The sequence below is a fragment of the Archocentrus centrarchus genome, chromosome 21, assembly GCF_007364275.1.
Source record: "Archocentrus centrarchus isolate MPI-CPG fArcCen1 chromosome 21, fArcCen1, whole genome shotgun sequence".
Lineage (NCBI taxonomy): Eukaryota > Metazoa > Chordata > Actinopteri > Cichliformes > Cichlidae > Archocentrus > Archocentrus centrarchus.
In genome coordinates, this window is record NC_044366.1 from 22,767,787 (window position 1) to 22,911,965 (window position 144,179).

Genomic DNA, 144,179 nt, shown 5'->3' on the forward strand with positions numbered 1-144,179 from the left:
TCGGACTGAGCGGGACCCCCTGGCGCGGAGCGCTCGGACTGAGCGGGACCCCCTGGCGCGGAGCGCTCGGACTGAGCGGGACCCCCTGGCTCGGACTGAGCGGAGACCCCCATCGGCTCGGACTGAGCGGAGACCCCCATCGGCTCGGACTGAGCGGGGCCCTCTGGCGCGGAGCGCTCGGACTGAGCGGAGACCCCCATCGGCTCGGACTGAGCGGAGACCCCCATCGGCTCGGACTGAGCGGGGCCCTCTGGCGCGGAGCGCTCGGACTGAGCGGAGACCCCCATCGGCTCGGAGTGAGCTGAGCCCATGGGCTGAACGGGGCCTACATAGTGAGGCACCGGATGCGTAGGCTGGGACCGCGGAACAGGGCACACTGCTGCTTTATTGAGCAGCAGGGGCTGCGTGGAAGCAGGCCGGGAGACGACTGGCTGCGTGGAAGCAGGCCGGGAGACGACTGGCTGCGTGGAAGCAGGCCGGGAGACGACTGGCTGCGTGGAAGCAGGCCGGGAGACGACTGGCTGCGTGGAAGCAGGCCGGGAGACGACTGGCTGCGTGGAAGCAGGCCGGGAGACGACTGGCTGCGTGGAAGCAGGCCGGGAGCCAGAGAGAGCGGGCTGTGAGCTAGGGAGATCTGGCTGCGTGGAAACAGACCGAGAGCTAGGGAGATCTGGCTGCGTGGAAACAGACCGAGAGCTAGCTGACACTGGGGCCTGAGAGGGAGCTGACACTACTGGAGCTACAGAAGGAGCAGGAGCTGAGGGAACTGGGACCAAAACCGAAGGAACTAAGACAGGGGCTGAGGGAACTGACTGAGAGGGCACTGAAACAGCTGACACTGGGGACCGAGGAAGAGCGACTGGAGCTACAGCTGACTGAGGGACAGGCTGAAGAGGCACTGTGGACGACACTGAAAACTGCTGTGAAGGCTTGGACCTGGCTGCCCCCACCCACGGAACAGGTACGGGTGCAGAGGTCAGCCCGTCCGTGGCTGCCCCCACCCGCGGAACAGGTACGGGTGCAGAGGTCAGCCCGTCCGTGGCTGCCCCCACCCGCGGAACAGGTACGGGTGCAGAGGTCAGCCCGTCCGTGGCTGCCCCCACCCGCGGAACAGGTACAGGTGCATGGGAAGCTGGAGCAGGGTGAGCAGAGGGAGCTGGAGCTAACTGAGGGGTCTGGGACTGCGACTGAGGGGGAGCTGACAGGAGTGGCTGAGAGGCTGCAGCAGTGGTCTGTGGTGCTGGCTGTAGGTGAAGGGTGGTGATTACAAAGTCTTTCACTAACCCGTGCAAGGAGTCCAACAGCCAAGGGAAACTGGCAATCAGGTCTTGAAGCCTGGTGGTGATGACTTCCTGTTCCTCCTTACACGGGTCAGATAACAAGTCCAAGCATAATCGGTCCACTCTTCGAATCAGAATTTTCCTGCTCTCCTCTGAGAGGGAGGAAGCAGCAGAGTACATGACGGGCTGAAGTTGCTCTTTCTGCTGCTGAGAGCTAAACTTCCACGCCACGGAAGCAGGCTGTAGACTCGGCTGTGCAGACGGCTGGGATAGCCGCGGCGTTATACCACGCGGCGCCGGAAAAAACTCCTCCCGCAGCTGCCGGGAATCCCTCCCCCTCCCTTGCTGCTCCGTCTGTGAGAAGGAAGAGGGGCGAGCGAACGGAGAGGCAGGTGAGGGAGCGGCCGGCGCCAAAAACAGTCCGCCCACGCGGCAGACCTGCGGTTTAGGCGGGGGCGGTGAGCGGCGTCGCCGGGAACCGTTCAAAAAAGCTGGTCCCCCCAGCGCCAGGCGAGTGCCGTTGTAGCGGCCGGAGCTTGCATGGTCTCTAGTATGGTCGCGTCGTTCTGTCATGGCCGGGGAGGAAACAGGCGAGGAATGGCTGACACGAAGGACTCCAGAAGTCCGCGTAACTTAAAAGGGATTTATTTAAGCAGGGGAAAAACAAATACAAAAATCTTGGAAGGGAGACGACGGGCAAACACAGGGAACACACGGGCACACAACATCAACGACGCGACAAGGAACACATGGAAACTGAGGGCTTAAATACACACTGGGTAATCAGGGCAAGAGGAAACAGCAGGGAACAACAGGTGAGGCAAATGAAACTAATTACACAGGGGAAGCAAAGCTGAACACAAAGCACAGGAAAACCAGACTGTCAAAATAAACAGGAAGTGACAAACCAAGGAACATACTGACTAAACACGGGGAACAGGCACAGACTCAGGACAGAGACGCAGACATATCACAACACTAGGAAACACAAGACATCAACCTACTGGGAGGACACACTCAGGAAATAAACTAACACAAAACGCTGGGCCAACGGCCCAGGACATGACATATATATATATATATATATATATATATATATATATATATATATATATATATATATATATATATATATATATATATATATATATATATGAATTGATATCAACTGAGATAGATCTTAGCTAGAGTTAGAATTAAAAGTTGACAATTACCAGTATTGGCTCTGATCTTATTCATTTTAGTTTGTCTAAAGTCTGTGCTGACTCAGAAACCTACAGATACTTGACTGTCGTTTATGTGATTAAACCAAGAATTGCAAAAACCTTTTCTTCTTTCACTGCTCCCTTTAGAGGTTGTCACAGCAGATCTGCTTCCATCTCAACCTGTCCCCAGCATCCTCTTCTGTCACACTAACCCTCTGCATGTCCTCTTTCATTATATACATGAATCATCTCTGTGCCTTCCTCTTTTCCTCCTACCTGGAAGCTCCATTCTCAACATCCTTTGTCCAATATATCCACTATCCCTCCTCTGCACATCCATCTCAGCCTTGTCACTCTACCTTTGTCTCCAAACTGCTCAACCTGAGCTGTACTAATGATGAAAATCTTCAACTCTGCCACCTCCTGTCTTTTTGTACGTACCACTGTCTCCAAACCACACATCATAGCAGGTCTCATTACCATCTTGTAAACCTTCCGTTCTCCACCCACCTGTGCTCTCTTCTTCACCTCGCTTATGCACTGTCCATTGCTTTGGATGGTTGACCCCAGGTATTTAAACTCATTCACCTTCACTGCTCCTTGGAGCTTTACTGTTCCATCTATCTCCCTCTCATTCATATATGGATGGTCTTGCTTCTAATGACTTTCATTCTTCTTCTCCCCAAAGCATACCTCCACCTGCTCCCTACTCTCACTACAGATTGCAATGTCATCTGCAAACATTATACTCCACAGAGACTCCTGCCTGACCTCATCAGTCAGCCTGTCCTCTCAGTGCCCATCCCTGTAACCCCACCCCCACCTTGAACCCATCTGTCACTCCTACCACACACATACATCTCTATTACTAACTTCCTCATACAGTACCACAGTTCCTCTCTTTATCACATCCTCTCTCTAGATCTACAAAGACACAGAGAAGCTCCTTCTGACCTCCTCTGTACTTTTCCATCAACTCTATCAAAACAAATGTTGCATCTGTAGTACTCTTTCTTGGCATGAAGCCATTCTGCTGCCAGTATTTTCCTGGGTATTGGTATCAAGTTTGAAATTCTAGTATTGTGCATGTTTGATTTGACAAAGATTTTATGCTCTTCCTGATCCAACCCTCCCCATTTATCTAGGCTTGGAACCAGCACTATTAGTACATTGGCTTTTTCTCCATAAATTAGCAAAAGCCTCATGAACCAAAGAACCAAATACAAATTAATCATGAATTATTTCTGATCCTTTAGCAGTTCCTTTCCTCACCTTTACTTTCTCATCTTAGAAAAAGTAGTTCTTCTGTGTCCATTTCAATCTTTAATTTGTTGTGTTACAAATAATCTATACACAGGCTGATTATGTTGCTGTTCTTTTTATTATCTGGGTCTTTGTAATGATTTTTTTTCTTGATGTTTCAGATGTTGCACGGAGAGGGTAAGTGAGCTGACTTGTGCTTGTATAGTAGCAGGGCGTGTTGTGTAATCCTGTTTTGTTTGTGGGCTAATCATTTTATGAGTTTGGATTTGTGTCTGGAGGTCTGTTCTTATAAATGATATGCATGCTGAAAAACAAGGAAACAATAATAAAACGGAGTGTTTTTTTTGTTTAATTACATTAACGAAATCTAATTCAGCCATAAACACAGTGCTTCAACTGAATCAGCAGTTCCAAATCATAATATTTTGATTCATAATCTTTCATGTTTTGCAAGCCCATTTACAAAAAAGTTGAGACTTTATGTAAATTGTAAATAAACCAAAATTCAATAATATGCAAATCTTATAAGCCTAAATTGAATTCACAATAGAAAGAGGTCATTTCCCTGTTAACTGGAAGCAGATGATGCCAATGCATGCACTCAGAATCGGGTAGTGATAGTCAATGTTGCCAACTCAGGAACCTTGTCGCTAGATTTAGCGATTTTTCAAACCCCCCTAGTGACTTATTTTCCAAAAAGTGACTGACAACAAACATTAGTGACTTTTTCCAGTGACATCAACAACTTTTGGAGACTTTTGAGATAGACCGGAAACCTGAAATCCTCCACTGTCGCCGTGTTTTGTGTAAATACAGCCTTCGTACTGCATCCCTTTGTACACTGTGTCATCGCCCGGACCCCAAGAGTACCTGGCTGGAGGCAAAAGGGCACTGCCATACATCAACTCCACAGCGGAAGTTGGGCTTACCAGAAGTCACATGACCTTCATAGCGGAAGTGGGTCTTCGTCGTGATGTAGCCGGGAGAGTTCCTGTTTCCGGGTAAAAAGTAAATGATGTACCTTCACAGAGCTTCCTGATTGGCAGAGTTAACTCAAAACTTTGAGTTAATAACTCAAAACTTTGACATACTTAACTTGAAATTTTGAGTTTTTTGTGGCGGAAATAAGCTTCCATAGGGAACTGAGGAGAACAGTTGTTGGACTTTTGGGAGAGGAATGTTGTCCCATTCTTGTCTTATATAGTATCCTAGCTGCTCAACAGCCCCGGGTCTTCTTTGTTGTATTGTTTGTTTTCTGATGCTCCAAATGTTTTCAGTTGGTGAAAGGTCTTGGCTGCAGCCAGGGCTGGACTCTTCTACTATGAAGCCATGCTGTTATATAAATGCAGTATGAGGTTTAGCATTGTCTTGGTTTAGCATTGAAATATGCAAGGCCTTCCATGAAGAAGACATCTATTCAATTCAATTTTATTTATATCGCGCCAAATCACAACAAACAATTGCCTCAAGGCATCTGAGCCTATGTTGCTCTAAAACCTGTGTGTGTATATATATATATATATATATATATATATATATATATATATATATATATATGCCTTTCCAGATTTGCAAGCTGCCAGTATCATAGGCACTAATGCACCCCCATACCATCAGAGATGCAGGCTTTTGAACTGAGTGCTGATAACAAGCAGATGGTCTCCTTTGTAGTCCAGAGCATACAGCATCCATGTTTTCCCAAAAGAATTACAAATTTCAATTAATCTGACCATAGAACAGGTTTCCACTTTGCCTCAGTCCATTTTAAATGAGCTTTGGCTCATAGAAGAGCTTGAAAACAGTGACTGGACTTCTTTAAGTTTCTTTAATTCTTTGCACACAGAGATTTCTCCGTGTGGCCTTTTTTTTTTTTTCTCAAATTGATGATTTTTTTTTTTTGATTTTTAGTTAACATTTCTTTACACAACATCCCAACTTTTTTGGATATATACTTAATGTATATATCTATACATCAAATATTTGAGGGCTCTAATGTATTTTAAGGCTACGTCTGACTTCTATCCATTGCTTTCTGTTTGCTTGATTAGAGTTACATTTCTGCAGTCTTCAAAGTGAGGCACTTTTTTTTTTAAATGTTCTGTTTCAAAAAAGTGACAAACATCTGCAGACACGTGACCAAGTTTTGGAGGTAAACAAAAAGAAAACAATACAAGCTGCTGCAAACAACAGGCAGGTAATCTAGCAATAGCCCAACAAAAGAAAATCCAACAACAGCAAAAGGAACCCACACTGAGGTAAGCAGGGAGTGTTAAATAGACAGTGCCACAAAATATAACCAGAAACACGGGAGTAGAAATAAGAGAGAGACCAAACACAAAAGGTGGGAAATAAACAAAGATAGGAAATAAATGCATCACAGAGACATACCAGGTAAGTAAAACTTCTAGAATAAAGCAGGAACAAACCCAATACAATGACACATTAGAGGTGTAGTAAAACTTTTAATGTGTAAAATGTAAGGATGAAACTATCCAGCTTTCTGCATTTTGTAACTCTGCAAACATGTATCCAACATTCATACCCTCTTAAAGCCAGCCTTTTCCATGGTGCACACTGTGACCTGTCACAGCAGGGAGGGAAAGCACTATAACGACATCTATCACATCACGTTAATAAATTTCAGATTTTGATGAATAAATCCTATCTTTGAAAGATTAAAGATGCTAATTTTCATCACACTCAATCTATATTTCATAAGACTAAAATTCCACTTGGCCTTGAGGTCAATGAATTGCAGCCATAGCACAGGAGCCGCTGGTTCATCACATACATCATCGCCTCCAGTCAGGTGTACTTAAACGCAAGCCGCCTTTCTGCCAAAATAAACATCTAGTTTCATCAGCATGGTAACTATAGCTCCACTCAGCTGCAGGCCTCTTGGTAGCTGCTCAGTATGAAGATACAGTGTCACTGGTGAGAATACGAAGGGCGGGGATCTAAAATGGAAGACATCCTGGTTATAGCAGCAGCAGATAGAGTGCTGACACGTGTGACTCAGCCTTGATTAATAAATCAAGTTTGCCTCGGGCTTACGAGGAGTGGGGTATGAAAGACAAACCATTCCAATAATTTTGCACTTCTGCAGCAACATTAAAGCCTCCTTAGATGTAATGTTGTTTTTGAAAGTTATATAATGAAGTTTATGTTGAATGATATTCAAGCAGGATATCTAATAATACCAACTGTAAGTGTAGCAGTGTGAACACGCGCATCAGCTCTTTCCAATTAGCTGTGAGTCAGCTGCATTAAAACTAATTTAATTTATAATGGGGATGTTTTTTGTTTTTTTTTTTAAACGGAAAAAGGCACGTGCTTATAGCTATTCGTCCAGCTGTCTTCTAAAGAAATGAGTCTTTTGAGGTAGGGAAAATATGTATGTTGAATACGAGTGGGGAGATGAGTGTGGGTGAAAAGGTCAGCAGATGGTTACTTATTTGTCACATCCTGGCACTATGGTGATGAAGCTTAGTATGTTAGACATTCACACATGATTATGGAGACAGCGCCTATGATCCAAGTCACATACTTTTTAGTACCGTTGCTTACAGTATGCATGCAAATGGGACACACTGGGTCGTGAGATTGAAACTTGTACTTTGAGTCTCTTGCTGTGCTTGAGTTAGGCGGGTCACTCAGAATGGACAAAAAGCATTTTAGCTTTCATGCTGCAAAATGCGTTCATGATATACCGCATTTGACATGCTGCACATTTAGGACACATAAGGTTTTGTGATGTTGGTAATAGATATGCACTCAGTGTTTGCTTTTTCTTCCAAGGCTGTTCTGCCCCCTTGTGACAGAAAATTCAACGCTTCAAGAGGCTCTCTGTTAAGCGCACTGTGATTATGCTCTCAGTGGACTTAAGATATTAACAAAAGTGTTGCCCAGACCTGTTTTCATATTTTCATCTCTAAATCTCAGATGAATGTTAAAGGATGTTAATTGCTCTGGTTTACATTGCAAGAGTGAATGGGGATGGGTGGAGGTGCTGTGGAACAAGGAACACATAAATGAATCAGCATTAGTGGATATGGGCCAACTAAACTGTTAAAATAGATGAATATTGCACATAGGCGATTAGTGGGAACAGAAGGTTTTCGCTATGAAAACTGTGGGATCCAAATCCAGTCATAAATTCCAAATCTGTAGTAGTTAGAGACGTGGGCTTTACCATTTAAGTCTGGGTAGTGAGATTTCACTTTTACAGTATCTAAAATTACTATTTTTTTTTTTTTTTTGCATAACAGGCATAAAACTGGCTTACAACTTCAGTCTAAAACAAAGAAAACAGTTGACAAGAATAGATATATTGACTTAATTCTGGCTCTTTTTTCTTTTCTTTTTTTTCCACAGATCAAATTTCTTATAAAGGAGTTCAACAATGATAAAATTAGATTAATTTGATTTTGAATGGTGCCCATAACACCAAAGCAAGTAACCTGGAAAAACTGAACACTTTGGTAGGAACTCCCTTCTTGAATCAGATCAGCACTGATATGACAGCAGCTTTCTTTTATTACCAACTTAGGACCGACTTGTTTTGATTGGCTGTAAAGCCAACCAGTTATTATGCAACTGGTTACTCATTTGCTCAAGGTTTACTCATCAAAATGTGAAGTCATGCACTATGTTTTAGGTGTGTCTGAGAAACAGAAACAAGGGGGTGGGGGGATAATTTCACCCACTTCAAAGTGATTGCTGTTTTACTGTTAATGACAGACCTGCTTATTGAATTTCTTCACTGCAACATTAAAATCGACTGTGCTGGTTTTAACTCTAACATGACTTAAATTAGATTTTTTTTTCCCCCTCCTCATTTTACTTTTAATAGTTTCAAGTGTATAATGTTCAGTAATTCTGTAAATAGCACTCGTGGCCATCTGAGTGGTAAACATGGTGAGGAAGAGCAGACAGGTGACAAAACAACCACACAAAGTCTAAATTTAGTGTCTGAACAATGTAGTTTACGATCTTATATGACAAATACTTCCGTGTGGTTAATCACAGAGTTGATGGACGAGCAGGGACTTTCTGATGAACTCATTCATGCAAAGATTTTGTTTATGAGGTTACTCACGATAATCGCAGAAGGCTAAATGAATTAAAATAATAAAGTAGTTTCCCAAGTGTGGTCGCCAAGGGGCGACATAGTACCCCACGATTTGTGCCTTTCTCTCAGCGTTGTCCTGTACGCGTCCTGGTGCTGGTGACGTCACCAGCGGGGACCGGCGATCAAGCTGAGCACACGCAACGGACTCACAACGGAAATCAAAGGAGGTCTCTCCAAAATTAAAGCATTGTTTATCGTGGCTAACGCACGAAAATCAATAACAGCAAACTGAACAAATTTTTAAATAAAATATTAGAAGGCAGTCATTGTGGTTTAAATTTATGATCCGTCGCTGTATGCTGCTTGCATTTCTTTTCACATTTTGCTGTATTATTTTCAATTAATAAATCATTTTGGGGTTGATGTCATGATTTAATCCTAAAAATCCATTTCGTTAATGAAATGTGACACATTTTTAATAAAAAGTGTAAACATCTTTGAAATCAAACGTTTTAAACCATTTTTATACAGTTTACTTTTGGCTGTAGTTTAATTTGCTACACAACTTAAAGATTAATATTATTAAAATATTATCCTGTCTCTATAGTTGATAAAAGCAATAACAAAATATTTTTATCATTTGAACAGCATATCAACACTTTAACCTATTTGCTGTCTTCTATTGTGTTTGATTTTTTTTTTTTTTAAATTATCACAGTGTGATGCTCAAAGCCACCAGAAGTGTTATTATACAACAGTTGTGTAGGTACTGAGTTGAACAGTGTCCTTGTGGATCTGGAGAAAGCATATGACAGAGTACCAAGAGAGGAAACATGGTGCTGCATGAGGAAGTGGCAAAGAAGTATGTGAGGGGTGCAGGACATGTATGAGGACAGTGAGACAGTGGTGAGGTGTGCAGTAGGAGTGACAGGGGTTGGTATTACATCAGGGATTGGCTCTGAGCCCCCTCTTGTTTGCAGTGGTGATGGACAGGTTGACAGATGAGGTCAGGCAGGAGTCTCTGTGGACTATGTTTGTAAATGACATTGTGATCTGTAAGAGTAGGGAGGAGGTGGAGGTATGCTTTGGGAAGACAAGGGATGGAAATCATTAGAAGTAAGATAGAATACATGTATGTAAATGAGAAGGAGACAGGTGGAAACATGAAACTGCAAGGAGCAGAAGTAGTGAAGGTGGATGAGTTTAAATACCTGGGGTCAACCATCCAAAGCAACAGACAGTTCATGAGAGCGATGAAGAGAGTGCAGGCAGGGTGGAGTTGATGGAGACAAGTGCAGAGGCAATTTGTGATAGAAGAATAGCAGCAAGAGTGAAAGGGAAGATTTACAAGCTGGTACTTAGACCTGCTATAATGTATGGTCTGGAGACGGAGGCACTGAAAAAAAGACAGGAGCCAGAGCTGGAGGTGGGAGTATATCAGATGGACAGCTCAGGTCGAGTGTTTTGGACACAAAGTTTTAAAGTTAAAACGTTTATTGAGTTTACCCCCAGAATGGCGTTAAAACAAAACAAAACAAAAGTCTAAGTGTAGCTTCCCCTGGAAGATACACTTAGACTGCCATGTCTTACCCCTTAAACTGTTTTATTTTGAAAGTGAAGACCGGAAGCTGGCATTTCCATAGCCTAAGCTTGAAACGCGTGATTGAGGTGGAGGCAGTCAGCCTGCGACGGAAAAACAAGAGAGAATAGGTCGGACAGTTCACGCTTGTTCCATGTTTTAAAAGAAAGAGAAAAGAGTGAAACCCACGGATATGTGGATGTAGGCGTTATTTTCGTGGCTTCCGCGCAGGCTCGGTAACTCACAGTTTGGTTCGCGGGTTGTGGTTTGGGTTTGTTGTTGAGCGTGTCGCTGTTTGCCCATTCTCACTGGAGTGAACACTAAGGTAAGCCTGTAACCGCAAATGAACTGTGTTAAGTTGGTGCAGTTGGACCAGTCGCTTGAGCGCTGCTTAAACGGCTGTTCTTTGTTACATTTGCCCGGGAAAAATGTCATTACGGGCAGGGGTAAAAGTTGGGATTAGAAAACCCCCGCTCGCTCGTGTCACTTTGTAGGTTTGACGCTGGGTCTTTGTCCATTCAGATGTGGTTTCACTGGACGCTGTGCTAGAGCCTCGGTTTTCCTTGCGTTTGAATGTTGCTGTTAAACATCCCTCTTTGTATGTTTTTTTTTTCTCTCCCATGTTTACAGCCAGAACAAAGGGTTTAAAATGTATCAACTCTACCATTTAACCAATTTGGTGCGGGGCCACTTCTTAAAGGCCTGTAAGCGCAAGCTACTCCAGCAATCCACAAACAGGTCTTTAGACTGTTTTCTCAGGCATTTGCTCTTTGTATTCCTAATTATTAAAACAAATAATAATTTGCTATTTATCTTTTTTTCTTTCTTTTTTTTCTTTTTTTTTTACATTTACAGTGCCCTTCGTGTGTCAGCAGGCCTGTTTAAAAACGCAGTAGCTTACACAATGAACCACAATTGCCAAAACACCATAGATTGGCGACTGGTGCCATATGCCGAGATTGTCAATGTTTCTAGTGGCTTTTCATGGTAACTACACCATGCGTCCTCATCATCAATAGCAGCACAGAATAGTATGCATTGTCTGTCTTGCTGTGGTAGTTACTGTCAATAACTAAAGTCCGTTTTCTCTATAAGACAGGGAGAAATTTGCACTTGCATGCAAATGCAAGGACTGAGGTTATAAGTCGCCCCCCCCCCCCCCCATGCAGGTACACTTTCGTGGCACACCTATTCTACAGACACGCCCTCTGACAAGAGCACCGTGAGCACTGAGTCTAGGACAGGGTTCTCAGAAATGACAGGTATGCTGTGTAGGCCTGCGCAATAATGGAAAGATAAGTTTTGAATTGCATAAACTTCCATTACATCATAAAGCAAAGAGAGAACTTGAGTTTCACTGCTTTGCATTTTCAGCATATCAGAAACATGACTAGAAACTACAAAGGCTGCTACTGAGAAATGCAGTAACTGCATACTCAGTGAAAATGTGAGCTTTTCAGACTGAAGTAATATTTAGCATGTGTATTACAGGTAATGTGGTGGTTCAGTTAAACCCTTAATTTGGCTGAAGCTGTAAGTTATGAGAATTATGATGATTAAGCAATTTTTGGTCTTAATAACTGTGTCTGGTTCCACCTTACAATGAATATATGCTGGGTTTCTTAGTCCTCTGCAATTGTAAGCTGAATATTATTTTTTTACAACTTACAACTTTTTACAACTTAAACAATTAAACGAGAAGGTAATTGTACCAATAAGTCAATTAATTGTTAATGGTAAACATGCTCTATCCTTTTGAATGTATTCCTTCAAATGAGGTTTCAGACTCAGTCATATTTCATGTTTTATAGGTAAAGCAGTCTTTCATTCCCTCTCCTTTTAGGAATTTATAATTGACATGTTTCATTATAAGCAGGACCTATAGAGGAACCTTTTTCAAATGACACACATTAAATTGCCTCCATGTGCTGCAGAGACTGAAACCAATGGTGCATTCAGGCGGCCATCATCAATTAATAAAGTCAAAGATTTTACGAGTTAATCTGTGGGAAGTTCCCCTTTAGTAGTCGTCCAAGTGTTAAATGCTGGGAGATGAACTGAAGCAAGTTTTATACCAGTGTATGATTCAGCATTTGGGTATCAAAACATGCATGGTTTTTCTACCATAATGTGCCTAAGTAAATGCAACAACTGCATGTAATGATTAACTACATATCCAAGCTGATAGAAAGACCAAACACTGGTGTTAATATATGACTTTGTGCCCAACTTGTATGAGCTTTGTCACTTCGAGTTGATATGAAGGCAGCTGGTAACAAGTGTTTCTCTGAATATTCTATTCGTCATACGAGGAGGTACTGTATGCTTGCTTGGTGCTAATTCTGAGAAGATGATATAACATTAACATTTGTTAGAATGTAATTTATAATGTTGATCTGAATTCAAGTGTGTAAATATTCCCTTCACATTCAGTGACAAATGGCAATTTTTCTCCTTTATTTCTTAACTTCCCCTGTCAAACTTGCAACATGTGCATGTTTGTCATTTGCACAAAATAATTCAGATCCTCTTTCTTCTGTATTTGATTGCACATTTATGAGCTGAGACTAATTACTCTGTTTGTCTTTCTCTCATATGCCTAATGGGCCTAAAAAAAAGTCCTCACATACTGCCGCACTGTGCCCACACAATATTTTGTTCCTCTGTTGTTTTGAGTAGAAGCCAGTGGAAAACGACTTTGTTCTGAACAAGTAATGCTTTGCTTCTTTCTTAGAGTGCTGATTTATGTGACTTGAACTTGAAGTTGTCTTTTTCTAAAATGTGAAGAAGTCGCTGAGTCGATCATATGCGAGCTTAAATTGTCTGTAATGTAGCAATAAATCATTTATAGTCTAATAACATAAGTGGCAGTTAAACGATTTAAGATTTCAAGTGCAGGAGAAATATATCTTTATTTTTATGCCTGCTGTGAGAAAAGGGTTTTAAAGCCTGTTGCGTCATCCTCTTTCATTTTATGATCCATATTACACTGACTGTCTCCTGGAGAATGCGGGTAATTTTATTTACACTTTCCTCACGTCATTTTAGACATGGGTTTTGAAGGAAATAACACTAACTTTAAAAACAAACAAAGCTCAAATGATGAAAGATTATACCCCCCCCCCCCCCCCCCCCCCCACACACACACACACACACACACACACACACACACACACTTGTTTCTGTGTAGACCTCCCAAGCAAAATAATAGAAATTTATTTCCAGCAGTATTTTCAGGAGGCTGCAGTAGAGCAGGGGGAAACATTCAGGGAAGAGATTTTTGTGGAAAGCATAATGGTTTGTGTCCCTCAGGTAAAGGCTTACTAGAAGTAAAGGAGGAATTAACAAGTCCAGTCAGGAGACACTGAACAATGCTTCTGAAGAGACAATGATGGAAGCAAGATGAAGGCCTTCTCATTGTCATTGTCATCTGTAATCTGGGGAATAGTTATCCATTAAAGTACATGTAGTTATGACAGCGGGCCCACTTTCTGTGACCCTATGATGTAAGAGAAGAAAGTTGATTCATGCTGCTGTTAAATTGACTCACTAAGGTTACCATAGTGGTGTGTGTGTGTGTGTGTGTGTGTGTGTGGGGGGGGGGGGGGGGGTATAATCTTTCATCATTTGAGCTTTGTTTGTTTTTAAAGTTAGTGTTATTTCCTTCAAACCGCATCACTGCAGCACATCAATGGTTTTTCTTAAATGTTATGCTCAGCATGGTTGTAAGGATGGAAGTGTCAGTTGGTTCACCACTGTAGCACAATACGACTTCTTTACAAATATTGAGAAATGGAAAATTAAATTATGTACAGATATTCCTAGTCCATGAAGTGCAAATAAGAATTTCCTATTCCTTCTCCTGCTGCATTACATCTGCTTATTCTGTGCAATGACTGGATATTTAACATTATTTTTAGGGATGCACTGATCCACGTTTTTCACTTCCGATACCGATACAGATATCTGAGGCTTAGTATCAGCCGATACCAATCTGATAGAGAAAAACAGTGCTGAATTGACTTAAAACATCAGTTTTTTTAAACACAGACATAAATGTACTGAATTACAAATTTACTAAAAATGCACCAGTACAGCACACTTAAACACACATAAAAACATGTAAAAACAACACAACTTGCATTTGTTCAGTGAGTGCAATTATGAATATAACATCAAATCTGAAACTGACAAAAACAATAGGTTCACAACTTTGGTCAAACATGAAAAAATAAACTGCAAGAAACCTTTGAAATGGTTCAGGAATTCTAAATATAATTTAAAATAAATAAGGAGCTGAAATAAGAGGAAACAATAGCTTCACTAGCTTGGTTGACAGATATTTAAAATAAACAGCAGTCAGCTCTTTCCAATGATTTAGTGCAATTGTGCCAATAGAAATTAAGCATCCATTATAAAAGCAACTTAAAACAAAAACTTTACAAGCTAGTTTAGTTAAAAAGATATAGTTGCTACTTGTCAAGTTTGTGCCAGTGACCTGATGAAGCAGATATTTCAAGCTTCTCAAGATCAGGCTTAAGCATCACTGGCAGGTTTTTGCTTAAGAAAGCCAGCATTTCTGCTTTCTCAGCTGTGAGTCCGTTTCACTTCTCATCCAGGATGGTGGAGACTGTGCAGCTCATGGTCAGCAGAATAAGTAGACAGTGCTCGTTTCTGTTCAGACTCTTGACCATGTAGTAAGTGCTATTCCACCTGGTTTTGACATCCTGCTGCAGGCGTTTAGGTTGCATGTTCATCTCGAGCTGGATATCTTGCAGCCGTGACTATGCTAGAGGAGAATGTTTAAAGTGGCCGACAATCTGTCTCACACATTCAACCGCACCACTGACCGCACGCTGTGGCAGAAGTCCCTCGTTAACAACTAGCTGCATTGTATGTGCAACGTAGCCGAAGCTATGCGACCCCAGGTTGTCCATCACTTTTCTCATGTTGCTGGCGTTACCCTCAAAATCACATGGATTTTGCCACTTGTCAAACATTTCCTTTAGGCTAGCTGCTATCGCTTCGCTGGTGTGTGACCCACGAAAGTTTGTTGCATTTAACATTGCACTGTGTAGCACAAAACTCTCATCCAGCCAGTGTGCCGTTAAACTTAAAACTGACACAGGGGAAACATCAGAGCTCCAGATGTCTGTCGTGAAACTTATCGATTTGACATCTTTTATCTCCTTCAATATGCACACTTTACTGTGCAGTTCAGTTAGTGCCGTCTCCGACAAATATTTTCGGCTTACCATGTCGTAGCCTGGTTCCAGGTGGTTAACTAGCCGCCGGAATCCCTTATCCCAAACAATTGAGAGTGGCAGCCCATCCATGACAATGAAGTTCTGAAAAAGTTCCAGATGGCTGATCCTTTGTTTTCAAAATGGAGCGAACCAATCTATGCGGCTAGTTTGCTAGCGTATGATGTCGCAGAGCACAAAGCATAGAATTAGACTGAATAGATCTGCCTTTATGGATCGGTCACATTGTCACCGATACCCGATCTAGAATTTTTTTTCAATATCGGGACCGATACCGATATTAATATCGGATCGGTGCATCTATTATTATTTTTCATAACGATTCACAGATTTGCTTAACAAGCAAAAGAGTCCCCGTTTGAGCCCAGGGGGAAACATAGATCCCTTGGGTGTTACGTAAGGAACGCCAAAAAAATCTTCCAAGTCAGATATGCAGAGCGGCCCACTGAGGTGACCCATTGTGTCTAAGGGAGCAGCTGAAAAGTAGCTTTTCATTTCAAAACAGTTAATATTTTATTCAGTGTAACCTGAAATTAGTGACCGAGTCCATGAACTTTGTAGGTAAGCGTTTGCAGAGGTCAGGGCACAACCCTTTTCTCATAGACTTTTATAAGACCAAAAGTCTTTTTTGCAGCCACAGCTGCACCTGAACAAAACTGAGTTTGAACTTTGAGTTTTATAGTTAAAGTGAATGTAAAAAATTGTTTTATCATGATTATTTTATATTCTCTTTGGAAGCTAAAATTAAGACCTTCATGAGCCCTTTTTAGACATTCGCTCCTTTCTTTCTGTTAATCTGATGGCATCTGGACATGTTGACTTTAGTCCCATTGGTAATCTAAGGCCCTAGTCACATAGGCCTAGAGACTAGTCAGAGATTCCGTGGCAACCACCGGTTGCCTGGCTGGTGAGTGGTATAACAAAGAAGTATAACAGAATAACTACTTGGCCATCAGGTCTGGCCTGCAGCAGAGTATAACCTAGGCAAGAGGCCTTAATACATCAGTTCTAGTAACATTTACATCTTGTCATCAAGACAGAATCATTTTGAAAGCATGTAGTCCTGTTAATGGGTAGGTACTTACAGGATAAGTGTCTCTCTTAACATCTGAAGTCCCATAACTCACTTAAAAAAGAAAAAAGCTCAGTGTTTTTGAGAATGCCATAAACAGCAATAATATCTGGAGTGGAAAAAAAAATAATCTTTGGGGTGATGCACGGACTATTTGGGGAAACCTTTCTGTAAGCAGGAGGCTTTTTCCACCACCACCAGGCTTGGGCCGTAAAATTTGCAGAGTGCAGAGGCATACACAGACCTCTCCAAAATCAACAAACACCTTTCATTTTTGCTCTGTTTCATTTTAAATCAAGTAAATTTGGTTTATTGGGTCCTAGTCATTCATATATAAAATTTTTTTGAGCAGTGTACGAGAGTTAACCCTAGAACACTGAACATGCAGCTTTGTAACACTGTCACTCACATGTATTTTACCAGATATACCCAATAAAACATGCTTCCCATAAAAATATATTAAAGTACAAAAATACTTGACAAATTGAAGTACACTTCTTTAATTTCCCCCATTCGTCAGAGGTTATCATTGGTGGACCTTTTATAAAAAGGCTATAAAATTTATGAAAAATTAGGTAATTGCTAATTAATAAAGTTAGTTAAAAATAATGGAACTGGGTACTTGCTCTCTAGTCCACCCATTCCTGGGACACGTGAGCCTTGTTCAGTGAACATTTTGTCCTCAAAGTTGATATTAGAAGCAGGAAAAATGGTCAAGCGTAAGGATTTGAGTGAGTTTGGCAAGGGCCAAATTGTAATGGGAAGATGATGGGGTCAAAGCATCTCCAAAGCTGCAGCTCTTGTGGGGTGTTCCCGGTCTGCAGTGATCAGTATCAATCAAAAGTTTTTCAAGGAAGGAACAGTGGTGAACCAGCGACAGGGTCAAGGATGGCCAAGGCTCACTGATGCACGTGGGGAGCGATGGCTGGTCCACATGGTCTGATCCAACAGACCCGCTGAAAGTGCGCAATTTTACAGTGAGCATCAGATCTGGACCACGGAGCAATGGAAGAAGGTGGCCTGGTCTGATGAATCATGTTTTCTTTTACATCACATGGATGTGATGTGCAGAGGTGGAGCAAACACAAAATTTGGCAAGTAGTCATAATGCTGTGCTTGATTGGTATAAACACTGTCATTGAAGCATGAAGCATATTAGTGTGCTTCATGCTTCATGAAGCATATTAGTGTGCTGATGTGAAGTTATTTTTTTTTTTTTTTTGCAGCCTCAGTGTCTTTGTGGACACCACCCTAGTCTATCACTTTTAGCTATATTGTTCTTTTGTCCATGACTTTATTTTGTGCTTCTTATCAGTAGTTTAGAGTTTCAGTTCTCTTTTCTGTGCTTCTTTCTTTCCTTAGAGTTTGTCCATTCTTTCCTTCATCTCTATCATTGTGTCCCAGCATCCTTCCCTTTCACAAGACTTGAGTTCCTAATTCATGCCCAATAACTGATCTAACAGTCTGTTGGCTTCACTGTCCTTGTGTCACCACTGGGCATCGGGCCTAATCCTGCTCTAAGATGAAAGGGAGGTGGCATGGGTGAGCGCTGGAGGGAGGAGGACTGTGAGAGAGTAAAGCTGGTTAGAGTACAGTTGTACAGTTTCTCAGTCTTGCATTCTCTTATCCACAGAGTCACAGCGATACACTTTCTAATCTGCAGATGGTGCATTATGATGTTGAGGCCTGAGATGGCACAGAAGGTGATCAGTGTTGCTACTTTGCCACCGCCGAGGTTCCGGAGCAAGTTCCCGTGCCGATCCCAAGGAACCGGCGAAACGATTAAGAACGGGCCCGCGTTCCCACCGCGTTTCTGTGAACTGCTCCTTTATGTATGAGAGTGGGCGGGTCCTCGTCTGGACACGGAAGCCAAAGCGCACACATGTGGGAGAACATGTTCCCCTTTTTTGTGCTGCAAATACATTTTACGGTCCAAACCAAACTACTGCAGCATCTGTGTGCAGCACAGAGGTAAACACAGACAGCGATTAGAGCAAGACGACAAGTACGCACTTTGTGTCCTTTTACCTGTGATATGAACTGATACAAAGCAGCAAGTTGAGCCTTAGAGCCCAACCTAATTCACAGCCATGAAAATCGCTTTGCTTTTCTCATGTAATACACATGTAATATGGTAGAAAACTTGATGTTAAGATGGCAGAGTCACGCCCCTCTGCCGCTTTCGGCACGCGTTCCTGGTTCCAAACCAGCTAGTTTGCGGGGCCGGAATTGAACCCGTTTTTTGGCCGAGCACTGAGTGCTTCGGCGGTGGAAAACCCGCCTATCGGTTCAAATTACTGCACGGGCTCCGGAACCCTGTTGGTGGGAAAGAGGCCTTTGTGTGAGTTAGGGGGCATATAGTTTTTTTAAAACAGATGAAAAGACAGCAGATTTCTGCAGACAGCTCTTGACTTTGAGCTGATAAGTTGGCAGGCTTTCTTACTGAAATGATGGATAGATGGCGATTTGAGGATTGGGAGATGTAAAGCTTCTGAGGTCTTCAGGGAGATTACTGTGCAGATTATGATTTCAGCTTCACTTTACTCAGCAGAGAAACATGACCTTAAATTCATAAAACGGCTCATTAAACAGTAATCAAGAGTCTATGGGGCCCCCACACGTTCCTTAAGCAGGTATGAGGTCCATACGGAATAACAGAAAATTGTGACTTTGCCCTGAAGAGAGAACCCGAGTGAGGGTGAAACACAACACTTTCACATAAAGATTTTAAAATCTGGACAGAAATTTGAAATCTCAGGTTCCTTTGCATGCAAGTAAAATGATGTATTTATGTCATATGTGTTTGTATCAGTGTTTTTGGATCTCAAAAATGTAAATAGGTTGATCAGAAATGATCTTAATCACATCTGCTATCAAAATTTAAAAGATTAATGAAGCATTATCTTATTCAGAGCACTTGCATGACTTTAATATCTAAAAGTTGTGAAATGAAGACGTGTTTCTGTACTCGTGGAAAAACTTTAGCTTTTGCCGGAGTTTATTTCATCCTGTTGTTTTCTGCGAAGGCTTCGACAGGCCCTTCATGCTCTAATTGATTTAATTAAGTGAACATTTTCCCCTTTGGCTGTACTGATGCAGAAACGGGCGCCGTGCAGACAGAGCATGAGGGCTTTGCTTATCTGTATTTCACAGAGAAATCCAAGTTCCCCTCCGAGCATCGCAGCCCACGTTACTCCCATCCCTCTGCGGTTCAGCCTCATTAACAAGCTCTCACCATTCCTATGGACGCTGTGAAAGGCGCTTGCACTCTAGTAAACATTATGATTCACATTTGCGATTAGTTTTACTGAATGGGTGAGTTGTTCTACATGCAGTGCATGTTTTGTGATAAAGAGATGTACTCTGTTTTTATGCTTTTCTGCGATAACCTTGTCACTTGGGTTTTGGTAATTTTATTGTTAATATAAAATTAAACGAGCTACATAATCATTTAGTAAAAAACATAATATTAGCCCTATGAAACGTTTGTGAAAATGTTTTTGTTTATTATTACTGTTACCGCCTTGTTTACTCACAATTACTCCTGCATCGTTAACTCTAATATTGGCCTGGGGAACATGCACACAGACATGTACTACCTCAAATAGCGAACTATGTTTTTCCAGCTGTTCTTTATTCCACTGATAAACTTCAGCAGGGAGTAACATGCAGGTTCTTCACTCGATCCGCCCTCACTCTAACCTCAGTGTGACGGTATCGTGACCTGCCATTAAGATTTGCTGCTGCAGCTGCTATGTTCCTCGATTTCGAAATTACACGCCTCTCACTGTTACAGGTTGGAGTGACATGGCTGGTCCATAAGTAATTTCTCAAATTGGCTGATTTACTTATATTAATTAAAAAAACTGAAATAATCTGAGTTAGAAGAAAATCCAATGTTCTGACATTTTAGGAGAAAATAAACTTTCTTGCAAACCAGTGTTGGCAGTAAAAACCATTGAAGGTTTGAGGAAGTCACTGCTTTATATGGGAGTTTAAGAAGCAACCCCCTCATAAAACCAGAGCATTCATTTTAACAGATTGAACATTGATATATGTACGTATCGTTAATAATGTTAGCCTTAGAGTTGCCAGTAGTCAGATTTTATTACTTTTGCAGATGTCTAGCTGCTTTCCCCTGTTTCCAGTTGTCCAGAGGTAATAGGCTACCAGGATATTGCCTCTGGATGAGCCTAATTGATCTGAAACAGTCCTGTCTAGGTCCAGTTGCCTGTGTTTAGGGCTACAGTTTTTTTCCAATTTAACTGTTAACAACCCTTTAGACACAGATCAACAAAACCAGCCTGTTCTGCATTTTATTTGATTTAAAATAATGCGCACGTGTAGCCATCTGTGCACTAAGGGCACACACTGTATAGCCAGCTGCTTATCTTAAAGGGTTGTATTGAATTCTCATCAGCATGACTTTGAGAGCAAGTTTGTCAATAACTTGTGACTTTAGTCTACAGAGAATTGGGTATGAGATTCTAAGTAATTTCCCACAAGATGATTTAGAAATCCTTGAGATTAAGGAAAATCCCCACACTACACAGAGAAAAAGAAAGTAAGAGCAGACAGTGTGCATTTGCTGGGGCATGCATTATGGGAGGGATTATATGGATGGAATTCAGCTCTTGTGAAAACGTGCCAACATCTCCACAGCTTATACAATACAGGAGCTAAACCATTGTTGTCACAGTTACACGGTGAACAAAGCAAGACATAACACAGAACATCTCTGTGTTACAGCTACAGGTTTTAGCTGCACATGTGGTAGTGTCATATAGCCCAAACTGCCAGGCCTTCAATTCCTTTAATATTAGAGATGTTATCAAATATTAGACACCAACATTAGCCTTGCCTGAAAACATCAATTACAAACTACTGAGCAGTGTTTTGCTGCCTGATGTGCCTTTGAACAAGGGCTGGAACATTAATTGAATAAATTGATTAATTAGCGCCATTAGTCAAATGACCCAGTTTTATCTTGATTTGTATGAAATATTTAAAAGACCAATTGTGCTGCTACTGAATATTTATGATCTATGCAGTGATTAGATTACAACTGTTGTCTAGTAGCCTAGTAATTTTTATTTTACATGTATTTTCCAGAGTTTATATCACAGGTTGGTGTGATGTAAGAACTGCAGTGACAGCCTCTCTGAACTTGAGTCAAAAGCAGTCACAGCAACCATCTGGTTGACAGTTTGGCTAACCAAGACATAACTTGGAGCTCATGACATCTGTTCAAGCACAGACTGATGCTTTGGAAAACTCAATTTAGATATTTCTTCTTTAAATATCTTTTAATGCAGGTTATTGTGTAAAATCAAGTTCACGTACTTGTTAAATTCTAGGCTTTAAGGATATTATGTCTTATTGTATTTGTCTTCAAATATGCTGTTGCGTGTTTGGGAGTTGATTCAGTTGCTGGGAGCAATATGATAGGCATCCCCTAATCCATTTGTGCCCTTCTTTCTCTCTCTCTTAGCCTCTCTCACTCACATGACTGCAGCTGAAGGAAATCCTTCTTTATTTATGAGATGTAAGGCTCAGAATGCCACAGGGGTCTCCTGAGAATTAAATACTGCACACACTCTGTTTTTGGGCTTTTGAGTGTCTCTTTGTTACTCTCACATGCACACAGTCATATACACTTGCTGCGGGGCATCTATTCACCCAATCTGCTGTTTTTTTTTGGCATGGCGGAACTACAGTTGTTAGAACATGACCTTGGCAGGGCATGGAGAGCTGCCGGCAGATGTGAGTGCGGTGGTTTACTGTTTTATGTGGAAGAAATGATATCATCTGGATGTCAGGGAAGCAGAAATGGCATTCAGCGCTCAGGCCACAGTAAATCGGCATTGATGTGTAGTGTAAAATGTCAAGCTATGGAAGCAAGTGGTGCAGAAAATCATGTAATAAGAGCAGGGGAGCTCAGATGGTAAGAAGATGTATTTAAACTGTTTATATTATCAGTCAAAGCAGTGACCAGCAAGGAGACCACACTGATGGCATGAAATGGCACTTGTCTAACTTTATTTGCTCTCAAAAAAATTACAGAAAGATACAGAAAATACAGTACTATCATATCATAATGTGGGCTGATATTAAAACATGGCCAAGAACTCAAATGGACATTGTCTGCATATTCCTCAAAAGGACCTGTTGACATTCTCATTTTCATCATACTGTTTTGATTTTTCTGTGGGTATGACACCAAAACCAAGTTATGTAAGGCAGACAAATAAATGTGCAAGAAAGAGAAGCAGTAACTTTCTTCTGAAGCTCGTTAAAAAGGGTTCCCAAGTGTCTTGGAAAATGTAGATAAATATAGATCATGGAACATCCTTGTTTAGGGAAAATAAATAACTGTCCCGGAAAATGTTTCCTTCAGATGCTGTGGACATTAGTGCACAGAGCACACATATGGGAATGTAGCAAGAGCTAGAGATGGATCACTTTAAGAATTGGTTGACTAAGATGCCTGAAAAGGCTCAGATTAAAAGCAGATTCAAATAGGAAATAATGCTAAAATCACAATTTCAAAAGCCTTGAATTATTTGGCTCCATGCTGTTTTACAAAATATGTTTTTGTTTGTTTTTTCCTATGAATTCCATTTATTTTCCCATACTCAATACTTTCCACAGACACAAATATGTTTCATGATGTGTTGCTTATTTAGAAACCTTTTTGTAGGATTGGTTTTGATTGTTGTGAGATCAGACGAAATGAAACGAGCGTCTTGAATAAAGGGGAAAAAATGTATGCAAAGTCAGATATGACAATGCCATATTTGGATTGTTACTACTTGGGAGATCTGCTTATTGAAGATTTAGGCACATACTATTTACTGTCAAAAGATGACTATAAATTATCCACATCTGCACATGGGGGTGTTCAAGGTATTCAACAGGTCTGCATTGAATTGCACCACTCTTTCCGCATTGCTATTACTACATCAGTCTGTTCTCTCTTGGGAGCCTCAATGTAGCATCTGATCAAAGAGAATAATTCAGGTCCATAGCCGAGGGAGGAGTAGAATGAAAACCAGTGGAGCAGAGGGTACAGAGAGAAGGTAAAGCTCGGGATGGAGTATAGTCAGCAGTGGTTTGTGTTACACAAGAAAGAAGAGAGGGTGTATAAGAGTTTCAGAAGACTTTGTTCAGTGTTCTTGTTTCCTCACTTTCTAACATAGTCTTTCACAACTTATTTTGAGACAGTGCAGTGTTAAAATACTGCATTGGGTGATTGAGAGTTTATTTCCTGCACTGCATGCATCCTTATCCTTTTTGAAGAACAATGCATTGAGTTAAACAAACAAATTATGCACACAACAAGCATTTTTTTTTTTATTGTTTACCTCCCATGTGACCTCATTAAACTAAAGTCCAATTATAAACAGATATATGTGCATTCTTATGGTCACTGTACATGTCTAAAGTTAGCTATTTGAGAGTAAAACCATTCAGTTAAAATGCTTTATTTTTTCATTTGTGGTTCTTTGATCAGTGAGTATACATGTTCTTGTTAAAAAAAAAAAAAAACATAAAAATTATATGTAGTGGTGCATCTGTCCTCGATCACATTGTTTAGTTGAGGTAAAGGAGGGTATTAGAAATAAGGGCTTGTTGAACCCGAGCTTGCGGTGGTCAAATACTATATGGGCTGTAATGTTCCTGCCGGGTGTTACATTGTAAATCATAGTAGCAGTTACCTAGTAGCGAGAGATTATTCTGTGATTTTTTTATCTGTATATCTTAATCCATATCAACACCGCAGATCAGAAGGCTTTTTTTGAAGTATCCAACATTTTTGTAAGTCATAAATGGGTCCCTGTAAGTGATGCAGCAGTCTCAAAAAGATAAGAAACCACATTCTTTGTTTCCTGCAGTAAGGGAACATTGTGATGAATTGAAGGTAAAGAATGTTGATATTGATTTCCTGGTCTTAGGGAAAGTACTGTTTTTGTAGAGTACGTGTATGTGAATCCTAACCGCCAGACAAGGTTTTTGACCATTTGGCAGCATGTCATTAATATCCTGTTGTTAAATTCTATATTTAGGACTTGGGAAAGTTAACTTATGTTTATAAAAAAAAAAAAAAATCAAATGGGAGATTTTTGGAGAAAATCTGAACATTTTGTCACTTAACAATAACAAATATTTAATATAATAAAATAAATAATCCAGAGTAGGGACGTTCCTGGCGACTAATTTCTTAGTCGACTAAACAAGGCAAAAAATTACTTATCGACTAGCCTAAAACTAAAAAACACTCAGATATCAAATCAAATTTTATGCTGGACAATGTCAAAAACTGTCTAAACAAAGGCATTTAAACCATTAATCGCGTTCTTCTATAATAAATTGCACTTTAAATGCTGCTTAACTGTGCGGCATCGCGTATTGTGAACATAGCACGTTACATTCTAAACAATGAAGAAAAAAAACTTAAAATCAATTGATGTTAAATATATGAAAAAGGCTGAGAGAATAACATTTGAAAAATGAATAAATTCGACTTCAAAGAGCATTATGAATGACGCTCATTGCTCTACAATTCATGACATGCATCAAAACAATACCAACATCCATCCATTTTCTTCTGCTTATCCAGGGCGGGTCGTGGGGGCGGCATCCTGAGCGTAGGAGTGTGCGATATATATCGTCTACGATAAAATCTTAATTGCTGTGTTAACAATGTGAGCGTTGACGTTATCGAGTATGCTACTGACTGGGGAAAAACCAACAATTAGAACAAACTCGACTCCAAGTGTTCACTACTTTAAGTTTTAGTATAGGCTGCTCCATGTGCGTATTGAGAGTGCCCATACTGTGCGCTAGCATAGCTGCCTAAACAACACACCTAAAGCTGGAAATGAGTGAACACACTGCCCCAGGGAAGAAATTCAGACATCCCCAGCCTCGCAGTCTACCGCCTCAGATTCAATTCCTAGGCGAGGATCATCTTCACTCACAGCAAGACGATCCGGGTTTGATTCCTGGTCCAGGCTGTTATGTGTGGAGTTTGCATGTTCTTTCTGTGCTTGTATGGGTTTCTTCCAGGTACTCCGGCTTCCTCCCACAGTCCAAAGACATGTTTCGCTCTGAATCGCTCTAAATCGCCCATAGGTGTGAATGTGTGTGTGTGCATGAGTGTGTGTTGGCCATGCGATGGCCTGGTGACCTGTCTGTGGTGTACCGCCTTTGCCCAATGATTTTTGTCAATATCGCACACCCCTACCTGAGCAGTGGAGTCCAGACCTCCCTCTCCCCCAGCCACCTCCTCCAGCTTACCACTGATTCGGACTTGAGCGCTGGGTCTTTGTAGAGCTACGACGTAACCTAATGTGGTTGCATCGTAGCTCTACAAAGTGGAGATGTTGGCCAATGTTGTTAGATTAAACTCATTGTCATTGTGCACACAAGACACACAAATCACTCATGCAGCCAACCGTCACTACCGTTAGGCAATGTGGTTTAAGTGTCTTGCCCAAGGACACAACGCGGGGACAGGGGCTCGAACCAGCAGCCCTCTGGCTGCAAGGCGAGCGCCTACCCACTGCAGATGGCTGCATAACATTTAGGACAAACATTTACAGGCACTGGGTATCAATTAAAATCTTAATAATTAGGCTAAGGCAGCATGGTGGCGCAGTGGTTAGCAGTTAAAATACCATCTGGAAGGCCTGGGTTCGATTCCACCTTGGCCAAGGCCCCTCCCTCTCTCCCTGTGTGGAGTTTGCATGTTCTCCCCATGCCGTGGGTTTTCTCTGGGTACTCCAGTTTCCTCCCACAGTCCAAAGACATGCACTTACTGGGGTTAGGTTAGGTTGGAAACTCTAAATTGCCCATAGGTGTGAATGTGAGTTGTCTGTCTCTGTGTTGGCCCTGCGACAGGCTGGCGACCTGTACAGGGTGTACCCTGCCTCTCGACATATGTCAGCTGGGATAGGCTCCAGCCCCCCCCCCGCGACCCTGAACAGGAAAAACGGAAGTGAATGGATGGGTGGATGGATAATTAGGCTAACCGACTAAGTACACCTGGTACCGACTAGTGACAATAGTGACGATTAGTTGACTAGTCACGCATATCCCTAATCCAGAGTATTCAAATGTGTCTTTAATTTTGTATTAACCTTATTCTGCATATATTAACTTTGCTTAAAACAGTAAGTAAATGTTTAGTTTAATAAAACATCTCTACGTTACCCTCACCAATCACATCGTCAGTGTGTGGTTTTGTAAAGACATGGGTCCTATAGCTTAGATTTTGTGTGTAGTCACTAAAATGACCACAGTAACAGTTTGCTTTGACAGTCTCCTTTGGAAAAACAGCTTATGCATATTAAGAAGAAATTCTGTTGGAAAAATTGAGCTTCATCAAGAAGTGGTTTGGACAGCTGTACTGAGGCAGCTGTATCTGATTGGTGCATGATTTCATAACCCCATTCATTCATTTGTGAAGATGCTGCAGCATGCATTTTCATACACTGATTGCTGACAGGTGAAGAGAGAGAGAGAGATTAATCATTGTTACAGTACAATGTTCTCTTGGGAAATCTTGGGACTTGACCACCATGTGGCTATAGGTTTGACATGTACCACCCACCTAAACAGCACCTAAACATAGTTACAGATCAAGCACACAAATCCATTGCAAGGGCAATGTTCATCAATAGCTGCCAACCCCCAAATGGACCCCCCCCCCCCCCCCCCCCCCCCCCACCAAAATAAAAAAAAAAATTCACGAATTACTTGAGGAATACGGCATAGAGCCCACAGTGGTGACCCAGCTTTCAAACTCTCCGGATCCCTGTCCAATTAAGTATTTGCGGGATGCACCAGGAACAAATGCGAGTGGGTGAAACTCCACCCTGCAACCCACAAGATCCTGAGGATTCACTGCCAGTGTTCCAGTGCATATCTCATAGGACAAACCTAGTAATCTGGTATTAATGTCCCAATGGGTCACAGCCACATAGCAACTATAGCAACTGCCACAAATGCAGTTGCTATAGAGCAGAGGTCACTAATAGACGGACCACAGTCCGGATCCGGACTGAAATGATGTCTCATGGGGACCCGAACCTAACACCAAAACAGAAATCTTGTTGAACAATTTCTGGTTTACCGGCACAGCTTTTACAGTCCTTATGGTAGTGGTGAAGTTTCCAAGGAAACCCACTGACGAATTGCATGCGAATTTGGCCATACCATGTGATACCACCAAGCTGGTTCGTGCTGGCCGGTAAACTTTGTAACAAACAGGGTTATTATAGTTAATGAAAACGAACGAAATAACGAAAAAACTGAAATTGAAAAAAACATTTTTGTTAACTGAAATAAATAAAAACTGTTTTGGAGTTCATGTTTTTCTTTAATTTTCTCCCTGTTGATGTTCGTGTGTTCTTAATATTACACGCATTAAGCACGTAGTGCTGCTATTTTGTGAACAGTTGGTGGTTGAATGCAATTTTTAAAACAATATCTTTTGTCAAGTTTCTATTACACAGTAGTCACTCTTGCACCTGACAAAGCATGAAAAACAAAAACTAACGAAAACTAAACTAAAACTAAGCATGACACCAAAAATAAAAACTAATAAAAATGAGCAAAACCACTCTGAAAACTAACAAAAACTAAACTATATATATATATAAAATATAAATATATAAAATATAAATATATAAAATATAAAATCACATTAAATAGTTGGACTTCCAGACCTTGGCCTCATGAAACTTTGTCTGACTGGACTTCTTTAAATTTTACTTGAATACCCCTGCTATAGAGCAACTGTAGCCTTTGGCCTGAAGCTGATGCCATCGGACAATGCCCAATCTTCACTGGCTGTTTTGACCTTCAACCACAACACCCTCCAGTTGGTAAGTCTGCAGTGATGACCAAATCATTACCCACCAACTCCAGGCTTCCAGCCCTCCTCCTCCCTCTTATACCAGAGCCAGCAAGCGACTCTTTCTGCTGCTTTCCCAATCCTGCGCTGTCTTCCACTTGTTCTTCAACTCCGAGTGCAATGAGCACCATCCATAGCGACTGTGCTAGGAATCTTCTACACCCCACTTCTGCAGGAAACAGCCATGCTTGCCTCCTTTCTCTCTACACTCCTGAACTAAGTCTTGGTATTTTAGGCTCTTCCTTTCATGAGTCTCATCACAGCCTTGGATGACCTTAGCCTGCTCTGACTGTCAGGCCACTCTTGTGCCTTCTGGAGGAAGGGCTGGCTCTGGTTCTCCTTGCAGTAGATGGCTGTTCTCCTGCCCTTAATGGCAGTACTTGCACTTGTGGCTCGTGTGGTGGTTGTGACCTTTTTCTGGCCTGCTCCAAGATATCTGTGAGCTCCTTAGGCACCTTGTTATGCTGCCACCTGTGCCTCCCCTGGCTGTGGGCTGTATGGTACCCAGCCAAAATGTGGGCTAACGTGTCCTTCTTCCTGCACAATTTGCAGGATGGGTGTTCCCTCATGCCCCACCTTACCACGTTTGCTGGAGAACGGAGTGTGTCAATACACTGATTTCAATAGAAAGCTTTTGCAGAAAGAGTCCAGTAGGGCTGCAACTAAAGATTTTGGTAGTTGAATAATCTGTCATTTTTGTTATCGATTAGTCGATTAGTCAACGATTATTTCAATCTTAGCTCACCTGTTCAAGCCTGCCCACCTGTTAACATCACCTTGTTCTCTTCTCACAATTAAAATAATGACCCATAAAAATACGAGTTTGAAACTAATCAAATGTATTTTAAACATTAATGTGACCATCACAATAAATATCAAATAAAAAATGCATATTAAAGTAAATGCAATTTTTATTTTTAAATGAAAATATCATGTGCAAATAAATAAAAAATGGCCTCTGTCCAAAAGTTCAAATAAGGCTTCAATAAATCAAAAATATTTTTCCGCCCAAAACAGCTGAAAAGTTTAGACGATTCAGTTCATACAGAGGTCATTAGCTAACATACCTGAAATGGTGGTGCTTAGCAAACATCATCCATGAGAGCTTGTTTCCGACAGGTAAACTAACAGAAACATTACTGTACAAACATTAACAAGTATCTACAATGCACTAACGTACCCATCCAGAGCTGACGTCACAGCTCCAGGGTGCCGGCGTTTTAAACGCTCAGCACTGCAGTTATGCTGCCGTGGAAGGAAAGCTCTGCTTTGCACAGTCTGCATTCAGCTTTATTGTTTTCTGTCAAATGCTCCCACACCTTTAACAGTCTGTCTCCATTTTCTTTAATTTTCTTCACCCTCCTCTCTGTTCTACTAGCATTACACTGTTCTGTTACTTTCTTCTTCGTTGGTATTGTTGTTGCTGGCAGACAATGGAGGCAATACTGCCCCCATATCTTCCTGTAGTGTATTGCAATTACAAAATAACACGATAAGCGGAACAAAATAGATGGATGGTTTTAAAAGTACGACGCTTCGATGATGAAATTCTACGTCGACAAATTTTTGTAGTCGACGTCATCGATTACGTCGATGAATCGTTGCAGTCCTAGAGTCCAGCTTCCAGAGTTCAGCCCATGAGACTCTTCTTTTTCGGGGTCTCATTTGATCCGTGTGCCCTGGGCTCCTACAGCCTTCCGCCTTCCATACCTTGTCTTCCTTCTGTTGCACTTCTGCCTGTACCATCTCTCTCTCTCTCTCTCTCTCTCTCTCTCTCTCCTCCACCTCCTCCTCACTTGCCTTGTTTCACTGGTGGAAATGGGAAGTTCCCAACCCCTGCCGTCTCTCAACTTAAGGCTCTCATCTGAGATTGTGCAGATTTGTGACAGTTTGAGAATGGTGGTGGAAATAATAATAGTCACTACTACCCAAGTGGTCATTATGTGTCCTGCATACCTGTGTCAGCATATTGCAGAGCCCTGCCCACACTGCAGTACAATTAACCAACATGAAGACTTGTTTTTCCAAAAAGCTTAGTCCTTGGGCACCAGTTTAGTCTGGATTTGCAAAGAAAAGCTCCTTGGGGGCATGATTTATGGTGAGGATTAGAAAAATAGTCTGTTACAGTTAATTAAACATGTCTGTAGCTTAAAGCCACTGCCACATCTCTGATGTTTGGCCTGGAAGTGACCCTTTTCACACTCGCAGATTTTTATTTTGTTCCTTTTATCGCTCTCTCTCGGGCTCTGTCACAGACACAAACACAGCATCACCTCAGGTGTTTTCTGTCTCCCCTCCAATCGAGGGAAAACATCGCCATTGTACATCAAAGCTGTGTTCACTACATTTGCCCCACTGTGCTTTATAGTGCTTGCCTTTTGTTGTTTTGCCAAAGGAGATGAATACAAGTACCACACTGTTAAAAATAGAGACCATCTATTCCTTATCTGAACCAGGGCTACAAAACTGGATAAAACAGATACAACAAAAACAATACTAATAGGTGATGGCTTGGAGCAGGGAGAGGCTGTGTACAGAGGTTTGGGTTATGAAATGTACAGAAAACAAGGTGCACAGTAGAGGAGTCTCATCATGTGTTTAGAGTGCAGTGAGGTATGCAAAGTGAACAAGCTCTCTACTGTTATTGAAGGAGTCAAAATAGGCATCAAGGAGTAGAGAAAACAACCCAAGTTAGAAGTCAGCTATTTATGCCTGAAGAGAAGGAATGGGGAATTTAGCAATAAGTCAATGCAGTAGGGGATTCGGTGTTGTTTATCATCGTTCACTGCAATCATTATGATGGAATAATGATATAAAATTAACCTGATTCACTGCTCTGTGCCTAAATTAAGAAGATGCTAATTAAAACAGCAACTGGCTTAATGTAATCATAAAAAATGGTGTTTGATGCTTAAGTAGGAAAAACATTGATACCTGCCATCTGTCAGCAGAGATGTGTGATGCAGGATTTATAAGGCACATCAGATCCTGCTGTGGTTATCACCGATTTTGTTGATTAATGGATAGTGTATGCTGTAGCTTCGGCTTTGAGAAACGGTTTGCATTTTTCAAAATTCTTGATGTTTTAAGGACCAGAAGATGACAAAATGCCACTCAGAGTAATTGTGCTTGAGTGTTAAATATATATTTTAATGTAATTTTAACATGAAACACAAGTTATCAGAATACATAAAACCTTTTTATATTATTATTATTATTATTAGTAGTAGTAGTAGTAGTAGTAGTAGTATTAACATTAACAATAACAGCAAACTACTGGTTTCTTACCAAGTCATTTAGGGATACTTTTGTTGTCATCTTTTTGAAATTTTATTTTTATTTTATGGAAGGGAAAAAAGAGCCTGTATTTACCTTGTACTTGATCCTTTGTAATGAAATATAAAAAATTGAAGCTTAAAATTAATAAAAAGTAAATAAAAGTAAAATATTTTTGGAAAGACAACTAGGAGTGAAAAAGGGACCATCCAGTGATTGTTGTCATGGGGATTGATTAAACAATTTTGGCTCTATGCATAGAGAAGGACTGAAGTCATGACAGAAAATAAGCCACATGTGAAAAATTGCTTGTAGAGAAAAGATGGGAGGGAGCAAGGTACTGGTAAAGACAGGGTTTTCTTTCATTGGTTTTTGGTTAACTAAAGATTAATTTCAGTCTATTTGTTGCATTTTTCAGTTAATCCTTTGGTGCTTCAATACATATTTGAAGACTGTAAGGTTGCTTATTTTGTAACAAGGCTTTGGCAGTTTGTACCTATCGTATCATATATCATCGTTTATCCTAAACCGTCCCAGTCCTAACTTTTTTTGTTCATGCACCACAGACACATTCTATTTGTACTCAAAAGATACCTGTGATGTTGGATTACCAGCCCTCACTAGCACTTCAAGTGCTCCTAAACAGCTGGCACCAAAAGCATTCAAGCCGCTTCTTTTTTGTTTGGCCTTATGTCAGGTGATTATTATTTTTTTTTTCCCATGAGCAGCAGTTAATACTCTCATTAATACAAACACCCAAAGCTTTGAATATGAGTTGACATGCTGGATATAATTTGGTGCTTTTGTGAAGATGATTGCCATCTGTGTGCTGAATGCTCGTGTTCCAGTTCAGCTTATGGGAACAGTCGGCTGCTTTTTTTTTTGCTTGAGCAGCAGGAATTTTAGTATATTACATTCAGAGGGTTAAACAGAAAACTTTATAAACTGTGTTTTCTGGTGGCTGTGTGCACCTGAATTGCACAAGCTCAGCATATTAACTTGTGACTTGTGTGCATGTTATCATATTTTGTTTGCTTAATATTGAAACAAAGAGGTATAATTTGAGTATTTTTGGGCACTTGTAATTGCAGTTTAAATAGATTCACTCTAAAGGTGGCTAAAGAGGATATGGAATGTTAGTCACAGGTTGTGTAGTACATAAACTGACCTTTTATAATTGAGGGGGGCTTAAAATGTGTTATTGGGGCATTTAAGGCAGTTGAAATAGCTACTGAAAGTAGGATGGCTTCACCTGGCCTGCTTTGATTTTGTTTAATCTTATCATCCACAAATCCAAAACTCGGAAGTACAGTGCTGGATAATGGAGTATCACTTTGAAACCTCAAACTGAAACCAACATTTATTGGGCTTTACGTTTGGATACTGATGTTTTATGTTACTTAAAGAGTTTGCTGCTCAGGCTCAGTGGAATTGTCATAAAACAGGGCTGGATTTTTTAGGGATGTTATTACTAGAGTTGATTGTGTTTGTTCACTGGTTTAAATTGTGCTTTGTATTTTTGGAAAAGCTGAATTTGATAAAGCCTCCTCTGTCTTCAGATGTGCAGTCATATGGTGTGGTGATGGCAGGCCTGGCTCTATTTGTGTGGTCTGAGTGTGCCTTCTTCTCAGTCCTATTTTGAGCCGACAGCAAGAAACGCTCTTGGTGTTGTATTCGAGCTGCCCTTGAGTGGTTTGAGTTTGGGGATTTTTCATTATTTTTGTGGCAGCCATGTGCATGGCACCCATTTATTTTCCTGAAACTGAAGAGGAACACTCACCAGCCTCAACACACAGGCAGATGAGTTCAGGCCGTATACCACAGCCTCTATTTAAGGGCTGTGAGAGACACACAATGTTCTTTTTGTGTGTGGGTGATGCACTGAAAGCTTATCGAGGGGATGTAACATATTGCTTTTTCACAATGTAGCTGCCGCTCTTTTTCAACCTCCAGAACTGGGGTAAATGTGACAGTAGCAGAAATACATGTGGAAAATATCATCAACACTGACTGTATGTGAAAGCCATTGAATTTTGCTCTGGCCTGGTTTTGTTGCTGGAGACAAATCATTCTGTGAAGAGGACCATTAGGCCTTGTTAAATTGCAGAGCCTTGTCCAGAGTGGCTGTAGCAGTGAGTCTGGCTTCCTCATGTTTCAGTCTGTTCAGTGCACTCCAAATGCTTCCGACACTGATCGCCAGCAGGGAGTAAAGCAGTCCTCCTTCCTGTGAGAAGCAACTATTACAAACAGTGTGGAGTGGAGGGGAGGGGAGTGGGGGGGGGGGGGGGGGGTGTTCTCCCATTGGCTGAATTTTGGCTAGCTTTGACCTGAATGCGGAACGCGGAAAGCTCTGCCAGACGTTTTTTTTCCTCCCCCTTCTTTAAACATCCCCTCTTTTTTTTGTTTAATAATCCTCTTTTACTTTCTCTCACTTTGTGTGCATTTGAAAGAGCCTCTAAACACCCCCCCCCCCCCCCCTGCTCATTGAAGGCAGTTGTGAAGTACTGGTGGAACCCAGCTCAGCAGTATGTCGTTCATCTTTTCTCTCATAACTCGGGAAGGGGGTTATGAGAGAAGCTTTCAAGGCTTTTTTCCCCCATCTTTTTAGATTCACACTCTCCTAAACTGGTTTTTCTTTTCCTGTATATTTGTGTGCATTCATGCAGGAAGAGACCTTTTTGTTCAGCCACCTGTTTGTCTGTTAACCATATCAAGGAAGTCATTTTCTACTGTTATGACAATTCTGTTTCACTTTCCTTCTTTAGCAGATGTATTTTTAAGCACAGCTCATTGAATCCAAAGTGGTTTGAAAAAATTATTTCAAACTGATTTCTGTATTAACCGCCTTGATGGATTTCATTGCAATGGCAAAAGTGATGTTGGCATCACAGTGAGCAGTGATCCAGCTGCCACTGTGTCATACATGATAGCTGACAGAGCATTGCCATCAAAACTGCCCGATGCAAGAACTGTAGAGAGACAGAAATTTGTCTCATGGATGCTAGGTGGCAAAGTGCTCATCTAATGATTTGGGGGGGGGGGGGGGGGGGGGTCACATGTTATTCAATCACTGTGGTGTTTTTAGTCTTTTAACTTCTTCAAGTACTTTTAACTGTCTGGGTCATTTGCCTGTTTCATTCAGTCAATTGAAGCAGCTGTGAAAGGTGTTGGCCAAAAGCCAACAGACAGATCACAACGATGCAGAGCAGTGCAGTTCTATGGTACCTGGATGTAGAAGATGAACAGTGTTGAAAATGAATGAAACAAATTGACCTAAGGAATGCCTGCACAGGTATTCATTTTTTTTTTTTTTTTTTTCCTCTCCCTCCCCACATGTTTTCTACCTTATTTGACACTGCAGTCTCATCTAAGAATCATCACTTGTTCTTTAATGGACACTCGTGGTGTAACACTAGAGGGGGGTTATATAGGGGCACATAAGGTTCAGTTAAGTGCAGCAAGACCTGCTGTTACCCTCTAGAGTCCAGTTCCACCAAATGGATTATATGTAGTAGTTTGCGTAGCAAATCGGTCGAGTGAATGAGTTGGTTACATGTCAGTACATTGTACTTCCTGTTCACAGTTTTTAATTTGTTTGTCAAAAGTATAATAACCATGAATGAGATCAGATCTAGGCACCAGTGCAATTGTTTTTTACTTCATACAAATTTAATTGGCTACAAGTATGAAAACAACCTTCAGCTCGAATGTCTGAATGAGTGCAACAACCACTCCTGTGTAGAATACAATCCCAAAGGCCATATTTATTGCAGTTGGAAATTTCTGATCTACTTTATACAGTATCTTAAATGCAGCAACTGTAAAATACCATGGACCATATAACCAACCAGGCTTCGTCAGGTTTTCTCATCTATCTGTCCACACCAAAAGGAGCAAATGTAATATAAAAAGCAGGTAGCTCAGCCTAGCAGCTGTAGCCTGGAGCACATAAAGGCTGCAGCACATTCACACACCTCCTGTCTCCTCGAAGAGTTGACGTCACTGTCCCTCATCTTGTCATAAATCTGCCCTTCCACTTTAATTTCCTGCACTCTCCAAGGAAACACAGCTGCTTCTTTTTGTCTTTTCCTGAATATCAAACTGTGTCTTCTGTCTTTTTTTTTTTTTTTCCTCTTTTCTTTTCCCCCACTTTGCCGCTGCACTTAAAGGTGTCACATCCTGGAAAGTTGAGTAATTTAACTTACAGTGAACTTGCATTGCACAACCTCCTTTCTCGCCTTTCCTCTGTTGTCCGTGTTCAAGCCCATGAAGAAATCCAGTTTGACAGCCTTAGTGACGGCAAGCAGAGACACATTCATGAGTGCAGATTTCATCTGTTCAAACTGTTGCATTTCAGTTTTTATTGTTGTGTTGTAGTGACAGATAGCAGCTATTAGATGCCGTCATGCAGTGACACACAACCCTGCTTTCAGTTGTAACTGTAAGAATGAATCCTGTATCGGCTGCACTGTCTCTGTGGTCGTGGCCTAATTGAAGCAGAATTGAATCTCTCCGGTTAGAAAAAAAACAGGCAGCGATTTAGAGTGCTTCCATTTGCATTTCATAAAATGTAGCCTACCCAGAAGATATCAATCGTTCCAGCAGTAATGGAATCTTTTTATATGGTCTAATTTGTGCAGCTCCTCTTCTCATGAGTCATAAATCTCTTTTGTGGTTGTGCTTTATCTGTGCTATGCCCTCTCATTAAAGACTAAAATGTAAATGATTATAGGCGTAAGGGAATATACAGTTCCCCTGTATTATAAATATGTGCCACTGACTGTTTCCCTTGTGTCCAGTCCATGTATAAATCAGCACTACTGTACACGTATGTACAATGCATACATATGCTCCCCATGGTTGCGTTCTAGATGTTAATGTCAGTTTTGGCTCCTGAAGGTTGTTACTGCTGTAAATCGGTGTCCCACAATAGCTTGCCGATAGCCTTACATTAGATTAGACATTAGATATCAAGCAGGCAGTTTTATTTCATTACTTTGCTGAACAATAGCTGGCACAAAAGCTTTACAGCGTCAATTTATCTTTATCTTCAAAAGGCTCCTTATAATCTCTGCTAATTTCTCTTCATTCATGGTTTACAGTGATCGTGTTTCCAGCTGTAGACTTTTAAACTTGGCAGTGAGCTAAATATAAACTGGATTGCTTAGATGGTTCTCATACCATGAGGTGGCTTTTATCACAGAAAGGATTTTCACAGAACTAGAGTAAAAAATCCCATCAAACATTCTTCATTCCCCTCTGTGCCTTCCTAAAAACACAGTTTAGCATTTGGTTGTATCATAAGTGGTTCCTGAAGCAGCTAAGGTGGTCTAGCAGCCTCATGTCGAATGACCTTACCTAAAGCTTGGTGAAATAGAGCATGTAATCTCTCACTGCCTGTCAGAAAAATCTGATAGGCAACGTAATGTGTATGCGTGCAACAGAGGGTGCATGTAAAATGAGCACATAAATTGATTTTGTGTGTTTACGCTGCTTTCTACCAAAGAAGTCCTTTTGAGAGTCTTTATTTTATTTATTTATTTTTTTTGAGTGGTCAGTGTTTTTAGAGCTGCTGTTATCCTGGAGTGGATAAACTTGTTTGCTGGTGAGAATTTTTATTAGCGGATTGACAAGTTGTTCTAGTCTCCATCCAAGGAATTATCAGTCAATTTAAATTTTGATTAATTATGACAAACATGTAAGTCATTTTTACCCTGCTTATGTAACTTAGCCTTGTGACAGACTGGCAACCTGTCCTGGGTATATGCAGTGTAATGCCCAGTGTGAGTTGGGATAAGCGGTTTAAAAATTGTGTGCAGGGATGAATATGGATTCATCCCGTTTTTGTAATGACTTCTCATGTGTCACATCAGTGCGGAGCCTCACACAAACTCACTTCAAAATTACCCTGCGCATTAGGAAAAAAATGCATAATTTAATGTTTTGTAAAACAGATGTCTTGCAGTCTTTGTATTCATCACTGTTAATAATGTTGAACAGTAAATTTGTGGTTAATAAGGAACAAAAGAACAACTTTATGGTTGTGGTTTCTACATGTTAAAATGTAAATTTCTTAATAGCTGCAGTCAGGAAATCATTCAGAAGCAAATTTCCTAACAATAAAAAAAAAAAAATCATTCAAGTGCCCATTTAAACTACGTGCTTACTAATGGCTATTTGAGTGTGTATGCAGATGGCCTGTGCTTGTTGCTTAATTGTTCCTTCACAATATAAAACTGCTGTACACCATTTGTATGATAGTTTGCAAAGAGTTTTATTCCTTGGCTCACTCCAGGTACTTTTTTTTCCCTACAGGAGGACTCCATGAAAGATGACAGAGGAGGTGATTGTTGTAGCCAAGTGGGACTACACGGCCCAGCAGGACCAGGAACTTGACATCCGTAAAAATGAGCGTCTCTTCCTCCTGGACGACTCAAAGACCTGGTGGCGTGTCCGCAACGCCTCCAACCAAACGGGGTATGTGCCATCAAACTACGTCGAGCGCAAGAACAGCCTGAAGAAAGGCTCGCTTGTGAAGAACATCAAAGACACTCTGGGTAAGAGGAATTCAGTCCCACGCTGCTTAGAAGTCAAAGGTTGCCTGTGTGTACAAGTTGTCACCGCTAGAAGATTATTAAAAGCAGAAAATCTCTGCATCCTCTTTTCAATACTGCCGTGGTGGGGGAGATAAGAGGCAGTGTTAAACAGTTGTCTGCGTGTGTGTGTGTGTGCGCACACTTGTGTTTGCCTGAATTCACTTAAAAAAAAAAAAAACAGTAAAGTGATTCCTTCACTGTGTCTACCCCCTTGCTGGGAGCTGTTACTGTGCACTGCAGAAATCTTGTTGAGTTGCCCATTGCTCTCAGCTGTCAGCATGCTGTCTCTCAGTCCCCATTCGTGACTTGAATATATTAGAAATTATACGTAGGCATAGCTGTCAGCCTATGACAGGGATTGAGGAGCACATAGTATGACGAAATGCATCGAATACATTTACCATTCTCCATTTTAGCAACCTGATCAAAATAATAAGTTTTCACCTAATCGCCATATATAAAGGTAACATGGATGAAAGTTTTTACAAAGTTTGTCTGTTAGCATTGAGTGAAAAACATTCAAAGAAAAAAGATCCTAATTCTTTCCTGTGTTTGACTGTCCTTCCTATAATCAAGACACTTAACAGCAAAATAATAGTTTATATGTGACATGTAAACTTACAGTGGCATAGACTGAAGGCCTTTACGTAAATTCCATGCGAATGTTTCGTGCGTTAAATATTTTTCGGACTCGCCTGTTCTTAATGCAGCCGTTCACACCAACCGCGTCATTTCACAGGACAAATTTGCGGCATTTATTTTTTCAGATCAAGTTCGATTTTTCTGACTTTTGCAACAGGTCTGACCAATCAGAGTACTGCATTTAGCAACATGAGGTCATAGCTCAAACCGTGATGTGGAAACAATAAAATCATACTATTTTACCTCAGACACACAGCTACACGCTGCTCCGGGTCAGTCGGCTCTCTGAAATTAGTCTCTGCCTCCTCACATGTTATCCCAACTCTGCCAACAACTGCTCAAACTGCCCACTGATATCCTGAAATATGCGTGAAAGCGGCCATGATGAAGCTTCAACTCCGGGATCAAACCATGAAATTCTCCCTGCTGCTGCTTTCTTATGAGTTGGATGAACCCAGAATCTCTTTCTTCCTTCTCTTGTTTAGAAATATCACAACCTCATTACATCATCATTTGATGTCGACTTCGTTTCTTTCACAGTGCGTTTTATGAGGACGATTTATTCGCAAAAAAGCAGTGCGTCCGTTGTGTATGTAGGGTGCATGACAAGTTTGCATCTGAAAGATTTGGAACTTGGTGTCATTTTTACGCAGCACGTCCGGTGTGAAACGGCCTTGAGTCTGACACACACACTGCTTTCCTACATGTCGGCAAGCAGTGACTTTAACTTTTTTGTACAGTCGTGCCTGTTGGTATTTTGAGACATTCTTAAATTAATGTGTGCTCTTTTAGTGCAGCTGCACAGTGGAATCGATTTTCCCCTGAGCTTCAAAACGTGTTCTGTGATGTGTCTCAGGCATTGTAGTATTTGTTTAATTTATTATGACTCATAGCAAGACAAATAGTCTCACAAGGGGGTCTCATTAGATATCAGGTATTCCAGTAGCATGTGTTCTAATTTGTTTTTATACATTTTGGAATTTAGAAGTAGGAGCACAAAATGATTGGGGAGAGTGGCGTTTCACAGAGCTGCTGCTGTTTTGCAGCCCCAGAGTTCAAATGCCACAAACGTGACCACCAGAAAATGCCCTCCACAAACAAGATGGTCAATTAGTGCTAAAGTGGCATGTGCTGGTAAACGGCTGACATCAAGAAAGCTGCCCCATCTTTTTTTCTTGCAGCAGGAAAAGAGCCAGAGGCAGAGCGACGCTGAAATTCATCTGTTTTGACATTTTAAGTATGACATACCTTTAGTGAGTGTGGGAGAGAGAAACAGATATGGTGAGGGGAAAAAAATAGAAACATCTGCTGTTAAATTCTAACAGGAAAAAAATGATCAAGAGGTGCAATTGGAATAAAAATAGTAACCGTGTGGCCCTGAAAGCCAGCCATATTTAGATTTGAGAAGAGGACCGTGGAGTAGAGAATAGACAGAGGGATGAAGGGAGTCTGGTCTAATGCGCTGATTACTCTCAGCTCTGTGGCTACCAGCCCTCGGGGAAACTCTGTAGCTTCATGTGGGCTAGCGTGGCACAGCCTGCCACTGTCATCCTCAGAAGAGTTCACTGTGCACAGAGACAATAGTATCCCCTCACTCACTCCCCCACCTCAGTATTGTTCCCATCAGCTTTTTTTAGGTCTCTGCTTTTCAATGATCAGTAGTTTAATTAGTGGAGAAATCAGCCACCTAATGGTTGTGCTAGAATGATGGATTACCTCTCTGTCCCCTGACTAAGTTACATATCGACTACATCGTTATGGCCTAGTTCCATTTCAGTCTAAGTAGCGTGCTTCCAGCTAGTAGCTCTTTAGTGTTAAAAGCCTGAGAAAATTCAATATGCGAGCACACTGTCATGATGAGGCGATGAGCAATAGGTGAGGTCGGCAGCTAATGGAACTTAGACACTTAAATGGAGAATCTGATTGGCTAGGAGCTTGATTACCTCATCCCCTCAGTAGTCTGGCTTTTTGCCTCTATTTTTCATCTCTTCAGTCAGCCCATTGTGTTTATGCATCATGTTGATGGTCTGTAATTATTGTTGTCTTCAGCTTTTCCTCTTCATTTACTGTGCTTTTATGTGGTTGTATCATCAACATTGCCTCAGGCAAAATTGAACTTTAAATGGCTGCATGCTGCCTTGTGCCCCACTTTGCTCTCACAGGAAATAAAAACAGTAATGGGTGAAAGAATTCAGCAAAAGTCCTACTTAATACTGAAACTGGGCCAGCACTCACTGTACAGCATATTGGTGAGTTAGATTTCCATCCACCTGAGGTCTTATATAGCACATCTGTTGCTGTCAGTGTGTGATGGTGCGTGGGTAAATATGAGGCTGTGCAAAGCAAAGCTTCCTGTCCGCAGGTTAAAAAGCGATATACCCATAGTGTGTCTGTGTAGATTCTCAGTTATCCAGGTCATAGTAGTCTCTGGAGCTTGAAAAAGGCGACTGGACTTCTTTTTGTTTCTTGAAGACGTTTCACCTCTCATCCGAAAGGCTTCTTCAGTTCTCAACCAAATGGTGGAGAGACCCAGGTATTTAAACCCCTGTGGGCGTAGTCCCCTGGAGGTGGTTATGACCCTCTATTGATCATGTGCTTGAACACATGTGCCCAGGTGTGAAGGGGGCGTGGGTCATATTTAATCAGTGGTTTCAGTTGAAACCAATTTAGGACTCCGCTCCATTGTTTCCTGTGGCCTATTGAGGTCACTGGAACAAAGGTGTGAATGGGGGTTGAGACGTCTGGGAAGGGAGCTCAGGACAGCACTGTAAGCGGGGGAAAGTTGGTGACGTAATCCACCTCCTCTGTTCAATGATGGTTTGAAAGAGGAGTGAAAGAAGCCATCTATGTCCACTGTGAACAACCATCATTGAACAGAGGAGGTGGATTACGTCACCAACTTTCCCCCGCTTACAGTGCTGTCCTGAGCTCCCTTCCCAGACGTCTCAACCCCCATTCACACCTTTGTTCCAGTGACCTCAATAGGCCACAGGAAACAATGGAGCGGAGTCCTAAATTGGTTTCAACTGAAACCACTGATTAAATATGACCCACGCCCCCTTCACACCTGGGCACATGTGTTCAAGCACATGATCAATAGAGGGTCATAACCACCTCCAGGGGACTACGCCCACAGGGGTTTAAATACCTGGGTCTCTCCACCATTTGGTTGAGAACTGAAGAAGCCTTTCGGATGAGAGGTGAAACGTCTTCAAGAAACAAAAAGAAGTCCAGTCGCCTTTTTCAAGCTCCAGAGACTATACCCATAGTCCATTTCACTTAGTACTTTATAATGAACGTGGTCATTGTTAGTGCTGGGCTCAATAGCCCCATGTCCTGCTCGAACTATACAAGCCTCTAAAGAATGTGCAGCTATTTGAAGCACAATATGTTGCTCCACTTTATTTTAGTCCTCTAGGTCTCAAGAACTTGCTAGAGCTTTCATTACCACTCATCTATAAATGCTCTGTAGACATACACACATATACAAGTAGTATTGGTAGTTCAGTAGAAATGAACTACCAATACTACTTGTATATGTGCATTCTGGTGGTCTAAAGCCCTATTTGGTTAGGATTTTAATAGTAGAGTCAGGTGATACAGGGTATTCAGTGTGGTCACTGGTAATCTGTCTCCATGATAGATTACCTAAGATGTCATTTTAAACTCAATAAAATATGTTTTATATCATCTGTAATAGAAGTAGAATTTCAGCTGACCAAAACAAAGACATTTTTAGGATCCAGTGTTTTTTGTTTTAAGATTTGTTTCTGAAAATAAGAACTGATGACCACATTGCTCTCATGAGATTCACTTCAAGAACTCTTAGATCACACCATTTGATGAATCGGTGCCCATACTTTCCTCCAGCACCCAGGTATTGCTTCTTGATTGTTGCACAGACTTGCTGTGGGATTTTGCTGACTTATTTATTACAGTAAACTTCCTCACTGTCCTCAACTGTAAGTTATAGTGTGAAGCAATATGCTGCAACATGCAGACACTGAGGCTTTCATCAGCTCACTTCCCTCTGAGTTGAAGTCCTCTGGGCTTGAAAATTGAGTCTCCTTTCAGAAGATGAAGAGGTAGGTGAGCGTTGGGAGTGAATGTGTGGGAGGAGAGAGTATAGCCTGCTGCTGCTCAAACCAGTAGGCCAGTGCCTTGAAGTGGAAATGAGTGGGGGGGGGGAAATGCGCATCTATACGTGGGATAGGCACTAATACTGGATTCATCAGTTGATTGAAGTGACAGTAGTCTGTCTTTCAGGCATGGGCCACTTTTACATTAATGTTCCTTGAGGCTTAATTCAGCCCCTGACAGTGACGGGAGAGAGCCACGCTCAGATTTTATCCTGCATGTGTGCAAGACTTGTTGGCATATGGCAACAAGCATTGTCAGCATCAAATGACAAACTAAGATTTTGACTTTTTGTTCACTGAGCCATTATTACCAAAAAGCACAGAGAGAAATCTAAGCAGTGTCGAAAGAATCAGGTCCAGATATTGTTCACAGCTGGCCTTTCTCACATATACCACTAAGCAGGAAATGGAGTCAGACACGTTCTTACTACTAGAAGTACTCTGGTTTAGGTGAGGAAGCTGCCTGGTTGGAGCATACAGGATGGAGGATACATGATGCCCACTTGCTTGCTCTGAATTCACTGGACCTACATCGACACAATCAGTGATTACTCAGGTCTTGTGCTAGGGAGTTGTCAGGTTAAAGACAGTTTGATGTCACAGTGAATGTGTGAAAAAGGCTCTAGTAAGAACGCCACCACAACTTTTAATATAAAAGCAGCATTTCTGCCAGAAAAGGCATTAACCCTGACAGCTTTGATCGGGGTGCTGCAACACTACTTGTGAGGTACAATCTGAACAGCTGAGCTGCTTTGGCCTAGGTGCATCTATGTACTCAAGGGAGTGAGCGAGACACTAGTTTATTTCCCATTTTACAGCACTTAACAGAAAGTGGACACGACTGTTTACTTATGGCAAAGCATGATTTAGCCCATCATAAGTTGAATATCAGTTTAACAGGTAAAACAGTTTCCTAGTTTGTTTGGGTTTTCTTTTTTTCTCTTTTAAACTTCTTTACAGCATTTTGAGCTGTTTTTTTTTTATATGTGGAAAGTGGATAACAGGATACATTAAGTACCTTAATGGTTGTAGGTTTAACCAAAAAATCTACAGTACGTGGTGTTTGCATGTTTGGGGGTGTCAACAATAGTCCAAGCAGGTCATCTGGCTTTGTAACCCCGGTAAAATTGATGAGGCTGCTCATTTACAAATGAAGACAAGTTCTGATGTAATCAGATTACTGGAAAGTTGTATATCTGTATATTTCTGTATGCAATCAGGTGTTTTTTTTTTTTTTTTTTTTTACTTCTGTCAAGGTTGTATGTGTGTTTACTGTCTTCCCTTCCATCTAATCCAAGGTAGCAACAGTCTATTTTACATTTCTTAAAGGATCACCTGAAACGGGCCCAAGAGTCTAGTTGCCAGTTCGCAGCCACTGGATACAGAATATCCCCCATACATTTATACACAGCTATCAGATATGTAGGATACACACGGCTATCCATAAACATGATCTGCTTGTTATTCCTGTCTCATCCTTCTTCTTTGCATTTTTGTCAGCTGTGGCCTCTGATGTGCCTGGTCTCTTGCGTGCGTGCGTGCGCGTGTGTGTGTGTGTGTGTGTGTGTAAAACAGCTGCCAAGGGACCCCTTGTCTCTCTTCACTCCACTTCTTCTCTCCTCCCTCTCTCTGCCAACAAGTTTCATGGTACTCTGTGTGAACCCTGCAATTTTCAAAACAATGTAAATGTTCTATTCAGCAGTGACATTTCAGCTTGCTCTGTGGCACAAATGGGTGATTAGCTGTCAAGAAGCTCACTTCAGTCATTAGTGGCACACATGAGCATATGACACAAGCCTCGGCTGTCAAGTAAATGGCATGAATGCTGTCAACAGCGTGGCATATCATTATTATTTTAACATGAATTTGTGAAAAGAGGAGACCTCCTTGGTTATGTTCCACTCAGAGACTTTAACTTGAGGTCTCACTGAAATGCACACGCACGTTTAAAGACTTCTCTTTGAAAGTACATGAATGAAAAAGTCAGAGGCAGGTAAGACAGGAGCTGACTTTGATCCTAGATATGCCTGTCATTTTCAAGCCCATGGTGGCTGCTCCAGTTTTCGTTCCCTGTCAGCACCAACTATTTTCAGCCTTTTGATTTAAATAGCTGTGTATACGGCCTGTCGATGATGTCGACAGAATACCAAGCGGATAATGAGCTTTCATTTCAATCTTTGAGTAGCAGAGGTGCTCGGAACAAGTGGATGAGTAGCTCTTTGTTAATTCTGTTATGAGTATCAATCTGTCCTTCACATTTTAAGGTTTTTCATAGTGTATCCTGTATTTAAAGTACTTTTTGTGTTTGTAATGCCTCCAACAACCTATGAGTACAACTTGCAGCCTCAGTTAGTTTCCCTGTGACCGTAACTGCCTCCTTTCCCCTAGCAGCCCAGACCATTCAGACTATTGCTTACTTCCAGTTATCTACTTCAGGTTATTGCAGCCTGCATTACTGCTATTATACAACAGCTGATTAGCGTTTAGTTATTTCGTAAGAGTATAGGAGCATATTATGCTAAATTCACTTCTTGATTGTTTTTGAACATCTCTCCATGGAGTCTGAAGACATACAAAATATGAGATGATCAAGAACAATATTACTTCTGGCGTCTAAGGAAATGAAGAGCCACTTTCTTTTCCTTTTTGATGACATTTCCCCACAACAGTAGAAATATCTCTGTTTAGTATTGGTGCATTATAGGGCCGCTGAGGCTAATGTTGTCATAAGTTTTGGTTGTATGCACGCACACACACCAGAACTATTAAAATTGTAATGCTGTGGAAGACTTGGGAACCGATTTAATACCGATTAACAGCATCTGTGTGTGTGTGTGTGTGTGTGTGTGTGTGTGTGTGTGTGTGTGTGTGTGTGTGTGTGTGTGTGTGTGTGTGTGTGTGTGTGTGTGTGTGTGTGTGTGTGTGTGTGTGTGTGTGTGTGTGTGTGTGAATTTTCATGTTGACTTTTGTGTTGCAGTGCAAGTTAATATCAGCTGGCTTTTTTTGTTTTTACAGCAGGAGAAATCCCAGCAAAGCTGTTGTCATTTGTACATTTTACTGTTTCTGTTATCATGTAACTGAAGGAGTATAAAATGGTGACTGAAGCATAGCCCGTTAACCACGTAGGTATTAGCCAGCAGTCATATCAGGCCATTTACAAGTTGCTGCTCTGCACTGTCAAATCCTGAATTTTATAACTACCCTATTTGACAAAATCAGCATACCCATATATTAAAGACAATGACTGCTCTGTCATTGCAGCCATATTTACCATGTAAAAGTCTTGAACTCCCCTCATTTCTTTATATTTTGCTTCCAGTCAGCTAGATGTTTTGTTTTTTTTGTTTTTTTTTTGGGAAGTGGTTTTGAACAGTGGTGGTTCATTAGATTTTCTGAAGGTAAGTTTTTCTTTGGACATTGGCTGCTTTTTCACTCATTTTCAGTCCCTGATCATTTTCAGAAGTTGCTGTTGAGCCTTGTAACACTGACCTATGAATCATTCAAGCTAAAAAAAACAAAGCAAAAAAAAGGCATCTAACTCAACCTGTGTTGTCTACACACAACAGACAACTTGGACCAGTTTTTAAATTGTATCTTTAGGCACTTTGTTACTATCAGCCTGTCCCAGCGTGTTCCCATTTCTTTAGTCGAATCTACAAAAAATGCCAGATAACAGTTTTACATGCATTAAAAAAAATAAATTTTTGGTTCATATCATCACCAGTATGTATGGAAGAGGTCAGGAGAGCGGTATAACAGTGAGTGTCTACAACTATGTGTAAAACATGGTGGAGGCCCTATCATGGTTTGGGGCTGCATTTCAGGTAGTGGTTTTGGGATCTTGTCAAAATTGATGGAATTATGAACACAGAGTAGATTTTGGTCCACTATGCAGTACCATCTGAAAAGTCTGATTGGCAACAGCTTCATTTTTAAGCATGACAGTGATCCAAAACGCACTTGCACTGGAGTAGAAAAATACACAAAGGAACACTTTCAGTCATGGATCGGCCTCCCCAGAGCCCAGACCTCAACATTACTGAAGCAGTGTGGGATCATCGTGACAGAGAACAGAACAAAAGGCAGAAACATCCAAAGAAGAACTCTGAAGCCTGGGAACTATCCCTGAAGACTAAAAGAAATAACAAGAAAGCTGCCGAAGAGTTCAGGCTGTTGAAGAATAAATGTGGTCATTCCAAATATTGACTTTCAAGCACATTAGAAATGTATAAGCTCTACTTTCCCCTTACATCCTGTATTTCCATGTGTGCTCACACATTTCAATAAATAATTGCACCCATTTTTCTAGCAACATAAAGACACGAGGGGTGGGTCAAGACTTTTGCACGGCACTATACATGCAAAATGATCACAGTGAGTTAAAGTTAGAATTGAGCTGCTATTTTTTTTTTCTCTACACTGCTTCAAATCTTTGTCATCTATTGTGTGGTGAGCTGAATGTGCCACTCCTCTCTGCCACTCACCAAAGAGAGTACAGACAAGCCCAGTTTCAATATGTCCCCTACACTCTTTCAGTCTGCAATGAGTGTAACTTCATGTAGGATCACACATGCAGCTGCTGAAGGGTGTCTTAAAAGAGGCAGGGTAGAAATGCTGCGGTGAGCTAGGGGACACCTGTGCCTTTTTCCAACAGAAATTGTAACATTAGATGGTGGTAGTAAAGTCACGACCATGACTATTTGGAAAGAGTCCCCACTTTTCAAGCATTTATGACATTTCCCACTTACGATCAGTCTGTGCCTTTTCTTGCTCTTCATTACAATTTGTAGCAACAAAATTTTAAATAATAAAGTGCTTTTCAAAAATGTGGCAAATTTTCACAAACGCTATTTTAAATGTGTTCTGCACCTTCACTGAGTGGTTATTAAGCTGCCATTGGTGCAGGCTTGGTGTTGGAGGACTTTATAATCCACTTTCAACTTTAATTGTTGTTCGAAACCAACTAGCTTTACGTGGAGGATGCTTTGTGCTAACAGTGAAGGCAGGAGACGAGTGAGAGAAACCTGATAGCGGCATAGTCAACAGTTTGGAGCAAGTCATACATGCATAGCAGAGTGAGTTATCTGTCCAGTTATTTCAACCTGTTGAAAACAGTTGGGTATTTAAGAGACCAAATTATGACACAAAGCAGGGGGTATCTGACCTAAATTAATGTTTCCAAGTGAATGCTGATGTTGCAATAGCTCATCTGGTAGAAATGTATAAAAAAAATAAACCAAAAAAAAAAAAAACCTGTTTGCTAGCATTTGTGTGACTTTACTTTTATTTCTGTTTATGTGGACAGGTTTGGGAAAAACTAAGAGGAAGACAAGTGCCCGTGATGCTTCCCCAACACCAAGCTCAGACACAGAGTACCCTTCTAATGGCAGCGGGGGTGGAGGGGTCGGAATCGGAGCTGCAGAGAGAATCTACGACCTCAATATCCCCGCTATAGTTAAGTTTACCTACGTAGCAGAGAGGGATGATGAGCTGACCCTGGTTAAGGGCTCTAAAGTGATCGTGATGGAGAAGTGCAGTGACGGCTGGTGGCGGGGTAATCTAGGGGGACGTGTAGGCTGGTTTCCCTCCAATTATGTCCAAGAGGAGCTCGGAGTGGCAGATGATGGAGGAGAGGGAGATTCCTCGCGGGGCCATCTTGGAGGTTCTCAAGGAACTTTGTTGGCAAATGGGCGCGCCGGTGGCCGTGGTGGAGTTCTTCACCTGGTTCAAACACTCTACCCCTTCAGCTCTGTGACGGAGGAGGAGCTAAACTTTGAGAAGGGAGAAATCATGGAAGTGGTGGAGAAGCCTGAGAACGACCCCGAGTGGTGGAGGTGTAAGAACTCACGTGGTATGGTGGGCCTGGTACCTAAAAACTATGTGATGGTGCTGGACGAGCGGCCCGGCCTGCCCTCCTCCACGTCGAGCTCCCCACAGAATCGCCTCCTGGCACCGGCACGCTCGGGGAGGTTTGCCGGGAGGGACTGGTACTACGGCAACATCACCAGACACCAGGCCGAGTGTGTACTCAACGAGAGAGGAGAAGAGGGTGACTTCCTCATACGAGACAGCGAGTCATCGGTGAGTCATTTGGGTGAAGTCATGACAGGGTAGCACTTTGGATACTGGGAGAAACTGAGGATGAATCCTAGTAAAAAATAAGAGCAGCATTTGGAAATATAGTCCTTAAGTTTCCTCATGACAGTACCCAGATCTTTTTCAAACCTTTTAGAACTTAAAAGGTTAAATGTTATTTTACAAGCTTAAAAAGGGAGACAAAGTTTGTATGTGAAAACCTGACACTTGTCCTTAACACAAACTGTTACAGCAACCTTTTGGAGCCGCTGATTAGCAATCACACCATTATTCATATTCACATGCTGAGAGCAAGAGCAGCCAGTTAGAGAAATATTTAACCTGAATCTGCTACAGTAATTACACCCTAGAAAATCCTTCCTAGAAATTATTTTCACTATCTTTTTTTTTTCCTCATTCATCATCTTAACTACTGAGAGGCTTAATTTGTAGTACGGTGTTAAATCTACGCCAGCATAGTGTTTGCTGTAGCCTACGCTGATAAACAAAAAGTTTCAGGTTCAACCCTCAAGTTGTCAGTGATGTAATGCTGTTGAAGCTCATAATTTTTTGTAGAAATTTTCTGCTGCTCAATGGATACTTAGTCTTTTCCTGTCCATTCTCTGTAAACCTTAGAGATGGTTGTGTGGGAAAATCCCAGTAGATCAGCAGTTTCTGAAATACTCAGACCCGTCGGTCTGGCACAAACAACCATGCCACGTTCAGAGTCACTTAAATCACTGTTTTTCCCCATTCTGATGCTCAGATTGAACTTAAACAGGTTGTCTTGACTATGTCTACATGCCTATAAGTTTCTCCTATGTGATTGGTTGATTAGATATTTGCCTTAAGGAGCAGCTGAATGGGTTCACCTAATGAATTGGACACTGAGTGTATGTTTGTACAGAGTGTGTATGGTGGTCTTTCAGTAACCATCACCTCTGTGTTCTAGTGATGCATTGTATTACCTAATACAGTACCTGCAGTGCATAATGTTAAAAAGCTAGGCACAAAAACCTTTCCAATTATGTAAGCACAGCTGAAAACTGCTGATGAAGGATGCAATAAATTTGGTTAGTTAAGTGTTTGGAGCCTTTGTGGCTTCATTACTGGCTCAACAAAAAAAAAAAAATATTCTGCATAATGCGTCTTCTTATTGTAAGGGATAAAGGCTATTCCATGCACGAAGTGTTTTATTAGAGTAAAGCAAAAGTTTTTTTTTCCCTTTAAACAAAAAAGACATTTCAGTGACCACTAAACCTTTAAGTTGAATTTTATATTATTTATTGCTAGATCATTGTAGATCATCATGACAGCTGATGTCAGGTATTAATCAGCGTACTAAGAATTGTTCAGTTTATTCTTCATTTTTAAAAAGTGCAAGAGGTACAAAGATCAAGTTCTCTGCCTTTGTGCATTGCAGGCTTCAAATTTCTTCAGCACATTTTTGCATGTGGTCACACCTTAAACTCAGATTTTTAGGTGACCTCAGAGAAACTTCCCTCTTTCAGCAGATGAACTTTGAAGTCTTAGAGTAAAACTCTGCACATGCATTTTTGCAGAGTGAAGATCGAATGTCTAAGAAGAGCAACAATGTGCATTGAAGCACCTTTCTGGATGGGGTGGGGTGGGTGGGTGGGATGGTGTAAGGGATTATTTGTTTTTATGTTTTTCTCCTGTAACACCAGAATTTCACATATTGCAGTTGGATAAGTGCAGTCCAAGCACTTTGTCTAAGAACATGCTGCCACCTGCTGGTGGAACACAGTCTGCCTTTGAATGTATTTGTGCATGTTTTCCAGTCGTTCTCTCATATTTCTAACCGGAATAACTGTCTCTTTGTTTGTTTTTCAGCCCAGTGATTTCTCTGTGTCTCTGAAGGCGGTGGGTAAGAATAAGCACTTTAAAGTGCAGCTGTCAGACGGAGTATACTGTATTGGCCAGCGCAGGTTTAACTCCATGGATGAACTAGTGGAGCATTACAAGAAAGCGCCCATCTTCACCAGCGAACATGGGGAGAAGCTGTACCTGGTCAAAGCGCTGCCGTGATTCACACACCCTCACACCTACACTGGATCTCACACGCAAACACACACGCTCTCTCTCATACACACAACACTAATGCCACTCTCTAACTGTCTTAACTCAAGCCTTAGCTCTGGACCCTTTTGCTGTGGCGTCTGTACCACATCTAGATCCTCTCTCGCACCTCTGCGTCTTATCTGTCCTAGCAGTGAGCAGGTGAAACTTTTTTTCTAGCTCATCAATCGAGCTGTTAACCTGAAGACAGCCAGCACTGTGTCAAAAAGAAATCCACATCCTTCATATACAACATCACGCCAAAAAAAAGAAAAGGAAAAACAGGAAAAAAAAAAAAAAAACAGCCTCTCAAACTAGGATGTGCTATCGTGCAGTGACCATATCTGCTGCTAACTGAACGCCTGAGGCCTTGCTGGGTGTTGAGCTCTCCTTCTGATGTCATACTTAATGTCCATTTACTAGCACGCACATTGTAAGTTACACCATTGCTCTTAATCCACACAGGAGAACCGACAATGAACCGTTCAAAGAGGACTCAGACCTCTGAGGGACCTAACTCTCGTGTTGTCCTATTGAATTGCTGGCCATTGTTTTATTCTGTTCACTTATTTTTAAAAGAAATGCTTGTTAAAGAGTTAAAGATTTTTTTTTCTTTTTTTCCTTTTTTTTATAGCTAAATTAATTTCCTCTCTGGAGGTTTATACTGTCGCTTCTTCATTCAGTGACTTCACAAAGTGACCAGAATCACTCTCTTGCCTTTTGCCCTTTGTCTCAGAGTTTTCACCATTCCTCTACATGATTTTTCTCCCCATTTAAATTTCTTGACATTTTTTTTTTTTCCAGTTATATCCCTCCTTGTTTCTGTGTTCACAGACCCAGTCATTAGTAGTTTGTAATGCTTAAAATCTGGATACAACACTTCCTGTAAAGCAGTTTAGATGGGAGCACTAATGCAATAGTGGAGACTTCTGATTTCCTGTAGAGTTTGAATGTTTTATTTGTGTAACCAAATGTGCCACTTTGTACCCATTACTACTGGCTCCAGGGCTGCCCCACACTCACCATACTATGGCAGTCATTCATAACTCTGTGCTCATGCTTTATATAGTGTCACATTGGACACATTACTGTTCTGTTCTCCAGTATTTGTCTGTAGCGACATGATGATACTGACAAATAATTTAAAAAAAAAAAAAAAAATTTTTTTTTTTTTTTTTTCTTTTGGTAAAACTGATCTGTTCCAGCTTCTTCCCATGGAAAGTAAATACCATCTTAGATGTGATTGATGAGAACTTTTGAACGGATATTAAATTGAGGAAAAAAAAGTACAATTATACTTGGCTGAGGCTTTGTTTCAGAGTCAAAAAAAAAAAAAATTAGGCAGGGTAGACTACCTTTACAAATTACAATCTTCCATTTATTAACAAATTAATCATAAAACGGGTCCAAAATCAGCTGTTTGCTAAAGCCCTCCCCTGAGTAGGAGTAGTCCAGTCATACTGGAGCAAGCATAGCTGGATGTGGCAGGTCTCTGAAGCCTGGCCTCTTTATATCTAGCAAAAAAAAAACAAATTGAGGGAACTTTTTAAAAAAAAATTTTTTGTCCCCCAAAGTCTTTATAAAACTAAAAGGAATAGTGTACTAATCTATTCTGAAATTAGTGTTGGCTCTCTTTATAATGACAGTCTTTGTAACTACAGTCAATGAGAAGTGAAATCAAAGATGATTTGTTTCTGAAATGCTTAAATATTGAGTTGCCATTGTACTCTTGATATGTGTTGTGCATGTTTGACAGGTGTAGGAACAGTAACAGAGCAGGGCGGGACTTAGGATACTCTCTTCATATATATATATATATATATATATATATATATATATATATATATATATATATATATATATATAAAATAAATAAAATAATGTCATCTTTCACTGTCAAGAAACCAAATACATTCTCATCTAGCTGTTATGACCCTAGTCCTACCACGCCTTTTCCTGTTATTTTCATTTGCTATGTGCATTTGTTTACCAATGGAAGTGTTGATCATGGGGTCCTCAGCTTTTATATGATATATCTGAATGTTATTGAGCATTGTTATTTAATTCTTGTCTCCACTGTATGTATATATTCAAAATAAGAAGAGGTGCATATATGAATCATTAAGATCCAACTATGGTACTGTATCACCGACAACGTGATGAGAATTGAGATACTTTTGTTCAATAAAAATTTTTGAAGAATACTATATTATGTGTGATTGCTGTCTCACTGATTATTTTTGAAAGGTTTACACCAGCACGGCACGGCCGTCCTGCTGGGGTCAAAAGAGAATGAGCATTGCCACAGGAGACGCTGTCCTAGCTCATTCATATTCTAAGCCATGTGATCGAATTGCAAATTTGAGGTGACACAAAAACTCTGTGAAATTTCTTTTGCTTCTGTGTTTTCATCCCTGCTACCTCAGGGCATCAGCAAACTATGATCTCTGCACCGTGCTTCATAGCCTGGTGGGGTTCAAATAGACTTGTCTTGTAGTGGACACATGAACTCTGCTTTAAGCAAGATGTAGAGTCTGAGATTTTTTTTCTCTATTAAACCATTTTTCAGGATAACACATGACCCCCCAAACCAGTCCTCAGGAAGACCTGATGGCATATCTTATATGCACTCACAGCCACTTTATTAGGTACACTTCTTAGCTGACAGGAGTGGCACCCTGTGGTCTGCTGCTGCTGTAGCCCATCTGCTTCAATGCTGAATGTGTTGTACTTTCAGAGATGCTCTTCTGCATACCTTGGTTGTAACAAGTGGTTATTTGAGTTACTGTGGCCTTCCCATCAGCTCGATGCAGTCTCGTCATTGTCCTCTGACCCAGAGAACTGCAGCTTATCGGATATTTTCACTCTTCCTGTCCATCCTCTGTAAACCCCAGAGATGGTTCTGTTGGGGAAATCCCAGCAGATCAGGTTCTGAAATACTCAGACCAGCCCATCTGGCACCAAACAACCATGCCACATTTTAGTCATATCACCTTCCTCTCCCCATTCTGCTGCTTAGTTTGAAATTAAGCAGGTCACCTTGGCCCCGTCTACATGCCCAAATGTATTGAGGAGATGCCCCATGATTGGTAGATTAGCAATTTGCCATAACTGGCAGTTGAATAGGTGTACCTAACAAAGTGGCCCATGAATGTATAATGCTTCTAGTCTTACCTTCATATTTGGAACACCTGACTTTTAAGTAGCGTTTGGAGAAGTCACCAGCTCAGAGGTTTCCATACATTTATCAACTTGGGCTGTAAATGTTTACTCCGTTTGTTCAACAGTGTCATGAGAAATGCAGCTGTTTGGATGGTATTCTTATTTATATATTACTTTCTATTAGATGAAAGACTACATTTTGCAAGCAATCAATTCAGAAATCCTGGTAATTTTAAATTTAGTACAGACACATAAGAGCCTTTCATTTATTTCACACATTTAGTTAAGGGAATTTACCACCGTGTAAAAGCTCAGTCAGCCATCAAAGATCCCCTCAGGGCACTTGAGTCCTGTCTGGCAAATTTTTAACCCCTACATACGTCAGCTGGTGTAACCAGAATCTGTCTGATGATTGAGGTCACTCAATGATGAGAGTGTTTGTGTCTGAGTCAGTCACAATTAAACCACCATCTGTCCCAGCTTTGACAGAATCAAGCTGCCAGTTGGGATTTCGTATCGTAATGTGAGAGTGATGACTGCTGTATGTCAACATACCTTTTTACACTGCACTGAGGTTTATTTGAAATTACTCTCTCGCCTCATCTTTTGGATGGAGAAGATCAAGTACACAGTCTTTCGAGCCAAATATTTTTTTGCAAAGGGGAGTCCACATGGAAAGATAAAACAGAGCAGTAAAAGTTTTTATGGTGACTGAAAATGTTTTTTTTTACAGGACTCAAAACAATCAGCGCAATGTGGACTACAGTACCTGACAGTTTCCACACGATGGCAGTATTGGGATTGGATTGTCATCCTGCAACACAAACCAACAGGATTATATGTTTAGGTGTTTGGTTGTTCTGGCAGCTCACATTGCCAGGAGTCTTTAGCAAATTTCATCTAAACTAATTAAACTCATATAAAATTGAATGTCAGTATTTTGACTTTCATTCAGCTTATTTCCAAATTCTACTGTTACCTTACTCAAGAATAAACGTTGAGTTTGCAAATGATCACATCACTTATTTTATTATTCTTAGTTTGTAGAGTTCACAGCAGCTGAGTCAACTGCCCTTTTCTAGTGAAAAATGAAAGTATACAAAAACCTTTAAATAGGGATTTTTGCTCAGATAAAAATGTCAGTTTCAAGACTGAATCCACGATTAAACAACATTTGGAGGGAGCGGGAGGAGCGATCCACCGGAGAGTTGACAATCTTGAATCCCTTCTTTTTTCTTTTGCATACTTGTCACACTTGCATGTTTCAGATCATCAAACAAATTTTAATATTAGACAAAGATAACCTGCGTAAATACAAAATGCACTTTTTAAATTGTGATTTAATTCATTAAGGGGGGGGGGGGGGGGGGGGGGGGTTGTGCCACCCTTGGCAGCAAGAAATGTAATCAAGTGTTTGCAATAACTGGCAATGAGTCTTTCACGTCACTGTGGAGGAATTTTGGCCCACTCGTCTTTGCTGAATTGTTTTTAATTCAGCCACATTGGAGGGTTTTTGAGCATTAATAAACTCTTTGAGATCACGCTAAAGCATCTCAATCAGATTTGAATCCAGATTTTGACTCGGTCACTCCAAAACCTTCATTTTTTTTTTTTTTTTTTGCTATTTAGAGGTGGACTTGTTGGTGTGTTTCGGATCATTGTCCTGCTGCATAACCTAAGTGCCCTTGAGCTTCAGGGCATGAACTGATAGCTAGACATTCTCCTTCAGGATTTCCTAGTAGAGAGCAGAATTTGTGGTTTCATCAATTACAGCAAGTCATCCTGAAGCAGCAAAGCAGCCCCAGACCATCATACTACCACCACCATGTTTGACTGTTGTTACGATGTTTTTTATGAACTGCTGTTAGTTTTATAATGTAACGGGACTCAAACCTTCCAGAACGTTCAACTTTTGTCTCATCAGTCCACAGAATATTTTCCCAAAAGTCTTGGGGATCATGCAGATGTTTTTTGGCAAATGTGAGACGAGCCTTTGTGTTCTTTTTGGTGAGCAGTGGTTTTCTGCTTGGAGCTCTCCCATGGATGCCATGGTAAACACTGAGCTGAAACTAAGATCTGCTCATTTTGTTCCAGGTTTTCTCCATTTGTGGATAACAGCTCTCACTGTGGTTCATTAGAGTCCCAAAGCCTTAGAAATGGCTTTGTAACCCTTTTCATGGCATTGATGTGTTGCTTTCTGAGATCTTTTAGCCTTCTGCACTTTGTCAGTCAGGTTCTATTTAAGTGATTTCTTGATTCAGCAGGTCTGGCAGTAATCAGGCCTTGGTGTGGCAGCTGGATTTGAACTCAGCTTTCCAAAAACTGTGGTTAATCACAGCTAATCCATGATTTAACAGGAGGGGACAATTACTTTTTCACATAGGGCCAGGTAGGTTTGGATATTCTTTTAAATTAAATGAAATCATCATTAAAAACTGCATTTTGTGTTTGTTTATTTATTCCAGATACTTCAAGTCTGCAGCTCATTACTGGAAAAACAGCCATCCTTGCTGGGAAGGTGGAATCCTCTCAAAAGCTGTCATGCTCTCAATTATGTTATTTATACCATCCCGGTGTGGTCTGCACAACTAAATCTGTTGTTTCAAAATAGTCCTGCAGGGCTTCCCTGGCCACCTGGTCTACCTCATCAAAGTTCCTCACAGATGATGTTGAGGTCTAATTTATCATTCATAGTCCACTGTTCTGTTTTCCCCATGTAGTGCACCTTAAAACTCCCTTTTAACAGGAAGAAACCTCCAGCAGAACCAGGCTCAGGGAGGGGCAGTCATCTGCTGTGAGTGGTTGGGGGCTGAGGGGAGAGAGAGAGGACAAAAGACATTCTGTGGAAGAGAGCCAGAGCTTAATAATAACTAATGATTAAATGCAGAAGACGTGAATGAAAAGAAACACTCAGTGCAGCATGGGAACCCCCCAGCAGCCTAGGCCTATTGCAGCATAAATAAATAGGGATTGTTCAGGGTCACCTGATCCAGCCCTAACTATAAGCTTTACCTAAAAGTAGTTTAATATTAAAATTAGAGAGGGTGTCTGTCTCCTGAATGATGGCTCCAAGATTCCTCACAGTGTTACTGGAAGCCAAGGTAACAATATCCAAAGTATCTAGTTAGGCATCTAGTTTCTAACTTTCCTAAGGCCAAGTACAGTAACCTCAGTTTTGTCTGAATTTATAAGTATGAAATTAAAGGTAATCCATGCATGTTTGTCTTTAAGACATTTCTGCAGTTTAACTAACTGATCTGTATCATTTGGTCTTTTAGATAAACATATCTGGTGCAAAACAAATATATTTTTGTAATAATAACAAAGACAAGAACTCCAACAGACAGTCTCTAGGTTCAACCCAAGCAAAACTACAAGAGATGCTATCGTAGCATTTACACACGCTTTAACACTTCACTCATGGTGCAACATCTCCCTTCCACAACAGCAACTGGAAGCCATAAAAGAACACTGTTGCATTGGCAGTAGCAAAACCATAACAGATACAGTAAACACATTTCTCTTTAAATTCAACAACAAAACACAATCTTCCAGGGGGATAATGGGAGACTACATCTAACCACTTCCAACACTCCACAATATGAATGTTAACACTAGTCCTTCCAATCAAATACAGCCTGCTAAAACCAAAAATATCAAAAAGTTTTTGCTTAAACAGAAACTACAGAAATACTTTGCACCATAGCAAAAAGTGAAAAAATAAATAAATAGATAAGCTTTCATGTTTTGCCACGAGAGCAGACACTGTGAACCAACTCAATCCAAGCAGATTACAACAAAGAAAGATTTCTCTTATCAAAAACTAGAGCTCAAAATGTTTCTGTTTGGATGCCAGATAAGCCCCACATGTGTTACCTCCAGGCAAAGAGTGGAAACAAAACTAGGAGTCACACAAAGGTATGCTGGCACGGTAAAAGTCTGCAGTGTTTAAAGGGTGGATGAGGGATAGTCTGGTGTAATGAGAGCCGGGTAACGCAACGAGACAAATGACACTGGGAGAAAAACAGCCTTTTATACTTTTGAAAGCACAGGTAGTACAAGTAGGAGAAAATAATTCACCCAGTGCTTAAAAATAAGCAAAGGAAAACTTTGATTTTGATTGTGATACTACAACACCAGTTTTTAAAATCGAGATAAACCCCTCTGAGTCAATTTTTATACTTCAAGAAAGCTTTCAGAATAACCTGAAGCCAAGGAAAAAGGTAACAAAAGCATTTCTGCAGACCTGAGTGTTCATCAGTCCACAATAAGACAAACTGAGGAAATGCAGCATTACTGACACTCTCACTGGTAGTGGGCAAAGATCACACCAAGAGCTCAGCGTGCAGTCCTGCAAGAGGTGAGAAAGAACCCAAGGGCAAACAGCACAACACCTGCAGAAATCTATGAGTTGCTAAAATCTTTGTTCATGTCTCCACTGTTAGAGAAACACTGAATAAAAATGGTGTTAATGGAAGGATGCCACAAAAGACCGCCTGGATGTTCCACAAGGCTTTTTTGGCAAAACTCACATTGCTGTGCTTGGAGGAAAGAAGGTGCTGGTTGCACAAAGTGAATGTATTGTTGTTATGTGGCTGCTTTGTGACACGCTGTAGAGGAATGCACCACAACTTTGTTTTGTTTTAATATTGACATTAAAGAAAATTTATTGGAGAGAGAGACATGTGGTCATAAATCAGGGTGACCTCAGTTGTAACTATTTTCTTAGTGGTTTGTGTTATGGCTCAGTCACACCAGAGTAAAAAAAGAAAAGAAATTGCCTTTTTTTGTGTGTGTGTGTGTGTGTGTGTGTGTGTGTGTGTGTGTGTGTGTGTGTGTGTGTGTGTGTGTGTGTGTGTGTGTGTGTGTGTGTGTGTGGTTAATTTCAGCAACACTTTCAATTGCAAGGAGATTGCGCAGGTCGCCTGATGGGAGCCAACCTGTCTCCAAGCATTTGTGGTCCAACATGGACTGACGTTGCTATCACCTAGGCAATCACCTATGTCATCTCACAGTTAAATTGCCATCCTGCAGCAACTATGTCACTATTCGTGGAGGAATTTCTGTTTCAAATCTCTCAACAAATTTGCAGTTTTCGCTGATTTATCACAGTTAATCCCAATAGTATAGCCAAATTGACCCCATTCAATCGTAAACATCTTATTGCTGTTTTGCTGCCATATTGATGCACAAATATGGCAATAAGTCGCTTTCAAGATAGCAACTGATTGCATGTGGTCGCGGACCTGAGATCGCAACCTGCACATGGTCGGAACAATCTTGGTTGCACCACGGTGTCCAAACCGATGTTTTCCGCAGTGTGACTATAACATAAAAGTTTAATAAAGGTTGTTTCTAATAAAATCTTCATTTTGCACCAGAAATCGAATTCATGGTTTTATCATCATTTTCTGTCTCATTCTGTTCCCTCTTGTGGGATTTGTGGTATATAATTTATTGTTGTGCTCACTGTTAGTACCTCTTTTTTTGGGCAGGGATGCTGTTAAAAAAATTGAGTTTGTTTTTTTTTTTATTTAGTGTTTTAGAGAGAAAAAAAACCCATTATTAATTCAAGCTTAATGCTTCTTTGAAATATATTTTTTTAAAGATTTAAGTCTTCAGCTGGAGCTGAGAGCATAACAGGCAGGAGAGCCAGAAAGTTTTGAGAGCTAGTATTTGTTTTGGTCTGTCTACAGCATTTACTCACAGTAAGTCAACAGCTCATCCTTTAAAGATCACTTGAAATTTGTGCAGCGTCTTCTCTATCAGAGCACTGTTCTCCCTCTGACAGATGGCATGGATTCAGTCATGAATGAATAACATGAATGAACGAAGCAAACTTTCAAAGGGGAGACTTGACGATGCAAAACCTGCCAACTGACTTTATGCCCTTTGGTTGAATGTTGGTGTAGTCTGTCTGAATAGCAGGTGTGAAAACTGTCTGGCCTGTGTGTGTGTGTGTGTGTGTGTGTGTGTGTGTGTGTTTTCATTCTCTCCCCTCTCTGCTTTTCTCACTCCTTTTCTGACCTGAAAGAAAATCGAGGCCACAGATCTCACACCTAACTCCTGATGGTTGTAAGAATCTGGTTACATCAGATCGATCTAACATTAAAACATCTTATTTAATTTCTCATCTAAATCTCTTATTATTAATGTTTACTTATACAAGGGCATCATTTACACATTTGACACCAGAGATTCTGGCAAAGGAAATGAGAGGCATGAAAGGAGGCTAAATGTGAAAAACAAACATGTCCGCCTCCTCCTCACCTTCAAATTGAGATGCAGTCATCGTGCTGACATCAGTCTGAGGAGGAAGGACAAAGGACGGGACTGAAGCTTAATCTGCTGATCAGGTCAGAAAGGACACGACAACTTTTCTCTTCTTTATAGACACATGCAGTAAAAGACTGTTTTATGCCTTTGAGGAGATATTCTTGAGACTTGCATTTCTTTTGCATAAATTGCTAAAAAAAAAAAGAAGAAGAAATTTTTGATTGTCAAACCTTTTGTGTTTCGTCTCTCCGCCTCTCAGCATGCATGCTCCGTACGTGTCAGCGCTGCTCTCTTTTCTTCTTCTGAGCTTCCTGCTTCCTGCAGGTATGGCTGCAGCTCATATGATGCATTACACATGACTGGACTTGGTATCGTGATGTAGTAATTCTGAGATAACAGACACGGTGTGAAATGTGTGTTCACACTGCCTCCTCTCTCTGTCTTCTTTGACTGGAGCAGAGGGGAGCGAAGCAGCTGGCGGGAGGCAGGAGAGGGAGAAGCGAAGCTTGCCATACTGGGGCCTGTGGTCTTCTGACTTTTATGGATGGTTGGAGGAGTTACGAGCCCAGGCAGCCGATAGCGGGATGCAGGATCTGGCTCGCACCTTTTGGGCTCACTTCCCCATCAGCAGAGAGCTGGGCTACGACAGTCCCGAGCCCGAGCCTGAACCTGAGGAGTGAGGCAAAGGGTGCAGATGGGAAACTGAACAGTCTTAGTGCAGGAAGGGTGATTGCCTGTTTAAATGTTTACAGTTTAGATGAGCAGTAGTATTTTACCAATGCACTACTAGTAATTAGTAAAAATAAATAAATAAATAAAAATCCAGATTTCTTTCTCTCTATTTCCCTTTTACCTTATTTAAACTAAACATAGAGAAAAGCATTTGGCACAAAATGGCCTCCTTACTTTTGATGAAGGTGTCAAAATCTAGACACGATCATAAACCATTGTTATTAGACTGCATGAGGAAACATTCTGTCTTACAGGTTTTGTTATGCATTATATCTAAAAATGTTTACAGCAGGGATCAATTGGGAGACAGTCAGCTGTATTTAGATATAATCTTGAGGTATTTTACTTTAGCATATTTACTCTGTATTAGACAGGTGATTGGTTCAGGGTGTATCCCACCCTCCTGCCCAATGATAGCTGGGAGAGGCTGTGTAATAAATCCAATGCAGATTACAGCAGCACAACTTTGTTTTTTCTTTATTCTCTTCCCATTTATGCTGCGCTCTAAAGTACTGAAAACCATATCAGTCTATGGCTAGCATCAATCCAATAACATCACAGTATCAGTCACAGGAACCATTTTAATATAAAATTAGCACATTTATTTTGTGTATTTTGTACATGCCTATTAAGAGTGTATAAACACTGTATTCCGATTAAGTGTAACATTATGACGACTGACTGGTGAAGTGGACAACACTAATTATCTCTTCATCGTAGCACCTGTTAGTGGGTGGGGTATATATGAGAGCAAATAATAATTTTCCTCAGAGCTGATGTGTTAGAAACAGAAAAAATGGGCAAGGGTGAGGATTGGAGCGAGTCTGACAAGGACCAAATTGTGATGGCTAGACAAGTGGGTCAGAGCATCTCCAAAAGTAAGCTCTCTTGGGGTGTTCCTGGTCGGCAGTGGTCCAAGGAAGGAACAGACAAGGTGTGAAATGAGTGTTCACTTCTGGCAGCAAAAGAAGGATCAACACAATATTAGGCTCTAGAGTACTTTGGTATACAGAGGAGTTAATGGTCGACTCAGTGACTGCAAGGTGCCCAGGGCCTGTGGTTGCAAAACAACCTCAAATCATCACTCCATCATCCAGAAGTCTCGTTTGTTCTGATGTTATATTTGTTGTTATATATACAGTTCTCCTTACCCATTCATATGAATGGGAAAGTGTGTCCAAACTTTAGACTGGTACTGTATACTATTTGTTTCATCCAGGATAGTGGTTCTGACACTCACTCGTCCTCGGCATCCTTCCTTCCGCTTAGCGTACCATCTCAGGGTGCTGGGTTTAGGGTAGAATTCAATTCAATTCAATTTTATTTATATAGCACCAGATCACAACAAAGAGTCACCTCAAACCCTTCGTGCATGGTAAGAAGCTTTCTTGTCTTGATGTCAGTGGCTTCTATCTCCTCCTTTGGCCAGCTTAGTATCCCAGCAGGGTATCTGATGACCGGCAGGGCGTAGGTGTTTATTGTCCAGATCTTGTTTTTCCCATTCAGTTGACTCCTCAGGACTTGCCTCACCCTCTGCAGGTACTTGGAGGTTGCAGCTTTCTAATGGCCTCTTCATGGTTCCCATTTGCCTGTGGGATTCCAAGGTACTTGTAGCTGTCCTCAGTGTCTGCAATGTTGCCTTCATTTATACTGTTGGTCTGTATTGGAAATGCAGTAATCTTCAATGGTAACACAGTATTGATCTAATGATTAACACTTATTTTCTTATTTAGTAATCATCACAGCTAAGCAAGGCTCTAGTTAGACTGTTTATAATGGATCACTTCATTTCTTATGAATTCAACCTTTCATCTGTAAGGAGAAGACCGTGATTAATAGAAATTTAAAAGTCTCAGATGAGTAACTTGTGACAGTTGTCACTGTCTTTGTCACCAGAATGAAAATAAAACATTTTTAGAAGACTCGTTTAGAAATTCAAATTTGACTTGGCTTCGGTTTGCCATGTAATGAATATGTGTGAGACTGTGTTTGGTTTGAAACAACAAACAGCCTCCGCGTCTCTCAGGGGGAAGAGATGGTATGCAGGAAACCAGAAGCTGGTGGGACGTCTGTGCAGCTTTCACAGTGAGGTTTGAAGAGACATAATGAGGCACGAGTAAACAATAGACAGAAAGAGGAGAGATATGGGAGGTAAAACAAATAAACAAATAAATAAAAGGGAGAAAAAGTGTGAGGATGAATATGTTGGGAAAGCTTTTTGTATTCACTCATTCACAAGCTTTCTCAGAAGTGCTTTAAAAAACAAGAAACAGCAGTGCTGCAGCTGTGTGCTCTTCACTCACAGAAAGAATTGAGCCGCACGCTCAAACTGATCACAGACCAAAAAAAAAAGAGAAAAGCTCATTCTGATCTCAACAGTCTTGGTGATTGGCTGGACCCTGTGAACCTCAGAGAGAGAAAAACCTCTGCTCGCAATGGAGGCTTGTCTATGGAGCTCTCACAGGAGTCTGACTTAATTACTTCATACACTGAGTCTTTTCAAACTTTCACTGTCCTTGGGTATATATTTCAAATGTGCAACAGGTACAGTTTTTCACACTGTACAAAGTAATGTTTTTACAGTAAAGGCAGTAACATTGTGTGATATTGAGGGGGCCAAGGCTCTTCACCCTGACAACCTAGCAAAATGAAAAGTGGTGAATGGCACAAAAAGATGTATCATAAGTCACGTTTTTCACAAGCTAAGAGAGAAGATTTCATGGGCAAATAAGTTAATAAAATAAAATGAAAGAAATAGACATTTTTGTAAAAATATAACGGTTCTACACACGTCACAAATCCTAGTTTCCTGGGTAATATTCCAGTGATCATGTCACTAAACAAACAGAAGCATGTCAGTTTTAGAGCCTTTATTTTGAAAGGAGTTTATTTTGCTCAGTGGACCATGGTAACTCTAACACACTTTGATGTGCCATGAGGTGGACTAGACCAAGGGAGGAGAGTGGGGGTGGGGGTAAGGTTAGAGAAGATGAAGGGCTGAAATAATGTCTCTGGCAGAATGAAGAATTTCATAGCTACAAAACCTCCATCTGACATCTGTTTGATGTTGCCCAGTTAAACGTACCACACAGTGAGCTGGAAGGAACAGCAAAGCTTTGGGATATGACTTGCACAATGACGCCAATGCTTTACAAAGCTTTCTTTGCTTTCTTTGCTCACAAAACCTTGAAATGAGCAGCCATGTGTCAGAACATACCTGGACAAAGATAAAGCTGAAAGGTAATCCTTTCATACTGTATGTGCCAAATTGTGTGCTTGTGGTTCAGGAAATTAGGAACAGGAACATCATAAGATCTGAAAAATACACTGAACCTTGGACCAAAACACAATTTCCTTTTGTTCCTTCACGTTTGCCTTCCACACTTGTCTCTGCTTCCCTCCTCACCTCTTCTGATTTGACAGTCTGTGCTGTGACCTGAGGCTGACTCACACTCTAAATCAAACTGGTCACTCAAAAAAAAAAAAAAAAGTCAAAGGAAATTTTAGACTACACTGAAAACCCAGAAATTGTCACTAATCGTCTTTTACAATGTGAAGCTTTTTATTAGTTTGTGCTCAAATTTGGGACAGCTTTGATACAGGACAGCTTGAATTGTTTTTCATATTTTTAGCCAGTACTCAAACATTTTTTGTATGCATCTGTCCCAAATTACAGATTATGATTCATTTTGATGGTAAGAAAGGCCAGTGAAAATTTTCAGGCCTTTATCTTTAATAGTTTTTGAGGTATTCATGTTCAAACAATGCCTCAGATTTCAATGTGTGAAAAAAAAAAGTACTAAAAGTGGGTCAACGAATCATTTTTCTTGAAAAACATTGGCTATATGAAAATAACATTTCACATCAATCCTTATATATGTTCAACCTTTGTACCATAAAATTGTTACACAAATCAGAGACAGATAATAGCTATTCTCTCTTTAATATTTACAAAATGTTTGTTTTACAACCTTGCAGGTAATGCACAGTATGACAGATGAAATAAAGCACCTGGGGTAAGTGAATAACAGCAGTGCCTCCACTGGCTGAAGGTTTTTAAAGATGAGCTATTACACCAACTCCATATTTTTATTATTGGACTCTACAGATTAGCTTTGTGTGATCCAGACTTCAAATCTATCAAATTCACTTTATAATGAGACTTGGTGCAGATCATCCTCTGTCTTAAACAAGTCATTGTAGCTTCAATTTAATTCAGTTCAGTTCAGTTGTCAACAGTTGCCTCAAGGCACTTTATATTGTAAGGTAAAGACCCTACAATAGGAAAGAGAAAACCCCAACAATCAAACAGCCTCTGTGAGTGAGCACTTCATGACAGTGGGGAAGGAAAAACTCTGGTAGCTAATGGTATCTTATTTTCTTCATTCAGTGATGAATAGATGTCCTAGCTTTATAAAACTAGAACAACAAATTCTTTTTCCAGGCTAAATGAAGCTCCTCTAAATTAGTGAGGTGCCATTTCCTCTCCAGCTTATGGGTTATCTCATACAGGTTAAACCAGGGAGTCAAGCACTCCAGTATCCAGAGTCGTACGCAGCGAGGATGTAAAACTACTGACAAGATAATGGACCTCTGTGGGAGCAGAGTTTAGGTAGCTGCTCTGCAATGTCTTGGCACATGGCATTGAAGAAGATAATAGCGAAGGAATTATATCTATTACGACATTTATTCCCCACTGCTGTGTGATCCATTATTGTAAATTTAAATGTTATTAAGAAATGATTAGATAAAAGAGGGTTTTCATGGACTACTGTTAAATGTTCAGTTTCTATATTATGTCAGAACAAGATATGAATAGTTGGGCAACTTTCTTCTGACTGGCTGCCCCTCAGAAACTGAAGGTTTAAAGAGCAGGAGGGTGTTTTTTTTTATTATATTAACTACTGGATATGTATGGTAAGATGTCTCCTGGCTGAAAGGTATCAATATCTGCATGATACTGATTAGATTTAATGGGACTGAAGAGAAAGTTTCCACTTTCAGCAGGTGAACTTAAAGTACCAAACAAGGTAATTGCCAAGAATTTTACCTTCCCCTCACCTGAAGTAGGTCTTTCATACATTCTTGAACCTCACAGTGTCACTCTGCCCTTTGTGTAGTACCGAAAGATTTGAAGATTTAAAAGAAAAAAAGACCAAAGAGATTTTCACTGCTGGCCACAGACTTAAGAAGCTCTCACCACTGTCTGGATTTCTGCTCAAGTATTGTTGGGAGAAAACTGCTGTTAGACATACGCATAAAAACAACAGAAAGATTTGGAGTTGCACAGTTTAAATCCCTTCAGAAAGTGTAACAATATTAAGTGAAAACACATTGGTGCAGCTGAAGTTACCCCCACTAGTTTGCAGTGTTTCACAATCCAGGATGTCTTTCCACAGAATAAATCTGCATGACAAACTGCATTCATGCAAACGCTGCTGCTCACATACTGTATGTGCTGGAGATGGAAAAGTACCTGGGACACACATGAAAATTCACTTAAGGGGGAAAAGCTCCCAGGTGCAGTTCTGTTTCTGTAGGCAAGGAGGTGAAAGACATTCCAGTGCCACAGGCTAGTTTCCACTTGGAAAGTCGGGGTTTCCGCCCATACTTCTGGTTTTGCAGCCACTTCTGCACAATTGTTGCCTCTAAGGAGCTCTGGAAAGACTGAGTGGGTACATGATGGCATCCCAGCATTTCTATTTGAGGTTAATGGGGTTGGCTTTACTGCTGACACTGTTGGCTCTTAGAGGTAAGCACAATCTTTTGTTTTTCTTTGGCTTCTTATAATTTTATACCTTTTACCAACTTGATTCTGTCCATAATTACTTGGTCTTGTTTCTGCAGCTGCTTGTGTTTAACTGCTCTGGTAGTAGTTAAACAAATGCAGTTATTAACATTTGTTTAAAAAAATGGATCAGACTTAGAAGTTTTGCATATTATATGCCACATACTTTAAACTGCAATTCAGTGTAGCACATCCTTTCTGAAATGTATTTTGCAAACCTGCCGTGTAGTCTTTGTTTTCAGTTCATTCCATTTTGGAAAAAAAAATTCCACATACACAGAGTTTAAATTCCCTTTAAATGAAAAATCATTCCGATCAAACTCGCATCTGCTTCACATCTGCTACAATAATCACCTTCTTTTGAAACGCCTGCAGATCATTACCACAACACATGCCTTGTAAAGATTTTTTGTTTAAAGCAAATAAGAGTCATACAGTAGAATCACATTAGAGCCCTCTATGTTTGAAAATGAAAGCTTTTCCAAAGGATCAGTTTGAAAACAAAAGGTTGTTCATGTACGAACAATAAGACAAAGTCGTCTAAGAAGGTATCGTATTCCTTGGATAATAATGGCCCTAACTTTAGAATAAACATGCAACACAAATAAGTGGGTAATCAGCTGAAAAAAAAAGCATGATTAAAGTAATTCTGGGAAAAAAATAGGAATGTGCTTCTGTTTATTTATAGCTTCCTTTAAACTTCATGCTCTGTAGCAAATCTGTTTCACTCTGTGAACCATGTGCCTTCTACAGCAAATGCCATTTTAGGACATGCCTCAAAATATTTTTAGGACTGGTGGGTTCTAGCAACTTCCTGTACAACCACAATGCCCCGGATATCACACAGAAAAACCCAACGGCTGCTCTAATATTAATTACTGACTTAAAAAAACAAACAAACAAAAAAAAAACAACAGATATGATACTTGCAGATGCTCATTCTCATGTAAGCAGTTCTGTGAAGTTGTTAGGTGTCGCCTGTGCTGTCAGTGAAAGCTAAAATAGCTAAAGGTAAAATATACACTCACTGGCCACTTGATTAGTTAGACTTTGCTAGTACTGGGTTGGAGCCCCTTTGGTCTTCAGAGCTCTCTTAATTCTTCAACAAAATGCTGGAAACATTCCTCAGAGATTTTTGTCCATATTGACATCACATCACATAGTTGCTGCAGATTAATCGGCTGCACATCCACATGTCACAGCAGAAATCGAGACTCATCAGAGCAGGCAACATTTTTCCAATCATCTGTCGTCCAGTTTAGGTGAGTCTGTTCAAATTGTAGCCTCAGTTTCCCGTTACTTGTTGACAGCAGTGGTACTTGATCTGGTCTTCTGCTGCTGTAGCTCTTCTGCTTCAAGGTTTTGCATTCAGAGATGCTCCTCTGCATATCTTGGTTGTAATGAGTGGTTATTTGAGTTACTGTTGCCTTCCTATCAGGTTGAAGCATTCTCCTCTGAGAATGGCCAAATATGAATCAATGAGCAGCTGAATGGGTATACCTAATGAAGTGGCTGATGTGTGTAAATATATTTGATAGGCAGCTTATAATGTTTAATACGTTAAGAATCATGGTTTAGCAATGTTTAGCATATTTATGAAGCAAGAAGTTAAACTGAGACTGATGGTGCTGTCAGTACACTCGCAGGTACTCTGTAATCAACCAAAGCTGAATTTTGGCCTGTTGCTGGAACTACAGGATGTGTCAGTAAATGAGCAAAGCCAGGAGGATAAATCATCTAGAGACATTGAACGTTTGTGCAAAAATGCACTACAACTAACAGTTGCAGAGATATTCAAGTCTGAACAAACAGACCAACATTGCCTTTTGTGGTGAAATGACACCGTCATGGCAAAAAAAGTTAACTATACATCTTCCTCAGAGAGACATCTTAAAGTCATCATGAAGTCATCCTGAAGTCTGCTGTAAAATATGGACTTTATTTCTGTGCTTATTCTGAGCTTGATGGGATTCTAATCTATATTTAGCTCAGTTTGACTTTTCCAAAAACTAACAGAAACATCACCCACATGCATAAGTGCACTCAGAGAAAACTGTTCTAAATCTTGTCTTCAGACAATAAAAGGTCATCTGACTAGATTGGTTTGGTGAACTTCTGGACATGTGCACTCCAAACACTGGGTCCAACGGTGTACCAGAAGAGCACTAGGAAGTGCTGCAGTACATTTATTTACATGCAAATTTGCCAGAAGCCGCTTTCTTTGGATGCGAGTTGGCAACTTCACTTTTAACCAGGCTCACCGCTCCATGTTGACATTTAAATCGATAATTAAAGCTGAAAACAAACTCACCCCTGACACTGGCTCAGTAAGTGAAAGGGTGTAAAACTACCAACACCAACTAGAAAAACTGCTGCAATACAAACATAAAAATGTGGACAATGCACTCAGTTCACATTTTTAACAAACTGTCGATGTCACTTTCCCAGATACATCTGTTCAACTGCTTGTTAACTCGAATATCAAATCACACGAATGAGGAGGAAAGGTGATTTAAATGGCATGGTTGTTGATGCCTGACGGGCTGGTCTGAGCATTTCAGAAACTGCTGATCTACTGGGATTTTACCACACAACCATCTTTAGGGTTTACAGAGAACGGTCTGAAAAAGAGAAAATATCTGACTGATATGTCATAAGTCAGAAGAAAATGGCCAGACTGCTTCAAGCTGATAGGAAGGCGACAATAACTCAAATAATCAGAGAAAAATGACACCTCAAACTGACTGTAAAAATGTGTGGCCGTTTTAAAGATGAATGATATCTAATTTAGTTGTGCTTTATTATTTATCAAGAGTCTAACATACCTGCCATGAAGCATAGCATTTGCACTGCCACTCATTATGTGCCTGCTGACTCTCCTTTACAGACGTATCCAGTGACAGCCACTTACACAAGATCTTAAGGAAAAGAGATGGTAAAATCCTTAATCACATACCTGTTTTTGTAGTGTTGATAGAAAAAAAATTAACATTAAGATGTATTTTTAAAAATACCATGCCCCCCCCCCCCCCCCCCCCCCCCCCCCCCGCCTCATTATGCCTCCATCCAGTGGCAGGAACTGGTACTGCCCCATCACTGTCCTCTGTTGCAGTCCCTTCTTCCAAGGCCAAAGAGATCCTGGCAAAACTGAGCAGAACCAAGAGGAACCTTTGGGATCGTAGTAGACCTGACGTACAGCAATGGATTATGCAGTTTATGTACATGGGATTTGATGAGCAGGTGAGTTATGTTTGTTCTGGGAGAGGTCAGGCTTTCTGTGAATACCAAGACTAAGTAAAATAGACTAAATAAAATGTCAAGGTTTACTTGTATGCTACTGTAAAATATCACTGCAACTAATTAGTAATGCTGGTTTACTAATGGGGCTCAGCAGCTCTTGGGAAAACTAAGCAGAACCAAGAGGAACACTTAAAAAGAAAACATGCAAAAAAATAAATAATATAAAATACACAGTACAGAAAGTTCTTTATCTTTCATATATCTCATAAATGCTGAAGACAAAATTTGAAAGTAAACACTGGTCTGGTCTGATAGATGTTCAAATGTCCTTTAAAAGTCCAACTCATGAACAGATAACTACCGTAGCAGGACTGAACAGGACAACATGAATTTCCTCTCTCACACGCACAAATATAAACCCACTTCCAGAGCCAGATTGAGTTTTCTTCCAGGTCAGCGACTCTCGTTTAGAACTCCCCGGGGACCCTGAGGAGCAGAGGGAACGCAGAACAAGAGCAGGAAAAGGGGAGCCGAGTGCACAAAGTAGCTCCCCGCTGCCATTTCTGACAGCTGACAGCGAGTGTTTCGCCCAGCTACAGCAGTATTTCTCCAACAGCGTCATGTTGACACCTTGTGCTAATGCCATTTGCTGTTGCTTCCTTAAAAGGCCAAAGCTGTCACAGCACTGGCCTTTTCAGTGTTTACTTTTCATGCAGGTCTATTTGCCACAGCGCTGCCTGCTGACAGTCCTGGTGGTCATCTTATCAGTAGCCTGTATTTCTGTTGGCTTGAGACTTGTATCGAGTTTCTTAACAAGTCACGTCTGTGGTGTTCTGTCTCACCAGAGGCTGGAGACCGACATGTCGTACTGGAGGGACCACGCACGCGCCAGTGACCCGGGCCGTCAGCACCATTATGATGAAAATGCTCCCATTGCCCCACGAGACCATGCTTCTTACAGACATGGAGCTAATGTGAACTACGACTACTATTAACCCCAGTCACACAGCTTTAGGTGCATATCTGTCACTTAAGACGACATTACATTACGTTGCATTCCCTTCCTGGGGACCTATCCTTACCCTAACCTGAAACCAAGTCTACTAAAATTAATAATTTCCACTATGGGGACTTGATTTTTGTCCCCACAAGACACTCAGATTTATGCCCTGGCTACATCAGGAATACGATTATACACATACACCACTGCTTTTTGTAAAAGGGTCAAAGGGTTTGGGTTTTTGAGTTAGTTCCCTCTATACTTCATTGGTATCCTTGTCTTTTAGTCTGTATTGTAACACTAATGTAACCCCTTCAAACTCATTTCCTTTATACTTTTCTTTATATAGTTCTCTTTATAATTTTCTTTATACTACATACCAGTTAGGAAAAAAAATCCACCTGCCTGAGAACTAAAACTTAAGGCAGCAGATTCAAACCTAAAGTTTTTCTCTACTTTTAGCTGTAAATAAAGATATGGCTCTGTACTGCTTCTGTCTGTCACTTTTTTTTTTTCAATCCTACTCAACAACAAGTAAAGTATCTGTTTAACCATCAATTTCATACACAAAATACTGGAAATATTTTATTAAAATAGCATCTTCACCCCAAATAATTATCCAACACGAATGATGTTGTGAAAAGCACATGATGCTGTAACAGTCTTTCCAGAAGGTTTTTTTTCCCAGCCCTGCGGTGCGCTGCATGAACAGCTGACAGAGGACGACAAAACATCCAGTGGAAAAACAAATTCAGATAGCTCATCTCTACAGACAAAACACAAAATAAACACAAAGCACAGATGCACAGTGCAAGCTGTTTGCAGAATTCTCATGTCGGCAATTTAAATAGCAAAAGCATAAATTCACACACACAAAGAAAAAAAAAATATATATAGGCTGGGTTCAGATTTTTTTTTGCCTTCAATATGTTGCCTTTGATTCAGGCTTCTCTGTCAGTCACACAAGCTGCAGTAAGAACACCTTACTGACATTGCAGATGGAGCTCCAGTGCAAGGCAACACTGTCTTTGCAAAGTGAGTTTTAAGAGTAAGTTGTCTCTGCTTGTCCAAAATAAAAAAAAAAGACTCCATTTGTCAGAGTGCAGTAATCAGCAGTGTATTTTAAAGAGTCTTAAAATCTTTCTGGTACACAGAAGAGTGTGTGGTGGAAAAGTAAGGCTCAGTTGTGTCTGGGTCTTCCTTTCTTCATGCGGGCGGCTTTAGGTTTGGGGATGTACTGGTTGTTAGCCTGATGCTCCAGTTCTCGACTGAAGTAATGAATTGTTTTGTTTAAGCCTTCCTCCAAGGGCACCTGCCAACACAAGACAACACATCAAACACTCTCCCACTGTATAGCTGAACCATCCCCCAACCATTTTACATCAGTGTCAGTCCTGACCAATACATGCAGTAACAACTTTAACAGGGAGCATTAAACCAGTTATAGAAGAACTGGATTAATGCTCACTTGTTACTTATTTGTAAATCTTTAAGTAATTTCTTATAATGACGGGAGATCCCTGAGTTTCCTGTGCCAGTAAACAAAGAACATGGCTTTTACAGTCACGTGAAAAAGAAAGTTTTCACAGAAGTGTGTGCAGTCCTGGTAAAAAATTAAGTACTCCCCATGATTGAATAGTTTGTAGAACCACCTTAACAGGAATAACTTGTATGTAATAATATTCTCTATTACTTCATCAGTGTCTCCAATTATTTTTGAAGAATTTTTGCCCACTCTTCTTTACAACGTTGCTAAATTCATTGAGGTTTGTGGCCATTTGTTTATGCTCAGCTCTCTTAAGGTCTGGCCTCAGCATTTCAGTCAGGTTGAGGTCTGGACTTTGGGCCATGGGAACATACTGATTCTTTTCTTTTTCAGCCATTTGTTGTAGATTTGCTGCTGTGCCTGGGATCATTATTCTGTTATTCCCAGTTTCACGGAAGCTTTAGTGTCAGACAGACGGCCTCACGTTTGACTCTAAGAATACTTTGGAGGAGGTCATGACACAATGACTGCAAGGTGCCCAGGTCCTGTGGCTGTAAAACAAGCACAAACCATCTGCTGCCATGCTCTTTTTTAGAGAAGAGGCTTTCTTCTGGCAAACCCTCCAAACAAACCATACACATTCAGTCCTTTTCTAGTTGTGCTGTCGTGAACTTTAACATTTAACATGCTAACTGAGGCGCGTTAAATGTAGCGTCTGAGATGTAGCTCTTGGGATTTTTGAAGTTTCCCTGAGTATTGCACAGTCTTTGTCTGGGATGTCCACTTTTGGGAAGATTTGCAATTGTCTGAATATTTTCCACTTGTGAATAATGTTTTCTAAATTGTTTAGAAATAGCCATGCAGCCCACGCCTGATTGATGGGCATCAATAACTGCTTCTCTAAGATCACTGCTGACGTTTCCCTCTTTGGCACTGCGTTAACACACACCTGAATGCTCCAAACTGCCAAAACTTCTGCTTTTATAGGTGCGCTCACACTTTCAATTAATCAGGTGCATCTGATTACCAGCACCTGGCTACTACTTACCCCCTTAATTCCTATGGAAGCAGTAAGGGTGGGCTTAGTTTTTCACAGGACTGCATAGAGGCAGGTCTAGCTGTGTAATAGTTAAATGTCTGGTTTATAGTCACACTGGGAAAGAAACTCGTGTCTACATAAACTTTAAATAATGTGACATCTTTAACATTGTTAAAATTTTAGCTTAACTTAGTCACTGTGAGAAGCTTCAGAGTACTAAACATGTGAGCTACAGGACATGTGGTATATTTATGACAGCAGACAGCATGTGTGCATGTGAATATTTCAGAATAATCTCGCCTCTATCGTGTGTCACACGTACCACCGGCTCCCAGCCGAGCATCATCTTGGCTTTACGGATGTCAGGTCTTCTCCTCTGCGGGTCATCCTGGGCCTCAGGAAGAAACTGGATCTGGCTTCGGCTCACTGCGTGTGTGGACATCGAAGTGTGTTAAGTGACAGCGGGGAGGAGGACGCTGTTATTATTCCTCACAGAGCAAAGTGAAGGGAATGTTTTACCATTAGGGAACTTTATATTTTGCAGAACTATATTCAGTGCCAGATTTGGACCTGGTTGCTTTCTATGGAAGTAAATCAAAGACTGCAAATGCAATGTTACACTACAGCGCCTGCAAGATACAGTCTGATAATACACTATACCACTAAAGCATTTCTTTCTAAGAAACACATTTCTCTGCAGAGACCACAAAGACACAAAATGTAATTCCACCTTAAATAACCTCTGGCACTTCTGAGGTTACATCTGGCTTTGATGGCGCTGGGCCAATCAAATCTGTGTGTCTAATATGGAGAGGATTTCATATGATGACTGATATTGGACGCTGTGGTCTGTCTTGTGTTTACATTTTTCCATCACTCAGCGATTTGTCACATATTTCCTCGCTGTGACTGCTTACAGGCTTTACCAATAGCATCAAAAAACAAAAATGGAACCTCCAGACTAATATGTTTGCCGCCAGCGCAAAATAAAGAATTATTAAAAATAAATTCTCCATCTCAGTGTTTCTGCAGTGCAGGATTTAAGTTTTTGCATCATGGCTGTGTGAAGAGTCTACTTAAAGGGTCACCCCTTAAAAGAAGCCTAAAAACAAATCTATGTGAGAACTTCATAACACCAACACCAATGCCTTTTCACTCTAATGGGCACCTTCATTTACAAAATGATCAAATTCTATGAGACCATAAACTGTTTACTGAGATCATGAAGCAAGTGAAGCCATGAAGGCTCATTTCCCATTGATTTCAATACAATGTAACCCAATGTGACAAACGCCAGAAGAAAAAATGCATGTTTAAGGCACTTTCATTTCACTTTTCAGTCCATCCGTCATAATACAGTCTGTGGACATGAGCCAGTTTGTTTGTATCTCCATCTGCTGCACTGAGCCAGAAATTAGAGCATAATGTCATTAAACTTTGAGCATGTGTAGTAGAAGTCTAAGATGTGTGGAAAACCTTTGTAAAACTTATCCTAGGGCAAAGTCACCAAACTTTTAAGGTGTTGCTTTGTTTGAAAATCGTATTTGATTGATGACAGTTTTTATGCCCCCGTGTCCATTGAAATTCCTAACAATTCCCACTTTCTTTTTAACATCCTCTTTGTCAGTTAGGTTGACTTTATACGCATCACCAGGATAAGAGATAAGCAGACAAGGCAGTCAAGCTGGACTAAGCAGACAATGAGCTGGAAGAGGCCACACAGTTTCCTTACCAACAAGACTTTTAATGAGGCGAGCAAACTCAAAAATGGTGTGCTCTTCTGGGTTCCCCTGCAAACAAATTCATAAACCTCTATTACACCAGAGTCAGCAACTGTCAGAAGCATAAAATCAATTTGCTTTTCAATTTATGAGACACAGTGATGAACTCACCAGATTGACTGGACTGCTGATGTTACTGTTCATCAGCAACACAAGGCCATTCACCAGATCACTGGAAAACACAGACAGCAGAACTCTGTAGTTTTAATATGAAGGACACATGAACGTGAACTTTTCCTGTAGATTTGTTTAATCAAAGCACTGTGTACACTCTGTGTATTATGTACACAAGTTTATCAGCATACTCTGACTGACAATTGTTCCAGCACTGCTTTTTACTTTAGTACAACAACATAGGGAGACAAACACTTTTCAGGAAAGATAAGGCATGTCCACGTTAAGATAATTACATTTCTCAGAATCACCTGGACATTGTGGTACACACACTGGTGACTTCAGCAGGTACACCTATTCAGTGGCTACATTTAGGCATGCAGACACGGTCAAACCAACCTGCTGAAGTTCAAACTGAGCATCAAAATGGGGAAGAAAGGTGATTTAAGTGACTTTGAGCATGACATGGTTGTTGGTGCCTGATGGGCTGCTCTGAATTATTTCACAAACTGCTGATCTACTGAGATTTTCCCACACAATAATTTCTAGGGGTTACAGAGTATGTTCTGAAAAAGAGAAAATATCCAGTGGGCTGCAGTCCACTGGGTGAAAATGTCTTGTTGATGCCAGAGGTCAGAGGTCAATGGCCAGACTGCTTCAAGTTGACAGGAAGGCACCGGTAACTAAAATAGCCACTCGTTACAACCAAGGTATGCAGGGCAGCATCTCTGAACACACAGCACCTGAACCTTGGAGCAGATGGGCTACAGCAGCAGACCACACCGGGTGCCTCTCCTGTCAGCTAAGACCAGGAAACTGAGGCTACAGTTTGCACATTTCACCAAAACTGGACAACAGAAGACTGGAAAAATGTTGCCTGATCTGTGTCTCGAGTTCTGTGATATTCAGATGAAAGCATGGATCCATCCTGCCTTGCATCAATGATTGAGGCTGCTGCTGATGCAATGTATGCCTTGAAGAATAAAGGCACGTCTAAAGGCAACATGGGATCCCTTTGCCTTCAGAAAAATAAATAAATAAATGGGGGTCCAACCTGGTACTACCAACTTTGAACATGCATTAGGTACATCTTTTAGTAAGGCATGCATACCTAATAAAGTGACCAGTGAGTGTATAGTACAATTTATGATCATAACCTAAAGGGCAAATCAAATATGGACCATTTGTCTCTCACACACACATACACACACTCACAAAATCTATTAACATAATTAACACACCAGCAGGCAATTTCAAACAGAGATAAGACTGTCTACCTCTGGAAAAGTTCATTTACAATTTAGCCGGTTAACATCCTGATATCAAAAGAAACACAAGGACAATTAAGGGAACTTAATTGTGATTTATTTTTTTTAATTCTATTATGTTTAAAATCTATTTTTTTATATTTCATTAACTCTAATTAAACAGCATGTGATGGACGTGTTCAGGGTGTACCCTGCCTCTCAAACAGTGTTTAGTGCTGTTTGCCAAATTTCTAATTTGCTCATTATTTGTTGCTTTATTTATAAACCCTTCTGCACATTTTCCTTTTAACTTTAACCATATTTGTTACCACTTTTCACCCACTGTTTCTTCCAAACTTATGCACTTTCCTTTTGTCACCCCGTGTTACTTTACTTATTGCCACTGTTACTATTTAATTAACATTTTTGTCACACAAAGATTTGCTTTCAATTAGAACGTCAAGTATTTCATTTTCTCCTGATGAATCAGGAAGAAACTGATTCAATACATGAATGAATGCTATTTGTAAGCACTGTGTGAGGTCAAATTAAGGTCAGTAAAATCTTTTTAACAGAACACGTCAGAACTGGATCATGAAATTCATGAAAGTGCAGCTTTAACTGCTCAGTGTACAACTTTTTATCTGAATAGTTTTAAATGTTATGGAAGAAAAGTTTTTCTGAAAGTTCCACTTAAAGAAAATTTACCCAAGGACTGTTCACACAACACTGAAGTCATGCAGGACATCAAGTAAATGATATGATGAGGAGAGCTTCAAATGCTCTCTGCCTCTGATCCCTGTTGTTCAGACTGAAGACATTTAACCAGTAAATACTGGCTGAACTTACAACATGCTCATTTCCAGGTCCAACTCTAAGCAATACTCCTTTACTTCAGTCCAAACCCCATGTAAAAGTCTACCCCCAAATATATCTTTCATGCTATTTAAACACCACAAGAAAAGAAAAACACTCTGCTTTACAGTGGTGCATGCTAGTGGAGACAGATCAGTTCTTGAACCATTTCATATGATTTAGTGATTCATTGCTGACAATATTATTTGTTATCACACTTTTTTTCTAGCTGCTTCTAAGGTGTAAGTTTGAACATCCAAGGTCACATCATTCTCCAGTTATGGCCAAAGTTGTTTTCATCTGCTGATTTTTAACGACACACTGGACACAGTGCCGAGACATGCCAAGTTTTCTGCTGATAGCTCTTTGAGAATCACCTTGTTGGTGTGAAAATACTATTTTATACCTGTCAAACTGTGTTATCTTTGGTATTTTTCATAGATTTAACTAAAGAAATGCAAACAAAATATGACTTTTATGACAGCCTTCTAGTAACAAAGCGTCTAAAGATGCAACGCCAAGTTTGTCTGTTATGTGTACACACAACACTGATTCACCCCTCGAGTTGGGTGCCTCTTTTATGCCTAAGTCGGTCAGCGTTAAGGGGCTTAAACAAGCAAATAAAAACACTTTTCTGAAAATGGCCGGGTACAAGGACTGGACTGAAAATTTGCCAATGGTCAAAGAAAAACTTGGAGAAGCCTGGAGAACTTCAGAAAGTCTGGCTCCTTGAAAAATAGAATAAAATAAAAAAATAAAAATATAAAGAAAAGGCGGTTTAACTCAAGACTTTTGCACAGTACTGTAGGTAACAAGATTTAAAAAAAAAAAAAAAAAAAAAACATGCAGTGAGTGGAGACTGAAGAAATAAATGCATTTCTGTATATCAATCAAACTCACCTTACATACTGAAAGGCTCTTGTCTGAGAACCAGTGCCATACACCTAGAAGAACGACGGGAAACAGGTTATCTTTGAATAATAAAGGTCAAGGTTAACATTTTCTTGTGGTAACAAGAAAATTACATATAATATCTATAAAGATGCAGTGCCATCCTCATAAATCAGCACCAAAGAGGGATTAATCCAGTGTGCTCAAAATGATATTCTGAAATCTAAGAGCCTCATGATGTTTGCAGCACATAAAAATGAGGTGAAAGCAGACCAAGTAAAAAGCTTAAAATGCATACAGTGAGAGGTTCTCCTTGAAGAGCCTGAAGGATGAAGTTACTGACAACACGTCCATCATTCATGTGCATACGGGAGCCAAAAGTGTTGAAGATTCTTGCCACTCTCACCTCTACTCCTTCCTGTAAGCAAAGGAGAAAGTGGCTGCGTCACTGAGAACTCGATAACTCTGAGGTGTTCTTTATACTTTTAAAGATTTCAGTGTGCAATCCTCAGTCATCTGGTGGTTTTTACAAAAATTAAATTGTTTATACACCACACTGATTATACACCATCTGGCTGAACTTAGTTTAAAAAACAAACAAAGAAAAACTCAGCAAGAACATTGGTAATTGCCTCATACAATTAATACGTGCACACAAATAAAAGAGTTGCTTTGCAGACATGGCAGGAGGCAAGTAGCAAAGCTCTTCTGGACAAAGACAGTAAATTATCTTTCGTTAACTATAACAAATCAGTTGAAGCCTATAGAGTCCAAAGCTATAAACATGCTGCAATTGATACAATTCCAGCTGTTAGACTAACACAGCTATTTCCCCATTTGATTACTTTCTATTTTTTAAGCACCATCTGTCTGCCTCCCTGATCAACATTTAATTGACTGACAAACACTTTATTTAGTAAAGAAATGGATATAATGACATATAATGACCCACGCATAGTTATAAACTCATTTTCATCTGTAGTCAATGGAGGAGCCAACAACTGTTTCCACTGCCCAGCAAAGCAGCTATATGGGTAAGAAAATAAGTAATTTAGTTTAAATCAGACATTTTTCTTTGCTCTGATTCTGGGGAAACCATCTCCCACTTTACTGAGGTTAATTCTTGGACCTGATGCCAATAGCCAGTTATGAACTCTGAGGTGAAAGATGTCCTCTGAGGAAAGCTGAATTTCTCCCAGTTACCTTTTGCATCGATGTAATAAGGTTTCAGTCAGTCTGGTTTAATTTTTGATCTCTATGAATCTCTCAAAGCAATGTGTATATGTTTTCTTTATAACACATGTGATTCATTACTGTATTACCTTTTTAACAACTAGCTTAAGACAAATTACACCATCTGCTGTTGATGCCAACTGCTGCCTTTCTTACAGACTCATTTCCTCCTGATCAATTGCATAGATCCCACAGAGTTCTAAGTGGTCTTCATATCTTCAGGACTAATTTTGCATATTTTGCTGCCATGTCTAGATCCAGTTTCCTGCATTGATCATTAAAGATCAAAACTGTTTTCTACTCAAGCAATTTGTGAGATTTCAGAGGAAATGAAAGCAATTCCTAATGCCAAAATATTTTCAGGATGATGCCTGACATATACACGATCACTTCCACTAAATGAGGCCAAGTAGATGACAGATAATCTCACTGATCCCAGACAGAGAAAGTTCTTGCTTATTTAAAATCTGCGGCCTTCTTAAGTCACCCTCATGTACCGCTACATGCTACTTCAGATGCTATGTGGACCCGTCTTTGGTCGAATAATATGAATAAAAACATGAAAATTATGGAAATTACCCTCTTGAAAATGCGGAACATGAAATTTAATGTGTACGTCCTGCAAATATATTCAGTATGGTGTGGACCAAGGACACAATGAGGACAACATGATGGAGGGGTCTCGAAAGGGCTCATGTAACCCCCTCCCCAAAATAATGGTATACTTCCACACACACTCATAAGGGTTGCTTTTCCTCCAGTATCTCGGGCTATGCACCTCATCGAAGATGTTGGTGAAAACAGGTGAAATTGATAAATAAGAGCCAGTGCCTGAGTCTTACCATTAACTGTACTGTTTGCTACAACACAGGAATACACCATGTTTTTTTAAAGTTACACTGTGTAAAAATTTCACCGCTAGATGTCAAGACATTGTAGTCAACTGAGTTCTATTTTCTTACCCTTCACAATCCAAGTGCATAATCCTTGCTATGGTGGCTGCTATAGGATAAACGATGGGTTCCCGGTGAGCGCACTGGGAACAACTCGGGGTTCAGTATCTTGACCAAGGATACATTAGCATGCTGACTGGAGCAGCCAGGTATCAAACCACCGACCTTCTGATTAGTAGATGACCTGCTCTACCTCCTGAGCCACAGCCACCCCAAATATGAGTACAATCTTTTTTTCTATTAAATAACCTCAAAAAATTACTGACTGTACCTTTAAGATCTGTGAATTCTGGGTTCTTTTTTATCAATCAGATTGCATTTTATTAAATTTAAATTACATGCAGCTACATTTTCTGTGGGAAACCTCCTGGGACAAAATCCACTCATAATTGAATCTCTTGGATAAAAACAAATAAATATGAATAATATATATGACTACAAGCACAGGATGCCAATCTGAAAGTGTGAAAATTAGACTTTTAAACCCAAACAGCTCAGAGACTTATAAATATGAACTAAAACATTCTGAATTGCAGATTAAACACAGAATATTTGGCCCGTAAGATGCGGCATTAGTGCCAGGATGAAGCTGTTCCAGCATCAAACAGACTGAAAAATTACTCAAGTGTACCGAAAAAGACGACTGATGAGTTCCAACAAAGTCTCTAAACTCTGACCTTAAGACACCTGCAAATTAACATCAAGCTAAAGTGGTCTTAGACACCCTGCAGAGGCTGACTGCTGGTAGATTGTGTGTTCACTGGTTAACTGATCTTTCTGATGACACACTGTCATTGTGTATCTGTATGCGTGTAAGCAACAACAGTTATATAATGCATAAATAGGAGGAGTGATCAAAACGTTCTGGGAATGGGGGCCTACAAAATGAGAAACACATTATTTAAATTTGGCTAATCTCTCAAGATCCTCTTCTTAAGCATGTCTAGATGGCTTCCAGCATAGCCACTATTTTTAGATCACTCCCCGAATGTCCCGTTATGACCATCTGAACTCCATGCTCAGTGATGTTACCAAGGACCTCAAGCTTTGTGTTAAGAGCTGGGTCTCCAAGCTAAGACAAAGCAGTCTGAAGTTTTCAGTTGAAGAGGTCACAGCATCCAAAACCAAAAGCAGTGCAAGCCCAGAGTCAGACTGTTAATGCAGTTTTATATTTGCACCCTGAGGTATCAGAGAGAGGAAATTCAGCAGAACTGTGCTGAGTGCCAGTGTGACGCGAGTCTTTTTTGACAAACTGGCGCAATCTTCGCTCACCACCTGGACCAATCCAGATGTACCTCCATGCAAATTTGTCCACTTCTCAAAAAAAGATAATTAGATTAACGGAAAGGCATTTTTGCACACCAGAGCTGACCCAGCTCCTGGGAACATAGCTAGATTTTTAGAGTGACCAGAAAATAGCAGCTGTGATGAAAATGGTCTGAGGTGCATAAAAATGTGGTTCCAACAAATTTAAATTCAGTATGGTTTTCTACTTTTATAGGTCGAATCCCAGAACTTTTTAATCCCCTCCTCATGTTTCGTCTACATTTCATATCTCATGCTGGACATTTTCAAGTTCTTTCTGCAGATTACAAAATAGTGCTTACCCAGTCACTCAAACCTGTCACGTTTCTACCTTCAAAAATATTTCAACTTTAGCTCCAGTTATGAATAATTTGATTCACTTTCAAATGTTGAAGCATAAACCTAAATAAATCTGATCAGCTGGGGGCAATTGAGGGATTTTTACTATATCAGACATTTTGCTCTATCATTTCTCGCTTGAAGCTAAAGCTCTCCAACTTTCCAGCAAGATTTCAGATATGCAAGAAAAGCAGGAGGTTATTATGCTCCACTACATTGCATAGTGGTATACAATACTGCGCACAAGTCTTGAGCCACACCTCATTTCTTTATTGTTTGCTTCCCATAAGCCAGATTTTTTTTGTAATTTTTTTTTAAAGTGGTCTTGACCAACAGTTCTCCGGCCTTTCTGAAGGTCTTTCTTTGGACATTATCTGCTTTTCACTCATTTTCAGTCCAGTTCTTGTACCTGAACATTTTCAGATGAATGTTTGTTTTGTTTGTTAAGCCACCTGGGAATCATTCAAACATAAATAAGGCACCTAACTCAAGGAATGAACCAGTGTTGTGTCAACACATAGAAGACAACTTAGTAAAGAACCAATTTTAAATTCTATCTTAAGGTACTCTGTTACTGGCAGCCTGGTGCAAAAGCACATCATTTGTTCACATTTCTCTATGAAAAATTAGGTGATTCCCAAACAGCAATTAGCAGAAAACCTGGCATATCTCAGGAGTGTGTGCAGTTTGTCCTTAAGAAATTTGAGGAAATTGGACAAGTGGAGGACAAAATAAGAGGTGTCAAGCCTAAAAAAGAAAAAACAAATATTTCCATGTATGTTTGCACAATTCAATAAATCATCACATGCACTTCCCTATTTATCTAGCTAAATATAAAGAAACGAGAAGTAACTCAAGCCTTTTGCACAGTACTGTATTTATGGAAAGTATCTTATTTTATACCGCCTTTGTCTGGAAGTGGCTCGCTGGCTGTGCTTTATTTAAGCAATACATACTCCCTCCTGTTCAAACTCTGTGATAGATCATTCACTTGCATTTTTCTCAGCTATTTCCCAAGAGATATGATTGAGTAGAGGGATTTTTTTTTTTGCAACTCAAACAAAGCACCCCTCTTATTTTCTTTCCCTCTAGTGGGTCTCTCTTGTTTACATCAGGAAATATGTTAATCTTCACCTCTGTTACAATCTAAGATCGATATGTATATGAACATTAATGTAACAAATGGGTAAAGTGGAATTTCTTCAAATATTTTGGTTGGAAAAAATTTCTATATTTTGTTTAAATGCTTCATGACCAGTGGCATCAGAAATCCCCCAATTTATATATTTTTTGCCTTTACAACATCTCTTTTTTCATCTGCTGCATAACTCACACTCATCCCTTTTTTAAATGTAAGTGAATTTTGATTACGTGACCAGGCAATAGATGTAATGTGCGATATTCTCGCCCAACAGCTGACATTTGATTTTGAATGCCAGTCATTTCCAAGAATTCTCCCAGTGTGAAAAAAAATAATGAGCTGCCGAGGGGAAAGATAAATAAATATCACCTGCCTGAAGGAAAGGCAAGAGAAGTCAAACGTATCTGTTCATCAAAGGCTGCTGTCAATCAAGTCAATACACATCAGTCTTAACATAACTGAAACTGTGAAGAGCTTTACTGAATTTTTCATCATAAAACTGAGCCCATCTCAACACAAGATCCACCTGCATGCCTGGCCTGATACAAAGCTATCATCACAAAAACAGCCACTTAGCAGTGAGTTTTTTTTGTTTTTTTTAAAAATATTGCTAGAGACCTGTTTATCTTTCTCCACTTGTGCCAATAGTAATTTCCAGTCTTCTCACCCAGAAGGTTTTTACAATCGGCCACACCTCCAGTGAGTCTGAACTGTTATCCTGACTCATGGTTAGAATCTTTTATTGTATAACAAAGTGTCTGTTTTAAAGTAGAAAAATGTAAATTATTGTAGAGATTTTCAGCTGTATTTTAATGTATTCAGACAACTGCAGGGTTAACTGTATAATACCTGTAAAATCCAAAAAAAGGAAAGTGAGGATGTTACTTAATAAAAACTGCACAGTACATGTACAATGACGATGATGATGATAATGATCATGATACCTGCTTCATGTAGGCGTAACACATAGTCTCTGCCACACGTTTCCCCTCATCATAGCACGCTCGAGGACCGATCGGGTTCACATGACCCCAGTATTCCTCATTCTGGGGGTGTACCTCGGGATCTGAAATAAAATTATTTTGGAACAGATGAAGCAGTTTTCACATCAGTTTTCTGCACACAATGAAAATAATTTGATTGGGAAAAAAAAAAAAAATTGCTTATTCATTGCTGCACAGACAGACACCTGCACAATTAACTAGAAGATACACCTGCACATTACCAATTAGTAGATAAGATAAAACACTTGCAATAAATAATAAATAAGGCCCGAAAGAACAAGTTGAGTGGCAGACTTTAATTAGTATTCAGGTTAAAGCTCCTGTTTGTCATTACTGAATCTCACAGTTAACATGTATAGTGCTTCAATCTCACACTAATCAATATTGATTAAGAAATCATTTTGATATTTTTAGATTATACCTCTTGATATCATATTATTAGTATCAATTATAATCCTCAAAATTTTATCATTTGCAGTTGTCCATGTGTAAATGAATACACACACACACACACACACAAAGATAACACCAAGGATTTTCAATAGGCCGTGGTTAAAGTGCAAACTGCATTTTAGTGAAAGCTGCTGGATTGTTCATAGGAATCTTTGTTCATACATGTAAAATAAATAACAGCAGCTGCGACCGGTGTGGTTTCACATTCATTCAGCATTCTGTTCGAAGAAGTCCCTAAAGTCAGCGACTGACTCACAATGATGCTGGAAAACAAAACCAGCACTAGCTCAATCCACCGCACACAGATCAGTGGGAGAGATCTTTCTTACCGCCATAAACCTCAGAGGTAGAAGCCAGAAGAAGTCTTGCACCAACACGCTTGGCCAGGCCTAGGAGACAAACAAAACAGTGCTAACAGTGGTTCTCTGCTAAAAAGAAAGAAAATCAAAGTCCTTGTTATGGTTATGTGTTATTGAATTATGGAAGTGTTATGGAAGCTAATAGCTCAGTCACACCAGAGTAAAAATAGGACACAAACCTCCTTGCAACACAGACACCAAAAAAGAGAAAAAGAAACCAGTGGTTGTATGGTTACTGCACTGATTTTTTTTGCTGTTGGTGAGTGGCTGCAAGTTGTTGCAGTGATCAAATAGTTGGAACGAGCCTCACTCTAGATTGTGAGGTGGCTCCACAGGTTGCCTGGTGGGAGGGAACTAGTCTCCGAACAACTGCAGTCCAACTTGAACTAACTGCAATCACTCTCAGTTTGGCGACAGTTTGCAAAGAACCGCTGTCTAATTTATAAACAGGGCTTTCAAATTATGCCGGCAGCAGGCGTATTTTCCACCTACTCCACCACTCTGCGCCGTCTACTTTTTAATTTTCCTAAAAAAATGTTTTTTGCGCCGTCCGCCTTCTCCGTATCCAGCGCCATGTGGACGCACGTGACAATATTTACGTTCTTTCAATCTGAGCCATTTGATTGGTTCACGGCTGCCATGTGACTATTCATATCGTCTGCTGCCGTCATGGCTTCGGTCTCGGTCATAAGGCGCCTGCTACTTTGGCATGCCCCCCTGCTACTTCAAAACAATTTGAAAGCCCTGATAAAAGCAGACACTTTGCCAACATGTTGAGTCAGTCTGCAATGAGCATCTGTGAGATGTGTCGTTGCAATATGCTTGTTTTATGCTTGAGCGAGAGTAGCACCAAGGAAGTCGGCGGGCAGTCACAGACAGTCCATCTACCTGCAGAATGTTGTCAGATGAAGGCATTGTCAAAAACATGCGATACAACTGGTGTGTGGGCTACTCCTGTTTGTACTGTTGCTGGTCCGTCAGCCAGCCACAGAGAGGAGTGACGTTAAAACAGCTGAAGTGAAGCAGAGTGTCTGTGCTTTTCCTGCTGTATTTTTGATCTTTATGATTTTTTTTCATGCTTCTCGCATTCCCAGTGTACTCCGCTGTTGCTCCCTTCCCTGTTCCAGCCCACTGGTGAACCAATCAGTATTCGACTGACGCATAGGTCATCCACGTCCAGCAATGTGCAGTTGGAATTTTGTTGCACTGCACGGGAGCACGTTTGTGGTGGGTGATAATCACTCTCCATACGCTGTCCAAACAGAATCCCGTATGCAGTAGGACACATTTAAACCATAGGGGACTCGACTTGACTGGTTGTATTCTGGTTATGCTCCTATATCAGAGAAAGGCTGCTACATCTCTTTGGTATTTTGCAGATAAATTGGTGTCCTGCAGCAACTGCGTCACTGTTTGTGGAGGAATTTCTGAATGTTTTTAAATCTCTCAGGTTTTGTCACTATTCTGAATGTACGTAGTTAATGAGAATTTCTCTGTATGTAGACATTTATCACAGTTAACAACAGTATCATTAAAAAACACTGCATGTAGTTGTTAAAACCAATTGCAAACTGATTGTTGTATTGGTTTTGTGACTACGACACCTGATTACAGACCAGGTATCCATCTTCAAAGCGACCATTTTTAAGGCAACATGATTGCAAGTTCAATGCACAAGGTTGCAATAATTTTTGTCGTGCCACTGCCTCCGACCACTGTTTCCCAAGTGTGAATATACCATAACACAAACTGTTGCTACCATAATAAATAAAATGCTAAAAGATTAGAATAAATACACAATACGAGAGCAGTACATGCGTCCTCTTTGTTATATTGACATCTATATTTGATTGTATTTTGTGATTTTTTTCTCTATTCACGTACAGTTTTTAATGTTGAACAGGTTTCCATTACAATAATGAGTCGTGACTTGTTCAACAATAGTCCCTATTATAAAAAAGTTTCATGGTGGCTCCTTGAAAAATGGCAGGACCACTAACAATATACCTGCCACTCTGACTCAGTAATTATTACCTGGTACAATGCAGAACTGTTATGAGCAGGGAAATGAAAAGAAAGAATGAAAAACAGTTCTCACTTCTTTCAAAAGGCTTCTTGTGAAAAAATGTTATATACATATTCCTAAATAATGAACCTAAATTTGAATACTCTGACAGCACCCAGACAAAATAATACATCATAACGTTTAGACTTCTGTTTAAAATATTAAGTCTTTTTTTTCTGGAGACACTGGATAAAAGGCTGAAAATTTAATGAGGGACACTAATGGATACTTTTCATTCCTTTTAATTCTTTAGTTCTGCCTGACTCCACGATAGAAAAACACTTTTTTATACAGACTTGACTATTTACAATATTTTACATTTTTATATTATATATATATATATATATATATATATATATATATATATATATATATATATATATATATATATATATATATATATATATATACAGAGAGAGAGAGAGAGAGAGAGTTGTCAAACTGATGAATAAATACAATAGAATAATAATAAAATACTGCAGTACTTCAAGGATGAACTCTGATTTACAGGTGGAACCTGTCCAAATTGAGTTACTCACCAAGCATGTTAAGTGTACCAATGGTGTTGGTCTTGAGTGTTTTGATGGGATTATACATGTAATTAGGAGGAGAGGCTGGAGATGCCAGGTGATAGATCTGGTCCACTGTGAAGAGCAGAGGAAACAGTAATCAATAAATCCATCCTTTTTTGGAAAAAACGATTATTTACTTGATTGACAGGCACCTTGGAAAGTGTATGCTGCAAAACAGCACAAGAGACTAAAAGCAAAAAAGCTGGAAAAATGCAGTAAATTTGAGTTGAAGGGGACTGTGAGTCAAAGAAGGCTGTGCTATATCATATCAGAACTACAATGAGAACCAACTTTATCATTACTTCGATACAGAGCTAAACTCAAAGTCATGTCTTAAGTCAAATGCTTGGATGAAAAGTATTGTTGTAAACCAAATAGTTGTTCTTTGATATAATCAAAACATTCACTGTTGAGTTGTAAGTCTGTACATGTCAAACATTTCAACAAGAACACTCCTGTCTGGTTGTATTATTGCTGGTTTCAACACATAACTGCTCCTCAGTGATCTTAACACATCTCTATTTGGCCACAATTAAGGCAGTTTTAGTGGTGCCCATCAATGTGTCAAACATTTTAACAAAACCTATAATTAATGCAGTGTGTTTCAGCACTGCTTTGCTGCTGAAAGCATATGCACTGATCTTTTTTAATAGAGCTTCCTCCTTCTGTATAACACTGTAATTAGCACTATGGCTTAACTACTGTGCAGCACTAATTCAGGTAACATAAATGCTGACTGGCTAATCATATTTTTATGGTCAAAAAACCTTTAGAAGTAAAGAATGAATTAAAAAAAAAAGAACCAGTGACCAACATGCATGGCTTTCATTTTAAATGGAAGAAGACGGTTTTATAAATGGATTTAAAATGATAAATAATTAAAACATCAGTTACATGAGTAATACGACATTAGTAGGTCAAGTATTTTTTACCACAAATGACAAATGGGCAGCTGGTAAATCCTCCCACAGGAAGGGAAGACTCTCCCACAATGGATGAGTCCCTCACTGCTTTACGGGGAATCTTTGGTTAGATAACGGCTTTGGGAGTAAACCCCGAAAAAAAATCTTTAGCCAGTGTCCTGGCAGTTGCCAAACTGTAGTACATTTGTGCTCCTTTGAATCCATGAAAGCGGGAACTTGCTGTGTGTTCTCCATATCCTTCTGCCCTGGTTTATGCTTGTTTTATCACTTATGCATCATTTATGCATCTGATCTCTTAAATAAAAAATTGCTCATAATAATACAATAAAATTTTGATTTAACATGTTTTATAAGCTTACAATAAAATTGAGTTTTAGCAAAAAAAAAAAAACTTGATATACGTTGTACTTAACCTGTACTTCACCTGGGCTTGAAAAGCACATGATCCACATGGTTATCCTTGTAAGAAGGCCTTACTGCCCTGTATGTCTTCAACAGGTACTTCTCCTTTAGCTGTCTCGATCCCAGTCTTTAGCACTCTTCAGCATTTTCCTGTTTTGTTGGCCACTCAAATAATTTCTTTTCGAGGCAAAGCCTACCACCCACTCAGGGTGTGACCTCCTCCTTCAGTCCCTCACATTCATATTTCACCTTTATAGCTTATTCCATTCTATCTCTCAGTATTTTTCAGTCCATTGCAGTACCTTATTTTCTTCCTCTCAAAAATCCAAAGACACTGACTTCAGATCAGTCTATGGCATGCAGCAGGAAATCTCTCTTGGTGTGTACATTTATTTTTAGAATATATTTTCAAGATTTTATATCAGCAACAACATTAAATGTAAATCAGACATTTAGGTTATATACCATATATATTAACACTCTCCATGCACTGCAGTATTTTATTGGGGAAACTTTTACATCAAACTGCAGTTAAGTCTATGATTCCAAGCATGCACTGGGAAGTTACAGGTAGAGTGGAAGAAAAAAGAGAAAAACTCAAATACTCTGGTGTCAAAACATAAAGTCAAAGCTGTTGCCATCATGAATGCCACCTACAGCTCCTGACCACTCTTAAGGAGTCAGACCATCAAACATGTCTTATCACGAGTGATCACTCCAATCTGTATAGATAATTCAGGAAGGCTATATTTGAACGGTTGCTGAGGTTTTTTTGGGGGTGGGGGTTGCATCCCATTTGCAGTTCATCACCCTTGACACACAATTCTTAAAAAATAACCACATGCAGAGTATGCTGTCCTGATAGTTTCTTATAAGATTCTGTATGATACACCAACGCATTGTGTCCAAATGAATATTATGCATCATAGAGATTTATTTAGCTTCTCTTGCATGCATAAAACTTTTTAAAATTTAAATGCAGTTAGAAATACAACACGACCCTGTGATAACCCATCACCATGAACACTTAAGCATTCGTAATGACCAAAGTACTGTATGTTTCTTAAAATTACTCTTTTTCAGATCCTTTTGGGAGTTTGAGTGGTGTAACCTCCACTCAGAACAGCATTAAGGAGGTCCGATTATTGTAACTTCCAGCTCTACATTCTTATTCTGGGACTCCAGTAGAGTAGTTTTACATGTCAACAGTTAGAAAGAAAAAAAAAAAATGTTATACCAGCCCTCTGTGCAGCCCATCAGTTTATGCTCTGTCTGTAACAAGCCCTTTTAGCCTCCTGTTTCTTTTGCCCTCTTCCTTGAAGGCTCACTTTCTTATTACTGACTGCCTCTCGTCGGGCTTCCAAAACCACAATCAGCTGCTTTGGTAGAATCATCAAAATAACTACTAAAAAAACTTCATATTTTGATATAAACGCTTCAGTCATTAAAATATTAATTTTAGCATTAGCCTAGCTTCAAATGTGGCTCTCTTGATAAAAGAGTTAAAAAAAAAAAAAACAATTTTACTGCACAATAAAAGACCAAAATGTGCAGTGTTTTAATCAGCATGTTGGTGATGACCAAGTCAAAGTGAGCATGAGGAGGTGTGTGACTGTGCTCATGCTAAAATCCCAGCTTTTAGATCAGGTTGAAGTTAGAGTTTTGGCTAACAGAGTGCATAACCTCACCATCATTATTTGAATGCCAGGCTTCACAATACAATGTGCCAAGGATTGTCCACACCCAAAATCCACTGTGCAATATTCAGAAGAACTAAAAACTATAACTGCTGTTCACACTCTCCATTAATCTGCACTGTATGTTGCACTGCTATTTTCTATTTTGTTTGTGTGTGTGTTTACATACACATGTTTTATTTTTATATATATATATATATATATATATATATATATATATATATATATATATATATATATATATATATATATATTAGGGGTGGGACTCAATTAAAAAATTAATTGAATTAATTAGAAGCTTTGTAATTAATTAATTGAAATTAATCGCATTTCAATATTTAACATGAGAGATATTAATTTAAGTTTGGTTGATAAATGAATCAATATACATAAGCTTAAACTTCAAAATTTAGTTTTTTGTTGTTCCCACCAGTCTACTACACAAACCAACAAACGGCGGAAGTGCTCCTTTGATAAGCAAACTCCTGAAATTAAAGTTAAGCATCATAACTGGATAGTTTTATTCAACATTAATGTCTCACTTAATATAGTTGGAAATGAATCATTCGCTCAGCTGTATTCCTTGATGTTGAAATGTGTTATGCTTGTTTTAACAGCTTATTTTGAATTAAAGACTTAAAATTAAACCACAAAAAGGAGCAAAAGTTCGTTCTCCGTTTAAACAGCTGCTTTTACACAGCTGTGCTTCGCACTCACTGTTGCTAGGCGACATGAGCTACGCAGAGGTGAGGGCAGGTGACGCTGATATGAAGGCTAGACCGTCCAATTTCACAGCCGCTCACTTCCGGCCTTTGCAGTCTTCGTGGGCTGCAAAGGACCCGGTCTACGTGGGCCGGGTCCTTCGAACGATGCGGCCCCTGAATTTTTGACATTGTGCGTCGATATAATCTGTATGCCTGGAACTCGTGTACTGAGAAACGTTCAACGGTGCAAAGTGCGATTAAAAAGCGGTAAAATTTTTAATTCGCTATTTTCCCCGTAATTAATTAATTGAAATTAACGCGCTAAAGTCCAACCCCTAATATATATATATATATATATATATTGTACTGTTACTTGAGAGCTCCTCACAAGAATTCCTATATGCCCAAACCTTGCATGCAAGTACAATGGCAAATAAAGTCTCTTGAATCAATGGAAAGTAATTTAAGATGGATATGGATAACATTCCTTACTGCTACCCACAGGTAGTAGGTAACAATAACTAGGAAAGGTCATTACTTACCACATTCACTTTTTCACTCACCTTCAATATAGAGAGGCTCCACTACATCGTGATTGATGAGTTCAAAGTTTTCATGTCCAATCCAGTGCTCCACATTCCTCTTTCTTCCTGTGAAGAAGTTGTCCACCACAGTCACCTCATGGCCATCCATCATTAATTTGTCAGTCAGATGGGAACCCACAAAACCAGCTCCTCCAGTTATCTAGTGAAGAACACACAGGTATGATTATAGCAGTGAGAGATACAGTGTTTTTGCAGGGTCAGGGTATGTTGAGTCTTCTTAAGTGTATATTACCTTACAAAGCAATGAAATAGCCTTTGAGCAAACTGTACTCCAAACATAGCATGCATGCAAATGCAGTTTCAGATCAGTTTTAACAAAATTTTACATATTAAAGGTGTATTATTCTAAATGCAGGTGGTCTGTTGATTTACAGATATAATTAAATATGCTATGTAAGCCAGTATCTAATTTATTTTCCCTACAAAATGAATATTACCAGTCTTACAGAAATCTGTGGAGCGGTACTGCCCTGCCATTCATTCTTTGGCTAACATTTTGTCACTTTACCTTCCACTTTAACCTCTTAACGTCCACCCTGTCACTGGCAAACAACTTAGGGGTAAGGACTAGGTTGTATTTTAGACACATGCTAAACAAACTTCTTTTGCATGCATTTTAGCCATGTAGTTCTCCTGTGCAATAAATCAATACTTGTGTATGCAAATTTGCCATCCATAAATGTCACCCACTCACCCACCTCCATGTTTCACGGTCAACACTGTGCAGTTAATGTTGTCACTGAGCTGTTTAATCTTTTTTCACTTTTTCTAGCAATGGCTTTCTTCTTACACATAATCCATAGAGGCTGACCTCATGCGATGTGTTTCAAACCGTGTATGCAGTCACTAAAGTAGGCGCTCAACAGTTAATCCTCGGGCCAAGTCAGACGCACACCCATCCATTTTTCAGCAGTACGGCTCTTCCTATGCCTCTTAATCACTGCAGCAGTTGTGTTTCAGCTCATGTTCAGTTGTACAACTTACACTCTCATGACCTCACCAATCTTTATGAAAGCTTACTTTCTGTTTGTTATGCTCATGGTGTCTTTCTAACCTTTCCAACACTTTATCTGCTAAATGATTAATGATTCTACTACACTGGAAAAGATGCCATAGTGTTAACCCATTGACTCTTTTCTCTACTCCAAGTACAGCCATTTACTGCTGCTGACTTGTTCTTAAAGACAAAAAGTACATTATTTCATACAAAAATTAATTTAACATTGTTTTTACTTAGGAGTGGATTAGAATGGGAGGTCCCAGCTTCATCAATGATGGCTTTATGTCTCCATTCGGCACAAACATTCAAAAGTTTCCATCTCAAGATAAGTGAGCTCAGAGTTTTCAGTATTCAGAGCTGGTCATTCATTTACAATTATAACTATATTGTTTTTATTTATTTTACATTTTTGTCAGATTGCACAGGGATATTCTCACCAGGTGTACCATGTGCTTGATTGGAATTATTCCCTTCTGGCATCTTAAGACCTGTGTTTGCTTTATTTGCTCATTAACAGCAGGCTCACATATTCCACTCAAATCCCAGCAACCATTTTTGTTTGCCCTTGTACAAAATTGCATTAATATCCACATCTTTAATTTTGACGTATTATGCCATGTAGCCACGACAGCAGGCAATGTTTCAAAAGTGGACTTTGGTTGCATTTTGTAAAATGTGCATGCTTTACTTAAATATTCATAAAAGAAATTGTTAAAATTAAACCAATCTCAAATTTGCCATGAATTTTGAGAAACTGGTTTTAGAACAACTTCTACCAATGCTGAGTGACAACAGCAAGCTACACCATACAAAAAACTGCTCTTCTAAAGGTTATGAATGGCTTATTGATGGCTTCAGACTTCAGACACTTCTCTCTACTGCTTGACCTCAGTGCAGCTCTGGACACCATCAATCACCTAGAGTTAATTAACGGAAATAGACTGAAGGAATGGGTGGGTATTTCTGGAGTGGTTCTTCTCCTGCCTGTCAAATGGAAATTTTGATTGATTCATTCATCTCTAAAACTGCACTGATCCTTGGTGGCATGCACCAAAGATCAATTCTTCTGCAATGACTCTAGGGACACGTCATCAGTGAACAGGCAAAAGAAAATGGTCTAAAAATGGAAATATTTTAACTCAAATTAGAAATTAAGGAAGGGACACATTTGGCTAAAATGTATCTGAGTACTACTTCTCAATGCCACTACACTCCCAATCTCAGCAATTAACAATGTTTTTGTTTCAAATCGTAATAATGGCTGAAAACTACATGACGGGCTGCTGCTTTTACAGCAGCCAACATCATCAACCTGTTTACTGCCATGCACAAAGCATGAAATGTGCATCACTGGTGTTTGGAGAGGAGCAAAGAGGTGAAAGGTTTATTAAAGTGAAGTAGTGCATATGACTGACATGGATTCAGTTTATGTTGCCACAGAATGAACACATATAGTCCAACTGAATTCATTTGATTTTTGTCAGTGGATAGGTTTACGTTTCACCAGTGATATTTTAGTTATTCAGTCATTTATTTTTAATTTTTATGTCCTCTAAGTATTTTGAAGCTACAGCTATCCATGTCTTGTACAGTTGTACAGTTACCATGGCTTCTAAACTATTGTCATCTATTGTAAGGTTAATGAAAAGAAGAAAAAAAAAAGCTCACTTAAAAAATAGGGTCATGGAGACCCTGAAGTCCTGTGGACATTCATACTTCCAGTAAAATGATAGAAAACCCTGGAGCATGACGGGAACAGCAAGCAGCACTGTTGTTATGGTCATAGTAAAGAGAACTTTTTTAAAATATCAGAGGTATTGTTATTATTATTAGCAATAATCACCAGGACACAAAAAGATCCCTGATTTTGTTCAGCAACTGAGAAAAATCTATTAGAATCAGCGATTTAATCCCCATTTTGGGGGTCATGGGGTTCCTATAGAGAATCAAACTCAGTGAATCGATTTTTACAGAATCTATTTTATCTCATGAGAAAATTCATACAAGGTCAAGTAATAAACGTATTTGTTTTGGTTTTTTTTGTTTGTTTGTTTGGTTTTTTTTGGGGGGGGGGGCATTAGGGGTGCAGAAAATGTATCAATGGTGACAAACATTTCTCTAAGGGTTGATAAACAATTACTATCAGGAAACCCTCAGAGTGATTCAAGCCAAATCAAGCAACATTTATATTCAAGGTATTATTATTACCAATAATCATGCGAACTTAGAAAAATTCACTATTTTTACCTTCACTCTCTGATCCCCAATTCTGTCAAATCCACTGAATGGTTTTTGTGTAATGTCCCTACGTGACGGGCATGCCGCAGCATGGTGAGTAATTCAGAAGCACTTCCTTGGTCACTACATTACTGTTCAGAGAGCTGGATGATTACGTTCAGATTTGGTAACATTTAGGGAAGTTTACATGGTAGACTGCCAACATTAATACTGGAACTTATTCTTTTTCCTCACATCATCATCACAGAATATAAAAGCAAACATAACATAAAAATGAACACTTTACATTAACTTAAATTTTTTATTTGCTAGTGTGGTGTCTCTGTATTTGTGGTTTTCTGTTAGATATTGTTTAGTTCTAAATAAGTTAAAAACCATGTCAGACAACCCTACTGAATTTCACAAATTCAGCACTAAGTGTGGCTCCACCCATCTGGCCCCGCCCCACAGTGAGCACCACTTGGAGAATTAAAGTGGGCGATAGCTGCTATAAAACAGCTATAAACAGGTGTTTTATAGGGAGCATTGATGGCCTTTGTTCCAGGTCTGCCCTCTCAGACAGCATCTTAAGATACACACAACTTCTGCCTGTTCTACTTATGAAATTCTTCAGTTTACTTTAACATGGAGATAAGTTGGGATTAGAGGAACAATAAGAGCTTCTGTTGCAGTTTGTGTATGATACCTCAAGGTTCCTTTGTTATAGTTACTGAAAATGTGATCTGAACTCAGATGTGTCACATACCAAAATTCTCTTTCGATCCTTTTCTGACAGGAATTTCACTGGTGGGTATTTCTGAGAAAAACTGTAAGAGAGAACACAAACTCATTAGTTCAGAAGATCTTCAAGAACAACCACTTTAGCCCAATGCAAAATAGAACAATCTAGGAGGTCACTGCGAATCCACTTTCAGCATTATTATTAAAAAATGAACTATATTTTAGGATTAGCTTTAACTTAGCTCCAATCAAAAGCAATGATATGGTTAATGATTTAGAGATTTTAACTTATTCCAAGATGCAATTACTACAAACCTAAACAAATAACCTCAACTTATTTACCAAAACTATCCTTTCAAAAAGCTACAATGCTGCACCACCAAGTCTGTGCAATGATGCTTCAGTTCACTGAGGTTTGCAGATGTAAAGTTCTCTTAAGGTCCCTCCACAACATTTCAATCAGGTTGAGGTCGGGACTTTGACACTCTGATTCTTTTCTTTTTGAGTTCATTGGCCCTCATTTACTAACTGTGTATGCATAAGTCTGTGCACAGATTGTGCGTACAAATTTCACACACAAATCAGTTATCCACATTTTTATACTAGAATTTGTTAGCACTTTACAAACAAATTTGGTAAACCCTCACGTAGGAACAAATGAAGGCCTGGTTGGAAATTTTAACACACATCTTTAAAATGAATACTGCTACAGCTACTACTACTAATAACAAAAATAATAATTATTAGGGCCCGAGCACGAACTGTGCGAAGGCCCTATTGTAATTGCTTCGTTTATTAGGGCCCGAGCACGAACTGTGCGAAGGCCCTATTGTAATTGCTTCGTTTATTATTATTATTATTATTTTTTTTATTATTATTCAGGCAAATGAATTGGCTTTTTGGGGGCTTTATCATATTCAAAAACTCATCAAACTTTGCACATGCGTCACACCTGGTGAAAATTTAAGTATTTTAATGGGCTCGGGCAAGGGCGCGCCCAAATGGCTCGCTAGCGCCCCCTAAACTGGAGCCCCACCGCTGTGTTTCACGTACATGAATGAAACTTCATACACATGTATATCATGTCCAGGCGCACAAAAAATCCTCTTGGAGCCATGCCCTAAACCCAACAGGAAGTCCGCCATTTTGAATTAATTATGCAAATTTGGCGATTTGCAGCCCTCACACTTTTTCTAATAACTCAGAGGTTTTAGACGTTATCATCTTCATATTTGGTTTGTCTAACCTACACCCCCAGGGGAATCTAAATCTCGAAAATGGTGAGTTTTTGCCAAGGGGGAGGGGTCCTTATGCCCCTTTGAACTTTGATCATTCGCCATGAAATTTTGATTGCCTCTCATTCATACCTACATGATCCAATGTGCATCAAACTTCTCCAGTAGGATGAGGGTGCCCCCCTGAACACATACATATGACAATATTTAATATCAGTCGCAGCGCCACCTAGTGGGAACAGGAAATGTCATATTTTACACTTGGAGGTCCAGCTCCAAGGTGGTTTAGCAGAACCATCTCAAATTTCACCTGGAAAGCCTTAAGAACTTGGACTTACTCTGTTTTCAAAACTGTGAGTTTTTGACAAAAGGGCGTGACCCTTATGGGACGGCAAAGTTCGATGATTCGCCATGAACACAAAAATGGCTGTAACTCAAAGCCAACTTGCCCAATCTGGCTCAAACTTCAGTGGTGTGATAAGCATGCTGCCCTGAACACACTCATATGCATAAAGTCCATAAACGTTAGAGCGCCGCCTAGTGGCAGCTCGGAATATCTTAAAATAGCAAGTTTTTTGAGTAGCCCCGGAGCTACGTTTTATCTACATGTATGAAAATGTACATGCTCATGTAACATACTAAGACGTACAAAAAAGTCTCTTAGACCCATACCCTAAACCCTACAGGAAGTCGGCCATCTTCAATTGAAGGTGTCAATTTTTGCGATTTCCACGCCTGCTATTTGAACGAACTTGTCCTAGGGCATTTCACCCAGTGACACCAAATTGGCTCCAGATCATCTACACAAGTAGCCCATCAAAAGTTATTCAGGGTTTTGTAGAATATTGAACGGTGTTGCCATGGCAACCCTCTGAATTTGGACTTTTTTCAATTTCAAATTCACAGAGATTCTAAACATCAGCCCCTGGGCTGTGCTTTCTCTATGTACCTGAAAATGTGCCTGCTGATGTAAGATGCTAACATCTACAAAAAACTCTCTTGGACCGATAGCCCAAACCCAACAGGAAGTCAGCCACGTTTACTTTAAAGTGTCATTTTTGCAGCATTTTTCGCCTTTTTCAGGCCTTTTTGCCTCAACTCCTCCTACGGCATTTGACCCAGTGAGACCAAAATGGCTCCAGATCATCCACACAAGTAGCCCATCAAAAGATATTCATGGTTTTGTAGAATATTGAACGGTGTTGCCGTAGCAACCCTCTGAATTTGGACTTTTTTTCCATTTCAGGCCCAGATAGGTTCTAAACATCAGCCCCAGGCCAGTGCTTGGTCTGTGTACCTGAAATCGTGCATGCTGAAGTAACATCCTAAGACGTACAAAAAAGTCTCTTGGACCGATAGCCGAAATCCAACAGGAAGCCTGACATGTTCTAATTAAGGTGTCATTTTTGCAGCATTTTTCACATTTTTCAGGCCTGCTATTTGAATCATCTTCTACTACAGCTTTTCATCCAGTCACACCAAAATGGCTCCAGATCATCTACACAAGTAGCCCATCAAAAGATATTCATGGTTTTGTAGAATACTGCACGGTGTTGCCGTAGCAACCCTCTACATGTGGGATTTTACTCATATACCACAGTGCACCAAATTGTTACATCTCTGACATACATTGTCCAATCTGCCTCAAACTTCACAGGCTTAATGGGAGGGTAAGGGAGACTGGACACACCCCTCTATCAGCTTTGTTTCACACTCATAACGCCACCTAGTGGCAACAGGAAATCAGTAGGACACTGATACTCATCATCCTATGGTCATTACAGTTTCATTGATGGCTGCAGGCATTACATAGAGCATTGTGACATATTAATTAGTGGGCACTCACCGACGCCACCTAGTGGAAGCGGGAGACGATCGACGCGAAGTACGGCTAGCCTGCTGAGCTGTCAACAGCCGGGTGAGCCAGCTACTCTCTCGTCTGCGAGAACCTCCGAGCGCGGTTCGGCTGGAGCGTGCCACGGGTCGACGCGCGGCTTGGCTGGAGCGCGCCAGGGGTCGACGCGCGCCGGGTGCGAGGGCCCGCTCATCGCCGCTTGCGGCTTTAATTATTATTATTTTTATTATTATTCAGGCAAATGAATTGGCTTTTTGGGGGCTTTATCATATTCAAAAACTCATGAAACTTTGCACATGCGTCACACCTGGTGAAAATTTAAGTATTTTAATGGGCTCGGGCAAGGGCGCGCCCAAATGGCTCACTAGCGCCCCCTAAACTGGAGCCCCACCGCTGTGTTTCACGTACATGAATGAAACTTCATACACATGTATATCATGTCCAGGCGCACAAAAAATCCTCTTGGAGCCATGCCCTAAACCCAACAGGAAGTCCGCCATTTTGAATTAATTATGCAAATTTGGCGATTTGCAGCCCTCACACTTTTTGTAATAACTCAGAGGTTTTAGACGTTCTCATCTTCATATTTGGTTTGTCTAACCTACACCCCCAGGGGAATCTAAATCTCGAAAATGGTGAGTTTTTGCCAAGGGGGAGGGGTCCTTATGCCCCTTTGAACTTTGATCATTCGCCATGAAATTTTGATTGCCTCTCATTCATACCTACATGATCCAATGTGCATCAAACTTCTCCAGTAGGATGAGGGTGCCCCCCTGAACACATACATATGACAATATTTAATATCAGTCGCAGCGCCACCTAGTGGGAACAGGAAATGTCATATTTTACACTTGGAGGTCCAGCTCCAAGGTGGTTTAGCAGAACCATCTCAAATTTCACCTGGAAAGCCTTAAGAAGTTGGACTTACTGTGTTTTCAAAACTGTGACTTTTTGACAAAAGGGCGTGACCCTTGTGGGACGGCAAAGTTCGATGATTCGCCATGAACACAAAAATGGCTGTAACTCAAAGCCAACTTGCCCAATCTCGCTCAAACTTCAGTGGTGTGATAAGCATGCTGCCCTGAACACACTCATATGCATAAAGTCCATAAACGTTAGAGCGCCGCCTAGTGGCAGCTCGGAATATCTTAAAATAGCAAGTTTTTTGAGTAGCCCCGGAGCTACGTTTTATCTACATGTATGAAAATGTACAGGCTCGTGTAGCATACTAAGACGTACAAAAAAGTCTCTTGGACCCATACCCCAAACCCTACAGGAAGTCGGCCATCTTCAATTGAAGGTGTCAATTTTTGCGATTTCCACGCCTGCTATTTGAACGAACTTGTCCTAGGGCATTTCACCCACTGACACCAAATTGGCTCCAAATCATCTACACAAGTAGCCCATCAAAAGTTATTCATGGTTTTGTAGAATATTGAACGGTGTTGCCATGGCAACCCTCTGAATTTGGACTTTTTTCAATTTCAAATTCACAGAGATTCTACACATCAGCCCCTGGGCTGTGCTTTCTCTATGTACCTGAAAATGTGCCTGCTGATGTAAAATGCTAAGATCTACAAAAAAGTCTCTTGGACCGATAGCCGAAACCCAACAGGAAGTCAGCCACGTTCACTTTAAAGTGTCATTTTTGCAGCATTTTTCGCCTTTTTCAGGCCTTTTTGCCTCAACTCCTCCTAGGGCATTTGACCCAGTGAGACCAAAATGGCTCCAGATCATCCACACAAGTAGCCCATCAACAGATATTCATGGTTTTGTAGAATATTGAACGGTGTTGCCGTAGCAACCCTCTGAATTTGGACTTTTTTTCCATTTCAGGCCCACATAGGTTCTAAACATCAGCCCCAGGGCAGTGCTTGGTCTGTGTACCTGAAATCGTGCATGCTGAAGTAACATCCTAAGACGTACAAAAAAGTCTCTTGGACCGATAGCCGAAATCCAACAGGATGCCTGACATGTTCTAATTAAGGTGTCATTTTTGCAGCATTTTTCACATTTTTCAGGCCTGCTATTTGAATCATCTTCTACTACAGCTTTTCATCCAGTCACACCAAAATGGCTCCAGATCATCTACACAAGTAGCCCATCAAAAGATATTCATGGTTTTGCAGAATATTGAACGGTGTTGCCGTAGCAACCCTCTAAATGCGGGATTTTACTCATATACCACAGTGCACCAAATTGTTACATCTCTGACATACATTGTCCGATCTGCCTCAAACTTCACAGGCTTAATGGGAGGGTAAGGGAGACTGGACACACCCCTCTATCAGCTTTGTTTCACACTCATAACGCCACCTAGTGGCAACAGGAAATCAGTAGGACACTGATACTCATCATCCTATGGTCATTACAGTTTCATTGATGGCTGCAGGCATTACATAGAGCATTGTGACATATTAATTAGTGGGCACTCACCGACGCCACCTAGTGGAAGCGGGAGACGATCGACGCGAAGTACGGCTAGCCTGCTGAGCTGTCAGCAGCCGGGTGAGCCAGCTACTCTCTCGTCTGCGAGAACCTCCGAGCGCGGTTCGGCTGGAGCGTGCCACGGGTCGACGCGCGGCTTGGCTGGAGCGCGCCAGGGGTCGACGCGCGCCGGGTGCGAGGGCCCGCTCATCGCCGCTTGCGGCTTTAATTAGGGCCCGAGCACGAACTGTGCGAAGGCCCTATTGTAATTGCTTCGTTTATTATTTTTATTTTTATTTTTATTATTTTTATTATTATTCAGGCAAATGAATTGGCTTTTTGGGGGCTTTATCATATTCAAAAACTCATGAAACTTTGCACATGCATCACACCTGGTGAAAATTTAAGTATTTTAATGGGCTCGGGCAAGGGCGCGCCCAAATGGCTCGCTAGCGCCCCCTAAACTGGAGCCCCACCGCTGTGTTTCACGTACATGAATGAAACTTCATACACATGTATATCATGTCCACGCGCACAAAAAATCCTCTTGGAGCCATGCCCTAAACCCAACAGGAAGTCCGCCATTTTGAATTAATTATGCAAATTTGGCGATTTGCTGCCCTCACACTTTCTCTAATAACTCAGAGGTTTTAGACGTTATCATCTTCATATTTGGTTTGTCTAACCTACACCCCCAGGGGAATCTAAATCTCGAAAATGGTGAGTTTTTGCCAAGGGGGAGGGGTCCTTATGCCCCTTTGACCTTTGATCATTCGCCATGAAAATTTGATTGCCTCTCATTCATACCTACATGATCCAATGTGCATCAAACTTCTCCAGTAGGATGAGGGTGCCCCCCTGAACACATACATATGACAATATTTAATATCAGTCGCAGCGCCACCTAGTGGGAACAGGAAATGTCATATTTTACACTTGGAGGTCCAGCTCCAAGGTGGTTTAGCAGAACCATCTCAAATTTCACCTGGAAAGCCTTAAGAAGTTGGACTTACTGTGTTTTCAAAACTGTGAGTTTTTGACAAAAGGGCGTGACCCTTATGGGACGGCAAAGTTCGATGATTCGCCATGAACACAAAAATGGCTGTAACTCAAAGCCAACTTGCCCAATCTGGCTCAAACTTCAGTGGTGTGATAAGCATGCTGCCCTGAACACACTCATATGCATAAAGTCCATAAACGTTAGAGCGCCGCCTAGTGGCAGCTCGGAATATCTTAAAATAGCAAGTTTTTTGAGTAGCCCCGGAGCTACGTTTTATCTACATGTATGAAAATGTACATGCTCATGTAACATCCTAAGACGTACAAAAAAGTCTCTTGGACCCATACCCTAAACCCTACAGGAAGTCGGCCATCTTCAATTGAAGGTGTCAATTTTTGCGATTTCCACGCCTGCTATTTGAACGAACTTGTCCTAGGGCATTTCACCCAGTGACACCAAATTGGCTCCAGATCATCTACACAAGTAGCCCATCAAAAGTTATTCAGGGTTTTGTAGAATATTGAACGGTGTTGCCATGGCAACCCTCTGAATTTGGACTTTTTTCAATTTCAAATTCACAGAGATTCTAAACATCAGCCCCTGGGCTGTGCTTTCTCTATGTACCTGAAAATGTGCCTGCTGATGTAAGATGCTAACATCTACAAAAAACTCTCTTGGACCGATAGCCCAAACCCAACAGGAAGTCAGCCACGTTTACTTTAAAGTGTCATTTTTGCAGCATTTTTCGCCTTTTTCAGGCCTTTTTGCCTCAACTCCTCCTAGGGCATTTGACCCAGTGACACCAAAATGCCTCCAGATCATCCACACAAGTAGCCCATCAAAAGATATTCATGGTTTTGTAGAATATTGAACGGTGTTGCCGTAGCAACCCTCTGAATTTGGACTTTTTTTCCATTTCAGGCCCAGATAGGTTCTAAACATCAGCCCCAGGGCAGTGCTTGGTCTGTGTACCTGAAATCGTGCATGCTGAAGTAACATCCTAACACGTACAAAAAAGTCTCTTGGACCGATAGCCGAAATCCAACAGGAAGCCTGACATGTTCTAATTAAGGTGTCATTTTTGCAGCATTTTTCACATTTTTCAGGCCTGCTATTTGAATCATCTTCTACTACAGCTTTTCATCCAGTCACACCAAAATGGCTCCAGATCATCTACACAAGTAGCCCATCAAAAGATATTCATGGTTTTGTAGAATATTGAACGGTGTTGCCGTAGCAACCCTCTAAATGTGGGATTTTACTCATATACCACAGTGCACCAAATTGTTACATCTCTGACATACATTGTCCGATCTGCCTCAAACTTCACAGGCTTAATGGGAGGGTAAGGGAGACCGGACACACCCCTCTATCAGCTTTGTTTCACACTCATAACGCCACCTAGTGGCAACAGCAAATCAGTAGGACACTGATACTCATCATCCTATGGTCATTACAGTTTCATTGATGGCTGCAGGCATTACATAGAGCATTGTGACATATTAATTAGTGGGCACTCACCGACGCCACCTAGTGGAAGCGGGAGACGATCGACGCGAAGTACGGCTAGCCTGCTGAGCCGTCAGCAGCCGGGTGAGCCAGCTACTCTCTCGTCTGCGAGAACCTCCGAGCGCGGTTCGGCTGGAGCGTGCCACGGGTCGACGCGCGGCTTGGCTGGAGCGCGCCAGGGGTCGACGCGCGCCGGGTGCGAGGGCCCGCTCATCGCCGCTTGCGGCTTTAATTATTTTTATTATTATTCAGGCAAATGAATTGGCTTTTTGGGGGCTTTATCATATTCAAAAACTCATGAAACTTTGCACATGCATCACACCTGGTGAAAATTTAAGTATTTTAATGGGCTCGGGCAAGGGCGCGCCCAAATGGCTCGCTAGCGCCCCCTAAACTGGAGCCCCACCGCTGTGTTTCACGTACATGAATGAAACTTCATACACATGTATATCATGTCCACGCGCACAAAAAATCCTCTTGGAGCCATGCCCTAAACCCAACAGGAAGTCCGCCATTTTGAATTAATTATGCAAATTTGGCGATTTGCAGCCCTCACACTTTTTCTAATAACTCAGAGGTTTTAGACGTTATCATCTTCATATTTGGTTTGTCTAACCTACACCCCCAGGGGAATCTAAATCTCGAAAATGGTGAGTTTTTGCCAAGGGGGAGGGGTCCTTATGCCCCTTTGAACTTTGATCATTCGCCATGAAATTTTGATTGCCTCTCATTCATACCTACATGATCCAATGTGCATCAAACTTCTCCAGTAGGATGAGGGTGCCCCCCTGAACACATACATATGACAATATTTAATATCAGTCGCAGCGCCACCTAGTGGGAACAGGAAATGTCATATTTTACACTTGGAGGTCCAGCTCCAAGGTGGTTTAGCAGAACCATCTCAAATTTCACCTGGAAAGCCTTAAGAAGTTGGACTTACTGTGTTTTCAAAACTGTGAGTTTTTGGCAAAAGGGCGTGACCCTTATGGGACGGCAAAGTTCGATGATTCGCCATGAACACAAAAATGGCTGTAACTCAAAGCCAACTTGCCCAATCTGGCTCAAACTTCAGTGGTGTGATAAGCATGCTGCCCTGAACACACTCATATGCATAAAGTCCATAAACGTTAGAGCGCCGCCTAGTGGCAGCTCGGAATATCTTAAAATAGCAAGTTTTTTGAGTAGCCCCGGAGCTACGTTTTATCTACATGTATGAAAATGTACATGCTCATGTAACATACTAAGACGTACAAAAAAGTCTCTTGGACCCATACCCTAAACCCTACAGGAAGTCGGCCATCTTCAATTGAAGGTGTCAATTTTTGCGATTTCCACGCCTGCTATTTGAACGAACTTGTCCTAGGGCATTTCACCCAGTGACACCAAATTGGCTCCAGATCATCTACACAAGTAGCCCATCAAAAGTTATTCAGGGTTTTGTAGAATATTGAACGGTGTTGCCATGGCAACCCTCTGAATTTGGACTTTTTTCAATTTCAAATTCACAGAGATTCTAAACATCAGCCCCTGGGCTGTGCTTTCTCTATGTACCTGAAAATGTGCCTGCTGATGTAAGATGCTAACATCTACAAAAAACTCTCTTGGACCGATAGCCGAAACCCAACAGGAAGTCAGCCACGTTCACTTTAAAGTGTCATTTTTGCAGCATTTTTCGCCTTTTTCAGGCCTTTTTGCCTCAACTCCTCCTAGGGCATTTGACCCAGTGAGACCAAAATGGCTCCAGATCATCCACACAAGTAGCCCATCAAAAGATATTCATGGTTTTGTAGAATATTGAACGGTGTTGCCGTAGCAACCCTCTGAATTTGGACTTTTTTTCCATTTCAGGCCCAGATAGGTTCTAAACATCAGCCCCAGGGCAGTGCTTGGTCTGTGTACCTGAAATCGTGCATGCTGAAGTAACATCCTAAGACGTACAAAAAAGTCTCTTGGACCGATAGCCGAAATCCAACAGGAAGCCTGACATGTTCTAATTAAGGTGTCATTTTTGCAGCATTTTTCACATTTTTCAGGCCTGCTATTTGAATCATCTTCTACTACAGCTTTTCATCCAGTCACACCAAAATGGCTCCAGATCATCTACACAAGTAGCCCATCAAAAGATATTCATGGTTTTGTAGAATATTGAACGGTGTTGCCGTAGCAACCCTCTGAATGTGGGATTTTACTCATATACCACAGTGCACCAAATTGTTACATCTCTGACATACATTGTCCGATCTGCCTCAAACTTCACAGGCTTAATGGGAGGGTAAGGGAGACTGGACACACCCCTCTATCAGCTTTGTTTCACACTCATAACGCCACCTAGTGGCAACAGGAAATCAGTAGGACACTGATACTCATCATCCTATGGTCATTACAGTTTCATTGATGGCTGCAGGCATTACATAGAGCATTGTGACATATTAATTAGTGGGCACTCACCGACGCCACCTAGTGGAAGCGGGAGACGATCGACGCGAAGTACGGCTAGCCTGCTGAGCCGTCAGCAGCCGGGTGAGCCAGCTACTCTCTCGTCTGCGAGAACCTCCGAGCGCGGTTCGGCTGGAGCGTGCCACGGGTCGACGCGCGGCTTGGCTGGAGCGCGCCAGGGGTCGACGCGCGCCGGGTGCGAGGGCCCGCTCATCGCCGCTTGCGGCTTTAATTATTATTTTTATTATTATTGCATTTTGGACATTATTTACAGTTTTACAGAACACCAACCACAAAATGCTCAGAATTACAATCAGATTAAAAGGAGCAAAGAAAACAAACACTAAACGCAAACATGCAGGCTTTAACCTTTTAATTTAAACATATTCCAGTATTACTCATCTGTCATTAAAAATTACTTCTTTCATTGCTTTTTTTCCCCCTTTCTTTCTTTCCTTTTTTCCCCTGAGCATCTTGGGGAAAATTATATTCAGCTTGAGTGTCTCTTTTTATTCATTTATTTATTTTAATGGTCGTTACTCCTATAGAAACACTTTGGAAACCTGCCTCTTTTCTGGTGTGACAGCTGGTGTGAGGTGTTTGTGCTGATATGCTGCGTTTGGGTTAGTGTGACCTTGGGCTGAATTTACTAGGACATCCAATCTTAGAAAAACTGTGGAATTGTGTTAGCACACACCTGAATGCTCCAAACCAGCAAACTGCCACAACTTCTACTTGTATAGAGGTGATGATCAGTTAATCAAGAGTGTTTGATTAGCAGCATCTGGCTGCTACTCACCCCCTTAATTCCTGTGGAAGCAGTAAGGGTGGACTTTCTCACAGGGCTGCACAGAGCCCTGTGAAAACTGTATGACTATAGGCAAATGTATAAAGTTCAAGCTGAATTACTGCAGCAATTCAAGCTACCATAGAACAAATACTAAATTAGGTTAATTAACTGATAACCTGCAATGAAATATTCTCATCTCAAGTTAATCCGTGTTCAGTGTTCAAGCTATTCAGATGCTGCACTCTCACACTATAAGTTCCATTTCAAATGAAAATTCAGCAGTTTCAAAGCAGATAATAAACACATATAACACTGGCCCTTAAGCCTACTTATCAGTCCATTAGCCTTTCCTTCACACTGAGTGGGTACTGTAATTAATTAATAATAATTTAAAAAAAAGTTTTAAAATTGAGAGACTGTCTACAAAAGCAAACACTTTTTTTTTACATGTCAATGCAAATTTGTGCAATTAAAAAAAAAAAAAAAAAAAAGGATACAAACCTTTGTTCCAGGTCACGAATCTTCTCTTTGAGAGGAGCCACAGCCTGAAGTGAGATAAAAAGTGAGAAACTCATGAGCTGAATTAACAAGCCCATTAAAGTAAATAATAAATTACTCATTCAACAGCTCAGTTTTATCACTGCAGCAGGTTAGTGTCGGTTTATCGTTATGATCATGTTATTTTCATATAACATTGATTTGGTGAAGAGATGAAATTATATGCATCCCTTGACCAAAGATCCCCATCCAGTTAGCTGCGTGTTAAGATTCTTTAGCTACTGCAATGCCACATCCTGTAAGCTGTTTCCTATTTGAAAAATTTTAACCTGTTTATTGAATATTCCTGTCCTTTAGACACAAACTAGGCTATATAATACAAATCATTAAAATGACAGTGATTCCTATAGATACCGGCTATGTCCTATTTATGTTCTAAAAATATTTTCCTTTGCTACAGAAGATTCAAGAAAGCTGATTACCTCACAAACTTACACCTTAGAAAATGATAGAATAAAGCAGTGAGATATGACAGAATATCATGAACAAAAATGGAGCAGCACTGATGGAAACAGTTTATTGCACTTAAAGAGAAGTGTGAGATAAATTTCAATATATAAAAGATGGAAAAAGGATGCAAAGGAAGCTCATTTCTGTCGCTTATATCCGCTTGTAGTCAGCTTTACTGTATGCACTGAATTCCTATACCTCAGAAACTACAACAAAACAAATTTACGGTATTGTTGCATTAAAAATGACAAAGTATTCCATTTAAGTCTCTGCCTAACTCAAAACATCCTGGAATTACTGTAGCTGGCAGCAGTGTTTTCTGCAGGTACAACAGAGCTGACTGAGGCTCCGCAAACTAGAATACATACCTAGCATTTCTATGTCAACCAGTCAACTTGTAGTTTACATCCATTTGTGCCCTTAAAGAAATAAATGGCATGAAGACGAGGAAGGTATTTCACAGTTGGGAACCAAAGATTTAACCAAACCAAAGATGTTCTTTTATGGTATTGTATTGCATGTTATGCATCATTCCCACAACCTTTTGGATGCAAATTATCCAAAAGGTTAAAGAGCATTTGTATATATTTTTTAGAGCATTTACCAATTACAAGGTCAGTGGTCCAATCCTCAGCTCTTTGGGAAAGATTGTTAAAGTGTCTCTGGGCAAGATACTAAACCTATAATTGTGTCTGATGGGAGCTTGTGTGTGTGACAGATGGAAAGTGATTAAAAGGCATAGAACACAGTGTTGCATGAATGTGTGTGTGTGTGTCAGGGTGAAATAGTTTGTAGTCTAAAATGTAACAGCTAATTTTATAAAATGTCATCACTTGATTATTTTATCCCATTAGACATTTGGCTCAAATTTTACAATAATAGCATATAAATCCTTAAGTTATGACCAAAACCATGCATCATGTGGTCACAGTGACTCTAATCATTTGCACCACATGTAATCAATTTCCCTCCAGATGTTCCTGCAATATCATTCCCATGAATGGGACAGACATGAGCTCGCACTGACATTTGATCACCTTATAAAAATGTTTCATTTTTGAGTTCAAATTTGAAAAAATTCCCCAAGTCTTTCAAGGGGGAATCATGTCGCTGAGAGTGAGATGGCTGGATGTAGGTACAGAAGGACAAGCCAAAAAAACACAGCACCACTTGGCACAGCTGTCGTGGCACTGAGGCATAAAAAGGACTGAAGAGCCTCCATGATGCACAAATTATTACAATAATCCTATTTTTAACTAACAGGAGTAAAATCTTCTCACAGCCTTTTATTGAATTGATTTAAGCATTTTATGACAGTTTCAGTGGGTCTGTTTACAAACATCTCTTGTTATGCTTTTTTTTAAAAATAACATCTGTATTAAGGTTGCCAGCAACTTGATGACCGTCACAGGGTAGAAAACTCTAAGGTCAACATGATAACAGACTGTAATTATTTCAGTGAACATCTGCAATCTGTGATAAGCCCTCACTTTGATTATAACTGGGAATTATAATTTGTATGTAGCTGACTTTTCAACTGTGTATGTCCTTGTATGCATTGAAAAGCTGTTTCATTTACATTTGCTGGATGCAGTTAACTGAAGAGAACTCAAAATAACTGTTTTCTAAATGAAAACCAAGATTAATGTTTAAAAACTTTGAGTAGCACATAGTCACTGAAATTTTCACTGAATGCAAACAGTGCCATAAACCACTGTCAAGAAGTATGTCATAGGCAGTGCTACACTATAGTTTTATCATGTGGCTATCTACATGACCAGCATTTTTATAACCTGCACACAGTTATTGATTTATTTGTTGTTTCAGCTGATATACAAATGTTCTCCTCAGAAAAGGAGTTCAAGTAACATGAGATTTTATTCACTAGTGATAGGAAGGTGTAAGAGGAGGTGGATCAGTGACCTATGGTCTTGAGATCTGGGTAATTACCAGAAGTATAAGTCTGAGAATACAAGAAACTGAACTAAGTTTCCTCCTTAAGGTGGCTGGACTTAGCCTTAAAAACAGGGTGAGGAGCTCAGACATTTGGATGGAGATTGAGTAGAACTGCTGTGCCTCCGTGTCAAAAAGAGCCAGATGAGGTGGTTTGAGCATCTGGTTAGAATGCCTCCTGGGCATCCTGGGCTTAGAACCTGGGGTAGACCTGCTGGAGAGATTTAACTGAAAGGCACTGCTGGGGACAAGGATGCTTGGAACACATGGCTTACCCTGCTGCCACTGTGACCTGACTACAGATAAGAGGAAGCTAATGGATGCATGGACGAACAGTATTGCCAAATCTACAGCAACTGATGTCAGTCTATCAACCAAACAACAATTATGCTGCTTCTAATGATCTTGTCCTGGGTCTAAGTAACTATTGTCTATCATAGGGATCATCAACTACATTTGTCCAAGGGCCGGAATTTTTCTCGGCAGGCCCTCTAAATCTGCCTGGACACTTTTCTTTTAAAAGAGCTTTTTTTTTAAATCTGGATCTTATGGTAAATTTTAGTAATTTCATTTCATAGGCAATGGTGAGGTGCCTTTTTTCAAAAATGTAAATACAGTAATTTACCTACTTTTTAATAAATAATATTTTGTTATTTATAGATTCACACAGTACAACCGCAATGGCACAAAATGGCAGCACTTTTATTTTAACAATAACAGAATAGTAGATATTGGGCTGCGGGGTTCATGACAACCAAGGGACGGACACATTCAGGGGGCTGTGACCACATGCGGGTACACACCGGCTACCTGTCCAGTCCCCCGCGAGCAGACCGCGTGAGAGCCCCTCACAGTAAAGGAGACGCGCAGGCCGGGGAGTACGCTCGGCAGCCAGTAACGATTCTTCTGCAGGTTCACCGATGGAAATCTCGTTACGACTTTTACTTCCTTTAGTTAGACAAGTTTGTTCGCTGAACATTTATTCTACACAAAACAAGGTTAGACTCACCGTCAGCTGTGTTTACAATCTGATCACCACCAACAAAAGCATGGTAAACATGGTGACATGGTAAACTAATTGTTATTTTGCAGTATTTTTATGTTTAATGTATAACTAAAACTAATGTCAAAACCAACAACACAACCATAAAAAAATTCTGCTTCTAGTCTTGTTTTAAATTTTACTCAGACCTCTCACAGAATCAAGGATTTATGAGGCTCAGACAAACATAAACATGAACATTTCATTGGTGAGTGTTTTGTTGTGCAGACCTGATTCTATGCATCCATGGTTAGTCACCACTTGTACAAATATTTAAATCCATTTTGACTTTTAAAAAAATCCCCTACAGTTGGTTACACTTAACTATCCACCTGTCCTGTCTGTTCAAAATCCTAGAATTAAGAGTCAACTCACACATATATTGCTTGCCAGAGGATAATAATATCCCTTAGCTACAGCTCATTGCACAGTAACTGCTGCAGCTGTTGTTGTTGTTAATTCACTCAATAAAAAGCAACCCTAGTGTGCACTATTTGTGGAGCTGTCTAAAGCTTTTGATACTGTCAATCACAGTCTTGTCACAGAATTTGCTCTTTGTGGGTTTTGACGTTTAATGCCTTTAACAGATCTGAATTTTATCTCCCATCCAGCATTATGTCTGACAGTGGTTTCGAACCAAGTCACAGGGTGGCAGATAACGATGTGCATCCAGAGCCACTGCTATTTACTCTGTACAAAAATCAATATTTCACAACAGAATTTCTCATGAATGCTTCCAGTCATATCTATGCACTAAATTACATGCAACTTAGCAGAGTTTTGGCCTAATAACCACAAAACCAGGTCACAGAGAAGACCAGCATGAAACCTAAACAATGCAATCTCCAAACTGGGAAAAAGATGGTTTTCAGTAGTGATTTCGTGTCAATAATTTGGCAGCTATCAGCAAGCAAAACAAAAAAGGCCAGAAAGTATAATGCATATGTGTCAATATATTATTCAATCAGTAGTTCCTGTTTTTTTTTAGCTGAGCCTTGATAAGCTTAAGGAAGCTTAAAACAAAGAAATGTAATCCTGTAACTTTTCTACAGCCATCTGCAGAACACTTCAACTCCTAGTAATCTGTCAGGCAAAAAGTGTTCTTTTAAAAAAAAGTGTAATGAAGTAATTGTGTTATACAGTAGGTCTTCCAACCTAAACAGAGAACTGCTGAACTTATATTTTGGGTAATAGAAGAACGGCTAAAACATAACAAAACATAACAAGTCAGTGATCAATGAACACAAAAAAGAATATAAATAAATAAGTAAATAAACATTTCTATGCTGCTGAGTATTTATTTTACTATAGTAATAAGAGAATAAGAATATCTTTTACTATGATGGCAGTTTCTATTCATTGTAAGTATTCAAGCGACCACAAGAAAAGCAACGATTATTGAACAATTTTGACAATATTATTGATGACCTGCTTTGTGGTGGTGGTTTTTTCTAAGCCCAATAAAAACAAAACATTTAGGTCAGGTTACTGAGGAAAGCAGTAAAAGCATGGATTGTCCCAACATGTATGCCTTTGTGAAGGTGTATTCTAGTAAATGATTAATATAAATGCCAAATATATCCGTGAGAAAGTGAAATACTAGCTGATAACACAGAGCAGAGCTCCTTGGTCCTGTAAATATATAAAACAGATCAGTGTAATGAGAACTGCTTTCTATTTCAAACTCACGTCTTCAATTTGCTGCTCAATCTTCATTTCTCCGATTTCTTGTATTGATCTATGAAAAGAGAAACACAAAGACAAGCCAGAAGACTTAATCAAGGACAAGACCGTAACTACAAGCTTAAGCATGCATTTTTCTGCTTATTATGAACTGACATATCAGTGTTTTGGGGCAAAATTATTAAGTCAACCCATTACAACAATGAATAAAAGGAAATGAACGAGTTCAGCTGAACCACTTGCAACACATTTAATACAACACAGATGTTAAAAGGTGTGGCTTGCATGTTTCACCCAGCTCACTGTACAAATTTGTATTGTTTTATTCCATTACATACACTTAAGTAGCTTAATGTGGTTTATTCCACAAGTCTGCATGTTTTTTACTGTTTTGATTGACCACTAATGCTTCATAAAGACAGAAGGAAAGTTTTTCAGACCACAGCAACAGCCAAAAGCCAAAGTGCTTGTTGACACCACTTTACAGATGACTCCACAGCACAGGCCAATGTGAAGCTGGATTTTTGGTGAGGGGGCTGTCCCATTTGTAAATGACAGTGTTGGAGAGTCAGAACCTTTTAGCTGTGACATATCAATGAAATGTTTGTCCTGTATGGATAATCAGATCCAATGGCTTATGACTATAGTCTGCTATAAATCCCACTGAGTCTTGCAAGCTGTTTTAAAACAGCTCAAATATGTATACCGTATTTTTTGGACTATACGTCGCTCCGGAGTATAGGTCGCACCAGCCAAAAAATGCATAATAAAGAAGAAAAAAACATATATAGGTCGCACTGGACTATAAGTCGCACTTTTTTTTGGGGGGGGGTGATAGAATCCGAGACCCAGAGCAGAAATTCCATCTTGAACGGCAATTTAAAATAATAATGGATTCAAGAACAGGACGAACACGGTTACGCCTACGTTATGCTAACGTAGCACATTCAGCTACATGACGCACAACGAACACGTGTTCGGTATGTTAACGTAACATTAAGTTATTCCGATAACCATAGCATAAAGAACATACTAACAAGTTAACCAAACCATCAATCCATTGAATTCTTCATCCTCGGTGTCACTTCTAAACAATTCCGTACACTCCGTAGACAAAGCGCCGCTTCCTCTTCTGTGTCGCGTTAGTCAGACTCGTCGTCAGCTGCAGTTCCAATTATTCCAGCCTTTCTGAATCCCAACAGGATGGTTTGTCACTGAAGCCCATGTTTTCTTGATCCATCCAATGACTTCCAGGAAAGTTGGGTGGCGCATTCTCCCAGTTGCCGTTAAGCTGTGCTCTCCATCCATCATCCACTGCGCCCACAGGTTACGCAAGACTGCCTTAAAGCTGCAGTTCACAGAGATGTCAAGTGGCTGGAGTATTTTGGTTCATGTGTTATAAATGTCACATATACATCGCTCCGGTCGCACCCCCAGCCAAACTATGAAAAAAAGTGCGACTTATACTCCGGAAAATACGGTATGTATAAAAGCAGTTAAAGGCTACGGTGGAGAAAGATGCAATACAGTCACTTAGCAACTGCAAAATACAATTTATTATGTCACCGTCATAGCAGAATAGCATATTTCCCTCACATACACCTGACTTTAAAGTCAGCCAGTACAGCCATCATCTTTGAACAAGGATCTTTCCACTCACTGCCTTTTCACTCTCTCAACCATACTGCAGCTGTCTCATTACAATTCAATCTACTGCTAACAGCCTCTCAAAACACCAGATCAGGAGATGTTTACCTTTTTCATATTTTATATGGAAGCAAATCTGTATCCCCATAACAGTAAAATCCTGCTGTTGTGATAAAGGATAGACATCCGTCATGACAAGATGTAGACTGAGCTCCACAGGTACTTGTCAAGGTTGGTTAATTAACCAGACAAAACAGCACAATGCCAAGGAACTGATTAAGGTCATCCTTGTGAGACACTCCACCCATGGCACAAAGTGAGACGTTATAGAGATAGGTAAACATGGTATCAGACTTGGGGAATCCTCTGAGTTCTGATTATAGTGTTAAATTCATTGATGGAGACCAATTTAAGAGAGAGTTAATTTAAACATTGCCTATTTTTTCACCCATTTAAAGTACAAAAGTTTGGGCACAACTACTGATTCTGAGTAAGGTGGTATTTAGTTTTGGCAGTTTATTAAACCCATACGTGCATTCAGAAAGGTGTCAGACCCTTTCATGTTTTCCACATTTTATGTTTCAGACCCATCATAGAGCAATCTAAAGGCAAATCAATTACATTTTTCAATAACCAAATTACATTTAAAATGCCGATAAAATGTGTGGCAAACCATGCAAAACACTGTACACACAATGATTAATGTGCTGAGTGAGGCTTATGTTAACAGTACTAACGCCAGGAACCTTCTATCCATGGATCTGAATCATCCACACAGCTGTGCAGCATGTGGTTATACATTGCTCCCCTTGAGTGGTTACATGCCAGTTTGCCCTGACTCAGTTTACATTCAACTATTAATTTTCTAAAACACTGCAGAAGAGGGCAAGTTATGAGGCTGTCATTTGTTATTGAACTCTGATTGTTTACAATTTCCAATAATTTCCCATAACTGAGGAGGTGGTGCTGCCATCTGCTGAGACAAGGACAAAGTCCAATTGTTTCTGAATCCTCCTCACTTTTTAATTTGATCCAAATAGAAGAAAAATATATTAGTATTAACACTTTCACACAGAAGCCACTCAAAGTGCTTTCGAATACAAGCCACATTAACCTTGTATTGAGTACATTCATAGAGCACTCTCGTCTGTGGATGCTGAATGTTTTATATTCATTGTACACAACTACAACAATACAGAATCACTGATGTCTTTGAACCGTGGGAAGAAGCTGGAGTACCCACAGGGAGAACATGCAAACTGCATAGAAAGGTCTCAAACAAGAAGGAGATTTGAATCCAGACCCTTCTTTCTGTAAGGCAACAGTGCTAACCACTGCACCGCCCAAGTATGATAATTATCGAAGACAAAGCAACATTGATGAATATCTATCATCCATGCTCATTCATTTGCCACTGTCTAAAAAGCATGTGCAGCATAATACGCCTGCTGCTGTCAAACAGCTGTTGATTTCTGCTGTTTCTCACAGATGATACTTGCTAAGCCACGGTGTAAACACTGTTTTAATTAATAAAGCAGTTCTACTTTTCTAAGACAAACTATAAGGCTCCTATATTTGTTACCTGGCAATGATTTTACTATGTTGCTGCTTCACCTTCTTTGTGCACTTCAAATAATGCTGACTGAGCCAAGCAGGCTATGTTGGAGTTGGAGTTAATACTGAACAATATTTACTCTCTCTGAAATTGCATAAAAGCATGAAAAACGGAAGTAGCAGATTGCTACGCTGTCAGATTAGCAGCTACTACCTACGGCATTAGCATTGTGACAAAGACACACAGTTGCTCTGGTCGGTATAGCAGCAATGCAGCACTTACACACACATAAACTTCAGGCTGCAACTAATCAGTGTCACGGACTGGACGTGGGTCATGGCCATTCAGCTGCCATTCCTATTTATGCGGGCTTGGGACAATTACTAGGAGCACGCTAGCTTGTCATCTCCTGAGGATGGGCTTGTGTCTCTTCCTGTCCTCAAACCAGGGATCTTTTGCATATTAGGCAAATATATCACCCACTATAAATAATTAAAAATATCTGTCTAGAAATAAACAAAATAAAATAAGAATATAAAACTGACTGGCACCAGATTTCTGGCACAAGCAACAGTGCCAAAGAACTTTAAGAGCTCCATATGTCTAAGTACCCTTTCACCAAGAATTAATGTGGAATGCTGCACACGGTGGCCTGGCCTCTATAGTCATCTGACCTAAATGCATGTGGGATTATTTAACCTTTATTGACTCTGATAATAGAGTAAAGGAAAAACAGCTCAGAATGTTTTATATCTTTTAAAACTTTTGGAAAAGCTTCTAAGATGAGTACCTAAAAAAAATGCCAGCTGGCTGAGAGAATCAAAGAGTGTCCAAACCTGTTATGAAGGCAAAATGCAGCTACTCTGAAGAAACCCAAAAGTTAAAACTCATTTTCTTGTTTTCTTCTCTTTACAAATGTGTTATTTTACAGTTCTGATATTTTACCTATTGTTCTACAATGTAGAAATAAACGTGTTTGCTTCCAAACTAGACTGCATATTTTTGACTTTATGAATCTGCAGATACCAAATTGTTGGGCCTACAAGCACTGAGAGCAGTTGAAGCAGTTTGTCTCAGGATCAGAAATAAAACAAGAAAATAAAATATGCTGGCCACATATTTTTTAAACAGAATGTGCTGGGTAACGACAGAGCCATGTCCTACTAGATCATGATGCAGTCAGGTGAAAAAAAACAAAGTTATCACAGGACTCGATGCAGTCCTTTAAAAAACTAAGTACACCCTTACTAATTCCATAGGAATTAAGGTCTGGAGCATCTGGAGCATTCATATCAGCACAAACACTTTGTACGCAGTGTAAAGCACAGTTGTGGAGCGGTGATGATTTGGGCTTGTTTTGCAGCCACAGGACCTGCGCACCTTGCAGTCATTGATTCAACCATGAACTCCCCTGTATACCAAAAGGTCAAATATAAGGCCATCTGTCTGTCAGATAAAGTTTTGTTCACTGAGCCCAAACACAGCAACAAATCTACAACAGAATGAGTCAAAAAGAAAAGGGGAAGGTGTTGCAATGGCCCAGTCAAAGTCCAGACCATGATCTGATTGAAATGCTGTGATGGGACCTTAAGAGAGCTGAGCATAAATGAATGCCCTCAAGCCTCAATGAACTGAAGCAACACTGTGAGGAAGAATGGGCCAAAATTCCTCCACACTGATGTGATCAACTGATAAAGTCCTACAGAAAACAAGTACCTCAAGTCCTTGCTGCTAAAGGTGGTTCTACAAGCTACTGAATCATAGGGTGTGTACTTAGTTTTTCCACAAGAATGCAGTTCTGTGAAAACTTTCTTTGTCACATGACTGTAGATAACATATGATTTCAAGTAGAAGACAAATGAATAACTGTACCTCATGTTAGTGTATGTTCCCCAAACAGCTGGAAGAGAGAAAGAGGACACTTAAAATGCATAATCCAGAATGACATGCAAATCATCAGTGCAGCGACACATTGAGAGGTGGCTAGACTTTCAAAGCTAAACATTAAAACTGCTGAAGAGAAACAAGTGATGAAAAATAAACTATTTTCTCAACTACTACTTTACAGTTTCACAAGTGGATCAGAAATCACTGACAACCAGAAGATACTACAGTTGTTGTTATTGTTATTAGAAATGCCACATTTTTGCTGTGAATAATTTCTGAGGAGTTAAAACAAATGTTTTCAGTATTGATTTGTTTGCTGATTAGTTATCAATTATCAGACTACAACCTCAAATATCATTTAAAATTCCCGAAGGTATTAGGGGCAGTTATATGACACAGAAAAAAAAAACCCCAAAACATTCAGAAAGGTGACTTGTAGGTAGTCTACCCTTTGAAAGGTATCCTTTGAGAGGGGGGGAGAGCTGACCACCCAACAGTTGGTTGCTGTCACATGAGTACAGTTTGTCACGAGTGAAAATAGAACTGTCGCCAGAAAACTTTTAATTGATTTCACACGAAATCAATTAAAAGACTCGTGTACTTACAGGCAATATAGGCGATCAAAGCGAGGGCGAAAAGCAGCTTCATGATTCTTCTGTTTAAGCCTGATATCATCCAGATGATCCGCTTCATCATCCGCTCAATGCCGCAGGACCAGGAAACAAGCGAGCCACACGTTCAAGTCCAGCTACAGCATTTTGAGTTACAATGCTTCATGCCCTCGGTGGTGCCGGGTCTTCGGGATGTCTCGAGTTACTAGGGCAGGCTGTCTATGGCACCACAAATTCACGGAAAGTGTAGCTTGACGGGGCAGGCGAGGGATAGATGCTCCTGCTACGTCAACACCGAGCGGGAGCAGTTTACGTGGCTAGCAGCGTACGCTCAGGTAACACACGGTGCAAGGTGGAACCCTAAACTGTGGAGTGTCAACGACCACAACTACGCCTTAACTTATCCTCTAAGTCCATTTATGCCCACATTGAGAAGGCAGTCATATTAGCTGCAATACATGGCTACTTCTTTCGTAAACGGATATGACAGCTACACAGCTACAAACTGTAACGCATTGGTAACACTATGGACGGTTAGCCGTTAGCTTCACATTAAGCAACGCCTGTATAACAAGATGCTAAACTAACTACCTCTGAAACAAAACAGACATAAGCCATGTCTAACGTTTATATTCGTGTAAGTACCGTAAAATTAAACAAGTCGCCCATTTTAACAGCACAGAAATGTACACATGTCGGAGTTTGCTCCTCTTGCCTGGGCCAAGGAATAACAGATGAGCGACTAGTCGTTGCTCGATTAAGCAGCCTGACTTTTCCTGCAGCCTCTGTGACGTTCCGGAGCTTTACAAACCTCTATTTGAAATAAACGTCTTATTTTAGTGTGACCGTACCCCGGTTGTTCTTATTTGTAGTATTAATGGTGTGATACTGTTACCATTTTTCTCATTCTTTAAGAAGGCGTGGCTTTCAAGTTCCAAAATCACGTTATTTTCATTACACACAGTAGCTCATTCATTGCGCTCCTTTGCGGTGTGACGTGAACCCTGTTGAGTTTCCCTTCTCAGCCTCTGCAACCACTTGTGCTATAACATGGATTGTTTTACTAAATTTGTAAATTTGGACTAAAATATAATGAGGCTTTCTCACTTTATGTCAATACAAACAGAGAGAATTGTCCCCTTTTTATATACTGTTGTACTGCAGATCTACTACAAAATGTCTTATGGAACTGTAATAAATAAATAATTTTGACTGATATCTCATACAAAGAAATACTCTTGATGTCTTCTGACATGTCATATTGCATCACACATTTGGATTTAAATTGGATGGCTGCAAAACCTTATGAAAAAGACAAAGTTTATATATATATGTGTGTGTGTGTGTATGATCAAAAATACTTGCATGTTGAGATAGGTATTTTAAGTCACCTCTATGCAGTGGCTTATTGTTGACATATACCTTTAATCAGATCAGAGCACTGATTGCCATTGGGAACAGTTAAAAGTATTTTTTGTGAAGATGAGGTGCCGAAGCAATATAAACATTATACACTCATTTTATGTGTAATACTTTGTTATTATGGTATGAATAGATGAGTTAGTCATTTGGTCATTAAAATCCTAAGTTTGCCGCTGCCTTCATATCTGTAATTGAACTTTCAGGTTGTTATTATTTTGTCTGCAGGTACCCTTTGAACATACGCTGCATATAAACCCAAAAAGAGCTCATCAAAAATACTTCTTGCACCCACATCTCTGACTGAAAGATAAACAGGGATGAGAAGGTTACCCAGTCAATTTTCTTTTCTTCTTGCAACCGCTCATACAATCCATATTGGCATGTGGTTTTCACTAGATCATGCCCAGCCTCCCAGATGATTATCTTTTATTTGTCATGGGGACTGAACATTCAAATGGCTCAAAAATAACCCAGTGACAGGCAAAGGTTGGATTTTAAATACCCCTGATGGTTTCATTTTGTTTGTTGGTTTGTGTAATGTATTTTAAAGTTTAATTTATTAAAGTTTAATTTATTCTAAAGGCAATAAATGTATGTTAAGAGTTGATTGTTTTCAAATCACTGGGTTGACTGCTGCATACATTACATGCACAAAATCAACACTATTAGAAATTAGATTAAAAAAATACAAAGATTTCATTTTTTACTTTTCCCGTTTCATCATCTGATTGACTTTCTTAGTGTGGCTTATATAAAGCACAACCATTGCATATCCCTACAATCTACTGTGACACTGACATGTGTTGTTCAGGTGTATCTCGTAATTGACAGAGAAAGCCTTGTAACGAGAGTCACTTTCATCCATTCTTTCTCTTGAAACATATTTCTGGTTCTGAAAGTGGTGGAAATGTTGTCTTAACTGTAAAGAGAATGACAGCACCAGGCTGTGTGGCACATAATCAAAATTACAGGTCACACGCTTTTACCAGAAGGAAGCTGCAGGGAATTAGGGAGGAAAAAAATGGCTAGCATAATACACATATCTCTGTATCCCAACAATTATCATATTGATTTTGATAACCACCACAATGAAGCTGACATTTGTTCTTTCAGATGAATTGTCTCGTTTTGAACAACAAAACATGACGTCTTACATGGTGTCATTTTTTATTTAACAAAAATGAAGCCAAAATGCAGAAGCAGGGTGTGCAGAAACTAAATGCACCGTCATGATTCAGTAGCTTGTAGAACCACCTTTAGCAGCAAGAACTTGAATTTTTTCCTTTGCCCTTTGATTTTATCGTCTCTCACATCATTATGGGGGGATTTTGGCCCACTCTTTTGAGTGAGATTTGTGGGCATTATGCTCAGCTCTCAGCTCTCCCATCACAGCATTTCAATCAGATCGTGGTCTGGACTTTGACTGGGCCATTGCAACACCTTCTCCTTTTCTTTTTGACACATTCTGTTGTAGATTTGTTGCTGTGTTTGGGCTCATTGAACAAAACTTTATCTGACAGACAGATGGCCTTATATTTGACCTTTTGGTATACAGGGGAGTTCATGGTTGAATCAATGACTGCAAGGTGCCCAGATCCTGTGGTTGCAAAACAAGCCCAAATCATCAACCCTCCACCACCGTGCTGATAATCAGTATGAGGTGTTTGTGCTGATATGTTGTGTTTGGGTTTCTCCAAACGTAGTGCTGTGCATTATGTTCAGACAACTCCACTTTGGTCTTGTTTGTCCAAAGGATATTGTTCCAGAAGTCTTGTGATTTATTCTTGTCTTGTTTGTCTCTTGTTCTAAATGTGTTGATACGAACTTTAACATTTAACATTGCTAACTGAGGCCTGTAGAGTCTGAGATGGAACTCCTGGGTTTTCTGCACTTTCTCTGAGCACTGCATGGTCTGACCTTGGGCTGAATTTTCATCCACTCCTGGGAAGACTGGCAACTGTCTTGAATGTTTTCCCACTTGTGAATAATCTTTCTCACTGTAGAATGATGGAATTTAAATTGTTTGAAAATGGCCTTATAACCCTTCCCAGACTGATGGGCAGCAATGACTGCTTCTCTGATCATTGCTGATGTCTTTCCTCTTGACATTGTGTTAACACACACCTGAAAGCTCCAGACCTGCAAACTGCTCAAACTTCTGCTTTTAAAGAAGTGCGCACACGCACTGATGATCAATGAATCAAATGCATTTGATTAGCAGCACCCGGCCGCTCTTCACCCTCTTAATTTATATGCAAGCAGTAAGGGTGGACCTAGTTTTTTACACATTGCTTCTGACTTTTGGCTTAGTTTTATGTTAAATAAAAAATTACACGATGTAAGATGTTATATGTTGTTGTATTTTAAAACCAGCTGAGTAACAAAATTTTTTTATTTTAATTATGTCTTTGAAACCTTAGAAATGAAAGAGGGTGTACTTTCTTTTTCACAACGGTTATGTATTTTACATTAACTGCATTCAATTTTTTAACTATTACACTGTTATTCATTTTGTTTTGCAGACAATTTTTCAACTGTGACATCAAAACAACAACATCCATCCCACTTGGCGGCAGAGTTAACTATATATCAACTTGTGGGCAATCTAGAGCCACTTATGAAGGCTGGATGTAGGGCTGCTGGAGGAGGAAGCTTTGATAAATATAGACTGAGGCCAGTCCCACTGCAACCAACATTTAATTTCCTGGTCATGTTTGAAGACTGGGTAGAACATGAGTACTCAGCTAAGGATAATCTGTTCAGGTCCTGAATGGCACAGCTTATCAATCACTGTCTTTTGATGAACAAAATTAACCTGGAACGTCAGAGGTTAGCAAGGCAAAATTATTTGAAACAACTTTTTTAATTGACTTTTGTAGTCCGCGGGGATAACTGTAATGAACATCACCACTTTTGCACCATATCTTCTAAATTCCTCATGAAGTGCTCTTATCAAACATCATCCTTTCATCAAAGGTGCAGAACATTTTTCATTTTATCGTCAAAGAAATGAGAAGGACTTACAGTACAACAACTTTGTTTCAGTTTGCAACACGTTTGTAAGAATAGATAAGCGTTTAACTGTTTTTCTATGTATCACAATGTGTTGGAAGTGTTCATCATAAGCATGCACATGACATTTAGATTGTAAGGACAAAACATACTCGTACATACCCAAACCCTCCAGGTGAGGAAAGCAGGTAACGCCTGTTTCCTGACGTCACACACACATACACACACCCCCACACACTCACGTGATGCTAAAATAAAAGAGCCAGCAGGAAGAAGGAAGTCAGACTCTCACTCGGACACACACACGTGTGGTGGCTGACTGAGACTCTCCCTGCAGGTACAAAGATCAACTACAGGTTTCTGTGTCTTCTTTTATTTAACGGTGGTCTGAACCTAACAACGTTTGTCTTGTAATTTGTGGCCCTGGTTGTAAAAAGTATGTTTCCTAACAGCTTCAGAGAACCAGCTGTAAAAGTAAAATGTTTGGCATTGAGCTTTGTGCAAAAATAAAAGTGTGCATGCCAAACAAAAACAAAAGGCTCTCACTGTAACACTTGTTTTCATCAACAGGCTGTTTTCATAACTTTATCGATAGAAGAGTCTTTTGTGTACTCTGTTGCTTCTGCATCAGTCATTGTAAAGATTCTAAAACAAATAAGAATATGAAGTTGTTCCACATTGCTGGAGCAACGTTTCTGCAACTATTCTTTACAAAAATATGCCACAATATTTTTGTTGTGTAATAAAGTTATAGAATACAATAGAAATATAAAAATGAAAGTATGTTGTGAGGACACTAACATTTCCAGAGACTCTGTAAACAAGGTTGTTGTTTTTTTCATTTCTTTCTTTAAGGGTTGTTGTTGTTGTTGTTGTGTAATTGATGGCAGACTTTTTCTTTCTCTCTTTTTTTTCTTTTGTCCACAGTAAGGACAGCCAGACGTATTAGTGTCTATTCACATTAGTTTGACAGTATGTGGGCATATTAATTAACTGCACTAAGAGACTAGACGTTTTTTCAAAGGTGCACATAATTTGTTCTTCATACTCTGTGCTTACTTAAACTGTCACAAAGAACACAGCCTTAAAGTACCAAGACTCAGTTAAATGTAATGGATGGATTGATGGATGGTTTGTCACTACTGAATGCCTGAATTAAAGGATCAAAAATATCTGAGCATTTGGCTAACTACTTGTTTGGTAGCTGTTCCAAAATGGTGTGTTAAAATTAATTAGAGCACTTTCTTCTCAGGGACGTGTTTTCAGGTGGGCTGTAGAGATAAGCTTTGCCCACCCCCTTGAAACTCTTGGGGGGAAATTTTAATGCAAAGCACTGCTTTCCTATTGGCCATTTTGACTATGTGGATTTGGTTAGTCAGTCTTTCCCATTTACATTATGGGTAAGCAAAAGCAACACTTCACATATGTGGCACAACCTTTTTTGCATTTATTTCTTTGCTCTTACGGTCCATTTCATTTGTTGCTCTTGTTGTCTTGTAAACAGTAGTTTCACTAGGAAGTTTGCATGTTTTGCATATTTTGTGTTTCTTTTAAGTTAACTGCATCTTAGGAATTATCCTAAAAGAAATCAGAGACATTATAAGAGAGCCATAGCACTCAGATAATTCAGAATTGAAACTTATGGGAGAGTTCCATAACAGAACTATTATTATTACAGATGCTGACATCTTCTGACAGCAGCAGCATGTTTACTGGTGTCTGCAGCTTTTTAGAAACAGAGAGCATATTTCTTCCATATTGGCTTCTCTTCAATGGCTAGCTGTTAAATCCAGAATTGAATTTGAAATCCTTCTCCTCACATACAAGGTCTTGAATAATCAGGCCCCATCTTATCTTAAAGACCTTATTGTACCATATTACCCCAATTGAGCACTTCGCTCTCAGACTGCTGGCTTACTTGTGTTGATGCACTGAGTGTTTCTTTTTCAGTCACCTCTTTTCACTCTATATGTTTATACACCACTCTACATTTAATCATTAGTTATTATTAATCTCTGGCTCTCTTCCATGGTGTATCTTTTATCCTGTCTCTCTCCCCCCACCCCCAACCAGTTGCGGCAGATGACTGCCCCTCCGTGAGCCTGGTTCTGCTGGAGGTTTCTTCCTGTTAAAAGGGAGTTTTTCCTTCCCACTGTCGCCAGGTGCTTGCTCATAGGGGGTCGTTTTAACTGTTGGGTTTTCTCTGTAATTATTGTAGGGTCTTTACCTCACAATATAAAGCACCTTGAGGTGACTGTTTGTTGTGGTTTGGCGCTATATAAATAAAATTGAATTGAATTGAATGTTCATCATACAGGGACTGCTTTATTCTATGTCACCTGTGAGACCCAGACTGAAATTTGCTCACAGGTTTTCTTTTCCTTGTCAACATAATCATCAAATACGCCTCATAAAATCTAAATAATTTACAGCATTTCACTTGGCAGTGGTGTCAGGCTCCCCTACAAAAACTGGATCCCTGAGTGATGTCCTTCCATAAATAGCCTGGTGCCCTAATTATGAAGGGCAACATCTTAGTTGTTGCCCATTCAAAGCTGACATTAAGTAGTAAATTAAAATAAAATAAAATATGAGGTGACCATGCACACACTTTTCCAGTCTTTGTGAGGACCTTCAGCCCCTTACTCTCATCTTGACCATCACAGCCAAATTGATAACACAAAGTCTTACACTACCCCAGACCCAATTCAAACATTAACGCCCACAGCGAGGATGCAGGAGCTGTGCTAGCTTTCCAAACATTTCCTCTCACCCCATTTAAACTCAAGTAGGTCCTCAGAAAAATATATGTACAAACACGCACACATATAAACGCACCTACCTCCCCCGTGGTCCCAAACATCACACCCGTGATGTAAGAGTCGCTCTGCCTTTAAAAGACGCTGAAGCGGAGCCCAGTTCACATAACAGCATTCGTCTCCACAGCACGGATTACAACCAATCTAAAAGTGATGGCTTGATGGCGTCCCCAGGCAAAAAACTGTTGTGGAAAAGTAACTTGTTAACTGGGCTGAATTTTATTAGATTGTCGAAAAAAAATAAAATAATATTAATTTAAAAATAAAATTTTAGCGCAAACTTGCGAAACGTTGTGAAAACGAAGGGGGAATTGTGTTACGGTAACTGGTGGCACTTTATGGTTACAATGCATATTCTAGCATTCTTGTCAGTTCCCTAAGAGCAGTTACATGTGCTCAGTCTCAGTGGAGGGATGTACATTTCTGCGCGAGCATGAAGAAAGATGGAAACTATATTCATAAACTTTCTAGATGCGCAATGTGACAGGGCTACCAAGTGAAACGGCTCCAGAGTGAAGATAAACTCCGATGAATGGACCGCGGCATGTTTTCTGGTCAGGCTGGTCTGAATCACAGCTTCAACCTGAGCGATGACCGAGAGCTGCTGGACGCGCCGACGGGCGCGGCGAAGCTCTCCCCGGCGGGCTTTGTGGTGCTGTCCGTGGTGCTGGGCTTCATCATGACTTTTGGCTTCCTGAACAACTTCATTGTGTTGCTGCTGTTTTGCAAATTCAAAAAACTGCGAACACCGGTAAACATGCTGCTGCTAAACATCAGTGTGAGTGACATGCTGGTGTGTTTGTTCGGCACTACTCTCAGTTTTGCGTCCAGTATTCGCGGAAAGTGGCTGTTGGGGCGCAGCGGCTGCAGTTGGTATGGCTTCGTCAACTCTTGCTTTGGTAAGTTCTGGTTTCCGAACCGATCAAAGTTTGCCGAACTGTGGTATTTGTCAGAGAGTAGCCCAATGAAATCCTAAAGAAAAATAATTCTAATTAAAGTAATTTATAACCTACATCAATAAACCTCATGCAGCAGTATTCCAGTTTATGCTTCTGGAAAATGAAAACAAGAGCTGTTTATGCAACATTTAGTACAATGAATTACTGTAATATTGAAGTCAAAGCTATAGCAAATATGTTACATTTTACATCGTCAGATTTAATTAGATGTTAGTCTGCTCTGTTGTTTTAGCCTGCATAAGAGGCTGTGGGGCTGATGGGGATTGGATGGATTAATAGTGTTTTCAGTACCATGAGACCATGAGAATCCCTGTTCACATGATTTCGTTTTATTGAAGCCATTCGTATTAATTAAATGTGATTATTTGCAGAATGGCTTCTGTAATTACTCACAGTAGCAGGATTTACAATAGTAGTGTTAATCTGTTCATATAATGACAGCTGAACATCATTGACAATCCACTTAAACAAGCACTCTTTGTATGGATCCAGATTAATTAATTTAAAGAATTGTCCTAAAATGATGGCCCCTGCTTAGTAAGCAGGCTACTTGACAGTTGAAAAAACAACACATAAATGCCTTTCAGTAAACAGATTATGTAACGTGACAGTGGCTCTGACCTCAGACAGGTTTCATTTCTGTACAGCCCATCACATTTCTTTTTAAGTCTACTTATCATCAGGCACGGTTTGGTCTATATTTGCAATTAAACTGGCCAGTTGGTCTCGCTCTGCACTCTGACCTTCGCTTCCTCTCTCCAGAGAGAACAAGGATCGTGGTCAGATTTGGGTATTATTGTATCACATGACCTCTCCCGACCCTCTTTCATTAAACTGGAACATCATGAGCTTTCCCCCTTTGTTAATATCTGACTGATTTGAGCCCCCCCCCCCCCCCCCCCCCCCCTAAGGAAGAGTCGAAATTGAGTTTGAATTTTACAGTTTGTCACGCAATATATATATGATAAATACTGATTTGTTTAACAAGTACTGTGTAATTCCTCCACCAGGAGGTGGTAGTGTCACAAACTGGATGCACTGACCCTCATGATAAAGAGGATACGAACTCTGCAGCCAGAGCTAGAGCTTTCTATGTGACATTTGATAGATTTAGAGCAGTCTCATGTTTTCGTGTTAGGCGGTGAAAGGTTTTTCCTACATTCGTTATGCCCAGTGTTGATTTTTTTCCTCAAGAAATTTCATTGCTGTTTGGAGTCCCATCTTTGTCCCAGTCTGGTGAGGAAAGTTAGCCTTCATACATTTGCTAAACTTTGTGGGTAAAGCTTGGGAATAAGAAACAAAGAAGTCCGCACACCATCTTTTGGAAAAGATTTAATCCAAACAGATCTTCAAAAAAACGTGACATTTTGGGCCAACATGCCCTTCTTCAGACTAAAGCTTAGGAATAGTCTATTTTTTTTCTCTATGAATTCCACTAAAAGCTTTAAATTACCCACTTTAGTCTTTTAGAGTCTGTTTGTCAAAGCGAGATTAAAGTACAAATTGTTTGTGGTAGAATTTATTATATTACAAATTAACATCACATTGTTAAACAAGTGTGATAAATTGTATGTGATTTTTTTTTTCTGTTTATTGCAGTGCAATCACAAAACCTGTAAATGTCACCAGACTCTCATGCTACTCTAGTTGTGTGTGGCAAAAGGAAAGGATCATTTATGAGACTGGGTTATGAGAGTCTCATAAATGATGTTCCAAAATCAGACTCGGGTACATGCTCAATAGCTGCTACCAAGACCTCGTAGGTAGGGCTCATTTTGATTCTTGCTGTGTTTTATTCTCCCATGGTTTAATGGGTTTTACTTTATGCTTGTTGCTATTCAAACTTTTCTCATATTCACTCAGCAGTTGAATGAATAAAAATGTATACTCTGAGCTGTTCTCATGTTGGTCAAATAATTTTTCATTTTAGTTCCTCTTCTTTTTATCATAATTTCACATACTTTCTTCTGACCTTACAAATGGTAAGCATACTCGTACCATCAATACAAAAATATGTATTATTTGAACTTATCTGTATTTCCATATCTTCTGAACGCAGTGATTTCCTTCTGTCAATGCCTCTGTTGTGTTTATTTGCCTTCTGTGTTTTGTAAAACCTCAACACAATGGGATATGTTGATGCAGTAGGAATTTTCATTTTACTTTGTACTATGTTTTAAAGCCGGCAGCATATTTTGACTTTATTCTGCCTCAGGCTTCTCACAGTTGTTGCAATTCTAAAATGTGAACCAGCACGGGAAAGATGCCAGAGTTCACTGCTCATCTTACTGGAGTTAAGAGAGAAGATGCTCAAAAGCTAACAGAATTCAGCAGATACACACACACACACACACACACACACACACACACACACACACACACACACACACACACACACACACACACACACACACACACACAGAGGAATTAGAAGTATATGGAAATATTAAATTGATGAGGAATAGGGGCATAAAAAAAAGAATATTTAAGTGACCATGGCATGGTTGGTTCCAGATGGACTGGTTCAAGTGTTTCAGAGAATGCTGATCCACTGGGAATTTCCCACACAACCATCTTTAAGGTTTACAGAGAATGACCTGAAAAAGACAAACTATCCTGTGAAAATGCCGTGTTAAACCCAAAGGTCAGATGAGGATAGCCGGAATGCTTCGACCTGACAGAAAAGCAACACTAACTCAAATAACCACTTTTTTACAACCAAGGTATGCAGAAGAGCATCTCAGAACACAGTGAACCTTGAAGCAGATGGGCTACAGCAGCAGATGACCACACTGGGTGACACTGCTGTCAGCTAAGAAAAAGGAAACTGAGGCTACAATTCACATAGTCTCACCAAAAGTGGACAATAGAAGATTCAAAAACATTGCCTGGTTTGCGGAGTCTCAATTTCCCACATTCAGATGGTAGTGACGTGTGTGTATATGTGTGTATATGTAAATGTGGGTATTGACACTGATATATATATTTATGTATATAGTGCTTATGTATACATAAGCACTATATACATAAATATATGTATATGTATATAGTGCTTATGTATATGTGTATAGATTTTTGCTATTTTATTTTATTCTATTCTATTTTAGTTTTTAATTTAGTTACTTGTTCTTACTCATCCTTTTCATTTTTTCTCTGTATTGGGCTGCTGTAATGCACAAATTTCCCCGTCGTGGGATCAATTCAATTCAATTTTATTTATATAGCACCAAATCACAACAAACTGTCGCCTCAAGGCACTTTGTATTGTGGGTAAAGACCCTACAATAATAGGGGTCTTTACCCCCTCATTAAAGTTTTATTTTATCTTATCTTATCTTAGGGTCAGAATTTCCTGTGAACAACATAAAAGCATGGATTCATCCTGCCTTGTATCGATAGCTTAGGCTGTTGGTGGTGGCGTAATGCTATTTTCTTGGCACACTTTGGGCCCCTTAAGTACCAACTGACAAGTTAAGTACCACAGTCTACCTGAGTATTGTTGATGACCGTGTCCATCCCTGTATGACCACAGTGTACCCATCTTCTGATGGTGGCTTCCAGCAGGATAACTCACCATGTCACAAAGCTCAAATCCTCTCAAACTGGTTTTTTGAACATGGCAATAAGTTCACTGTACTCAAATGGCCTCCACAGTCATCAGATTGCAATCCAATAGAGCATCTTTGGGATGTGACAGAATGTGAAATTCACATCATGGATGTGAAGCTGACAAATCTGCAGCAACTACATGTTGCTGTCATGTCAATATGGACCAAAATCTGTGAGGAATGTTTCTAGCAGCTTGTTAAATCTATGCTATGAAGAATTAAGCCAGTTCTGAAGGTAAACGGGGGTCCAACCCGGTACCAGTAAGTTGTACCTAATGAAGTGCCTTCTAAGTATATGTCCATGTGTCTAAGTTGTATTATGCTTCTTTGTCTATACTTCTATAAACAGTATGCACAAGCAATCTTGCATCCTCTCACAGTACATATTGTTCCTATACGTGAATGATGTGTGTGCAGGATGTTTAAATATTTGTATGTACATAAAACATCAAGCACACTTACCTTGTCCAGAACATCCTGTTCTCCCAAGTTACTGTTCTGTTAAAAGAAAATAACATGGCCAGACTGCACTCTTCTGGACAGAGATCTCAGATGTCGTTCCTGGAATCTGCTGGAGCCATTCTCCCACCCACTCTTCTCTCATACCCTTGGTATTTATTGTGAGCTTCTCATCTTCCTTCTTCTTGATGTTTCCATCACTTGGTATTGCTACATCTATCACTATGACTTTCTTCACTTCTTGTCCACCACTACTATGTCTGTTTTTTTAGACATCACCAGTTTGTCCCACAGAATCTTATTTTGGCCATTCTCAACCACCCTTGGGGGAGTATCCCATTTTGACCTTCGGACTTCCAGGCTATACTTGGCACATATGTTACTGTATACTATGTCAGCCACTTGGTTCCATGAATGCCCTGCCTGCGAGCATCTTGGATCCTGCTGTTATGTGCTGGATTGTCTCAGGGGCATGCACCTGGAGTTTTGCCTTGTGTGGTAGACCCCAGCCTCTATTGATCTCTTGCCAACAAGTGCTCAGCACTTCTGGGAACTCCTACAAGACTGTTGGAAAACCATTTCAGGTGATTACCTCATGAAACTGATAGAGAGAATTCCAAGTGTGTGTGTGTGTGTGTGTGCATGCGTGTGTGTGTGTCACATATCCTTGTCATCATCACTGTCACCCTCTATATTAAACAGCCAGAGAGCAAACTCATACATCCTAATGGATCACCAGTTTTTCTTGGCCCAGAGCAAGTTCCAAAGATAATATTAAAAAAGGGCTAGTCAAAAGATCCCATACAGATAGAGAAAATATAGAATGCATTGCAGAAATAAGAGACAGTCATGGAAAATATAAAGATAACACAGGAATGTGGAAACTGTAAAATGTTTTTTTTTTTCAAAGCCTCATTATGCACATGTTAGAACAGCATATGGTATTATACAAGTTAGTTATGGTGTTGCACAGGGTTCCTATGGGACCAATATTTCTTTTTATAAATGTTTCCCTTAGAGGATGTTATTAAGAAAAATACTGGTGTTATGCCTTCTACCTTGTTCTAATGGCAAATGGGTGGGATGGTGGGTGGCAACAAAGAGGAGGACGAATGTTTTACTTTTAAAAGTCCAGCGCTCTGCTCACACTCCAGTAAAAAGCTGATAATGAGAGAAGACAACACACAGACTGTAGCCTGTTTATTGTCTAAGAGCCTGACTTTCACATAACCTGACTTCTTAAGGCTTTTAAGCTAACCACCTACAAATCATTTACTCAAACTACTCAGTGAGAATCATGTATGAGTAATGATGCTACTAATTTTTTTTTTTTTTGCAAGCATTATAAAATGAGGTACACTGCTACATATCATAATTAGGTCTATACTGTGTGTGTGCAGGTGCTCAGCTTGGTTCACTTTGGTAAGTGAGGCAATGCATGTTTAACAAACGAAAGGCTGTAATGAAGATCAATGATCATCCCAGAATAAAGCCACTAATGTCAAGAGACATCCAAACCCAAACATTTTGATAGTGATAGCTCCAGATGTTTGCTCTAGACACAGATTTCCCCCTGAAGTTGCTGGAGGCACAGACGCACACCTGTCTGTAAAGGGTTACTGATAAGATGCGGCCTGTTGTTCCTCTTTCACAAAATCCAACAGAAACTGAAGGTGTGTTTGTAGAGCTCGAAGGCGCCTTTTCTCTGAGCATCCCCATCGTGGCAGTTACACACACGTTGTGCAACATTGCTGATTTAGCTGATCTACTATTAATTATTACTGGCATCAATCAAGACTTCATGTAAATCACAATTTTCATTTTGTACACCTCTGAGTGATGAGCTGTCAAACAGAGTGTTTTAGAGTTTAATCAGTTGCTACACAGCAGGTCTTTAGGTTGAGTCCTGGCACAGCTGGCACTGTAAACATTTTTATTTTACTGTTTATTATCATCGTTATCTTTTTAACTTAAAAACAATCTGTAGGTGTACATAGGTGTTTCCTATAGGTCTGCTCTCTATACATAGTAAAGTAGCTATCAAATTCATACAACCTACTAATATATTTTACCACAAAACCTACTGCAGTGTGATCAGTTTTAATCTCACGTGAACAGAATTTTCTTAAAAAACAAATGTATAACAGGATACAGCAGATTTAGGTAAAATATTAATGAATTATTGATTGTAGGGTGCAGTGACTCCATATTGTAATGATTTACATATTTGCCTAACAAGTGAAAGATTCCTGGTTTGATCCCAGGACACAAATCTCTAAGGGGAATTTGACCCAATCAAACATGCGGTGACCTCTTGTGAATAAGGGAGCAGCTGAAAGTAGCTCTATCAACTGTAGGGATGGTGGCAGCTTTTTTTCCTGACTGGCAGATTTAGGCAGATTTAAAAAACAAAAAGTGACTATTCTCAAAAAACCTGGTGGTAGGTATCTCTGTAGCTGCCAGGGAGGGGACAGGGGACACTAAAGCCTGTTTTCACGTAGAGCATGCCAATGTTTTCTTCAGTGCGCTGCTTCAGAGAGCGACTTCACAGCTGTTTCCTTTCTTGCACAGCTCACCGGTCTCTCCTCACAGTCAGATCTGGTACAGTGAACACAATATCCTCTTAAAGTGCCAGTTAATACCAGTGTGTCAGTGTCCGTAACTGCTCTGCTGGGATGTAAAAGCAAGAGTGTTGGTGTCAATACTCATAAAAACAGAACGAAAATACAAAGAAAGTTATTCATTACTCTGATTGTGGCATTACTCTTGCATTTATCTTCTACATGGCCTGAGATGCATTGTCATATAATTGCCTTAGGCTCATAAGCTGACACAAATCCCTATCTTAATGAGGACATGCACAAAATCTTTTTTATTTATTTATTTATTTTTATTACAAGCACAAAGCTCACAGTCACTGCAGTGCTACAATGCTACAAGCCTGACTGCTCATCACTGCTTTTGTTACCTGGTGCAGGTCAGGCTCTGGCTGTTTGGGGTCTGCATACACTCACCAAGTTTGATGATATTATTTTTTATGCCCCCACTTTTGAAGAGCCATAATCGAATGACGTTTGCAACAATTCAATTCAATTTTCTTTATATTGCACCAAATCACAACAACAGTCGCTTCAAGGCACGCTCCATTGTAAGGTAAAGACCTACAATAATACAGAGAAAGTCCCAACAATCAGACAAACCCTCCTATGAGCAAGCACTTGGTGACAGTGGAAGGAAAAACTCACCTTTTAACAAACTAAACAAATGGCATAATTGTAATTGTAATACCTGATGTGTTACATTACCACTTTACAGAAAAATGTAATCTAGTTATAGTAACATGCTACTTTGTGACTTTGTGAACATCTCTAACAAACAAACAAACCTGAAATATTTATTTTTTGCAAACGTGTACTTTGCAAACGTGTACTTTGTGTTACTTTTGTGCACTGTCACTGGCACTGACCCAAACATGATTCGATGTGCTCATAAGGGAAGGGGCTGTCTTATACTTTTAAGTGGCTGAAGCTTGTAAGCTGCAGAACCTTAATAACAGAAGATATCAGTGAGACTGAGATCAGAACAACAGATTGATCGCATGTCTGTCTTTTTTACTTGGCCTTAGTGAGAGTGACACAAAAAGTCAGGGGGGAAAAAAGGCCACAGCTGGAGGGTGGCGGTACATCTGTAATTTGTTCTTCGTCTGAAGGTGATGCTGTGGTTTGGCCACAGAAGGAGGTCGGATCACAAGTCCTAGTTTTCCCAGCGTTCGAGGGAAAGCTCAAAACAACACTATAGCATAAATTGAAGAGCTGCTTAGTGGCTATATGCTCAGTGATTTAATTACACCCTTGAAAGACAGATGGTCTCACGGTGAAAGGAACTGACAAGAGACACAGTTTTTAACAACAGTTGCCAGCCATTCTGGCCCCTCAGAGGGATTAATGTTATAGGACACTGAGATTTAAAGATTTCTTAGGTAACCTACCTATTTTGAGTTTGAATATATGTGTACTTGGTCTACTTCAGATTACTGGACATAGCTATCAAGAGCCATAAGAAACTGTCGCTTCCAATTAGATGGTTAAGAGCAGGATGAAGATTTTCATTTAGCGTCTTTCAAATGTTAAAATATTATTGTATAGACCTGTTCCCTACTCATCAGCAGAGGGAACACCTGGTTTGCCACTATTACATGATATCCGGGCTCTGGGGAGACCAACCCATGACTAATAGTGCTCCAGTGCTTTTCTATTCAGGTATGCTTTTATTGCATTTGCAGTGTGTTTGGGGTTATTGTCATGCTGAAGAATGAAGCTGTTGCCAGTCAGAAATTTTACAGATGGTATTGCATGGTGGATCAAAATCTGATGGTACTTTTCTGCGTTCGTAATTCCATCAATATTCTTGTGTTCTCGTGTAATGTGGCATACCTCAGCCTTTTCTCCCTATTTCCCTTCCTTAAGAATGGCTTCTCGACAGCCATCCTTTCACTGAGACCATTTCTGATGAGGCTTCAGTGAACAGTAGATGGATCAGTTGAAGGCTCAAATGTTTCTCTCAGGTTCGGTGTCGGGTCTTTTCCAGATATTTTCCTGTTTCTTAAGATCATGACTTTCAGATACTGTTTTTTTTTTTTTTTTTGTCACTGTCACTTTTTTTTTTAGGCACTGTCACTTCTTCTTTTGTCCTCCACTTATCCAGTTTCCTCAAAAATGTCAAGGACGTGCTGCACACAATGCTGAGATATGCCAAGTTTTGGTTAATAGTTGCTGTTCAAAAATAATTACCTCAAATAATTACTTCCTTCATCTTTAATTAACTAATCACTTTTCCTTCACCTTGTGAAGGTTAACTAACTAACTAACTTTCATGTTAAGTCCTGGTGAGAATTCATGTAACTCCTGCATTTTTAAAACTTTCTGTGACTGAAGTACAAATAATTGATCCTTAATCCTTAAGGCTGTTAATATAGTGATTAAACTGAGGACATAACTAATTAATGGTAAACTAACTATGGTAAAGATAGTTTGTCTTTTTCAGCTGGAGAACAGCATCATCTCCTTTACTTTCCTGGACGATCCAGCGTATCCTCTTCTAAAGTAGGTCATAAAGAAAGTATTAAAGCACCTTTTTTTTTTTAGTATTTAGAGGATTTAACCAGGTCTTATTAAGTCTGCCAGGCAGAAGCTTCCAGATCACATCACTCAGTTAGAAACCCTATTTGGCCTTTGTTTCGCTCAGTTTTTTAGTCTCCTTTTCTTCTTTGTTTCACCTTCCTGCTTCTCCTTGTGTTTCTCCTTTGCATTGACTTCCTGCGTTTGACATTTATCGTGTTTCCCTAATTCCCCACTCATGTTTTGTCTCTACCTATGTCTTGTTTGCCCTTTTGGATTGATTGCCCCACCTTCTTTAGTTTAATGCTTTTCATTTGTTTCCACCAGTTTCTAATCACAGCTCGGTGTGTTTGCCTCACCTATCTGTTTGCTCGTTGTTAGTCTACCACTTACACCGTGTAGGCCACTTCATTTAGATGCCTGTATTTGATTTACTGTTTGGATTTGATATATTTTTGGGTTTAAAAATTTTTTTTTTTGTATTTTGCCTACTTCTGAGCTCTGCACCTGGGTCCTCTCTCTAGCTTTTTGTGACACTTCCAGTATGCAAATATAGGGTTGTATTCTTTACTCTGACATATAAAACTAAAAATTTTGACCAGCATTGAACTCGTGTTTTTTTCCCCTTTCCGATGCCCCCAATTTGAATATGAATATTCTTAACTATCAACAAATTCCACACAAAGACCAAAAATTATAATGTCTAAGCCTGTCTTTCCCCATGTCTAGTCAGTAACCACAAATCAGCATGAAAAAAAGGATCCTTAATTTAATACAGGCGCTCAGGGCTCTGGGAGAACAGCACGAGCCAGTTTAATTTGTTGGTCAACTGCTATATATATATATATATATATATATATATATATATATATATATATATATATATATATATATATATATATATATATTTTTTTTTTTTTTTTCTTTTTTTCTCTCCCTTTCACCTCTAGAGGATGAACAAAATATGAGCAAAACAGAGGATGAGCAGTGTCCTCAGACCCCAGGCCATTGGTGCAAACAGAAGAATTAAATGATTACGAAAAAACATATGACATCAACTATTTTATTTAAAAATGCAGGACTTCTTCTAAAGTAACTGGAAACTGTAGTTCTTAGCTAAAATAAAAGCAGTTGTTGAGGGTTACTGAGTTGAAAGTGTTCAATAGTTCCATGAGTACAGACTTGGTTGTGTTAGGATTAAAACACTACGGAGTGACAATACATCCATTTACTGTGGGTGTAATTATAGAGAGTGGCTCGCCGGGGTGAGGATGAGATGACATCTCCAAATTTGTTCAGCTTTTGGACGCTTGCTATTAAGTGACATGTTTAATATACAACTAAGAGGCTGGCATAGATGCTAATTATACCAGACACTTGTAATTATATTATCTCTGACATACACACAGCCTTGGGGTGAATGTTGGAACTGGATCCAGAGACTTCACTTGCAGTTCTGTAATTTACAGCTGTGGAACACTGTGGATTTTAAATTTAAGTGTTGTTTCAGTGTTTGGAAATTTAAGAAAATGTATAAGAAAAAAATATTGGAATACTATACAACAAATAATGCTAAATACAGTTAAAAATATGTAAGGCAGGATATTTTTTAATTTTCTGTATATTTTATATTTTGTGATTGGTAGGATAGGACTGGGATTGATTACCGTATTCATAAAGCAGTTATTTTTCTTTCAGTATGTTTGAAAAGGGACAAGTATTACAAGATGTTCTCTTCTTCTTGTTCCTTTTTTGTTTATGAAAAAAAACGCATACTCAATTTGTTTGCCCCCCCCCCCCCCCCCCCCCAAGGGAAAGGAGAGAAAAAGAAAAGGACAAACTGCTGTATCATATTATGACATGAACAAAATAAATAAATAATAATGAATTGAATTGAATTGAATTGAATTGAATTGAATTGAATTGAATTGAATTGAATTGAATTGAACACCGTGCGTAGTGGTTAGCACTGCTGCCTCACAGTTAGAATACCATCTGGAAGGCCTGGGTTCGATTCCACCTTGGCCCAGGCCTCTCCCTCTCTCTGTGTGGAGTTTGCATGTTCTCCCCGTGCTTGCGTGGGTTTCCTCCGGGTACTCCGGTTTCCTCCCACATTCCAAAGACATGCACTTACTGGGGTTAGGGTAATTGGCTAATCTAAATTGCCCATAGGTGTGAATGAGAGCATGAATGTGAGTGTGAAAGGTCGTTTGTCCCTCTGTGTTGGCCCTGCAACAGGCTGGCGACCTGTTCAGGGTGTACCCTGCCTCTCGCCCTATGACAGCTGGGATAGGCTCCAGCCCCCCCGCGACCCTTAACAGGATGTGCGGAAGCGAATGGATGGATGGATGAATTGAATTGAAATGAAGTGAAGTGAAATATCCAGTTTAGCTGATCTCAGGTCAACTGTTTAGGAAGTTAGTTCTGCAGGTGAGGACAGTAAAAACTAAAAGTTACTTCACTTTTGTCTTGTTCAGGCCTTTTAACAAGTTCTTGTGGGAACTTATAAAAAGGCCTGTTCCTGCTGACCTGAGAGTTTTGGATGTTTTGTAAAGCACAAGTACATTTTGTGCTTTTTTTTTTTTTTTTAAATCTATCATTTGAGACACCAAATGCCAGTGCAGAGATTTGATAACAGAAGTAATGTGCTCCACCTTTTTATTATTCCTTTCAGGATAAAAAAAAATATTTCACTCTTTTCTGAATTCAGTTGCAGGAAGTTTTGGTATATCTACTCAATAATTTGTTCAGTGCAATCTTTGAGTGAATATAGGGGACCATAGTCCTGAGGTTGCACTGATATGTACAGATGTGTGTCATCTGCATAGCAATGATAGGAAAGATTATAAAATATTTTATAATACGAGCAAGAGCGAGCATGTATATGTGTCATGGTATTGGGTCATTTGACCCAGTGTTTCTTATTTTTGGACATTCTAGCATTATTTAAAGACTTTCTGCTTTCCTTTTGTACCTTTTGTACCTTCTCCATTTCCTTTTGTACCTTAAAAGCACCCTTTGTCATCAGCCAAATAAAACTGCTCACTTTTTCAATGCACATATTAAACAAATATGTAGGACTACTTTTTTTGCATTTGTGGAATATTTCTAAAATTAGAAACATCGTTTCTCAGACTGATGCTGAAGAGCTAATTCATGTATTTATTACTTCTAGGCTAGACTATTGTAATTCATTATTATCAGGCTGTCCTAAAAACTCCCTGAAAAGCCTTCAGCTGATCCAAAATGCTGCAGCTAGAGTACTGACAGGGACTAGAAGGAGAGAGCAGATTTCTCCCATATTGGCTTCTCTTCATTGGCTTCCTGTTAAATCTAGAATAGAATTTAAAATCCTTCTCCTCACCTACAAGGTCTTGAATAATCAGGCCCCATCTTATCTCAAAGACCTCATAGTACTGTATCACCCCAATAGAGCACTTCTCTCTCAGACTGCTGGCTTACTTGTGGTTCCTCGGATACTTAAGAGTAGAATGGGAGGCAGAGCCTTCAGCTTTCAGGCCCCTCTTCTGTGGAACCAGCTCCCAGTTTGGATTTGGGAGACAGACACCCTCTCTATTTTATTTTTTTTTTTTTATTTATTTATTTTTTTTAGCCTGTCATGTCTGGCATCTTTCACAATCGGAATGATGATCCGAATGTACTGATGTACCAAACATATTTGCTTTGACAAGAACAGCTCTATATGTTTCCTATAGGCTCTTCTTGTTAATGTTTGCAATTTTATTTTTATTTATTTATCTTTTTATTTAGTTATTCATGCCAAGTCTGACAGGCAACAAGGAAGGGGCAAGAACAAGAGGTGGGGGGGAGAAAAGGGGGGGGGGGGGGGGGGGGGGGAGAGAAAGGAAGAAAGGAGATAGAAAAAAAAAATAAATAAAATAAATAAATAAAAGGGGTTGATATACTCACACACACACACACGCACACACACACATCCATACACACACCCATATGCACCTACATATACACACACACACACACACACACACAAGTTTATTGTTTGTAGTAATGTGTGTGTATGCGCCTTTGTCATGCAATGTATTCGATAATGAGGGCGAGATACTGCAACCATGCCCCCCGCGATCCAGAGGCAGATAGGGAAGGACCCAGGGGACCCAGGCCATCCACAGCACAGGAGCTCAGAAGACTTGGGGCCACACATCCCGATGGCAACCGCGTACACTCCCCAGAAGAGGAAGGAGGGAGGCTACAGACGGAACCCCCACAATCCAGGGGCTAGAGTCCAGAGAGCCAGAGACGACGGGCAGCCCACCCCCCCCCGGCAGGCCGGCACCCCCAGCACGAGCCAGGCATGCGGCCCCCGAGGCCCCAAGCGCCCGAGAGCAGCCCGACACCCGGCAGAGCCCCCCCACGCGCCAAAGAGGCCCAAGCCACCCCCAGGCTACGGCCGCCAAGGGAGCAGGCCAAAAACCATGCCGAGACATCCGGCCACACACCCCGGGACCCACGGGCACCCACACCCCAGGGGCGGCAGTGACGACCAGTGGGGAGCAGCGCGGAGCGGTAGGGAGGGGTAACTCCCACCCTCCGTGACCCACAGGTGCCAAGGCTTGGCAAGCCACCAACCCAGGCCCAACTGTCCACACACACACACTCTCACAAGCACGCACGTACACACACACACACACACGTACCAGTCATTCCCTCATGTACACACACGCACATACACACGCACGCACATTCGCATGCACCAGTCACACACTCATGCATACACACTCACACTCACACGCACACATATACACACACACACACGTACCAGTCGTTCCCTCATGTACACACACGCACATACACACGCACGCACATTCGCATGCACCAGTCACACACTCATGCATACGCACATGTGACATACATGGACACCTAATGTGGGAGAGCGGGTACCAGCACCAAGCCAGCGGCAACCCAGGGAAGCAGCCAACCCAGCCCCGAACAATGAGCCAGTCCCCAGCCCAGGCGGGGTGCATGGAACTGGGGTGTGAGAAGGCCCGCCCGCCCCCTCCTCCCACTCAGCGTGTTGGGGGGGTGATGTGAGTGTATGTACTGAGAAGAATGTGTATGGCTGTGTGAAAACTACAGTGCTTTTAAAAAACTCTCTATTTTATAGTTAGGACTGGATCAGGTGACCCTGAACCATCCTTTAGTTATGCTGCTATAGGCCTAGGCTGCTGGGGGGTTCCCATAATGCACTGTTTCTTTTCATTCACCTTATTTACTTTATTTATACTCCACTCTGCATTTAATCATTAATTGATATTAATCTCTGGCTCTCTTCCACAGCATGTCTTTTCTCTCCCCTCAGCCCAACCGGTCACAGCAGATGACTGCCCCTCCCTGAGCCTGGTTCTGCTGGAGGTTTCTTCCTGTTAAAAGGGAGTTTTTCCTTCCCACTGTCGCCAAGCGCTTGCTCATAGGGGGTCGTTTTGACTGTTGGGTTTTCTCTGTATTATTGTAGGGTCTTTACCCACAATACAAAGCACCTTGAGACGACAGTTTGTTGTGATTTGGCGCTATATAAATAAAATTGAATTGAATTGAATGTTTTGTAAAATTCTGTCTGCTTCCACATGTCTGCATTTGGGTCCTCCTCACTCCAACTGGTCTGCCTATTCTATAGACCTTAACAATATGTTAAATAGTAGAGCTCCAAGAATCGACCCTTGAGGAATTCCATATATAAGTTTTATTCATTCAGATTCATAATGACACAAAGTAGTCCCTAGCTTGTAAATATGATCAGAACTAGTTTAACGCAGTGCCAGTAACTCCTACCCACTTTTCTAATCTATCTATCAGTATGACATGATTGAATGTGTCAGTCTGTGTGCAGCACAGTAATCCAGAAACATACATTTTTGCCCTGTCATTATTTAGATGAATATTGTTCATTACTTTAAAGAGAGCAGTTTCTATGTTATGGTGCAGATGGAATCCAGACAGGATGGCATTAAAAAGGTTGTTGTATACTAGAAAAACATGCAATTGTTGTGAGCCCTTTCAATAATCTTTCCTAGAAATGGTAGGTTTGATTTTTGGCCTGTAGTTACCTTTTAATGAGGCATCTTGTATGTTAGGGTTTTTTTTTAAGGGTGGTTTGATGCTGTCTTAAGAGCTTTAGTGGAACTGCCTTATTGGAGAGAGCTAGTCATTACCTGAAGCATATCTGGTACCATGTAGATAAAAACATCTTTAACAAAGTTTGAAGGCAGGGTATTAAGGCAGCAAGCAGTCGGTTGAACAATTTCTGTTAAAGTTGCATATCCTAATGGTTCAAATGTGTCAGACTGACAACAGTATGTGAAGACTCGGGGCCTGTCATTACACTCCACTAATGATCACCAAAAGTTTCCGGACTTTTTACTGAAAGAAAGATGGCACTGATGCGCTGAGAAATGTGTTAACATTAACTTAATCCAGTGAATCCAGTGGGGCCTGTCTCATCTATGGTGAGCTTCTGACTGTTGCTGTGTAATATAGCTTCAATTTGGCACATGTTAATAACATAGTAACACTCTGCAATCTGTGAAAATGAGAAAGGTAATGAACTGCAGAGAGAAAATTACTTTGGCTGATGTGTCTTAGGGCTGGGTTTGAAATGTGAGGCAGTTGGGGCCATTTCAAAGGGTGTTGATGCTCTGAGAAATGTGTTAACATTCACTTAATCCAACCATGATGTTGGAATGCATTACACTTCAACAAACGGAGAGTCATTCCTTAGCTTTAATTGGAAAGTCAACAATTTTACCACCAAAATCTGCATGAAATAATGTCGTCTATGGTGCAGACAGCATGGGATCCAGTTCTGTTCCGGGTTATGATTTTTCTCAAAGGCCAAATTAAATGGCCTGACAGCCTTTCTGATGGATTCTTGAGGTTTTTTTTTTTTTTTCTTATGGGAAGCACTGAGTGCTGGTCATGTGTAGGACAGAGGCAGGACTTGTATACAGTATCAATAGTAATACCCTCAGGTTACTCTTCCCTTCCCAGTGCAACCACTCTAAGAAGATGTTAATGATATCCTCTCTGCCTTCTTGCTGTATCACTCCTTTCAGAGGTTCAGAGTGACCAGAGACCAGAGATTAGAGACCAGAACAAAAAAACAAACAAAAAAACCTACAGGACAGAATAGATTAAAGTTAATGAAAACAGCATGCAGTAGTGCCAAATAGATGCATAAAGAGAGAAATGATGGGAGTGGAAAAGAAATGTTCAGCACTTCATTGGATGCCCCCTAGCAGCCTGAACCTCTGGTGGCATAGGCTAACAGATGCTTCAGGCTCATCTGATCCAGCCCGAACTATAAGCTGTATTAAAAAGTAAA

At 40.2% G+C, this 144,179-nt stretch overlaps 5 protein-coding genes across 7 annotated transcripts in view; 4 read left to right on the plus strand and 1 right to left on the minus strand.

The window, feature by feature from the left end:
- Positions 1-10,474: 10,474 nt before the first annotated feature.
- nck2a (NCK adaptor protein 2a) lies at positions 10,475-53,281 on the plus strand. The gene is made up of 4 exons (XM_030759084.1): positions 10,475-10,723; positions 38,246-38,487; positions 48,613-49,388; positions 51,237-53,281. Exons 2-4 carry the CDS (start codon positions 38,262-38,264, stop codon positions 51,429-51,431), a joined length of 1,197 nt encoding a protein of 398 aa, XP_030614944.1. The 5' UTR covers positions 10,475-10,723; positions 38,246-38,261; the 3' UTR covers positions 51,432-53,281.
- A 7,681-nt stretch (positions 53,282-60,962) lies between these two features.
- otos2 (otospiralin 2) lies at positions 60,963-61,622 on the plus strand. Its single transcript, XM_030757388.1, has 3 exons — positions 60,963-60,979; positions 61,159-61,223; positions 61,356-61,622. Exons 2-3 carry the CDS (start codon positions 61,160-61,162, stop codon positions 61,577-61,579), a joined length of 288 nt encoding a protein of 95 aa, XP_030613248.1. The 5' UTR covers positions 60,963-60,979; position 61,159; the 3' UTR covers positions 61,580-61,622.
- A 5,429-nt stretch (positions 61,623-67,051) lies between these two features.
- ecrg4a (ECRG4 augurin precursor a) lies at positions 67,052-71,698 on the plus strand. Its single transcript, XM_030758508.1, has 4 exons — positions 67,052-67,383; positions 70,307-70,354; positions 70,490-70,659; positions 71,505-71,698. Exons 1-4 carry the CDS (start codon positions 67,311-67,313, stop codon positions 71,652-71,654), a joined length of 441 nt encoding a protein of 146 aa, XP_030614368.1. The 5' UTR covers positions 67,052-67,310; the 3' UTR covers positions 71,655-71,698.
- A 527-nt stretch (positions 71,699-72,225) lies between these two features.
- uxs1 (UDP-glucuronate decarboxylase 1) lies at positions 72,226-120,310 on the minus strand. Of its 2 annotated transcripts, none has more exons than XM_030758506.1 (15): positions 119,421-120,310; positions 118,801-118,828; positions 113,733-113,781; positions 108,542-108,585; positions 96,811-96,871; positions 92,786-92,966; positions 88,464-88,568; positions 85,830-85,889; positions 84,988-85,109; positions 79,371-79,490; positions 79,082-79,125; positions 76,077-76,137; positions 75,917-75,974; positions 74,485-74,610; positions 72,226-72,971 (listed from the first exon to the last, which is right to left on the minus strand). In XM_030758506.1, the coding sequence occupies exons 1-15, from the start codon at positions 119,509-119,511 to the stop codon at positions 72,904-72,906; spliced, it is 1,218 nt and encodes a 405-aa protein (XP_030614366.1). In that variant the 5' UTR covers positions 119,512-120,310; the 3' UTR covers positions 72,226-72,903. The 2 variants fall into 2 exon arrangements, with proteins under 2 accessions (XP_030614366.1, XP_030614365.1); XM_030758505.1 differs by having other exon boundaries at positions 72,229-72,971; positions 74,507-74,610; positions 119,421-119,511.
- Positions 120,311-126,836: 6,526 nt separating this feature from the next.
- The window catches only part of tmtops2b (teleost multiple tissue opsin 2b), a 36,684-nt gene continuing 19,341 nt past the window's right edge, over positions 126,837-144,179 (plus strand). For both annotated transcript variants that reach the window (XM_030757872.1, XM_030757873.1), the window contains exon 1: positions 126,837-127,578. In XM_030757872.1, the coding sequence (XP_030613732.1) occupies positions 127,212-127,578 (367 nt within the window). In that variant the 5' untranslated portion in view covers positions 126,837-127,211. The remainder of the gene's footprint in view (positions 127,579-144,179) is intronic.

Coding starts and splice junctions, on each gene's coding strand:
- nck2a (XM_030759084.1), top strand. CDS start 38,262: ATGACAGAGGAGGTGATTGTTGTAGCCAAGTGGGACTACACGGCCCAG. Junction 38,488..48,612: donor GAACATCAAAGACACTCTGG/GTAAGAGGAATT, acceptor TTATGTGGACAG/GTTTGGGAAAAACTAAGAGG. Junction 49,389..51,236: donor TACGAGACAGCGAGTCATCG/GTGAGTCATTTG, acceptor TTTGTTTTTCAG/CCCAGTGATTTCTCTGTGTC.
- otos2 (XM_030757388.1), top strand. CDS start 61,160: ATGCATGCTCCGTACGTGTCAGCGCTGCTCTCTTTTCTTCTTCTGAGC. Junction 61,224..61,355: donor GAGCTTCCTGCTTCCTGCAG/GTATGGCTGCAG, acceptor CTTTGACTGGAG/CAGAGGGGAGCGAAGCAGCT.
- ecrg4a (XM_030758508.1), top strand. CDS start 67,311: ATGATGGCATCCCAGCATTTCTATTTGAGGTTAATGGGGTTGGCTTTA. Junction 70,355..70,489: donor GATCTTAAGGAAAAGAGATG/GTAAAATCCTTA, acceptor GCCTCCATCCAG/TGGCAGGAACTGGTACTGCC. Junction 70,660..71,504: donor ACATGGGATTTGATGAGCAG/GTGAGTTATGTT, acceptor CTGTCTCACCAG/AGGCTGGAGACCGACATGTC.
- uxs1 (XM_030758505.1), bottom strand. CDS start 119,511: ATGATGAAGCGGATCATCTGGATGATATCAGGCTTAAACAGAAGAATC. Junction 79,126..79,370: donor TTCAAGGAGAACCTCTCACT/GTATGCATTTTA, acceptor TCGTTCTTCTAG/GTGTATGGCACTGGTTCTCA. Junction 72,972..74,506: donor TGCTCGGCTGGGAGCCGGTG/GTACGTGTGACA, acceptor TTGTGTTGGCAG/GTGCCCTTGGAGGAAGGCTT.